This window comes from Cyanistes caeruleus, chromosome 2, assembly GCF_971803275.1.
Source record: "Cyanistes caeruleus chromosome 2, bCyaCae1.hap1.1, whole genome shotgun sequence".
NCBI classification, from domain to species: Eukaryota; Metazoa; Chordata; class Aves; order Passeriformes; family Paridae; genus Cyanistes; species Cyanistes caeruleus.
In genome coordinates, this window is record NC_141702.1 from 6,597,143 (window position 1) to 6,741,321 (window position 144,179).

The following is a 144,179-nucleotide window of genomic DNA, read 5'->3' on the forward strand; positions in this document are numbered from 1 at the left end:
AGCTGAGAAACTTCTCAGCCTGGACTGATCCTACACCTAAAAAATTCTGTGTCTGCTTCTCATTGAAGAAGAGAATGGTCTGTAAACTGTCAATAGTGTTTAAACTGTCAATTGTCAAAGAAGATTGTGCCAACTCCTTCAGGTCCAGATCACAGGAATTCTGTTCTGACCTGTCCTGCTGATCACTGTACAAACCCAGGGTGCTGCAATGGTGTGGGAACCAAAGGTTCATGTAGTTTTAACAATAACCCTGCTAATGAGGGCAACAGGGATTTCTGCACAAGCCATTCACTCAGGCACTCACTCAGCTTGTCATAAATATTTTGTTTGTATCCCATACTCTAAAACTCAGAAATGTCTGTGTGAGCTGCAGACATATATCTGAGACACATGCTAGAAAAAGCACTAAGTAAAGGAGAAAAAGAAGAAAAAGCAGCCAGCACAACTGTATCATTCCCAAGAGAAATGGAAATTGCAGCTAGAAATCCAGAAGTGGTCATGAATGAAATAGCAGAGTAAAATATGCTCAAACTTTTCCAGTCTCTCATATTTCTACAGGTACCACAATCAGCCAAAATACAGGTCAGTTCCTGGCAGGTGATGGGTTCTTACAGCACCAATAATACCTCTGGAACACTGGATTTGCTGTGAGAAGCTGTGCCAATCCTTTGAGCTGAGGAACATATGAATTTCTTTTGTTGCACCATGAGCTCACAGAAACTTCAATGCTACCAATCCTTTGTCTGTCTGTGTGCTGCCAGGGAGGCGCCACCTGATTTTCACACTATTCATGGATTTCAGAGAGAATGGGAGAGAACCAGCAACTCAGAACAGATCTAAGCTCCATCCATCAAAACACCACCAAAATCCAGTACTGAGAGTGCGAGGGAGCTGTTTGCATAATAACAGCTATAAACATGGATTTTTTTTTTTAAGAACTAAAAGTAAAATGTCCCTCTGTATCAAAAAAAGATTACTTAATTGAAACTCTTATTAACTGTGATACTTTAGTAGGTCCAAAATTATGTAGTTATGTAGTTTCTTTCATATTTAAATGCATGCTACTTATTTCTCACATTAATTTAAGTAATAGACTTAAAGATCAATTGGTCTACATTTGCTTTTAGTTTAAAAAAACTACCAATAAAATTAACTGGAACTATATATTATTGTTATTACTTTTAGACAAGAGCTGGCTAAAATTCTGGATTTAGAACTGCAGCTTTCAGTACAAGTTTAGCAGACCAGAAGTAAAATGCTACAGAAGTCTAGAATACAGGTTGGAACAACTGTCTTTATCACTGGAGGGCAGCATAAGTACCAATATAATCTAAAGTAGCAAAACCCCAGTATTTTCAGCTGTTACTTTATATGCCAGAACAGTAATTGCTGCTTGTAGTGGCCAGCTACAAACAAGAGATGCTGCAGCCAGCAGATCTGACCTGACTCTGAAAGACAGATTTGTTGTCATTAATTTTACTTTACTGTTGTAGTTTCCCAGACCAAACCCAGCTTGGTGGGGTAAGAAAAACTTACCATGACTAGAAAACCCCTGGCAGTGAAATTTGTTTTCAAAACTCATATTATTTTTTTTTTTCCCTCCCAAATTTCAATAATAAAATGTATTTACCAAAGCCTTCATCATATGATGGCTACTAACAAACTTGCATGCAGTCTCAACCTTTTGGGATCCCTCTCTCATAACCAGACATAGATTACCCTGTTGCTAGGAGCTCAGCAGATTTAGGGCCTTGCTGGTTAAAATGAGGCTCTAATAGTTTTATTTGCAACATGCACAGAAAACTTGATCAAAGTTTTCTATGTCCTTGGCAATGAATAGGAGAAATTTATGTCACAGTTCTAGGCTATCTTTTCTTATTCATAACAATTTAGGGAGTTTCTGAACTATTCCTTGGAATATAGTGAAAAACCCTTTTCATTCTCTAGGGTGCTTCTGTAACTTTGGGTCAAATCTGCTTCCTTCTTCATGAAAATGAGACTAGCACAGAATCAACACAAGCAGAAATATCAGGACCTGGCTCAGGCCAGGAGAAATAGAATTGTAGAATCATGGAATGGTTTGGGTGGGAGAGACCTCAAAAACAACCTAGTTCCACACTCCCTGTCATGGGCAGGGACACCTTTCACTAGACCAGGTTGCTTTAAGCCCCATCCAACCTGGCCTTGAACACTCCTGAGGCATCAGTGTCGCTCTGCTTCATTCACCTTGGCAGGTGTCAACACCTCCTCCCAAATGAAGCTTTGTTAGTAGCTGTGATATAATAGAGGAAAATTCTTTTTCCCCTTGAAATAAACCCATTAGAAGAAGAATAGAGATTTTCTTCTTTTTACCCACCTAGTTAAATGGAACAAAAATGGTTCAGTTTGGACAGGACAACTGGAAGACATCCAGTCCAACCTCCCTCAATCAGGGTCCCTTAGAGCGTATTACTCAGGACCATGTTCACATGACTTTGGAGTATCTCCAGAGAAGGAGATTCCAAAACCTCTGGTGGCAATCTGTTCCAGTGCTCAATCACCCTTACAGCTAATAAGTTCTTTCTCACATCCAGGTGAACATTGCTGTGTTGTGTTTTCTGCCCGTTTTCATTTGAAAGGAAACCAGACACATATTCTTAGTGCAGTATGTTCCCTCTAGACAGGGTGCCACAGACCAGGACTTCAGGATGCAGACAGAGACTTGAAGGCAAAGCCCAGATATTCCCATTTGCACTGGATGGAGGAATGTGAGTGAATGTGTGAATGATTTAATGTGTCCTTAGAAGCTCACAGTAAACTCCTGAGGGATGCTCATGCTGGTACCTGCACTATCAAGAGCAAGAGCAGAGGTAGCACAGAGGCAGGGGCAGATCTCTGAGCCATGGGACAGCCCTGGCTGCAACGTGGGCAGATCTCCTTGGTCTTCCCAGACACAGCCAAGAAATCCTGGGAAGAATTGCCCCATGCCTTTGCACTGGAGGGGCTTTAAACTCCAACTCTACCCGTGTGGGGAGCTGAGAAGCGCTGGGGTTGTGAGGAGGGGGGAGAAGGCTGAATGAGAAAGCAAGAGGAAGCTTGGTGAGAAAGGATCCACTGGCAGGAGTGTTTGGTGGAACTGGTTTATGTTCTGTGGAGACCAGCTCTGTCTGGGAAATTGAAACATTTGGTTGCATTTCACACAGCTTCAGGGCACCTGTAAATTGCCTATCTGCAGATAATCAGTGAGGGACCATATGCCAACTCAGGGCTGCCAATTCCCTGGCTCTGACCCACTCTTCCCAAGTCCTGAAATGCCCTGTACCTCTTATGAGGATGGAGGTGCCAGTTCCTGCTGCTGGCCAAAGTCTTAGCACCACATTTGCTCCTAAAAAACCCTGTTCATTTCCTCTAAATCTAAATGTAAGGCAACAGGCACTTGACAAAGCGCTACTGTAATATGGATTAATGCTGAATATCTTTCTATTTAAGAAAGGGGAAATTCTAACATTTATGAGTAACATATTTTATTGAATATCTCTGTCTTTAAAAGAGACAAGTATTTGGTATAGAATTTCAAGCTCAGTAAAAGTCTGCTATACAAATATGGTCATGGTTGAGTCTTGAAAAATGTTAACAGTTTTCAACAACAATGGAGCTTTATGAGGGAGGAAAATCAATATTGACTTATGCTGTTTATCCATGGCATAGTAAAGTTGCCTACACCTGAGAAATCCCAGTAATTAAACATCTAATCTAAATTCCTAAAAAAAAAAAAAAAGTTAAGCAAATTATGTGACTTAAAGGGAGGTAAAAAATCTGACCATTATGGGCTAAGAAAAAAACAAAAACAAACAAGCATTTGCATTAAAAGAAGGGGCAAATGGGAATAAATAATGAAAAAAAATGACCTGTATTTTCCTTACAGAAGCTGCTTAATTCAGCCCCTGTTTTAGTGACTCTTGGCTGCTCACAGCTGCCTTGTTTGTGCTGCTCCAGTCACTGAGCTGTCCTCATGCAGCCCTATTGTCCCACCAAACAAAAAGAACAGTCAAACTGGTTACTGCCCATCACCCCAAAGCTGCTTCTCAGCGTTTTCATTGCAGTTAAAATGAACAGAGAGGCCTCAGAGGCACAAGCCTGACCCTGTTTTATGCACATGCCCTCAAGTTTATGAACTGGTTATCCCAGACTATTCCCCAGCTCTGGCAGCTGCTGAAACTCATGCAAGGGCCCTCATCCTAAAGTATCCATCTGAGCTCAAAGAATTGCAGTGCATGTTTCTCTCCTTTGACTGTAGTCTGGGAGGGGACACCTCTAATGTCTGATTTTTGCACGTTCCTTTCCATCTGGTCACGTGCTTCCACAAAGTATTGTCTACAAGCATCCCAGGGGAAGAGTTACTTAATGTTTGTCATTAAATGCTTATGTTCTTAAATATAAGCTCTTAAATGCTTATTGATAAAGCCTGTGTATCTACTGAGTTTATGTTTTCAGGCAAAGTTTTTCAAAAAGCATTGCTCTTGGAAAAAACAGAGATTAGTTACACTGAACCTCTGTAAAGGCTTTGAGGAAATGTCTGACTAAATAAATTCTGCTTCCTTTTCAGATTAGAATATCAGTTTGTCCCAGTCCTCAGACTGGCAAAGACTTACTTGCATATCTTTATATGGATCCTGATGGCTCCACTGAAGCCAATGGGATTATTCACCATGTTTATGGCTTGGCATTTGTTTTTGCACAAGTGTGGACTTGATTTCTCTTCCCAGTGTATAGAAGTGTTTCTTACTAGATGCAGCCCCAGCACATGTGATTATCCACTTCTGTTCTATTTATATCACCATTCATATTTAATTTAATTCAAAAGCAACAGATGATGCCATGAACAATTTTACACTAGGCACAAAGCCTGCTTTTATTTATTAATTAATTTATTAATTTATTTATTTATTTGGATGGGGATATTATCTTTTTTATTGGCAAAGCTGTATTTATCTTCATTGAGCAATTCCTGTCTTATTCATAATAGAGGCATATCTGGCACTTCTCTAGTGTGCCACTTGAAAGAAATAATGAATTACATTAAATGAAAAGTCTAACTTTCTTTTAGAAATGAGCTTTAGCATCACAAGATACTGTATTCTCATTCTGAGTCAAATATCTTGCTATTTTTTTTTCCAGAAAAAGTGCTCAGCAAGGCTTTGTTCTTGCCTGAGTGTTTTATGACTGTAACAAATCACTAAAATGTCCCTGAGATGTCTTACATCAGGGAAATTGAAACCCTGGAAAATATATGTGCCTGGCACGGTTTTTCTACATATTGTGAAATTGCTACTATAATTGTAGAATTTAGTATGTTATGGGAAAAAAGGCCTTTTCTTTTAAGGCCTCTATTTCTGCAAAGTCCTTATTTAACTTGAAGCACAGAGCTAAGTGCATCCTTATTTAGCTCAGTATTTAAACACATGCTTAAATTTAAAGATGTCCCAGGCCATGTGACCTTAGAATTTGATTAAACTAAATCATTTACTTGAGTACTTTGCCAGATGAAGATGTTCAGATGTAAAATACCACTATGAACATAGGCTGCATTGCTGTCTAAAGTTATAACTTTGAGAATAAATCAAGCAATGTCAGGATTGCTCTGCAGCCCTGAAGGAAGATGTTGTGGTCTGTCAGTGTCCATACTATAAAACAGTCCTGTAGTCTAAAAATTGGGTGACTTAATTGTCTGGTGGGAATTGTGCCTGGGCCATGCCAGCACCCAGACTGTGCCAGGGGCTCCTGGGCAGAGAGCTGGTTTTCTGGAGCAAAGCTGTGCCAGGGACTTCTCTAGATATTTAATAGCTTTGAAGATTAAATTCCATTAAACTCCAATACCTGTGATTAAATTCCAATACCCGTGTCATTACAAAACCTGGAATCACCTGCTGTTAAGAAGATGCACCCTAAATTCTGTACTTTATCCTACCTAGGAGTTAGGACAGGCTCCATGGTGCTGTTCAGGAGCAGTGTGGCTCTCTGAGGTAGTGAGTAGAGAACAAATTCTCATTCAGGGCCTGATACTGTTCCTGTTGGAGCTTTCACAGCTGGATGAGCCCTCTCTGAAATTCTGACACAGGTACAAAAATAGCAAGGCTGACTCCTTGGCTGCTCTTTGCTTTTCCACCTCATGGTGAATTCAGAACTGAATTTTGCAGTGACCCCTTCTTTTTCTGTAGAGGCAAAATCACACATCCCACTAATCCTACATATTTAGTATTCGGGTCTACATGTTGGGATTGAGGGTTTATGCCTGGGGAGGTACCTACTAACCACTGCTGTCCAAATCCTGCAAAATCTCCCTTGACATGGAGCTGAAACCAATGGGATTTCCTCCAAGAGAATGTCTGCTTCTGGCAGACAGGATGTTTTTGTAGGTCAGGGATTATCTTCAGTGTGATAAGTGTGAAAAAGAGTTCAGTCCTTATTGATGAAAGAAAATAAGATCAGAGAAGTATCAAGGCAGAATTGCAAGATGTTGTGGACTCAGATTTCTTTATTCTTGGAGACTTTTGCTCTATTTGATTGACATATCTATTCAAATTCCCATGTGAAAAATGTCTATCCATGACTAAATCTCAAATATTTCATGTCCTGTTCTCAGACAGCTTATGGAAAGAGAAGTGATGCTTCTTGTCCTTTACAGAGGAACTCAGTGTAACATCCAGCGCTCAGATGGGAAACTGAGAAGCAGTCTCAGAGTAGAGGGCTGCCACACTGCCTTAGCCTGGGATATTTCCCTTCTGCAGCAAAAACTGGGCTTATCTCTTTGTTATTTTGCTATTTAAGCAGGGTAGACTGACGTGGTGGTATTGCCCACATGGTGAAGGAAATGATTATCAATCCCTGTAAGGAATTATATATATCTAATATACCCTGGGGTATCCAGCAGGCTGGTGCAGAGGGGTTGGAATTAAGCAGGATGCTGTTGAGGTACTAATCATTTTTCTGTAGTTCAGGCTGTTTCCACATTTCCACTACAATACATGTTTCCAGAGGTTTGTACAATTAAGCCTGGAAAATGTGCTCTGGACAGAAATTTGACAAAATTTTTTTCCAAGAAGGGGCAATAATTTCTTTTAGTGAGCATGAAGAAATATCCATTTATTTTTGTTGCTGAGATAGAGAAGCAGAGAAAAACTAGGCATTTATATGATAAAAGTGTGCTGAAAAATAAATGCCTAAAGTAAAGGAGTCAAAAGTAGAAGTTTATGAGATAAAAACCTCATAAAAATGGAAATTTAGGCTTAATTTTTTTCTGAGTTTTCTTACAGACACTTTTCTGTCTGAAGAAAGTATTTTGCTATTTGCGCTTTGTTATAAATTAGTTAGGTCTGTACCACAGGCTGCACTTTGAAGCACAGAAACATCTTCCATTTATTTCAACAAAGTTATACTCTCAGAATTTTCAAAAATAAATAGGAAAATTTTGAAGAGGTTGAGAGCACACAGAGAAGAATAAAGTACAAAATAAGTTGAGCTGCAAAAAGAAGATAGCCTCAGGGAGCAGGAAAAAGAAACTTTGTTTTAATGAGGAAGCAGGAAAAAAAATGAGAATAGTGTTGTGGACACACTAGTATGTCAGAGAGGAAACAAAGAGAGCTAGGAAAGATGAACTGCTTCACATTTACTTGTTTTCAGTAGGGTTTTGACTACCTGTGTGGGCAAGAAAGCCAGATCTTTGTGTTTGACCTGAACATCCAAAACCCACCTCAAACCTGTGGTTAATGATGTTTTGGGTGGCTATGGGTAGGATGAACATCCAGGTTTCACAGTGGACCTTTTGCTTTTAAACCATGAAGGAGGTAGAAAGAGATGGAGAAGTGGTTGAGGGAAAAAAAAAGAAAATATTGTATTTGGGAAATCTTCTAGGATTAAAAATAAAAGCTTCCAGAAAATTATTTTACCTGACTGCCATATCAGAAGAATTTACACCTTTCCAATGTTTGGCAGGTGAGGTGTTGTGTGGGGCTCTGTAGGGAGAAGTGGGAATCTCTCAAAGAACACCTCTAAAAAAAGTCCTTAAAAATCTTCTTAGTCAGAAGTGTATGAGCTTGTGCCAGCCTGTGAGCTGCTGTGGTCACAAATCCCAAGTTACTCCTGGGGAAATTATGAATTCCTGCACTCAGCATGGGGCTGGTACCAGGGATTTGTGGTGTTGCTGCTCATGAGAGGGCACAGAGAGAACAAGTGGGGGATGAAATACCTGTACCTGCATATTTCATCTCTCACCCATGCACAGCTCTGTCGGGTAAGAAATCTTCTCCCCAGATTTGTGAAAAGAAAGGTGGAATCCCTCCCTTGCTGTCCATGGAGAACAGGCCATGGAGAGGCCCATGCTGAGGAGGAACCACCTGTACTAACTTGGTGTGTGACATTGTTTATGCAAGACTACGGTGAAAAGAATCATTTTAGGTGATGGATGAGGTGCTTTCCATATCCAGTTTCCTTTCTTCTTCAAATGCCTTTTGCCTGTGTAAGAAGTTATGAAAGAAGAATCAAAGCTTTATCTGTCTATAATAATTTCCTTACACTCCAAACAATGTTTCATTTGGTTTCCACTTCACCTTACTTTTCTCAGATATCCTGAGCATCACTGTTTGTTCAAAGCCTTGTTGGAGGAGACGCTGCCTCTTTGCCAAGAATCCCTTTTCCCTAACACTGCAACACATCTATTGCTCGCTGACTGCCTAACTTTGCTTCCTTACAGTGTTTCCTAGGAGATCAAATGGGAGCTTGAAGTACTCAAAAACCTAGTGTTGCAATGAAAAATAACTTATTAAAGTTTATAATTACTGAAAAATTAATCAGAGACTTAGCATGGTACTTGCTTAAAGACAATAAGCCAAGCTCTTGTCATAGTGAAATATGGAATAACTACATTGAAATAAATCTTAATTATGCTAGAGTTACTACTCAGTGTGACTTAATTAAGAGTAGAGCAGTGAAAGCCTTTGGGGAAAAGAAGAACGCTGATTACACAACCACTTAACTGCATATTCTTCCTTCCCCCCTGGTTTTTTTCTTCCCATTGGAGAAAATTTCAGAACTAGAGTTGTTCAAGGAACTTGGATAGACATTAACACATGGCACAATATGTTCTAAATAGGAGTTGTTTGAAGTAAAAGATTGAGAATGATAACCCTGAAGATGATTTCTTTAACTTCTACACACAAAGTGCCATACATCCATATCTACCTTGACTTTAAAAAGTGCATTGCTTTTTTGGCAGTACATTTATGAAACATTTTGGGTTGGAAGGGACCTTGAAGACCATCCAGTTCCAGTCACCTGCAATGGGAAGCACACTTGGCAAGGGTCCAAACCCTGTCCAGCTTGGCCTGGGACACAACCAGGGATGGGGAAGATGTGGCAGATGATGCCACAGCTTCTCCGGGCAACATGTTCCAGGGCCTCCCTATCCTCAAAGTAATAAATTTCTTTCTGAAATCTAATTTAAACCTACATCAAGTGTTGGACTACAGAGGTGAAGACTTATAAAAGAAAAAAAAAACAAACAAACAGACAGAAGTTTAGATTAAGGTAAAAATAACCTGTTAAAAGAGCAAAGTGTAAGGAAAAGGACCTTCACTGCAGCCCCTGAGTGCTGCATGCAGCTATGGCTATAGAGTATAGACAGACATATTCAACAAGCATGCCAAAAATGTAAGAGGCCCATTTGTCATGGTATCACTTCTTACCAGATAGAAGACATGCAAAGTTAAATATATCATGGCAATAGATCTGTTGACTTCAACAGAATTATCTCAACAATGAATTCAAACCGATATACTTTGAGGGAATGAAACCAAACCAAGTAGGAGATGCACAAAGAGTTCTCAGAAGATTATCTAGACCACATATGAAATCAGACATTAAAGGGATATGCACACTATTACGGGGGATTTATGGTGACTGGGGAAAAAGGTGTGTAATGAAGATCCAGTATGCAGCATGTTATCAGAGTGTCAAATTGCTTGGCATGAGCCATGTGCTTTCTTCACAGGGGCTTATGCAGCTTCAGTTAAGCTGAAAAGGTGCTGTAGAAAAAGGTATAATGTACTGAAAAGAATAGAAAGAAAAATAAGCAAAAACATGTAGCAAGAATTAAAATAAATGGGCTATCCTTCCCAAAAAATTATTCCAATTTTCTTTGTTCCACAGAGACTGATGTACCTGCAGAAGTAAAGGCTGCACCAGTCTTTTTTGGTGGATGTGGAAATGGGTTGAAAAAAATAACAAAATTACATCCATGGAGTGATTTATTTTTTGCTTCACTCCTGCACTGACAGAGAAAAAACCTTCTAGTCCCAGTGTGTGATCTATATATTTGGTGTCATACAAGTGCTACTGCACATGCATGACACTGAGAGGAGTTAGTTTGACACTTCATTAAATTCTAGTTTATTTGTGTGAGCCCACCTTTAATATTGACGTCTTTTGATGTCTTGGCTTACTGCTCTCTGCTGTGGGAATTCCAGTTTTTTAAACAATTTGTTGTGCATAAAACTTCATAAGCAAAACATAAAATATGGGCTGAGTTATTCCTGGGGTTAATTAATTAACTTAAAATTGAAGCTTGGGAGGCATGTCTATAATCTTTTCTCTTTCTCTTGAAATTTCATCATTTTAGGTGGGGTTAATCTTCCCAAGCCTGGATGAGCTGATGGGTCTGTTTGGACTGATTGCTGAGGTTTCCTTGATCATCAATGGACAGGAGTCTGTGTTTTAAAAAATGTGATTCATTTACTCCCAATGTATAGCTGCAAAATGGATTAGAGGTGTCTGTCACTCTCTTATGGCCATAAAGGAAGTTCAGATATAACTATCTACATTGCTAATATATGAAGTTAGATGAGATGGATCCTGGAAAGTGCTATTTCCTTCAACACAATGCATGACAGACATCCCCACTGGGCAGTACAAGAGAAGAGCAGGAATTTCCCAGGTGACATGTCCAGAAGTGATAACCGAGGGTCACAGTGCTGCAACAATCCAGGTTTTGTGTGGGCAGTGGAGGAAATCTAAAAAGAGCCTTGGGAAGCATAACATTTACTATGGACTGTTCAAAATAGGATGGATATTGCACAATGTCATCGAGATGCAAATCAAGGTCAGTAAAAGCTTCCCAACTAGAGACACATCTGAGCCATAACCCAACATTAAAGCATCCCCTGCTTCTAAACCTTACTGAACTATTTAGATCTCTGTTCTGTGTCTGGCCCTTGAATATTTTGGGTCAAACCAGTAACCTTGATCTAGCTACCCCTGAAGTTTAAATCTAGATTCAAATTTTGGAAGTTTTTCCTGTCTAGAAAGTTTATCTTTCTCTAAGACATGTTGCACTCAAAAGTTTCCTCGAACAATCAAGAGTTTTGACCACTCCTAAAACACAGAGGTCATTTTTGGCAAACGACAATGGCAAAGTACAGAAAATATAAAGAGGTGAAATTGCATTCCTTGGAAACAGAAGCAGCTCATGAATATTAGAACTAGCATTCAAATGGCTTTTTTTTTTGTACTGCAGGTGATTTTTTTCTGTCTCTCCCTAAACATGAAACAGTAGGAAGAGGTGACGTATGTCACATAGCAAAGAATTAACATTTTGCAGAGAGCTTTTAGTAGAACATATGTACACACCCTTGTCAGCAAACTCTGCAGGTCTGAGACTGAGTTACCAGCCACAAATAGACATGTATACACATTTTGGAAGGCAAACAGCTTCCAGATTATTTTTTAAAGGTACCCACAAGTAATACAAAGTAGACACAGACACTTCATATAGTGATATCTTTACATAGTGTCCTCATGGATACTATAGGTTCAGGAAGACATTGCTCATGGAGGTGATGCTATACCATATTCCAGAAAGTAGAAAGCAAGCCCTTTTAAAATACTAAAAGGAGAGATTGACATGGCAAGCTCCAGTGAAGAACTGGGCTGAGAGCAAACTGAAATGGCTAGATCTATTTTCATCCCTTCCCTTGGGCTACTAAGCTGAATAGTTTACAAAGCAGAGAAAGTCATTCATAGTCCTTTACAGTACAATTTCTGGAGCCACATAGTAACTGAGGATTTACTGCACTCTCCTGTGAAGTTTCAACTGCCATAACAAAGCTTTATATTGCAGATGATCAACACGCAAACACTTAGGAATAATAATAACAGTAAAAGAGACATTTCACCCTCCCCTCCCCTTCCCACAGGGGACCAATCCATCTTCTTACAGCTTGGGGTTGATTCAGCCCCATGCAAACCTTTACAAGGTGTTGTTTTTTTTTAGTGTGTGGCAAATTTTTTGAATAATGTTTTGCTTAAAGAAGGGGAAAATCCCACTTCCTGCAGCATATTGCAGGGACCAGCAAACATATCCCTTGGTCCCTTGGACCAAATACATAATGATAATACTGTGCAGGTGCTCCAGAGCTGACTCAGCTGCTACACGGTCACATTGTGCCTGTGAAATGCAATCCATCATTACGTGTAAAGCGCCTGCTTGATTAATATTCAGTATTTAATGTCAACACCGATAAATTAGGATTCAGAAGTGTTACACTGCAGGAACTGCAAACAGTGCTGCAGTGACGATGGCCTCAGTTAGTTTTGTGAGATCTGTTAATTCAAGGGGAAATTCATAATTTATAAATTCCAAAATATGTGTATAATATTAACGACCAACTGTGACCTCCTGGGAAAACGGTGATACGTCACATTTAAAGGAACTAAGTGCTAGATTTTCAAATGGCTGTTATTATTTCTTCTCCTGTATAAATTTCTCCTCCTCTATCCCTTTGCCATCCATATTTGCAATAATGCTCTAATTGTGGTGTTACAGATATACAAGGTATTCTGGATTTGGGAAGTACTTTGGCTTAGATAGTTTTAAACATTTACTTCCCAAGTGCATAGGTTTCATCTTATCTAACTTGCTCAAGAAAATAAAAAATTACCATGGCATTTTCAATCTCTCTTGGTCTTGTAATCTTTTCTCATTTGAAATATTGTTTAGTTCTCTTCCATGGACAATTTTTCAAACAAATCTGCCTTTTCCCCTAGTGTTTACTTAATGGTAACTCTTCTTTTCACCCTAGCTTTAGCCTTACATATGACATATTAAGCAATTCCCATTAGAGCTGCAGTTTGAGGCTCAGGAACACTTTTAATGGCCAACAGACTCTTCCCTAGTGAAGAATGAGGATTCAAAGGAAACATTTGAGATTATTTCACTTTCATTATTTTTGTTAAAAAAAAGTTTGCACCTTGAGGTGTCATGAATACCCCTTCTTGATCTTCCTTTGCCTTGTCAGACTTGGCCAGCACAAGCAGCTGAGATCTTTGCTCTATTTTCCCTGCATCTCTGTGCAACGCTTTTTTAAAAAGAGAATATACTATTATATTTTTCTAAGCCTTTCAGACTGCTGTAACATGATCAGGATTCTCCTGAATCTCTATGCATTCGATCTCTTCTCGTTCCTTCCTTTTGGCCCGTTTCTTTTTCTTGTGGTGCTTTTTGGAAGGTGGAAAAAAGGTTAGAAAGACGGGCAAAATAACAAAACAGTGCAGAAGTGTGCAACTGCCGGCAAGCAGCAAGCATTTGAACAGTGTGAAGGTCAAATTTGAAGGCACAAAGAGAAGGGGGACCAACCCGATAAGAAAGGAGGAAACGTTCTGCAAAATGGCTGTCCCATGCTCTTGGAGGGAGTTCTTTATACACTGAGTTCGGGTGTGCTCAGTAGCTAATACAAATGTATAAAGCAGGGGTGCACAGTGATCTATGGCAAAATTCAAAGTGTAGATAAGGCACAGTATAGAAATGCAATCCATGTCTACATTCCATAAGGTCATCAGGCCAAGGACACCCAGCTCTATTGAGGTGACACTGAGAATTAACCAGAAATTTCCCAGAGGATGGATAACCAGGAAAAAAGTCAGTATTAACACCAGCAGGATGCCAAAACCAGAAATCAGGACAGGCATAGTTACTGACAAACCATAGTGGTCCATGAAAACAAAAGTAGGGTTGAACACAATGAACTTGATGCTCTGTATAAGAGAAAGTGGCCTCAGCTTCTCCAGCAATTCCACCGCTTCCCTCTGTGTGTTTTCACTAGTCCTGGCCACAAGGTACAAACGAGAAGCAATTATGTTGTTCTCATCTCCAGCTTTGGAGAAAATGATGTCATTTTTGAAGTGCTGGAATTCTGGCTTTTTTAAAAAGGAGCTCTGGAGGATGCTGATAAAGTCACTTTTGTTGGTTGCACTGATGTTACCCACTCGAAGGTATTGGTAGTACTGTTCAATCCAGGACACGGTGTTGAACCCCTGGCTGAGTGTTTTTAGGTCTTCTTGCACAGTACCATTCCAGTACTCCAGAGGCTCATAGATGTAGAAGCCTATCACTGGGCTGTAATTGCTGAAGTACTTTTGCTGTATGAGGGCATAGGAGACGCTTGGGGACTCACTGGCAAGGAGGTTGATGATGTTGGCTCCGTCATTAATCTGTAAGCACCCCATAAAGGAGAAAGAGGCATAGATGAGATACAGTATCACCACAAATGGCTTGACGTAGATGTTGGTAATCCACTCGTTGTAGTGCTCTCGGAGGAAATGCTGGATAAAGTGGTGCTGGTACGGGTTGGTCTCGTGGTGAGAAGTGTGCTGATGGCCATCGTTCATCATGGTCTGGAACCACACAGGTTTCCGGTCCAGGTATTCCGCTGAGGGGATTTTACAGCAGAAGATGCTGTGGTACCGGTTCTGCTCCAGCTGGCCAGCAAAGACCAGGCAGGAGCCAAAGAAAGAGAAGATGTAGAAGTAGTTCAACAGGATGGAGACACACATGTTCTGGCAGAAGACTTTTACAGCTTCGATGTTGGTGAAAGGGCTTGCCCCCATGCCGAAGGCTATGAAATACAAGGAACTTGTCATCGTGTAGGAGACCATGACATCTGAGTAGGCATCTGCTACTCGGTCCTTGAATGGCAGATTCTCTCTGGTCCGACGCCATCCTGAAAGAAGTTCAAACACTCCTTTGGTTCCATGACCTGAAATGAGAAAACAAAGTTTATATGTGTGCATATACATAGGGGGTTCCATCATCCCCCAGGTGTTTCATTCTCCAGAAGTAAAAAAAAAAATTGTCAGCTAAATTTTGGTATGTTTTTGTCACCAGATAAACAAATGGACAAATCTAAAATGTTTCCCTAAAGCTAAATACCAGATTCACCTGCAGGTGTTTAAGTTAATAGGCCTGATATTCTAAGACTCTCCATGCTCAGAAGAAAAATGAAGGCACAAATTGATATTAATTAACATTGAATTAGTTCCCAAATGGACTGCAAATACACATGAAAAAAATACACATGAAATTTGGTTCAAACCTGGGGTTCATTTTAGAAATTCCTTGTGACATTCTACTAATCTTTCAAGATTTAAGGGATTCAACTTGAAACACTTAAAAATACAAGAAACAACTTTTCTTCCAAAGAGTATATATTAAAGGGATAGTTTGAGAAATGAGTAGATGTGACCACCTGGGTTCTTCACATAGGATAAAGGGAAAATAACCAGAGTAATTTGTATCATGATTCCCTGAGTTCACTCCTACTGAGTGAGCTAGGAACTTCTCAATGATAGCACACAAGTTTGCACACTATGAAAATTGACATGTTGGTGGAAGTGATGGAGAGTAGAATACTGGCTAAGTCATTGGTCCACATTAATTGTCTAGAAAATGCATTGGTTTATTTTCTATGATTATATCTGTGTCTCTTTCTCTCTTTGCTATCCAGAGATCTTCCTGGTGGGAGATTCCATTAGCTCATGTGGGAGGACATTCAGAAAAGTCAGATGTGGTCAGTGTTCCACAACAGGTTCTGACTTTGTATTCCATTCCTAAGTGTTTTAGGAGTGTGATTTTTAAATAAACTAAAATTTAATACAGACTTTCATTTTAATTGTCACAGTCACACTCTAGGAAGTCTTCAGCTATTAAATGTTGTGACAGTATGGTAAAGTTGAATCTGATCTTAATGGAAGACAAATAATAAATAACAAATGAAAGTTATGTATCATGTATATGTATTCATATAATGTGCATTTTGAAAAGAATATGCACATGCACATTCTTATTTATTTTACCATTAGAGAATTTCAACTTCAGAAAAAAAAAAAAGAGCTAACATTTAAGAAAACCATCCTAAATGGTTTGGCTTTCAAATAATAATTAAAACAACTAAAACCACAAATTTGGATTTGGATTAGAAACTGTTAAGTTCTCTGCACTTTGGATCTAACCCTGAGAAAATTATGGCCAATGTAAGGAGGCACACTATTGAGCAAAAAAAGGAGTAGATTGCAAATGTTTCTGCCTCTGTCTGTGGGCCTTCACTCTCTGTAGGAGAATTGCATGAACCAAAGCAGGGACAAAGCAAATTTTCTCAGGTCAAACCCAGAAATATAACAACAGGAGATTTGCAAGTAATCAAGTGCGTGCAACGAAAGGTCTGTTGAGTTTGTCTTTAGATTTAAATTGTTTGGATTCATACAGCTGCTTCTGTTGCCCAAAGCAGACTCCTGACAATGGTCCTGGACAGGGAAAATTGCAGTATAAACTGTCAAGTTCTGTGAATGTTACCTGCTCTACTGCAGATCAGTGTCCCCAGTGAAAGATAAACATTCAGGAGTACAGAAGGCTTGCAGTTAGCAAAAAAGCCTGTGTGGAAATGCTGCTCTCCTGTGAACCAGCATCTCAGTTCAGGAGGGACCTTGAATTCCCTGGTAAGTTTAGGGTGAGTTGTCCAAATTCTCATGGCACAGCTGTCTTGCACATTGTTGTTTTTGGGCCATCAAGCAGAAAGAATTGTCTCCTTCAGCTGAGTAAATCTGCAGAATCAAGTGACTTGAATGGAATTTTTATAAGTTTATAGCAAGCTTTTAAGTCTCCTGCAGGGTGTGGACCAGGTTGGTCACCACCTCATGGGCCCATGTCCTGGCATGGCTTAATCTAAAGGTACAGAAATCACAGACCCATTTAGGTCTGATGTGACCATTAAGATCATTGAGTCCCACCATTTACCCAGCACCCAGCCACCAAACCATGTCCCTCAGTGCCACACCTCCACATCTTTTAAATGCCTTCAAGGGATGGTGATTCCATCACTTCCCTGGGCAGCCTGTTCCAATGATTGACAACTCTGCCTGTGAAGAAAATTTTCCTAATATCCAATCTAAACCTCCCCTGGAGCAACTCAAGGCCATTTCCTCTGGTCCTATTGCTTGTTACCTGAGAGAAGAAACCAATCCCCACCTGGCTGCACTGTCCTTCCAAGGAGTTGCAGAGAGCAAGAAGGTGCTTCCTGAGCCTTCAGGCTGAGCTTCCGTCCAGCTCCCTCAGCTTCTCCTCATCAGATCTGTGCTCCTGACCCTTCCCCAGCTCCACTGCCTTTCTCTGGACACGCTCCTGCACTGCAATGGGTGATTCTCTCCTCTTACCAAAATCTCACTTATCTGCCCTCCTGTGATTTTATGTTCACGGTTGTACCTTTGCCATGTTTCTATTTTTATTATTTTATAAGTATTAATGTATCACATTCTTGGTGATGAGTACCTGGGTGCATCCAACCTTGGGGTAGCTGCACAATAATTAGTAGAGAGGGGCTTTATTGTCAGACATATGTGTGAAGAGCTACATGACAGAATGCACTAATGTGTGTGCCCAAACTTGTGATAATGTTCAAAATTAAAATACTTTAATTAAACTCAAAGGTTTTTTTTGCAAATAAAACAAATACTATCTAAGGAAAAGATTGAAATTTGTAGCTTCTTTGAGAATCACACTTGGCACTGATTTTCTTATGATTGTTATTATACAAAAGTAAAATTTCCATTTATTCTCCTTTCACAAGTAACTTCAGTTCTATCACACAAACACAAGTACTGGGGAATACAGAGCAGTAATTCCCTTGTTTACACAAGAGCAAATCTTTGCCTGACTGGTTTTCCCATGTCATTACACCGATACCAAGTTTTCCTGTCAGCCTCTGTTGCTCTCCCCAGATAAGCAGGTCTATTCCCTTCTCCCAACAAGGATACAAATCCATTTTTCCTGAACATATTCTGACAGTTCTCAAGATTCAGACAACATAGTCAGTCTATAAAATTCTGTTCCTTCAGCTCCATTGCCAGTGCCACAACAGCATTGACAGTGGAGTTAAGTTCACTGAGCAGATCCAGAAAGGTTCAGGGGGTCTTTGGCTCTGGGTCAAAACTGCCAAGTTTCTCTGGTACTAACATGACATGAATGAAGTACAGCAATTTTTATTTGCTGGAAAGGAAATGGCCTATGACTTCTTTAAAGGAAAGGAGACAAGAAATTTTTATTTCATTATTTGTGAGGGAAGGAGAGCAGGTAAGGTAGGCTGCAGTGAAGACAGAAATAAATAATACATTTTCGGCCTCAAATTTAAAAAAAAATAATTATGAGCAGATAGTTAAAATAAATTGGAAGAGGATAGGGGATAGAAAAAAAAAAAGTGAAATGAGAGATTAAAGACCACTTGATTGAGGTAAATTCAATCAACCTGGAGAAATTTATCAATTAAAAGTTAAGCCAAAGCAATCTCTGAACAATTAGAGATTATCTCAGGGGATAAATGTAGGTGGCATGGTCCAAGAAGAATGGAAAGAAGCAGCAAAATGTCTATCTTCAAAAAAGAGGACTGGAACACTGTTTTGGAATGGGGCGTGATTTCTTTTATTGAATTATAGATAGTTTTGGTTTGGAAGGGATCTTTAAAATCACCTAGTTCCAGATCTCTGCTGTGGATGACACTTAAAAATAAAATGGTAAAAATAGGCTGGATTTCCTGGAGAATAAAACCAGCAAACAATAACCTGTTATTAATACATGAAAATCAGAGAGAAACTGAGAGTTTTATTTTCTTCCCCTCACAGACTGGAACGCCAGTAAGGGCTCAACACATTCAACATAAAAAAGGTATAATTAGGAAACAATCAAGTTTTTCTCATTTCTGCTTGAAGGAGAAGTCATCATTGGTTTCATTTGGAAAAATATCCCCCAAAAACCATTAAATTAGATATCAGAAAAATATAACTCTTTCTTCCTTTAAGCTTCATTAAACTCTGGAACACACAATCTAAGGAGGTGATAAAGTCTTCTTCACTGCAAGTCTAAAGGTTACATTAATAAATGTTAATGTAGGTGTTGGGTGCATCCTGTCAGTGTTGGGAGGCAGATTCTGTTCACATTCCTGAGGTCTCTTATTTTGCTACCATCAGACCTAACTCTGCCTTAGGATGATTAGGATTTTTTAAGTGTGAGAAAAAAATCTGTCTGAAGCCTTCAGTGTTTTCTTAACCAAAGCATGCCCATTCAGCATTCAGCTGTTCTGCCACAATCAGTCATCTTCTTTAGATAGGAGTTTGATCTGCATTTATCCTCATAAAAGCCACTGATGCCCAGCCTGAGCCATGAGGCTCTGCTGGAAGGAGAGCTGCTGGCTGCTGCCAGCTTCTCTAAACTTTCTAGGAAGGAAGATTGGGATGACTCTGCACTTTTTTTTTGCATCAAGACATAAAGAATATTTGCTGCAAGAGGTGACAGCAGTCAATGTGGTGATAACCTTGGTGTCTACATTATATTTCAAACAAACATAAAAGTCTTAGAAGTGCCATAACACAGATTACTCAGCATTTCTGCACTTGGAGAATACTTAGAGAAATCCAAGTATTGTACTCAGTTTTTATTAACAGCCACAAATGTAACTTTTAAGGTTACAAATTAAAGGATGAAGAGGCAGCTTTTTTTTAAATCATACTGGTGGGAAAGAAGTATATTTTTGCATTACAATTATCTGTTGTGAATCTAATGGAAATAAAATTTATATTATTTTATCTAGGGGAAAAATACCTTTTTTTTATTTTTTATTTTTTTCTCTGGGAAATAGAAAATTCATGTCCTAGAAAAACTCTTTTAGTTTTATCTAAGAAATGCCCCATTATAGCAGGGGCCATGATCATTAGGAGCATATTGAAGCACAGAAGCATGAAATCATAGAACAGCTTGGGTTGAAAAGGACATTAAAGACCATTTAATTCCAAATCTATGCCACTTCCACTAGGCCAGTTTGCTGGTTCTTTAGACCCTTTTATCCCAGTTTATTGATTTGAAATTACACCCCATTTTAGAGAGTTTAGGCTCACATGTTTTTTACAGAGGAACAACTTTGCATCTCAACACGTTTCAGTGTAGGATGCATTTGTTCTTCTGCTAAATCACTAATATTACCATCACTAATATTGGTATCCCCACTTTCATTTAAAAACTGAAGCTCAGAGATTAAGCAAATTAATCACAGTCACCAAGGGCTCTGCATCTCAGGGAGGGAAAAAGCAATAGAAAAAATTATTAAACCACTTCTTTATGAAGAGTCAGTAAATCCTTAGGGATCTTGATGTAGAAAGCAAAGATAATTTGAAGGTTGGTCACACTTTAGGTAGCAGTAGGAAATGTGTACCTTAATCTAGATCCATTCCATAAAGATAAATCTCAGCACAATGCATCCAGCTAAGTGACCCTAACCACAACACTGAGTAAAGTAATTCCCAGCTTGATTAAGGAGAGGGAAAAGATAGAGAACATTTTAAAAAAAACTAATCTAAAATGTAGGTATGGAAAAAAATAGTTTTAATTTTACATCTCTCTAGGTACTTGTGAAGTCACTGTAATTGAATTGTTCACACAGTTGGGTTGTTGACCATTTCTTCTGTACTTAGTTTTGCCTTGTCTGTTGTGATGCTTTAGTGGTAACAGGGAGGGTCTGATGAGGCAGCTGAGGAACTAAACCACTCTCACCATCGTCACTGGTTTACCCTTTCTCCAGAATCTCAGTCCTAGAGGTGAAATCAGACCTCATCCTGCCAGTAAAATGCCTGGTTCGGACTTTGGGGATAGAGGGTCAAACTGTGGCAGTGATGCTCTGATGAGCAGCATTGTCCAAAGGGAAGAGGGTCTGTGAGCCATAGGAATTTTCAGTGATATCACAGTATTTACATCTTCTGAATGTCACAGAGCTTGCAGCAACTACAGAAAAAAATTAAGTCTAGTCAAGATCTCCTGCTGAACCTTCTGCAGAAATTTTGTTTTCACTAAACCTATACTTCTTTATTTCATTTGGTACATGGCATTTGATGATATTTAAAAGCATTTGTGCAGAGAAATTAAATCCTTTCTAGGTCCATTCTCCTGTGAGGTCACTACATGCACAATTTCTTCTCTAACCAGATTATGTAGAAATGCTGACAGAGGGGTTTCACACCCTGCTGTGCCTTTCTGTCCTGAAAAGTATTCAGGGTAGAATTCTTCTTTTAAGTAACAGATCTCTATCATAATAAATTGTCTAATTTAAAGAGCTGGGTTTTATAGAAAGAATATTTAACCAAGTGCAATGAAATCTGAGTTGGCTGAGCTATCATCTTTAGTGACAGGGACCTCAGGGAAATCTCCAGTGCTGCACAAGAGGTTTCATTATTGCTATATTTTAGCACTTCTGATAAACACAGAAAATGCACTTAAATCCATCACAAATATCATCAACAAAGTCAATTATTTATAATAGATATTTTGATTTCCTTATAAATATTTCTGCCAGACTCTGGCCACTTTGCCATTGGCCTGAACATGTCAGTTCTTCCAGCTTCCAAATTTTGGTGTATTGCCATTACAATATGAACCTCATTTAAAAAGTAGCAGTGCATCATGGGGCACTCTTGTTAAATATACAGACTATTCCTTCATGTGTACTCTGAGTAATTGCATTTACTTCTGCTTGCATGAGCACTTCTGAAAGCCTTTTAAATAATTTTGGGAATTTCCAATGAGACCAAAACATGAAAGCATTGGTCTCCTCACGGGCATTTCAGTGGAGCCTGGCAGACAACAACCCCATGATTGTTTGAGGCTGAGGAGCAGTGAGGAGAGAGCAAAACATTTGATTCTGTCTGGAGCTGGCCGTATAATTGCATTTCAGAAAAACTCAGTGTCAGCCTAACACCGCCCCCATGAAATTCTGCCAACTTCTCAACCACAGCCACAACTGCAGATGCCTGGACAAGAAAAGGGTGTAAGGATGTAACACTCATAGCTGTAGTTCCTCCTTGCCTTCTAATCTCCTAAGAAACACCAACCTATAAATTAGATTAACACCAATCTGTTGGAAGCACAGATTAAAAGTGGTGGTTCATGCTCTTTTAGTCTCCTTTCTGATGTGTTCCCTCTTCAGGTAATTTGTTCCACAGACCTTGACAGTCCCCTCATTCTACCCTTTCCAATCCACCTCAAAAATAAATGTCTCAGACTACACACAGAAGCTCAAACATAAGCAAGAAACTCTGGGAACTGAGCTGCATCTCATGGAGATCATTTACTTACACATCACATCCCTTTGGCACATCCTTGATTTTTCATCAGTTTCTGTCTCCCATTTTGCAGGCTCCCAAGGCAAACACTGCTTTCCCTGTTTACACAGAGACCACCATAGTGGGACCTTGATTTAAATTAAAAATAATTAATGCTAACAAGAATTTGACATCACTGATCTTGATTCTTTTCTAATTTTTGATCTTTACTGAAAAGACCTTTCCAGAGCTTCCCCATAAGCCTCCCTGGGTAGAAGCCCAGAATGAGCCCTGGAGATGAGCCAAAGACCTGCTGGTCCAGACACAAACATGTTTCTAACTGAACTGTAATGACACCTCTTTGTATTCAAGGTTCACTTGCTACAGTTCATTTTGAGGTCGAATTTTACAATTTTTCATGCCTAGAAACACCTCTTCTTGTTCAAAGGAACAGAAATATTAAATAGCAACCCCCTCCCCTGCGTTGAAATAGAGCTGAACATGGAGAATGTTTCCATGGATGTGATTAATAACTGGGCTGCATACCTCATTAAGGGAGATTTACGTTTGAGCTAATGCATATGGCTTGCAAATTGTACATAAAGTTGGAATCCTGCTTAGTTTTCTGCTGTGCTTAGCAATGAATTAAAATGCTTTTTGCTGTTTCTCATTTAAACTTCTTAATGAACATTGTAGGCAAGAACTGCACATATGGGAACTACTGTTTATTGATGAGAGTTTAAGTGATGTATAGAAGACACAGTAATTAATTTAGATCAAGTCTTAAATGAATTTATTATATACTCATTTATGCTAAAAGCATAGGATGGATTTGTGACACTGCTGAGAACACATTATCACCTGGATTTGATATCCAGCAACCTCTGAAAGAATAAGGTAGCAGTGAAACTCTAGGAAGGAAAATGTTTCAATCAAGGGTAGATTCTGTCATCCAGAAAAAAAATTCAAATACAAAATTTGAATCATTATAGAAACAGTAGATTTGGTCATTTGCTGCTTTCTGGCAAAGATGGAGCAATAATGGATGTTTCAAAGAAAAGAAAAGAAATTGTTAAATAGTTAGAGAAGTAAATAGATGTGAAACAATACATGTCCAAAAAATGACCAGTGCATCTGTACATTTGAGAGAATGAAGAGAGTGTTGGAAGGGGGTGGGACAAATTTCTAGAATTTTATCCACAAGGCAAGTGTAAAATGTTATCTGTGGTGGGACCCAACTGTTAAAAGAGAAAACTTGTACCTTTCAGTGACAAAATATATTTTTCTGCACAATCTGAATTTTCTGAACTCTAAGATTTCAGGCATAACAAGCAATAAGCAGAAAAGGTTCATTCATCACTTTTCCCAGTGAAATTATTCATTGTAACAACCAGCATCCCCTTCCTGGAACAGATGGAAAGTCACCCGGGAAAAGCGTTGTGGGGATTAATCTCCCGTTGAAAGGGATATAGTCACTCTGATCATGAATATTTTTTCATACATCTCCAAAGTCTAATGGGGCACCATCTTTTCACTGTGACTGTAGAGCTGGTGCTGGAGTTAACTTGGTTTGAAACACCAAGGAGAGTGAGTGCTGCATCTTGGCTGAAGTACCTCATTTTCAGTTGCTACCCCAGGGACAAATTCCAGATGAATAAAGCAGGGCTAGTCCTGGTCCTTGAGAGTTACCAGGTCAAATCCTGTCAAATTCCTACACTAATAATTCCTATTTGGAAATTACCCCAGCTGGTGACACTGTGGTGCAGAGCACAATGCCTGTTTCTCCCATGGCCACGGAGATTTCCACCTAGACTGCTTATCTTGATATAGCAGCACACCTTTACTGCAATGAAGAGAGAGCTTCAGAGCAAAGGGAATGAACCTGTCTGCTGACAGGGTGATATTTTTAACAGTGTTGTTAGTGCAGGATTTGCTGACATTTGTTTACTTCAGAAAAGGGATGGGAAGGCAGAGCAGGAGGCGACATTGGCCTTTTGCTTCTGTTTGCTGGGAGTGAAGGAAATACAGGGACTGAGTCAGCAACTTGAGAAATAGTTATTAAATTTCCCTTTCCCTTCCCAAAAAGCCCCATTCCTGCACTGCACAGGAATGTGGGGGAAGGCTGCTCCACTGCCCTTGCCAAGCCTGGGACAGCATTGGGATCATTGCAGCACCAGAGCTCTGGCTCAGGCTGTCCCACCACTGGGGCTGCTCAGGCTGGGAAGGATCCTCCCATGCTCCCATGCTCCCATGCTCCCATCCTCCCATGCTCCCATCCTCCCATCCTCCCATCCTCCCATCCTCCCATCCTCCCATGCTCACATCCTCACATCCTCCCATCCTCCCATCCTCCCATCCTCCCATGCCCACATCTGGCTGCTCCAGATCACACACAGCTTCCAAGCAGCGATGCCCCAACGTGGCTGCTGCCCTGCTCTGTGAAACACAGACTGAGCTGCTCACACAGCAGGGCTCTGGGGGAGCAGCAGCCCTCTCCCACATTCCCTGTGTGTCCCTATAAATTTACCCAGATTGCCAACACAGGATGTGTAAGTTGCATATATTCTATTTATCAGACAGTGGTGACAGGGAATGCTGTAAGTGCAGGAATTCATTCAGACAAGCTACCAAATGGTTATAAAGGTGCTTAGCACATCTCTTCACAACCAAAAACCTTTCCTTGGACCTAAGGGCTTCCTCTCATTACACGAGGGGTTAAGAGCAAAATGAGCCAAACAGAGAAGGAATTACTTATCTGATGACTGGAATAAAATAATTCTCCTTAAATTTCTTTATGCAGTTTTATTAAGAAATGAAAACAGCAAAACATATTGATGCTCTTGCCTGCTGCTCCACAGCTTGCAGCTACACTTGTATCAAATTGGTTCAAAACCCTGTAACGCTATTATGGATCATTCAGCAAGTTAAAAGAACCTGCATGCATTCATGGAGGAAAATTGCATGGAAAGGGTCATTAAAGTCAGAGATAATTTATTTGAATGTACAATTCAATGAGCCAAGAAGCAGCAGGAGCCTGGGGGAGTGTTTTGGGAGAGTATGACTTGATGCTTGGCCTGTCGAAATCCCCATTTTTAAAGCACTTGCCATTGGTTGCTACCAGAAATAGGATGCTGAGCTAGATAAACCCTTTGGCCTGTGTCAGTTTAAATGCTTTTATGTTCCTTTGTATTCATGAGGCTGACTGCATTAAAATCCAAACTCACGAGAACCATGAATTAAAGTTGTGCAGCTCTTCAGGCCCTTAAATGTGGCATTTAAGATTTTACTTTACTAATTGTACTACTGTAGCAATACCATTTAGAAACCTAGCTTTGATTTGACACAAATATTTGCCTCTTTCACTGCCTGCTCTCAGGTCCCATTTGCCCTTGGCACCTGTGCACAGCAGAGATTAAAAATTGATTATTTTGCTGTTGGATGATATAGCAGTGAATGCATCAATTCCCTCATGCACTATATATATGAATGAATATCGTGACCTCTGTGAGATTGTTCTGGGTATTACACCAATTTTGTGGCAGGGACATTGAAGCAAAAAGAAATCTAGTTTTAATCTATCTAGCTTTAAACTGTCTAGCTTTGAACTATCAGAAGGATCCACCATAAAGCCCATGGTATTGACCAGCCTTGCTGTTCTCATGTAGCACAAGATTTTTATTGCTATTTATATGCCTAAAACCTGATATCCGTCAATCAACCAACCAATCAATCAATCAATCAATCATTCAATCAATATATGTATATGTCTTTGGAAATTCATGCCTTGGGTGTTGGACTAAGACACAGAAGAACTAAACCATGCAAACTCATAGACATTTATCACAATAAGTTGCTTTCTTAATTTTTAAGATAGCACATGACGGCTGGTTTTCCTGCCAGCCCTTAACTCCTTCCCATGTTGTTTTTTGGCCTTTCCAAAAGTCAGGGCTGTCACCAACCAAGGACTCCTACCCTACATGGCTTTTATTACTCCTCAAATCATTGACCAGAGGATTTCATGACCAGATGGGATTAAACCAAAAAGCTCTTTCTCAGCTACACAGGGCACAGCCTCACCTTCAAGCTGCTTCTCATAAACTCTGCTGAAATGGTTGTAAATAAAGCACAAGAGGAGCTTTCATTTCATGGCAAAACTCCCACAGCCATCTGATATGCCCAGTGTTGCCATCAAACACATGAGTAGGTTGGCTTGTGCAGGACTTAAAAAAAGTCTCTTCCAGTTAGCAGCATTTAGCAGCTCATTAATGTATCTGAAACCTGACCTTTAGCAGTCCATCCCAGGGGGAAGATCATTAAGCTTTTCACTTAATTATTATTCTGGCTAAACTCAGCCTGAAAATTTAAGGTTAAACTATAGTCTTGGAACAATATATGAGACACCCTTCTGTTTTGGAGAGAGTTGTTTTTGTTTTGAATACTAGGAACAGTGGTCCAGCTGGCTGCCCTCCCTTTTCCCATTATTATTTTGAATATCCATGTTTTCAGATAGGAAAAATGTTGAACATGAAAATGGTTTGAACATGTGTTCTCCTAGCACACCAAGGAGTCTGGAGAAGTAGTGCTTTCTCTGATGAGTCTTTGTTGAGCATACATCCATCCCTATGGAGGTCATTGGAGATTCCTAATCTGCATCCATTCTAATGAATTAATTATTTCTAGGGTTAATTTTCTGTCACAGAGGCCAGCTGGTGTAATCTAAGCATGTAAACTATGGTATGTTACTCCTTTAGCCTTTAGAACAGAGTGGCCATGCACAAACCTTAATTTGCACCTGGGAATCATTTGAGAAAGTGCCATGGACAGAGTAAAATCATGCCAGAGAACATGCAAAAAAAATAATATAGTATAGAAAGTCACAGCCCTGGCTCTGTTGTGTTTTCTAGTAAATTCTGTGGCCAAAGGGTGATGCTGTTCTGCCACTGCAAGTGCAAAAAAATCACATTGATGGTGAATTTCTGAGTTCTGTTGAGGTACCATGTTTATATCTATAAACTTGGGGGTTCTATCAACTTAATCCCTTTATAGACATGACAGAGAGCACAGTGTGCTAATTTAGTTTATCACATTTTTATAGCAATAGCTTCACTGCTGAAAGGACCTTCAGCTGCTGGGAGGGCTGGGGGCTGCTTTGCTGACTTTAGGGTGACTGACACAACGTGTCCCTCCTGCTTTAGGACCAACCCTCTGCTGTTTTGAGCCCATCAGTCCCACTTGTCTTTACACTCATTAATTTCTCTGACCATTAAAACCAGCATGGGAGGAGCTGGGGAGGTGATGCCTGCCTCTCTTTCCATCTGATACACTGCTCCAGATATCCTTCCACTCTAAAATGTCTGATTACCCCTTATAAGAAGCCCAACACTGTGAAAGAAAAAGGGGGAAAGAGGAAACTGCTGGTTCAAACTACTTCAAACCCTTAGTTTTTAGTGCTTTTGATACACTTTAAAATGTTGTATTGTCAGTCATTGCAATGGGGGTAAGGCAAAGATAACCCAAACCCTGACCACAGATCCCATTTAATAGCTTGGTACATGTAACTGAGAGATGTAAAAATTCTGGGAAGAAGCAGCCCTGTAAGTCTGTTACCAAAAGGAGGTTTTGCTTGCAAAGCTCAGAAGAAAGAAAATGATAATCTACGCCAGGAGCAAGGTGCTGACTGTTCCCAATGAATCACTGCTCTTATGGAATGCTTCATTTTATTACTTTTATGTCAGTAAAGCTTTGTGAGAAGCACTTCACGATGTGCTCTCAGTACCCTGAATTTACTCAGAAAGGCAAATAACAATAAATATAAAATGAACTATATTTGTAAATCACTGCAATTTAAGTGTGGGACAGAATGCAAAGTTATGCTTTGTTTTAGAAAGAGATTTTAAGATTGCTTGCCTCCTACAGGAACCTATATATCAGTTTATTTTAGTTGATTGCTTCTGAGAATGTTACCCATTCATCCCAGCGATGACATAGCAAATTGCTCTTTCCCTTCTGTTTTAAAGAACTAAAAATGATTTTAGATATTGTCATGAGTTATCATTATAAGACTGAGCCAGAAATTTGTACTGTTTCAGTCCATATCTCTCAAGCTGATAAATGGTTGTTATAATGGTGTTTTCATTCATAAGGGTCCAACTGCACAGTACAAGCTTAAAAGATTGCTAAATACAAACCAGAACACTGGCAAAATATAAAAATATTTCAAGCGAGGAATATGAAAATTCCTTTTCTTACAAGTTTTATCTGTGATCTGTAAAATATCCCCAGTGTGGAAAGTGGAGGGTGCCCTGCCCATGGCAGGGGTTCGGAACTAGGGGACCTCTAAGGTCCCTTCCCACCCAAACCTTTCTTTGTTTCTGTGGTTTTGAAATGTATTTTTTCAAGAAAAGCAGTAATGAGAACAGAAAATGTTCCCATAAAATGTTCCCACTGAAAAACTGCTACACGATCTGCATGTTTGTAACTTCATTTCAGATATAACATTATTTCATATGAAATGCTAATGATAAGTATATTTTCATTTTAAATGGGAGGATGGAAACTTCACATAGCCATGGACATGGAGTTCTGCTGCTCTAGCACCATATCACTGCAGCCCTGTGCTGTTTTCTTAGACAGAAATGTTGCTCAGTTCCTCAGCCTTCTCCTGACCTGGTGTTACCAGTTTGCCAGCATTTTTTATCAGGGGATTATGCCTTCTCCACCCTTCTTTTTCTGGCCAGCATGTCTGTAGAAGCTCTTCCTGTTAGTCCTTGTGTCACTAGCCAAGTTCAGCTCCAGGTGTCCTTGGTTTTCACTCCTCCCACCCTTACACAGCTGAGTGTGTCCTATAATCTTTCCAGGATACCTGTCCCTGCTTCTACTGCCTGCACATTTTCTTCTTGCCTTTCAGTTTGACCCTATTCAGCCATGCTGGTCTCTTGCATTCCTCTCCTGATTTCTTGCTCCTGGGGATTTCCAGGTCTTGTGCTCTGTGGAAGATATCCTTAAAGATCCTCTAGCTCTGTTCTGCTTCCTAAGGACAGTTTCCTGTGGGGCTGTATGGACTAGCTCCTTGAAGAGCTGGAAGTTTATTTTCCTAAACTTCAGGAGCTTATCTTGACTCTTCACCTGGCTCACATCTCCTCCATCTCTGCTTTGTCCCCTGTCTCTTCTGAACAGCCTTTAGCCATTGATAGGCATGCTCTGGTCATGGGATTCATCTCACCAAGTTTCAGGAATGGCTTCTAGGTCACAGATTTCTGACAGCAAGGTGGCTTCCAGTGTCTCCATTTCATTATTTATGCTGGGTGTGGAGGCCTTCATGTAGAGGCGCTTCAGCTGGGCTTCCTCAAGGAACACCTCTTAATTCCTTAGAGATATTTCCCTGATATTTCCCTTTCGGCTTCTGTTACCTCAGGGGACTCTGACTTATTTCTGTAAGATTTCAGATTTTCTGTAAGTGTTCTCAAGTGTACCCAGCTTATCTCAAGCTGAGGGTCCTGGATAGCCTCTAACCCTGGTGTAACATCCCACAGCTTGTCATGTGCAGGGCAGATATTATCCCCCCTGCCTTCAAATCCTAGACAACCTAGCTTCTCTATCTGGAAATCTACAGGTGTCTGTCTCCTTCCATTGACCCAGAGGAAGCTAAAGGAGACAGAGCTTCAGATGTCAACAACTCAGTTATGCCAGGTGGGATCAATCCAGGTGTGTGGAAATAAAGACCACAATTATCTCTGAGGAACTGGCCCCTTTGGTGAGGTAGGGATTTGTGCTGGATCCAAGGAGGTGGCTGGCAAAGCTGAATTTCCACACGGTGGAGTGATCAAGCAGATGGTCAGATTTTGGCTGCAGTGTGTTGGGGTTGTCTCCATGGAGTATTCTGAGACAATATGTGCCCATATAGACGGAAAGATGTTGTGGAATCATTACTGTTACGAGGTCTGCCTTCTGCATGCCAACAACAGCTACAAGAGATGCCCTTGTACAGTACAGAGAGCAATATCTGATTAGCAGGGAATAAAACTGTGGCATCAGCAGATCATACAAATGTTATGGTTGCAAACTGCCAAGAAGCCTGCTGTCAATTAATTTTCTCACAAACAATTCTGCAGAAAATTCTTGGTTGTGTTTGTCGCTAACAGAATGATGATGGTGGCAGATTTTATTACTTCTGGAACAGCAGACTGGGAAGTGGTGTATCCAGGCAGACTTGTCAGCAGCCTAGATGAAGGCAGGATGGGTTCATGTATCTCCTCTTTGTCTATTTTCTGAGCTCTCAAGTGTAAACTAAGTAGAACAAGACCCAAAATGCTCATTCTCCTATATTGACCTATTTTCCTCCTTTTTTCTTTTAGCATTGGTTGTTGACAGACATTTCTTAATTTCTTTTTGCATATTTGTTTGTTCAGGTGTAATTTTCTTCTTCTCCAGGGTCCAATCCCCAGTTGAAGGGAATCCCCTGGCACTTGCTGACTTCCCCTGATTCTTGCAACTTGTCAGAAACCAGTCCAGCCTTGCTGTGAATGATCTCACTTCCTCTTTGACCCCTATTTTAATTCAAGAGCAAAATAATTAATGCTGGTCAGTTAGCCCAGAGCTTGCCCTAAACAGAAGGCAAACTTCTAATGGAAATCACAAGTTTTCATTCACAGATAGCAGTGATTTTAAGCTCTTGGACCACAAGAATGAAGAATCTAAACTAAAAAAATGAGGGTATAGAAGATACTTAAGTCAAGGGTCCTGTTTAGCCTATTAGGTTTCTTCACTGGGGTACTTGCTCACACTTTCACACCACAATCACTACGCCTTGAAAAAGAACTTTGGAGAGATTTTAACCTGCACAGGCACAATTTGACTTGAATATTGACTAGAAGAAGCAGATAATCAGAACTATATAACTGCAACCCTTTTTATTGTGGTTATATGTATCAATTTCTATCACTGCTCTTCATGTCTCCTTCTCACCTACCTCTCTTTGTATATTAAAATGAAAGAATTTCTTTAGTCTTGTTGGTAAGTTTTCAGCATTGAAAAGAGTCTCATTTGAGAGAATAATTATTTGACAGGACAATAAGGAATCTTGGTGGTATTTTCTTTTGCCTTAGTTCTTTTAAGACAGAATTGCTGCCATTACATCTCACTCTAGAATAACAGAATTGTTAAGGTTGGGAAAGATTTCTCAGATGGTCCAACCATTAAATCAGCACTGCAATGTCTACCACTAAACCATGCCTCACACTGCATCCACACACTTTTGTACATTTCTGGGGATAGGGACCCCATCATTTCCCTTTGCAGCCTGTTCCAATGCCTGACCAACCTTTCAGTGCAGAAATTTTTCCTAATGGCTAATCTAAACTTCCACCAGTGAAGCTTGGAGCTTTTTTCTCTTGTCTTATTGCCAGCCCTCACCTGGCTGTCCCCTCTTCAGGGAGCTGTGCAGAGCCAGAAGGTCCCCCCTGAGCCTCCTTTCCTCCAAGCTGAGTTTCCCCAGCTCCCTCAGCTGCTCCTCATCAGAGCTGTGCTCCAAACCCTTCCCCAGCTCTGTTCCCTTCTCTGGACACGCTCCAGCCTCTCAATGTCCTTCCTGTCACGAGGAGCACAAAACTGAGCACAGGATTTGTGGTGTGGCCTCAGCAGTGCCCAGCACAGGGGACAGTCACTGCCCTGGTCATGCTGGCCATGCTATTGCTGGTACAAGTTGCTGTCTTGCACCATAAAGTTAGGTTTTGGTTTGCAATAAATTTGCAGAGTCCAAATGTGCCAGGTATTTTTTCTTTTTAGTAGAAACACATAATTCTTTCCTTTCCTGTTCTTAAGAGTTGGCTTTAAAAGTGCCTTTAAATGCCTAAATCAAGTGAGATGAGACAAAGCGAGAGAGCAAAGAATGTCTCATTTGAGGATTATGTCACTCATCTGGGACTAAATCCAGTGAAATCTCAAATCAATCAATGATTTGAGGAAAATTGCCAGGACAGAATAACAGTGCCTGGATAGGCACTGCCTCCCCCAGAATGCTTCTGCTGCATGGTGATGAAGAGACTGTGCTGGACTGTGAACCAAATGGGCACTAATTCTCTCAGGTAGACAGGGAATTAACCCTGGAGCTGGATCTGAGCAAGTGTAGGTGCTCTTTCCATCGATCTACTGACAGGAAAGAGATACTTTTCATCATTTGTTAATGTAGGGCTTTTTTTCATTTCCTTTGACGTTTTTTTCCTCAAGACCCTAAGAAAGGGATTCAGGCCAAATTGAACTTTTTATGTCAAAGCTGTTCTCTTTCTTTTCTTGTCTTTTTCTGGCAAGAAAAGGATGGAGAGTTGAATGCAAGTTTTTCAAACTTGAGAGCCTCCAACTTGAGCCTGAATTTTACAAATGCATGAAATACTTCTATAGAAAATCCCTAGGTGATTAAATGTAAGTTGGTAGACTTCAAAAACTGAAAACAACTTCAAAGAAATATTTAGAGAGCTTTCAGAGGAACCAAGACATTTCTCTGCAAGAGAACAGCCTCAGTAAACCCTTCCAAATGAATTCTAGGTACCTTAGTACACAGACTTCTGCTCCAACATCAGACATGTTCAACTTGTTCATGTCCATTTCTCAGTCCATAATTAAGTAAAACAGGAAGGAACCAGCTCAGTGGTCCCTCAATTCTTACCCCCAGCTGATTTCTCTGAGACTGAACATAATATGTCCTGATATTTTTTGTTTAGTGTTCAAAGGCACTGAGACAAGGATAGGCACCTGAGATTCCTCTCCAGACAAAGAAATGATTAATTGGATTTTAAAATAGGTAGGATGGATTGTTCTCTGGGGACACCCACTTCACATCACCAACTGTTGAAGAAGTCTAGAAGTTTAATTTTTGGGCTGATAACTCAAGGTGAGATGACATTTTAGTCACTCTTAACATTAAAGAGGTAATTAAAAATGTATGTAGACATCTAAGCTGACTGATAGACATCTAAGTAATTTCTCCTTCTACCTCAAAGACAATTTAGAAAATTCCACTATGTATGCATGTGTAGACATATTGACATTTGACAGTTTTCCTTTAGAAACTTTTGAAAATTTATTACACTCAACTTCACAAATGTCACCTTAACAATTTTCTCGAGAATTCCTTCAAACCAAAACCACTGAAGAAGCACTGACAGGCTATATGCAGAGAAAGATGAGTGCACCAAATTAATTTAGTATTTAAGCATCTTTTTATATGCTTAAAAATTTACTGCAAGCCAACCTATAATTTGCTGCAGTTTTCATGCAATAGAATATGATCAGAAACCCATTCTGAAAAGTCCACCATGATAATTCTGAGGGGGAAAAAAAACATTGAACATTGTAGACATTTATCTTATAACACTTTTAACAGAAAAACACTAAGAGTGATACTTTGGACTTTCACAAATTCAAGGCAATAACTTTCATATTAAATCCTCAAGATTTTGGTTTTTCATGAGTCATTTTACTGAACGGTTCTTTTTGCTCTAAATGAGGCTTTTGAATGTTGTGTCTTTTTTCTGTAAATCAAGAAATTTTGTGTTTTCTTCAGTACCTCTTTGACATCAGTGTAGTTTAATGATCACAGCATTCTGAATACCAGTGTAAGTGTTGGGGAAATCAGGCTGATAACATCAGTGATTGACTGCAGCAGTTTCTTATTACTTGGGAAATATTACCCATGATAGACACAGGTGTGGCACTGTGATTCAGGAAGGGGGAATGCCTCAAGGACATGAGCAATTTCTTACGGTGGCAATGTTTCCATCACAAGTTCTGAAATGACTGTCTCATTTTGCTCTTGCCAAGGATGGCAATTACTGCAGGGTGTCAATTAAAGCTATGACATTTTCCTGGGAAATGTGCCACACATTAAAAAGAAGCATTTGACACATGCAAGACATAAAAAACACATGAAGAAGGACTTATGGTCGGGCATCCATTATTTATGGGAAAATGAAAATATAAGAAACACTAAAATAAATCGCCTTGTATGTCTTTACAGTCAACTTTGTGCTTCTTCATCAAGTAAGGATATCAAATTTATTGGATGTGACCTGTTCTTGACAAATTCACATTAACTCTTTGTTATTGCTTTATTATCCTGCCAGTGTTTGCAAACTGATTGTTCAACAGCCTTCCTCTGTCTTTGTGGCTTTCACAGTGAGGTTGTCCAGTCTATAAGTTTCTGGATCCTGCTTATGCTGCTATTTAAAGGTAAGTATTATGTTTCCTTAGTCCCATCCACTTAGGCCTGCCTCCACAAATTCTAAGGGAATAATTGCTAAAGTTTGCAAGATTATTTGAGGTAGTCTCTCAAACCTTTGGAAATTAATTTTTAGCAGACTCTGCTGGGTTGGAGACATTTTCTCACTTGGAAACATATGGTTACACAAAATCAGCAGGGATTCCATTCAGATGCCAAATAATAGGAGTCCAAGGCTGGAGTATTCAAGGTACCCAAACATGACTCTTAGATTCATACCCTTAGAAAATTTGTACTCTTGGAAAATTGTACTGAGTCCTGAAAGTGGAATGCATTTGTGGAAAAGCGGAATACATTTGATCAACTGCAAAGCTGTGTTTGACTGTGGTTGTTTACTAGTGATGAAATCCAGTGGTGGAAATGCAGATATTCACTATTATTTTAGATACTTTGTTATGTGTTTCTTCATGTCCTTTTCATTTGGCAGCTGGAGGCCAGACAAAATATATCCCAGGGCTTCTTAAACTGCACAAGACACCTGCAATAAGCAGCTGAATCCCTGATTTGACCTCTGTTGATACAGAGGGAACCAAGAAAGCCTTACCTTGAATGAAGTTTTTTAAGAAGCTGAATCAAATTCTGTCACACAAGACACATCTACACTTCCAGAGTAAAACTCATTTTTCCTTTTCTGTTTCTTTTTCATTTTCAAATGTGATTTCTACTCTAATGCTATTTCTCTATAAAGAAAGCTTATATTTTACAATAATCCTACTGTATGGTTAAAAATCATGGTGCTGTTAGGGAAAGATGGGTGGTAACAGTGCAGGTCTTGTCCATTGTTCCCCAATTTGGATTTTAATCTCCTTGGCATTCTCCTTGAAAGCTTATTTTTCCAGATTGACCAAGATCTTCAGTTCATGCTGTGGTTGGGGACATTCTTATTCCATGTATTCCCAGTGAGACTGGGCCTGAGTTGTCAGGACACACCCATTGTTAGACTGGACCCCTCACTGCTCATCTACCAATGTGCAATACTGTAGAACCCCAGATTTATCCTCTTCTTGACTTAAACTAAAAATGTAGCTTTGTTCTGTTGTGATTGATTCATGTCTTATATAAGGAGATCAGAAATAAATCATATAGTCATTTTCTGTTCTCCTGGCCTGCTTTGATTTCAGTTTTTTTGACAGTGATCACTTTAATGCCCATTTCCCACTGATTGTATCTCCTATATTCATATATACCCTGGTTATCCAGCACATATTCCCCTTTATCAGCACTGTCAGTCATTCTCACTATATTATCACTTTCCCCTGTAGCTCCCAAATATCTTATATTTTATTGAAAATGGAGACAAGATAACTCAGAGCTGAATCCAGCACACACTGAGGTATTCTTCTGCCACTGTCTCTGCTGAAATGTGCTGTGGGTTATTGTAGCCCAGGTTGTCAAAGCTGTGCTATGCAGTCATTTTTAGTGGTTACCTCAGTATCATTACATTAAAAATATCCTGGAATGGACACCCTAAAACTATTTGCCATTTTCCTGATTGGCAGAGAGGTTTCATCTGGGCCAAGTGACAGTCTCATAAATTGTTCCCAGGCACAGTTGAGGATGTATTATAGGCCAGGAACTGTTCCCAACAGGAAATTTGGATATGGCCACTTTCTTCTGAAGGCTAGGAGAATTGAAACATATGGATGTTGTCAGATAATGCCAGCTGGCCTCCAGGATAAAGAATAAACAGTGGCACAGTCTTGCTAACTGCTATGGATACAGGCATTGCTTCCAGAGATGGAAGATAAATAAAACTAAGAGAATGGGAATCCAAGCTAGAAGTTATTGTTATATTTTTGCTTCTTTGTTACATATAGATTCTAGTTAGGATTGAATTGGCTCCATTTTCTTCTCTGGAATTTCATGCATTTACAAAAAATGTGAAGTCATCTGGACACAGGTAACTGTGAGCTGTTTAGACACTTTTTATCCACAGAAGAGGAATGCTTTCATTTCAGTCTAGTAAGGCTTCTAAATCAGGACAGATGATTTATGACTCAACAGTGCATATTTCATCCCACTGACTACAAAGAACCAACACTGGCCTGCTGAAGGAACTATCTCAGACTGATGTACTGTGTATATCTCATATTTTGTTTCTTTGGGCTTCTGTGAATTTCAGAATTTCAATTTTGCCTAAAATTTTTTTTTTTTACAAAACTTTTGCTGTTCGAAGAGAGTTAGTTGACATCATAATACTGAAACCAAGAGACTAAAACAGAATAAAACAAGCTCAGGATAAGTCTGCTGTCTTTCAGTTTTTCTGTGGTAAAAATGATTTATACTGTGTAATTATTTTTTTCATCTTCATTAAAAAAAGTTCCTTTATCCAGTTACCTTATTTCTTTCATGTTTTTTCTAGTTTGCACTTTGTATAGGAATTATGATCAATGTACATCTTGTCTATTTGCTTTCAGGAGTTTCCCACTAACTTTTTACTATCTCAAAGTTTTTATGTTTCATAGCCTGCCCAACAATTCTAAGGCCTTCCTAAATTATTCTTTTCTGTAGATGAGAACCAAAGAGCTATAACATAAACTTCTCCTTGGAATAGTAAATTCAATCATGTATTAATAAACACTCACTCTCAATTCACTCCTTGCCTTTAAACTCTGGAATATTTCTCCCTATTAGTCAACAGAGACACCCAAGCTATCTCAATTCAATTGCTTGTTCAGACTGTCAGAATAAATAATTAATGCAGTTCAGTAATCCTGTGCTTTTTTCTCCCTTTAACTGATTGGTAGAGGTGTCTTACGCATAAAAAAAGCCTCAGGTTTTTCCTAAATCTTCTAAGGTGCAGAGAAACTTAACCCTCATGTATCAGTGGGCTAAGATATCCAAATACTTTTGAGGTTTTTTGTTTTTTTGTTATATCCAATTACCTTTACTGGGCTGAGAGTAATTTCCTCTCTGATTTGAAGGTCTAGAGAAGATGTTTGCTTTATTAATGGGTTTTGCTTTCATGTTTCTGAATGGACAAAGCAGAAACATCTTTCCTGATACACTGCCTCTTGGCAGAATTAAAAAAAATAAAAATGAACCCGTCTTCAGGTAGGCTGCAATATCCTGCAATGGATGGACTTGTCTTTACCCTTTAAAATAGAGAGGGGAGATGCAAATCTCATTTAATAGCACTCTTTCATTCCTCTGGTTCATTAATCCAATTTTCTCACCTTTTTCTCCTTCTTTGCCAGTCATGATTTTCTTTCATAGCTTGCAAATGGACTCTGTCAATTGTTTCATACAGATATTGTCTGGCAATGATGTCTTGTGTAACTCTTGCATGGGGTGCCAGACAACCCCCCAGGCCCTCTCCAGTTCTCCAACTTCACGTATTTTTCTGGAGCAGAAGCCCCATATGAAGTTCTCTCTCTGTCAGGTGAAATTTCTGACTTACACTCATGTTCCAACACTTATCAGCTTGGCATTAAGAGTCCTGAAATGTTTTCATTCCCAGACCTGGCACTAGGCTGAATTGTTTCAAATTGTTGAACTGTTTGGATTGTTCAACCATTGGAAACCATTCATAGAAATAAAAACTTTCTTCCTGGAAGAGCCTACATGGAGTTTGAGCTACCTTGCCAGGCCCACCATGACAGACTGGACGTAGGAGAGGGATTTAGGTGCTGTCCATGTGTAGATTTACTACTTAGGAAGAGGAAAATATTCAAGATGAATATTTGACAATAGGGAAAGCTCTAGGAGCAGAAGCAGATAAAGTAGATAAGAAGTTGATATTGACAGCAGTAGTCAAGTAGGAAATAAAAGTAAGTGTGGTTGGGTTTTTCATCTTTTCATGTTCTCTTTCATGCCACATTAAAAAGTTCTGGAGGCAAGAACTGGATCTTCTGTTCCAGAGAACTGGAAAGATCCAAAAGCTCACTGGTTTATGGGACTACCTGAACATGTTTGGAAGCCACTCTTAGCAGCATGAGAAGGCACCAAGTACCATAAGTGACGTTTTTTAGCCTGTCCACTCCCAGGCAATGCTCCCTTCTGCTGCCTGCCTCCTTCCACTACCGCAGTTCAGGGAAAATGAAAATATTCCACCTCTTTCCTCAAGAGACAGGAAGGTTCTCCCCTCTTTCCTCCTGTATCTTGCACATCACCTTGCCTGATTTATTTTCTTACTGCAACACATTCTTAGGAAGGGCAAGCTGTCATTGCAAGAGAAAGTTCTTGGTTCAAGGTGACAGTGCCCCAAGGTGAAGTTTTTTTCTAAAGTAGTGCATGCCTTATAATAAAAACAGCATCCATCTTAACTAAAGGGTCTGGAACTCAAGTTTTCAATCACTATTCAGCAAAGCATTTCTGTCAGGTCAGCAAACATTGGCAGAGTCTTTGTATTTATCAGGAAGAGCAAAAAAAGTAAATATAAATTGAAAAGTTTAATTTGGAAAACTCAGACTTTGCTTGATTTGTAGCTGTGGAAAAGAAGAGATCAAAGAATGCTTTTTTCTCCTTTCAATCTTTCCAAAGATGAGGTGGAGATGTGAAGGAACATAATTTTTCATGTATTTTGCAAGTCTGTGATCTAAACCTGAATTTCATCTTGGAGATGAATTTACAGCATCTTAGAGTGGTTGTGTGCCTAAGATGAGTTCAAATCACAAAAGGTTGTACATTTACTAGAGGTTGGCAACTGATAGAAGCAGAGGTGACAAAGGACATCCTGCCAATACCAAGGTACAAGTCCTGTACGCCTGGTGTTACATGAGGCAAGCAAACCTTGGTGGCCTCTCTTGTGCTTTTCCCTTTTCTCACTCAACTGGATCAGATTGCCATCATTTGTTCTTAAAAGAGAGACAGAGAAACCCCAAAGCTTTTCTTTTTCAGATATAATGCCAGTAAAACACTTTGCAAGTTTTAATAAAAATGGGTCTGGGAAACACTCAGATTTAATGAGCTTTTTGTTCCGCTGTATGTCTTTCCTGCAAAATAGACCAAGCTGTATTGGGCAAGAAGATGGAAAATTGAAACTAAAGCAGAATACCATTCATAGCAATTCATTTTTCTTTCTGATGAGGTTATATTCTTGCAGGGTGAAGTGTCCTAAATTCAGAAAGACTCAAATTGCTATGAAATACCATTTTTAACAACGGACCATTACCTTTGAAAAGCCATTTGGCAGTAAATATATTTTACTAAAATATTGTCCAAAGACATCTGTCAGGATTAGAGATACATTAGCATAGGTTCTTTATAGCTCAAAGACTATAATGTATGTTTTCTGAAAGGATTCAAATGCGGGGGAAGGAAGAAATTCTCTTCTCTGATGTTAAGCTAAACAAAAATCTAATTTGAAAATAGCCAGGAGTACTCAGCTGCAGTGTTGTGGTAGTGGCACCAGCAGTGCCATCAGTTTAGAAATGTGAGGGTGTAGAAGAGCCTGAAGCATGAAGAAATATCATCCCACTTTCTTTTCTTACGCAACTTGTCTCTAAACACGTGTAGGTGAACACAGTAGATGTGTTTCCACAAAATCAGCTGCACACCCACAGCAAATCTCATTCAGAACAAAATTGCTCAGTATTTCAAGAAGCTGTACTTAAAAATAGCAGCTCAGACTATCAAAGTCAGTGAGAAAAAACAAGTTATTTTCCATCAGAAAATCTGTATTTTGGTAAAGTTTCTCAAGGGAAGCCTTAAATCTTTTATGGTTTCCAGTTTCAGGTAGCTGGAACTTCTGACTAATCTTGGATTGGTTAAAATTTCAGATGTCTAGCAATCAAACTTTTTTTTGTTTGTTTGCCTAAAACCAGTGTTTTTAGTGAAAAGCAGAGTCAATTATTTTCTTTAGTTTTTGTCAAACAAGCATTAGCCTTGGGGGGAAAACCATGTGCTCTCATGTAGAAATTCTTTAGCTGAGAATGCTTTGAACAAATTATTTTCTGATCAGTGAGGCTTTTGAAAGAAAAAAATGAGGGAAATAAATGCAAATCCCCCAAACTGCCTTGCATAAATGCTATAATGAAGCCTGACTTCATGTCACACTTTCTCAGCTTGTGGCTCAGGACATCTGAAGTGCCTGGAAATGGAGAGGCCTCCACTGCAGTAAGGGATCAGTCCATAGCAAAGATGACATCAGAGGTGGCTGGGAGTCATCTTCCCTATCTTCAGTCAAGGAAAGAGGAATCTAGTTCTAAATTATCACCTCTGCTCTCTCTTTGGGCTCTGGAGAACAAAGGAGACCCTCTAAATTGCTGATATAAGGACATCTTTTTTATTGAGAAATATTAGGAAGTGATTTTATAATTATTATTGCTTACTTCAAAATAATATCCAAAGCCTTAATCATGCCAGACAGTACACAGTGTATAGATTATTTTTCCACATTATCTTCCCTGTAGTGGGTGATCTTCTTAAAGAGCTTAATCTCTTAAAAGAGTTTTTGTGGAGATTGATGTCTAGGCAAGATCTGAAATTTAAAATATTACAAATCTTGTGTCTCAGAGTCTGAGAAAAAATAAATTGACATAGTATGTGTTTCAAGAGAGCTTTGTAAATGCTTGGACATGGAACAAAAGTGTCTAATCTCAATAGTTATCACTTTGGAGACTTGAAAAGGTGCTCCAACAGAGCTTTGGAATTCCATGTACATATTTTTGCCATGCAGCATCATTTGGGTTGGATGGGACCTCTAAGGGTTGTCTAATCCACACCCCTGCCATGAGCAGGGACATTTTCAACTCCACCAGGTTGCTCAGAGCCCTGTCCAACCTGACCTTGAATGTTGGCAGGAAATGGAGCATCCACCACCTCTCTGTGCAACCAGTTCTAGTGTTTTACCACCCTCACAGCAAAACACTTCATTGTTATATCTAATCTAAACCTGCCCTCTTTCAGTTCAAAACCATTACTCCTTGTCCAATCATTAAATATCTGTCTCCATCTTTTTTATAGGCCCTGATTTTCTTCACCATATTTCATGGTGCTTTCCAGACCTATTGACTTAAGAGTTCAAAACACAGTGGTGAACTAACTGAAGCTGTCTGAGAGAAAATAAGGAATTTGAATTATATTTTCAGTAGAGAAGTTAAAATGGTCTTAATCACAGAGACACGAGCCAAGTCTGCATAATAAACAGGAAGGTTGTTCTAAAATATCACTAACCAGTTTAAGTTTCCCATTCTGAGTGCCAGTGAAGTGTGACATTACTTAAATATACTGCACATCATAAACTGTGAACGTTGCTTCAGAGTCTAGGATGTGATTCAAGAAAGAATCCTGTAGGGAAATATTTAGCATGTATTTAAGTGATTGGATTTTAATGCATGTTTAAAGCTAAGCATGAACAGAGATGGAGTTATGTCTGTGCTTAAATACTTTTCTGAATTGTCATTTCAATTATACTGTCTTAAACCCAAGTACATCTGCTACGATTTCTTAAATTACTTTGGATTCGCTCCTGTGCAAAAGACCTCCATTGGTTCAGCTTCATTTTATTCAAAGTTGGTCTCTAGTCATATAAGAAGTTGCACAGAGGATGAGTCTGTCCTGATGGAAATTAGGGAAGGAGTGTTTTTCTTCTGTCACATCCCTTAGGCAATATAAATACACTGTCATTTTTAGTAATTCTGTACAGAACTCTTCAAGCATGTCTATGGTGGAAACCAGAGGTAAAAACATTGATGAAAACAATGTAGAGGAGACAGAAAAGATTTTCAAGCACATTTAAAATGGTTGGGATTTGCTTTGTTTTAAAATCCCCTGAGAATAAAAGCATTCAGTATATAGGTTGGCTACTGGAAAAAGTCTCCTTTGTTTTTAAATATATTGAATTTAGCTTCCTTATGAAATGTTTGTTATGTTCTCAGTTCTTCTTTTGAGCCCGTAGGGATTTTTCAACCTCGTTAAAATGTGCCATCTGCCAGAGACATCCATTATAAAATTACAACAGCATAAATTTATGTTCCTGCTTCATTCTTAGGAGAAACAACAACACCTTGAAGTTAAAAGAAAGTAGCAAGGTTTTACAGACCAGCTTTCTTAAATTAGGTTTCCTCAATTAGCACAATGCAATCAAATAGGGCAAGTTCTCACTAGCACTAAATAGAGAGAAGATAATTTCCCTTGTGAGGCCAGCTAAGGTTATGTGATTACTCCCATTTTCAGCTTAAAGAAAGAAAAATTTTTGTTTGGCCCCTCAAGGTATGGCATAAATAAAAAAATAATTAAAAAATCTGTTATAAATATTGTATTTAAGGATTGTACCATTGCTAATATTGTTATTTGACTATATGGTAGCCAAAAACTTGTGTTGTTTTGCAAGACCACAGATGTCTTGAGGTGTTTTTTTGTCCATTGTATTTACACATTCTTCCATGAGAGAGAAATAGCACCAGATCCCCCACAGGTTGTAAGGGAACTGAACCCTACAGAGTTAACTAGAAGTATTCCTATTTAAGCCAGTCAAATAGATAACACACAGATTTTTTTTTTTAATTTTTTTTTTTTTTTGGCAAAAACTGTCAACAAAGAAATAGATTAAAGTGATAAATTATGGAATATTCCCTGGCTGTGGTGAATGGTGCTGAATGCAATTATCACAGAATTCTACAGAAAAGCTTAGATGAGACTTTACTCTCATATTTTAGTCTCCGAGGTTCCGGCTTAATTGCTCAGAGTTGTACACAATTCATTATTTCAAAAGTAGAGGGAAAAACATTTTAGAGAGGACAAAGAATAAGAGATCACTTTCAGTTTGCCAGGAGTGGTAGGAGCTCTGTCTCACTGTGAAGGATATAGGCTCTTTTCTGCCTATTTTCTCCTAGTCTGAGCTGTCTGTCAAAAATGCCACCAGCAAAATTTGACAGAATTATTTTTATGGACAGAAGAAGTCACGGTGGAAATTATGATGAAAATAGCAACCCAATAGCAAAAAGTAAGACAAGATCCAGATATTTGTGTGACTAGTGATGGAGTAACAAGTGATGGCTAATGCTGAAAGAGACCAGATCTAGCAGGTGACTCTGTATTTCATGGTTTCAAAGACAGGCTGATCCAGTTTAGGTCAGCACCAGCGCAGAGAAGGGGAGGGTGCAATATCTACATAACCTCTGCATGGAGTGTGACATTCACTTTACATGCTGCTGCTTCCTGGCTTCACTCCATCCAGTTTTAGGCAATTAAGAAGCACCTATATTAGTGGTTTTTGCTCTGGTCTTCCTTGTAATCACTGGGAGGAGTGGTTACTGAGATCAGGAACACCTGCTGGGGATCCCTCTTTGCCTTTGGCTGTAGAGAGCCTTGGGCAAGCAGGAATCTCAGATGAGTGTCTGAAGGTAAGAGAGAGCAGGTGGAGCCTCAGGGTGCACCATAGGAGGGTGTGGAACACATATGATGCTTTTCCATCTCATGGAAACCAGCCAAGAGCTGAAAGAAGGTGTCTGACTCAGGCTGTTCCTGATGAATATCTTCAAAACCCAGTGAAGGAGGAAGTTTCTGTATTGCACTCTGAGGAAAATAAAAAATGAGGCAAATGGAATGCAATATCACATATCAGAAGAGTATGTGCATCAGGAAAGGAACATTATTTGGTCACACCAACTTTATCCTCTTTTTTTTTATCCTGTGCAGTGATGGAATACTTAAGAGTTGCCTTTCTGTTTGAGTAAGGACTGTGTAATCATTAGAGGAATGAATCCTACTGTGCAAGTAGGAATGAACTCATCAGGAAGAAGAAATGCATTTCCCAGCAAGGACAGGGATGTCCTGCAGCCTCAGCCATGCTCTGCAGCCCAAGATCTGCAGGGGGAATGGTTGTACCAACAGGTGCTAGAAGTGGGGAAACATCCAAGCAGGGGTGACAATGGTGGGATTTTGGTTTTCAGCATGTGTCTGTTGATTGTCAGTGTTACAGGCTCCGAGGTGGTGAGAAGCCTGGAATGTGTTTTCCTTATTGTCATCACCTCCACCTCTATCTGTTCAAGCATCATAGCCTGTTCTTAAATAAACTCATGCTTCTTTTCCCTTTGGCTTAGTCCTTCTCCTCTTTATGCAAGTTCCTTCTCTGTTTTATTTTGCTTTGTTTTTTCTCCCTCTTTGCAAGAGCCAAGTTTCCTTTGGAGTGTCATTTCTGACAATCTCACCAGAGCTCTACCTGCTGCTAGGGCTTCTCCTTGCTCCCATCCCCTCCTCATGAGTGTGTTTATTCCTCATGGTCACATTCCTTCCCAGCTACTATCTGCCTATTTACTGTTTTCCTTCTCTTGGACCCAATGCAGTGTCCTTGGAGAATAATAAGATTGCAGCCTATATTTTTAGATATTTTCGCGTATTTTTGGGTACCGTTTTGAAAAAAAAAATCTTCATCTGTGCTTTTGGAAAGGGCTGTGAATCGAGAGCTCTGACCAAATTCAATGGAGTTAAGGTAAGAAATGGCACAAGGAGAATGAGAATATTCTGTTTTTCATTCCTTTCCTGCTTTTTTCACTTGGTTCCATAAAAGTAAGAATTTCTATTGTCAGTCCTTGTAGGGAGGTCACATCAGAAAAATACAATGGTGTTTTTGGTATTCTGCCCTACAAAGAGTTTTGCTTGAAAGCTGCCAGTGTCAGCTGCTTTTCCTCATGGAGGAAGGATCTCTCAGCACTCAACAATGCAATGTAGCATGAAGAGCCTTCATAAAACCCCCAGCCTCCAGCAAATCTGAAATAATACTCTTCCACCTCTTGGGGGTGGAACAAGCACCATTACTGCAACAGGAGACCTTCAGGCCCACTCTGCCAATGCTGTGAAATTTGTTGGGTTTAATCAGCCCAGAGAGAAGAACTCAGATTCAGCTGCAGAAAAAAAAAAAAGAAAAGCTCTCACAAATGAAACAAAACTCTTGAATTCTATCCTCAGAAATATAAACATGTATTTAGATAGTTAGTTCTATTTAAGATAGGTTTTCCATCTCATTGGATAAAGTAACTAAATGCTGGTCTGATTAGGGAATTTAAAATGTTGACATCTAGCTCTACTAAGGGTGTTGTCCATGGCAATTAAAGACCAATCCCTTATTTTGCTCTTGAGCAGAGCTTAAGCTCTGGAATGCCTGGACTGTTATTCCTAGAGGTGATTTTTACAGTGGTTTCTCAGACAACAGAGAAAGACATTTGGGAAAAAAAATGAGAGGAGAGGACAGGAGAGAGGGTTTAAGGGATTAATTTCTGTTCTTATATATTTATTTCCTGAAAGCAAGTTTCTTAAATCAACAGCTGATTCCTTATTAAATTCTAGAACAGTTTTTCCATGACCTGTTTTCTTCAGTGCAATTTTCCAGCATTGTGGTTCGAAAACTGAGTCCACCATACCTGGTAGTGATGCTATCCTGGTGCATATATGGACAGAATGCTGATATATTTGATTAGATCCATGAGCCTGTGCTTTGTGAGTCAATAGGCTCCATCAGAGCATCACCCAGGGCTGAAAATAATGCTCAGAGACAAATATTTGATGATTAGAGATGAATTCATGATAAGCTTTGTCAAAACAAGAGTGATTGATGCTAACTCCCCGACACATTTGTGTGCTACTTTGAGCTGTAAATTCCAGCCTAATAGAACTGGAAAATTTTGTGTTGCTCTTCAAGAGCATCAGAATTTAAAATAAGAAGGACAGTATGGAAGGATTTTTACAGAATTTTGTAATAGTAGTTAAGCTGGCAGTGAAATCCTTTGCCATGCTTCATTGTCTGACTGGCAACAAGGAAATTTGGATCAAACTATCAAAAGTGCCACAGGCAATAACTGGACTAAGCTCAGGAAGGCATTCAGAAAATAGAGAAAGTTTGCAATTACTCTTAGAATTGAGTTGAGACTTTTATCATCTTGTTTTCTTTATTTGTTATCAGCTGTCATTTGTCCTTCCTTGCAAACTGCAAGGGAGACCAAGGCTGCCAGGACATTTTTCAATGCAGCCAAGATCTGTTTAAAGCCTGTTTTTGGAAGTATCTTTATCTCTTAAAATGTTTACATGGCCTGGCATGAGAGGATTGTATCATGAGCATGAAAGCTACACAGATCTCACATTATTCTCAGAGAAGCTGCAGAAGAAGAAGACCTGGTACAAACCAGATTATTCAGGCCACACACTGCTGAGGTAAAACCCAGCCAGAATGCTCAGGTAAAATTATGAAGGAAGGATCTCTCCATCCAAACAGGAAAGTGAGGCCAGATGTTTATGATCGGGATGTTAGCACAAACACTTGCTGGTGGTGGCAGCATTCTGTTCTCTCAGGTACCCCTGGGGGAGATGTCCAAGCTGAGGACAGCCTTCCCCTTTGCAGCAAAGGAGCAGCAGATGCTCTGTTTCCTTTTCTGACCATTGGAAGGATGACTGACCTTTGTAGCTGTGGCCTTCTCCCCACTGACTGTAAAAGCAAGTCTGCAGGGGAGCAATTCAGAAATATCCATGGGCTGTTATATGAGCTCTTCATGGAAAAGGTCATTCCATTGTTCTCCTGTCCTCTGGTGTTGTCCAAAACACCTTAATTCAGCACAACCATTAAATGTGTGCTGAGCCCATTCTTCTTCAGGAGACTTTTGTCATATTTAACATGAGTATTAAAGACTTTAATTAAGGGAGGAATTCCACTGAACTATGGGTGTCCTGATGTCAATACTAATTGAAGTTAATAGGTTTTCTTCTTGCTTCCACTGATATTAAACAACACCATTTGCAAGCTTTTTCAAGCAGGTGTTATCTTTAAATGACATTCATGTTTAATGTCAACAAGCTAGAAATGTCAATGTCTTGCCTGTGATTTCATAACTCCTCCTCTACAATATTTCAAACAAATCACCCCTTCCTTCCCCCTGCCCCAGCTTTGAATGGAGTGCTTTAGAATATTGGAGTGAAAATACATCCTTTTCTGGAAATTTATCTACTGCATCAGTCTAGGTGGGATTAATTTCACTGACTTTAGAGATCTGAAAGTTGTGCATCTGGTCTAAATCAGTTGTCAGAGTCTAGCTACAGCCAGCTGAGAGAGACAGGCACCTCACCATAACACTAGGTAGGTAAAATACCTGGGATTTATCACTTTCTAGGGCAACTGCTTGTCACTAGTGATTATAAAAAGATTTAAGACATTTAACTGATCTATAAAAATAAGTATTGAATAGCTTAGATGAACTTTTAGGAAGGCATTTGCCACTCTCCACTGGGTCTAAAATATTTCTGCCCTGGATAATAAGGAGCTCAAATTGCTCTTTGAGTTTCAATCCTCATGTTAGTTGTTAAAATTCATCTTAGACACAAAGGTAAAAAAATCTGACTAAATCTCCAAGAGTATTTTAAAAATGGTGAATTAAAATCAAGCAAAATGGCATTGATTAGATCAAAAGCCAACGTAGTTTTATTTATCTTATTTATCTTACATAAGAAATAATCTTATTTATTTATCTTTATAAGATATTTATCTTATCTCAATGATGGCTTTAAAACCAGAAAACACAGACTTCACCATTTTTTTTTTATAGCAAAAACTTCTTTTTCCTCAGCAGTCTTGGTGACTCAGCACCCAAATTACCATATTTCAATACATGACCCAGTGCAATTAGAACAATATTTTTTTTAGCTGGTTGTAACTTTTATGCTGTAGCTGAGCCTCAAGAACAGGCAATTTATCTCATAGAGCATGTGAGAGTATTTTAGAAACCCTGAGAATTAATCTCACTTTAGCTATGCAGAGTTTAGCTTATACAAAAAACTTGCTGTCCTTAGCTCCCTCTCTTGTCCAAAACACAGATGAGAACATCAATGGAGACTCAAACTATTTCAAATTCTCACCTGGGTGTGGGAAGAAGCTCTCCCTGGGGTACTGCTCTGCCTGGCCATGGCAGGCTCAGCCTGGACAACCAGCTGGTTTAGAAGCAGATGCTTTGGATTTGAATAGTTAATGTCAGAGAAGATGCATTCTTGTACAAATCTGCTTTACATGGCAAACCAGACCCTCTGCTGCACAGGGCTTGGGAAGGCCTCAGGGAAAATTGGGTAAGTCTCTTTTTCCTTGAGGCAGTAGCTCCTGACACACATGGGATGCAGGAACAGCAAGCACACAAACATGGGAGCCATAGGTTGAAAAAGAGAAGGGACAGACAAAGAGTAGGAAGAAACACCCCAGAGCATGAAGGTGGGATGTAAAAAGGGTGCAAAAGCAGCAGCAGACCTGTCACCTTGATTTAAGTGACTCTGGCTGGCAGTTTTCAGGGTCCTGTCCAGGCTGAGAGCAATGGGGCAGAGGAGCAGGCAGGGAAGAAGGTGAGAGACAAGAATCCACAAGCTACAGTCTCCTCCTCACTCCAGGCAGTGGGACAAGAGTGTGGGATATCAAACATGTTTCTGCTTCACAGATCCAGTGCAGTAACAGCATCTTGGTGGTGGAGGAGGAAAGGTCTTGCTTTCCTCAGCTCACAAGCTCATTTGATCTGTACTTTGATCACAAATTCTCAGTCCAGCAAAGGAAAAACATCCAGTGATTTGATCTGCAGTGTCAGCCCTGCCAACTTCATTAGCTTATTAAAAACAGATTGATGCAAAACGTCTCCCCAGTGCTCATCCCAGCATATATGTGGATACAAAATATCATGCAAATTAGGTAATTAACTGGGTTTTGCTTCATTAATAGATAAATCAGAGCAATAAGTCTTCCTAAATACTAGCTATGCATTTTTCCAAAAATAGGACATCTAATGCAATTATTTATATTAGATCTTTTGTATGTGATCACAGAGCATAAAAATAAATTAGAGTTCCATGTTTATTGTTATTAAAGGATCCCCCTAGCCTCTTTATTTCATTTGACTTAAAATAGACAGCAATATTTCTATTGTAATTCATTAATTATCTGACTCACATTTTAAATCATAAATCAAAGATTCCTAATTTCAACTTACTCCTTTTTATACTGGAGGTAAAGGTGTGTTGGAAGGACAGAAAGCTAAAGCTGAAATTATAGTAAACCCTCAGATGAGCAAAGCAGGATGCCATATACTAATCTGTATTTTTTAATATTTTATTTAGAATAAATAAGAATGAGTGAACTGCAACTTTTGAGCACAGGCCCTTCCATGATGCTGAAACACCATCTGAAGGAAGACCCACTAATACTTAAGACATCTGGCTTTGGTTTCCCACCAGATCTGCCAGTATATGTGAACAATTCATAACCACATATGATCACTTCAAAATTTATGGTTGTACACTTCATTATATAAAACTGCTTGTATGTTATGTGAAAAATGGGCATGAAAATTTTCTCAAAGTTAACTACAATCTTATTATCCCATCATAATTACAGTGTCATCATAGTAGCTGCTCCTAAGAATATATCACTTTTGTCTTTTCTTCTGTCAGAGTAGGAATTTATTTCTATAGAAAGATCTTTAAAATAATTTAGCTACCATGAAGAAGAAATTTAAGACATTAAAATTTATCAGAATATATAAAAGTTTCAAGTTGTCTCTTTTGGAGTGGCTTTTTTATTTTTTATTTATTTTTTTTTCTCCTGGCTTCATCTTGAGTATCTTCACCCATTCAAGGACACACTTCCAACTAAATTATTTCTCACCACACTTTCTCCCTATTAGGTAGATGTTTATTTTCATACAAGGAGGTGTTACTGGCAGGGGAGGATAAAGGACCTTATAGTTTCTTTCTCTGTGTCTCAGGCTCAGTTCTCAGATCAAACATCCAGAAGTTTTAACCTCCTTATCTACTCAAAAAAACATGCTTAAAGGAACAAATCTGGATTTAATCCATATTTAAGTGGTAACTTTGGAGGTTTTTCCTACTTAAATACACTGCAGTGCTGGAGGATGAAACAGGATAAAGCCTTATCAATAGTCTTGCAATGACAGCTGCTCCTTGCCTGTCCCAGATGTGCTGGCAGCCACTAAGCCAAAAAATGAGAGTCTCTTCATGAAATCACTCCATGAGGCAGGAACAGCTGTGCAAAACTGCCTGCTGGTGTTTCCTGGGAGAGCAGTGCCCTGCCTGGTGTGAAGGCACATGGCAGTGGAAGAGTGTATTTTGGGGTAAAATACAGCAAATCCGTGGAACCTGGATAGACATAGTTCCACAGTCTGCTACTCCCCTGGGGACCTCGTCCCACTGCTGACTCGGGATACACTTGGCACCTATCCCTGAGATGAAAAAGAGAGTTCTCTTACAAAGGATCAGCCCTTATATCTCACCTTTAGCACATTCCATTCCTATAAATGCTCATTTATCTGTGAAATGCCATATGTCAACTTTCTAGTAAGGATTTGATGTGGTTTTCCTGCCCACATATGTGGCAGTAAATATTCTTTCAGTGCAAGTCTCTTCAGGACATTGCTGATCTTATAACCCAGCCAAGGTTAATTATTCTGTGACTTCAGTTAGAGACTTGAACAGAAGGATGCTGATATCAGCTAGGGGTTATTAAACTATTTGCCATTGCTGTTGATATTCTTCTGGTAAATATGGTCCCTGTAGCAGTTCTGCTGGCACCAGGGTTTATCTCTTGCTCATTTATCTCTTCATGGAGCAAAAGAATTTTCTTCTATTCCCCTTTATCAGCCAATGTCTAGTGTGACTGAGGTATTTCCAGCAAGACTCTGACCTTCCCAATATCATCATGGCTCTCCAAAGTGGATATGGTTATTCTTTCTTGCTTGTAGCTCTTTGGGTGAGCATGTCTGGGTGTGGATCAGCAGATGAGCCAGCTGCTACCCTTCGTTATCCTCTTTAAATGCTAATCTGTCCTTGAATGGAGGTCCCAGAGTGCATAGTATAGACATATATAGCATTAGAGCAGCTGTTTCAGTCCACCTGACAGAGTTTTGGTGGTGGCTTACAGCCAGACATGAAGGAAACAGCTCCGTGGTGCAATGCACCTCCACCTCTGCAGCAATACCCTCCTCAGCCAAGTAACCCATGGCCTCATTACTGCCCAATTCAGCTGCATCTATCACAAAAAAATGCTTTGTAGTGAGAGAAAATATTTCAACCACAAGTAAATGAAATTAGAAAATAGTTTTAGCGGCTGTTTCTCTCATTTTATGCAGTGGCAGGCCCTGGGCACCTTCCCAAGCAGACATCTGGCCTCCTCCATGGTTACTCCCACCTGGGCTCTGCAACTCTTGGGTGGCACGGTCACAAACCAGACCATGCAAGGGAGCCACAAGGGACACGTTCTAAAGCCTGGTCTCTGTGGCACTGATGAAATCTTTCTGTTTGCCTTTCATTCTCTGGAATGATTTTGTGTTGCAGGGTCCTCAGAGTCTGGAAAGGATCTCACACTATAGGGCCGTGCTATGAGCACAGCAATTATAAAAGCAGAAGCCAACAGCACATCTGCTGCAAGATATCCCAGACAAATTAATTTCTGAGGCAATTCTATTGACTTTGATGGACTTATCCTGTGAACTCAACCATAACAATGAGAAGCCAGAGCGAAAAGGGCATGATTTCTGCTATTTCCACTGATTTATTGAGAAGAGTTTTGGGAAGGTGGAAGATTGATGAAGGGTGAAGTAGAGGAGCCCCTTCTCTGGTACACCACATACATATTTTTCCTGACTATAAAGCCAACAATATTTTTTTTTCTAACACAAAAAACACAGATACGTTTTAATCGAGTATTTTGAAGTACCTTGCACAAGGAGCTCTCCTATTTCATGATGCTCCCATTTCTCTGCTCTTACTAGGACCAAACGAGCAAGTCCTTCCTGACACAGGCACTGTGGGGCTCTTCAGAGCTCATTCCAGCCAAAGGAGCTCCTTCCTGTAGACACCTGTTTACCTGTGATCAGATGAGATGGGGGTCTGAGACAGGTAAAACCTGTGAGCTGGACTTGGCCTGAGGGAGCAGGAGCAGACTCCAGTTGGGCAATCAGGAATACAACTACTGCTACCCATGGCTGTATTTTGTCCCTCAAGACCCAAAAAAGTAAAGTGCAGGTTGATTTTACCAATTACATCATTGGAAGAGCAATGAGGAAATCTCAAAAGATGTAGGAAATAGAGTCAGGATGTTGAGAGCCAAGTACCTTCCAGCCAGTCAGGTCCTTCACGGCTCCTCACAATGCTCCTACTCCCACTCCACATATGAAACTGAGTTTTCCCAGATCCTGGGAGCTGGGGTGCGCTGACACAACAAACCAGCCCCCGGGTGAGCAAGCAGCACATATCCCAGGATTGCTGCCATGGGGATGGAAGCAAATTCCCCTTCTAGCCTTACTGACTGCTAGGATCCTCTGCTGCTCCATGCAGATCAGCTGAGGCCTTAGTTGTCACTTGGAAGATTATCGTGTTTGACTATTAAAAGAACAGTGTTAGCAAATAAGAAGAGGCAACAAGGAGCCTGTGGATTATGGTTTGACAATGTCACCTCATGTGGGGATTACTGGTGCAGGCAGCAGGCATCTGGCCCAGAGGGATTTACAAGGATGCTGCCTGTAAGAAGAAGTCGGGAAACACTTTTATCCTGAATTTCCAAGGAACCAAAGAAGAGATTTGCAGAGCAGTTGGAGGAGGCTCATTGTCATATGCCATACATTTGATGCAAATAGGAATCAAATGCTGTAACTGAAAACAGAGAAAAAAGAAGGACCACAGTTTCATTCTGAGGAGCCGAGGGCATATAAGGTTGTGGGAAGAAAGGATAAAGGAAGAATATTTTATGAACTACACTGACCAGGGAAATCCTGGAGTATAGAAGGCAAAAAACCAAGTGTGGGATAAAAGGTATGACCAGAGTAATCTGTGGAAGGAGGAAAATAATGTGACCATATCTCTAGGAGGTGATCAGCAACAAGTAAAATTGCTGTAACAGGGACAAAAAGTAAAAAAAAAAAAAAAGCAATATAACTGTTTTATTTCCATTTCCCTTTAAAATTGCTCCCTGCTGCTAGTAGTTCTAAAGATAGACTGCACTAAGAAGCAGTTTCTGATTTCCAGAAAGTACTAGGTTCCCAAATGGTTTAGATATTGACTTAATCTGTTATACTGCAAATCCAGTACCCAGCATTGATCTGAGGAATGCAAGCTACCAAATGAAAGCCATAAAGGGAGATCTGTGATGAGAGAAACTTTCAGCAGCCTATTCCTGCCCTGTGTTAGACTCTGGGTTTCTGTGTATGGGCTCTAATCTGTTGTGAAATCCAGGCTGTGATGATCATAGAACCAGCCAGTGTGTTAAGCAAGTGCTACAATTCTGAAACAAGAGTTTGAATCTGAACTCTTACTGAGACTTATTCCTTCACTGTGTTTCATAAATCCAAAATACTCAGCCTTCTCGTGTACCACAAAAGTGTGAAGGGAGTGTTGTGACCAGCTTCATGGAATCACTGCCAGTTTGTACTGGAAAGACATAAAAAGGATGTCAAAGAACTGAAAATGTGAAGAACTAATCCTGCTGCTTACCCTAAGAAGTAGAGTGCAACAATTACTAACCACAGAATCCAGCTTTCATGTCTATGAAAAAGACAGTAGTAAATCAGTATTACAGAGCAGTACAATTAACAGGATACCAGTTAAGGGAAGTAGCTGAAATTAATCTCTGTGTTGAGATGCAGCACATGGTTAATAAACCATGATGTGACACATGAGCATTCACCAGCTCTCTGTTGGGACAGCCACAAGGTAGAAACACTGGGAGGGTTTAGGGAAGAGCAAAGTTATTAAGAACCAGTGTGTAGCAGGAACTGATATGAAAACAGAAACCAATAGAAGAGATGCATTATGCCTTCATTAGAGAAAATCCTTGTGATGCAACCTCTAATGGAGTCCTACTGTTGTATGAGTTCAGGCAAAATGTCATCAAAAGCCGTGAGCCATATGAACAATAACAGCTTTCCAGTATTTTTGCACATGTTGAATTCATATGGGCAAAAACCATATAGGCAGGCCCTAAAGAGTTTGTTGTGTGAGTCACAACTCCTCTGAAAAGCCTAAAAGCTAGAAATTTTTGAGAAGAAATGAAGCAAAACACCAAAACATTTTTGTATGTCAAGTGGTCAGATGACCTTGTGCACTTTTCAAAATTTTCTAAGAAGAAAGGTTTTGGAAGTTAATTTGGATTTTGGTTGTGATGTGACACTCTTACAAAATACCATTAAATAACAGAGTGGTTTTTATTATCAGTCTTGCAAAATAATGGATATGCAACAGAGATATGAGCATAAGATTATTCTGAAAGAATATTTGTAGGAGTCTAGTGAGTAAAGACAATTATCCAAAGTTCCCTAAAGGCGGGCATAAAATGAGACTAATGTGATAAAGTTGAGAAGCTGAAAATTTAGGTTGAGCATAAGCAAATCTGATTTGTTACACAGACAGAAGACAAAATTTTTGTTCTTTCGTAACAGAAACTTCATAGGTTTTGAGACGAGGGAAAATTATTTCCATCATATGCCAAATCACTGCAACGATTTGTTTCTGCATCAAAATCACAGTTCTGAGGTCTAATCTGTACCCTACAAAATGAAGTCTTAGTCTTAATTTTTTAATCGTAGGGTCCATCAAGGCCTGAAGAACCAACCCAATGATGGATTGCTTTAGTGTAAAAGAATTGTGTCTTTATTCTCATATCAAATGGTTTTCCTGCAGATTTCAGACATGGGGGTCGTGTTATACCATCTCCACCTGCCCTGCACAACTGTTGAGTGCTCCATGAACATCCCACTCCTCCCAGGGGACTCCAGTTTTCCAGTGTGTTATGAAATGCACTCTAGGATTGGCTCAGCAGTGCCACAGAGATGCTGCATACATGATAGACCTCTGCATTTTATCGGGTGAGTCCACCCAATGAGCCAGCCAACATCCTCCTAAAGTCGTTCTGCTAACTGATGTCACCTTCCCATTCTTTCCCTAACAGAATTTTCCCATTTCTTCCTCCTGTGTTAACAGCAGCAGCACACTGGGAATTCATATTCATTGCATTATCTACTGTGATCTCATTGTTTTTTTCTGGGGATGCAATTGCTCATCTTGCAAATGTGAATACATTCTTTGTTTCTAGATGCATAATCCAGCACTTAACTGTGATGGAGCACATGTTGACAAAATGAGCTGCTTAATGATGTGCTTGGGCTGCATTTTCATTATTTTTTATCTGCCAAACCTTGCATTATCCAAGAAGTTTACTACTATTGATTTCTTTTTCATTCCAGAACATGGAGAAAGATGTTGAATACCATTTTTTTCCAGTTATTTATATATTTCCAGCAGGAAGAGTGTGCATTTACGATTTAATATTTCATTATTATATTTAATATAAGCTACAATGATTTAATGTAGTAGAAATCCATGCATGTTTCAAAATGTTGTGCAAGAGTGAATCAAATTGCCATTATTTAAATAGACTATACCAGCATGGTTTCTTTTCTCCTATAAGTGTGGAGATTAATTTTTAAAAATCAGGTTTATCTAATAAGACATATTTTCCATAATATCATGCACATTTAAAAATCATTTTATAGCATAAAATGTACTGAATTTTTTGAGATAGATGCTTGATTTATGGTGTTAAAACATCTGTTGCCATCATATTTTACATTAAGTTTTTTGAAAAGAAAGTTGTTGGAACTTTTGTACTTAAATGTTTTATCTAAAAAAATGTAATTTTTTTCCTTTGTGTTTGCAATTTAAATAGTGAAAGCATCTCCTGGATGTTTTCTGTTATTTATTTCCTCACACCCTGACTTTTTCTTACCCTTTTTTCTTTATTATTTTTTTTTTCCCAGAGGAAAAGTAAAATGAGGTTTTAGATTGGAAAGTAAACAATTTGAAAATTATGAAAATTAGAAAATTATCACTTTTTTTCTTCAGGAAATAAAAGGTTTCCTACTCGTGAGCTACTGACATAATTCTTGACCATTTCTTTTTGATGGAATTTGTGCGAAGTAACTGTCTAATTTTGCTGGAACTTGGTGATATTTGAATTGAAAACTTTAAAATACTTGAATTAATTCAGAAGAGATGGTGGAAAAAGCTCATGAAAAAGCTGGAAGGCCCCTCTTTTGAAGAGCAACTGAGGGCTGAGAGTTTTCCAAAATGAGCAGTGTGTCCTGTTTAAGCTAATAGGGGATCAGTTCACAGTTCCACTCACTGTTGAGGGAAAAATGAAAGAACCTGATCTGCAGGTTAAAATCAGCCTCTATTTTTCAACAATTTCCATGATGTTTTCACTTTTCCTTACTCATGTCAGGTAAAACAATCCCCTCTGGGAATTAGAAACCTTGCAATGTGCTCCAGGAAAAGACAGTGATAGTGAGATTTGTGACAATGATTGAGGAAATTAAAAGTATGTTTGTCATTTCAAATGAACTTTGAGAGAAGTCCACGAAGAGTTTCTCAATAGCTAAAATAGAAGATTTCCTAAGGAATGCATTATTTGCTGTGCATTTGGCAATGCAGTGGCAGGTCCTAGGGAAGTGGAATGCAAATGTGACAGGGTCAGGTAAAGAAGGTCACAAAATACAAGAAAAGTTCTCCTGGAGCACTGACAATGTTCTAGAAATTTAAGAGCTGACAAGTATCTTTTTCAGCTTGTGAACAAAACTCCCATGTGGTTATCAATTTCATTCTTATAAAACTGAACCACATATACAGTTTTTTACTTTAAAAAATAAATAAAGAAATTGATTGACATTTTTGCCTTATTCTGCTCAGTTTATGCATTTGGTCTTGTTTGTCTGTCCTTGACCACCAATTACTTTAATACTTCCTGACCAATTTTAAAATAATCAAAAACTTCTACACTTTTTTTTTTTTTTCTTTTTTTAAATAGTCCATAAAGGGATTCTATTACTTTCCCTTCAGGGGAAGAATCAGTATATTAGAGGTCAAAATCCACGTAAGAGAGATCTTTTGAAACTTGCTTCATTAACTGTATTGTCTGACTCCAAATAACCTAAGAAAGCATTAGAACATCTCCATCTATGATTAGTAAAGCCTTCCCTGCTTCAATATCCTACCAAGGTTATTCATTTAAAGGCAGGCTAACTGCACGATAAAATTCATACTCTTTCTCAGCTCTGATGGGAGAGACATTGAAAGTCCACATAAAGGAATACAAAAGGCACAGCTGCTCAGAGAGGGACTTTGACAAGGGCATGTAGTGACAGGACAAGAGGGAATGGCTTTGAACGGAAAGAGGGTGGTGTGGGGTTAGATTAGGTGGGGTTAGATTAAATGGTAGAAAGAAATTCTTCCCTGTGAGGGAGGTGAGGCCCAGGCACAAGTTGTCCAGAGAAGCTGTGGATGCCCCATTCCTGGAATTGTTAAGACTGGGTTGACAGGGCCTGAAGCAGACTGGTCTAGTGGAAGGTGTCCCTGGCCATGGCAGAGGAATTTGAACTGGATAGCACTTAAGGTTTCTTCCAAACCATTCTGTGATTCTATGATTCTATTTTTCCAGTAGAAGATTAGGTGAGCCCAGCAGTTCCCTCTCCAAAAAATAGTGTCTTGAAGTTGACTGGGAGTGTGATGGGAGGGATATTTGCACTGGTGGGTTGCTTTCCAAAATACTTAGCTTTTGTACAGCTCCAACATGCCACTTTCTGGTAATGCTTTCAAGACAGCAGCCAGCACTTCTCCTTTGGAGCCTTCCTTTTCAGCTGCCCCCATAAGAGAGTGCTTTAGATGGGTTTGGGTTTTGCTCTTTGCACAGTTTCATTTTTCAGTGATATCTATTCTAAGCATAAACAGGATTTTTGTTCCCAAGTCTCTCAGTCTAGTTTTAGAAGGTTTAAATTGCATTAGCAGAGAGCTTTGTGTTAATCAGTTTCCAGTTATGGTAGAAGGACAGAAGGTTTCATTGCTCTGCACTCAATATGCAGAGCATCTTCCCACCTTCAGCTTCTTGCAACTCTATGTCTTCCCTGCAGGATAACAATTTCTCAAGAGTAACAACAAAAATATCAGCTAGAAATGTAAAGAAATACAGAATTTTTGACCCTCTAGGGAATCACCAGGTGCACTAATCTGCCCTTAGGTACCCCTTTATAAAACAATGCAAGTGCTCCTTCTAGTAGGTTGTCCCTGTGGTTTCTGAGTTTCTGCAGAGTTTGCAAAATGCTATAGTACTGAATGGTTTCATGGCAATGCTAGCACAACAATTTTCTTTAAAAGCAGGATATCAACAGCAATGGAGTTCATAACACCAGGAAAAGCTATGGTATTTAACACCAGGGCAAATCTGCATTTGAATATAGATTGGTAGGGCAAGGTCTAAGTGTAATACCAGGCTGCAGAGGAATGATTTTCCTCCTTGGACTTTAGGAAGGTAGAGTATGAGCAAAAAATTTCCTAGTGCTGAAATGCCAGGGATGACTGCAGGAAAATGCATGGACAACATGCAGAGGAACAGATACGTGCTCTCAGGGAAGTCAGAATGATTTTAGAGACTGCTGAGCCACCCACATAATGTGGCCTTTGCATTCACCAGTGAAATTCAGCCACGTCTGGGTAAAAACTAACATCTGCTTCCCAGAGCAGCACCTGCACAATGCTTGGAGCCAGGCAATGCTCACCAGCACTGCATCTGACCTGCACAGCAGGGGGAATCAGAGGAAGAGACAAATGCAATTATCCTCACTGAAAACCAGCCAAGACAGTGAGGACAGTGTGCTCACTCTTGCAGAACAAAAACTAAAGAGTATTTTTAGTGATCCACAGCTGCAAAGGCCTGAGGTTTTCACCCTCTTCAGCCCTGTGCCTGCATCTTCAGCTGCTGCAGCTTTCCTTGCTACTTTGGGCATCCAAAATAACATCTCCTTCCTCATCTCACATCAGACAAGTGAGGATGAAACATGACCTGTTTGTACAAATCCAGCAGGAGTAAGACATGGAAAGTCAGCTGTCATACCTTTCCCTGAAGGCCAGGAACAGAGGCACATGATGGTGGCATGAACATTTGCTGCTGCTCATGGAGCAGTGAGCCCTGAGCCACTGTGGGTCGTGCATGCTGGATGTGACTGCAGGCAGTTATCCCACCAGAGAGGAGAAGTCACTCCACGGGAAGGAAATGGAGTGAAAAAGGATCAGGAATGGAAAGATAAAAATGAATTATTAAAATCTTAACTAGCTAGTGACAAAGGACATATAAATGATACAATGTTGAGTAAAGTCTTTTTAGTTCGTTTGGTATTTGCAATAAACTCCTTAAACCTTGATTCTGTGCAAAGTTTTTAACATTGCAGATGGATATAGCAGAGAAATATTGATTTAGAGCATTTGGTAAATGGTCTATTGAGTTCTGTATTCTTTTTCAAACTCTTCAGGGGAAAATTATCAGACTAAAAGTAGGCAGATATGGGAAAATTTCTTCACAAGTGAAATTTCTTTGTACCAATTTTTGAACCAGGTTTTTAGCATGGTCATTAATTTTTATGCTTCTTCCTTATGGTTATGGTTTAGTGTTGCAATATTATTCAAAATAATGAAGATGTTTTAGCTAGCTGTGTAAAAATCCAACCTTTTCTTTGTCACTCTAAATTTTGAGACACAACCATATCTCACAGCAGTGAATTCCAGGGATGATTTGCACACAAAATGTATTCCAGGAGAAAAACAAATACATTTGCTGGCTTTAGTTTTTGCCCAAAACCCAGAGGCACAATTTTGGATTTCCCTGCAGAGGATCACAGAATCTAAGGCAAGAGGACAGCCTGCTTGATGGAGCATAGAACATTCATTGTTCTGTGCTTCCTGAGTAACAGAGCCCACCTTTCCTTCCCAGCTCAAAAGAAACAGCAGGGCAAGGCTGAATATTTCCTCAAAACACTAAAGAACACAGCACACATCCTCAGCCTACCCCACATGTTCTTTCCTGCAGAGACCAGAAGCCACCATCAATCTTCCTGTGTGTATGGAGCTCACAGGAATGTGTGAACTAATAGTAAAATATCTGTGAGAAAAGGATCTGGCAGGAAATTATATCCAAACTGAAATAAGTGCAGCCCCACATATAAAATATTAGAAAAGTATTTGCATATGCATAGGTACTGTGAAAAATTACACTCCACAGCTGAGCCAGACAGACCCTGGAGTTTATAGGTGCAAAATGCAGCAGTGGAAATGTTAAGAAATACCTTTATAAATGTATGGCTTTTTAAGCCCTGGAACAAGCTGTTGATGCAGGTTGTGGAATTGCTATTGGTGCTCTTCGAGGCTGGATTTGTCAGTGCCCTATTAAGGATGATATACACAGAGCTAAATAATTTTTGCCAGGAGGCAGCTCCTTTCCAGCCCAAATTAGCCAAAGGTAAATGTGATGTTCATTGAGCACAAGGAATGAAACTCCTCTTTAATGAGATCAACACACAGAAAAGGCGCATCCAATAAAGAACTTTAAATAACCCATTGGCAGGAATGAGCATTGCCATGAAAAGGCAGAAAAATGAAAGCAAGAGGTGTTCAGACAAATGTGTGAAGCATCTGAAGAGGAAATATTCTTTTCTATCAGGACTGAATTGGTGTATTGACTGAGTAGAAATCATACATTTGAAGTGCAAAAGCAAATAATTCCTTTCAGACTTTGAATTTTTAGCTTAAATCATGGTCTCTTCTCTTATTAATTCACATTTTCCAAAGAATCTTAGAAATGATTGCAGAAACTTCGAAGCAGTTCAAATGACAGCTACCAGCCTGTTAGCTGCAAGTGGAGAGCCAAGGAAGATGTTTTAATAATACCAACAACAGTAACAGACAACACTCTTTGGAGACTTCTCTTGGGACAAATGGGTTAATTGAGTTCCAACTAGCGACTGAAGAAGCTAGACTTTACCTGCCTTTTCTCAAACAACAAACACAGAGAATGTGTTTTGTATTTACTCTGTCATTATGGATCTGGCAGTGGTGGTCTGTGCTGGGCAGTGGTCACTTGTGCTGAGTCTTAGAGCCACTGACCTGCAGCCCTGCAGCCCCACCATCCCTGGAGGATGACATTTGGGTTGATAAGAGACCTTCTGAAGAGTCTCTGCAGGAAAAGAAGGGTTAGAATCCCATTTCTAAGGGATTCAAAGCAGTCTGTGCATATCTGCTGTACATGCCTCCATGTGTCATGTTCTTGGGTAAAATTTCTTTCCTTTAGAAATGAAAAAATTCCACCTACTGCAACAGGAAATAGACTTGTCAGGAACTACACCATGTTATGGGGAAATAAATAAAATAAAAAATAAAACAGAAATTTTATAATTAAGCCCTTAAAGGTCTGCTGAATGTGTGGAGACATGAACTGCTGTTACATCTGAACAACAGATTCACTGCATTTTAAGGCATGGAGGGGTGGGAGTTTATATCAGGACTTTCTTTCTCTACAGGGTCATTCTCTTGCTCCTCACCCAGACAGGAGGTGATGGTGCAGCATGAGATTCATATGGGATTTGCTTTACTGCTGCATCAAAAGGACAAACCCAAAGTCTGAGTCACCCATGGAATGTTTCTGTCACATTTGTAATCAGCAAGTCCATTGCTTGAAGCAAAGGTTAGAATACTGTGAAACTTCATGTTCAGGTAAACTGGTGACAGCCTGTACTTTGGCTCTCACATTTGTCTTCTGAGGTTTGAAAAAAATAATTTCTCATCTGAACTAGGGCTTTTTTCCTGCAATTTTCCATGACTCTGCTGCTAATATAATACTGTGACATCTTAAATTTACTGAAAGGTGATCACCAGTCATTATTTCAACAACTGCCATCTGAAAGAGGTAGATGGCTTCTATCTGAAATGCTAATAACTGCCTGGAGTCTTGTCTGATATTGCCTTGATTCCTCCTTCCATTTGAACAACTCCAGGGAATGAATAATGGGAAATTTTAACAGAAAAGTCTGCACTGAAAGTACAATCTCTGCCATCCATCTTGAGCTCTTACATCAGGCACGGGGCTACTGCTGCACACAGGAAGCCTATTGGCTCTTAAAGTTTTTGTACCTCTTTACTCTAGCAGCAGTTTGGTTACTGGCAGGAGTGGCAGCAATACTGCAATGTGTGGTAGGGCACTCAGTGAGATTAATGTTCTCTAAAGAGTCAGTTACAAACAGCTGTTCCCACAAATATCTTATGGACTTCATGGTCTGGCCTTACAAACGACAGGAAATATTTTTCACATCCACTGTGAATCCAGCCTTCTAAGAAACATGTACCCTTTATAGCACAAAAATCATAATTACACTATAATTATATTGTAGGTGGGTTTTAATAATAAGATTTCTACTAATCTATATAATGAAGTACTTCATGGACTGGTCGAAAATAATTGCAATGTAAAATGATGTAATTTGTGCACCTGCATTTCAAAAATACACAGTTGGGACCTCAGCTGAGTTAAATCATTATCTCCCTGATGATATCAGTCTGGTTCCTGTGCATTAAAAAGCAGATCATGGGAGCAATAATATCTCAATTATGTAGTTAACCTTCTGGTTATATTAATTAGTGATGATTAGGCATGGGAAACCATAATTATGTCATGTACATAACACCCCTTTGAAATTGCATATGAATCTAAACACAAAAGGCAGATGTGAACATCTAACCAGGGCTAGAACAAATCTGAAACTTAATTATATGACCCTCTATCCTCTGTCTGAAACCTAGGCAGTCGTGACAGCTCTGCTGATGCTAAATTTGTAGAAGAAACTGCAAGTTTTATTTGTCCCAGAAGAGAAATGTGAGGTAGAACAGTCTCATTTTTCTCATTATTTCCTCTGATTTCACACACAGATTATTAAATTCTGACTAAAAAGAAAGACAAATAAAGCATTTAGGCCCGACTCAACTGATAAACAAAGAAGCTCTGAAACTAAAGAAGTGCCTTTGCATTAACACACAACATTTATCCATTTGTCTGGGGTAAGAGCAGCTAAAACTCAGCCTCTCTTGATCCTGTTTGCAGGAGATTTTGGCAGCCAGAGATTTGCGGGGGAGCCTCCTGAAGAGTTTCTCCTGAATGACTGCAAAAATGCAGTGGTAGACATTGTACTGAGAAAACTTTTTCCAAGGCAGCTGTCTGAGGAAACTGTGGCTGGGAAAAGAGAGTCAGAGCAAGCAGGATTTCCCACCACTGTCCTCATGCCTAACTTAAGACTGAAATTTTTCACCTTCAAGGATAAAGAAAAGCCAGTCTGAGCTAACACTCTTCTCCCAGTACAGCAGAGATGTGCTTTATCCCAGCAGACCATTCCCTCACAGCAGGACTACAGTAAATAATTATGTTGGAGGTCACTCAGTCTAGATTTAGAAAAATATAAACATTCCGCTTTTCTATAGGCTTCTGTCACCTACTGAAACCTATAGAAGCTCTGCACTGCAAGAGGAATTGTGGATCTAAACTTTCAGGGTTATTCCTGTCATTCAGATGGTAGCATCCTGTCACCCTTGCAGGGAAAAGGACAAGCCCAGAATATAACAAAATTTCCATTAAAATTAGTCCTTTGAAAAGTGAATGCTAGAAGGAACTGCATATTTTTGACCAAACAAATGTGCTTTAAATGGATGGTTTGCAAATGTCAGGTTGAAGTGTTCCAAAGTTGGGAGCTGCCAGAATTAATGCTGCCTGTGTACTCTGCATTGCACTTGCAGGGTCTTTGTCATTGTTATTGCCTGGTTTCAGTTTTTTAAATCTAAGTAACTTGACTTTGAAAGTTTGACTTGCAAATCTGGCATTTGCAGTTCAGGGAAACCCCACCCTGCACACTTTTTCTTCTACCTTCACTCAATTATCATTTGATGTTTGCTTTCTGCTGTGCCAGCAGCAAGGGACACTGGAATAACGTGGGCCAGGGTTATTTATTGACCCCCAGAATCAACAGTCCTGGGGTCTTCCTGTTTCTACTCTGAGCTGTCATATCAGTCCATGACAGCCAGGTCCAGCAGAAAACCCTGCCCAGTGAGGGCTTTGGTACTCTGGGCAGAGCAAGGTCTCATTAAATGGCAGTGTCCCTTGAGGGACTAAAGGCACACGGTTCTTTGCAGAAGGTAACCCAGTAAGACTTTAATAAGATATTCTGCCTGTCTTTTCCTCCACTAAACTGTAAGTGCTGCCTAATATTTATAAACAGCAGTTCCCAAGCATTGCAAGCTGTTCTCTAATGATATTTTCAATTCAGTCTGAGACTCCTGAATGAAATTTCAGAAGAAGTTACATAAATGCTTTCTTTTTCAACCTGAATTGCATTCAATATAATATTATAGAAACAATCCTTGCAAACATCTCACTTCAAGAGATGTTTTTTCCTTTCCTTTTGCTCTTGGCAGTGGCTGTGACAAGAATGACAGGGCAAAACACAACAGAAAGTTATAAATGTTACTTTTCCTAAGACAGCAAACAAAGTCATGGACTACTGAGGTGGGAAACTGAGGCACTCTGCTTTCAGAAGCTCTGACCTGTGTCTCACCCTGGGGCTGCAGAGAAGGTTTGAACTGAGGAGCTCCTTGGGAGTGGCAAGTCTGGGACCTGTCAAAGAGAATGTACTACCCATGTCTCCAACCATCTAAAAAGAGACACCAACAGAGGAATGCACAGTTTAGGGAAGGTGCTTCTCATCACTTCAGGGCTTTTTCACCTCTACTTCAACTTGTTACACAAGCAAGCCAGTGCCTTTTGCTTCCTCCTTTGATATGCACCTCCTGACACACAAGGAAAAGGTTGTCAAAATCTGCTAACAAGCATGACCCCCTCTTCACCTCATGCCTTTCTCCATTCTTTGTTTCCTAAACCCACACCCCTCATACAGGTCAGGATCTGTCTGCCACAATCTGGCATGTTCTCTGCTGGCTTTCTTCCCTTCCCCATCTCAGCACTTGCCTTCCATCAACTCCTCTGACACCACAGAGCCATGCACAAATCTGAAGAGCTGGCACAGGGCAGTCCATGTCAGGGACCATTGCCACAATTCAACAGTGCAGATGACTGAATTAGAGACTTTGGCACAGCCTTATCACTATTAATGAGGCTGAACCAAACATTCAGTTCCTTGGGGTCTTTTGTCTCATTCCTCTCTTTGCCTTCTGGAATTTCAACCAATCCCTCCATTCCACTCCTTCCCACCTCAAGCAGCTGCTCCAGAGACTCTGAGAGCAGGACTGATGAGGCCACAGCTCAGCCTTTTGTTTAGTGACACAGATGCATTATTAGATTAAGTAGGAGGTTTAAGTAGGCCTAGATTAAGTAGGAGGTTTGGACTGGGGATGCATACACCCACAGGAATTTTCTTAGGGGAAGATAAGAAAATATGGTCTTTTGGGAGATTGAGGTTTTAAGGAAAGTATAAGACCCTTCTTCAAACCTTGAGTCTGGCTTGTAACTTTGCTATTTAGTTGACTCTTAGCATAACACAGTACTTGCTCTTGAGGACTTGAAGTGTGAATAGCACTTAAGAAATTAGCTGTAAGAATGTGGAGCTCTGGCCACAGGTAAGATTCTCTGCCATCAGAAATTGAGCATGAAAATGTTTAGCTCTGGGCTGCCACCACTGAGATATTTCAGAATCATCGCTGGGGTTCAGACTCACGGTATGGCAAAATTCTGACAAGCGTGGATGTGAGGGTACCAAACACTGCCTCCATAACTGAGTTGGGCACCTTTCCCTCTGCCTCTCAAATGCAACTTCCCAGCAAACTCATCAACCACATGGATGCACTGGAAGCGCTTGGAACCAGACAGTTACAGAGAAAGCAATTCTTCTGCCTAAAGAGCTGGGTTTTACATTTGTTCTTCTTCCACACCTTCCCCTGTTTGCGTGGAATGCAAATGAAATCTGTGCAGCTGATCTAGGATTTCACAAACCAAGGGATTACATGCCACAGATCCTGACAGGCCTCTGTGCTCTCAGCCGGGCAAACACCACAACTGTAATCTCCTCTCTGAGATAAAGTCCATCAATCTTATTCTTACACCATCCTGTCTCATTCTGCCCTTCAGGCAGAACTCAAAAAAAAGCCCTTCTTGGTAAGGGTGTTAAAATCTGCCCTCTCTTGGTACCCTCCTATTTAACTTACTCTTTTGGCTTGCCTCCCATCAAAGTTGGGTCAACACATATCCATTTTGTCTGCTGAGCTGACTACATTTCAATAACAATTTCTCCTTCATTCTGTAGCAGAGATCAATAACACTGCCCCTCTCTCATGTTGGCTGAGATTCCAGGAATGTCATTTGCTTTTTATTGTTGCTACTGCTTTGTTTTGTCTCTATTTTTCTTTTTTTTTTTTTTTTTTTTTTTATTTCTTTCTTTTTTTTTCCTTTTTTTTTTTTTTGGCAAGGCACAGATCAATTTAGAAAGATGAAAATGACTTAGACTTTCACTCAAAGTAAAATCTGCACTTTATAACCCAGGATGTAATTTACAATTCTGTCATTAAACTCTGTTAATCCTATTATTATGAAGATAAATAATTACCCATAGCGAAGAAAGGGATTCCCAACAGAGTAGAATTATATTTTCCATCAGTAATGAAAAATATCCCTGCCGCAGTGACACTGGAAATACAGATAGTGAGTACTCCCAGGAGTCCCAGGAAAGGTTTGCTACGCAGGCAGTCCTTCATGGAGCTTGAGAGGGTAGCAGTCAGAAGAATCAGCATCAGGCTCACCAAAATCTTGCCCCTGGCCAAGAGACTGGTCTGGTGGAAGTCCTTCCAGAGGCTAAAGGATGCTAGTGAGTAGAGCTGCAGATCCTGGTGATCCAGCTGCATCTTGTGCATCAGTTTACAGAATTCGCTCTCCCACTTCTCCCCAATGAGGTCCTGGGTGACAGAGCCATATGTTTGGAGGTAGTAAGTGATTTGGATGGCTCTGGCTGATTTGACTCTCTGGTCCTTGCTGTTTGGCACTTCCATAACCCCTCCAAGCTGGTGGCCAATGAAACTTCTCCTTCCATCCTGGGAGAGAAAGCAGAAAAGATGGGCGTGTGGTTATCATGTTTATGACGTGATGCAGCGATAGGCTGTGTCTCCTCTCACAGACATGCTGAGAGCTCTGCTCAGACACCACTGCACTCAACAGGAGCCTTGCCATTCACCTCGCTGGGCTTTGGGATCTGTCCCTGCTCCCTGCCACAACTCTGTCTTACTCATTATAGGCTCATTTGCATTTCTGTGCTGCAGTTCAGGGATTGCTCAGATACTTATTGCAGTCTGGGATTCCCAGATATCCAGGACCAAAATGTTGCATGCAAGCTCCTCACCCCATGGGAGAGGATGCCCTTTCACATTTAACTGATGGACAATGACAAATCTCCAATTACTACAAAAAGTGTGAGATGATAATTAATTTCTGGAGGATTTGTGATTACTTGACACATTGGAAATTATTTTTAGAAGTTGGAAATATACAGAAATTCAGGATACAGACAGATCCACAAAGTTTGATACCTACTCTGTCTTCAGAAAATATAATTAAAATCAGACTTTTTGAATTGTTAATTTGAGATTTCATGGATTTGTATCAGTGGCACAGAGAAAAGAATCTACCTTACACCTAAATTTAACCAGGATTTGTTCATTCATACTTTTCAAGAGTATAAACCTTACTCTGGTCTCACTTATTTTGGTAAATGCTATGATATATTAAACTCCATGACAATCAGTAAAGGAAACATCAAGTCCACTCAGCCTCTGTCTGTAAACGAGACCAGGCCTTTTTTTTCTGTAAAGTAATCTGGCCTCATTTAAATATTTGGGGGTTTTTGTGGTTTTGGTTTTTGTGGGTTTTTTTTTATTTTGTTTGTTTGTTTTTTTATTGTTAGAAGGATTTTATAAGAAAGGTCCTCACTCCTTAGTCACTGGTTGTAGGATAATTGTATGTGCCCCTTCCAAGACAGGGGAAGCCTGTGTGAGTTTAGATCAAATCCAGTTGCAAACTGAGGAATAAGACGCAGTGATAAAGTTGTTCCAGCACAAGTAATCTCTTTGATCAAAAAAATCTAAATCCAGGGATTGTCTTTTGTACACCAAATAATATTTTGCTTTCTCCCCAACATAAATTAGATTATAAGTTTTCAGATTTATTCCTATTGTATTTAATAAAAACAAAATTATCAAGGCAGTTGATGTCTAAACTGCCTTGCAGCAGTGGGTTCATATGAGAGAACATTCTTTGCCTAGGCACACTACTGGAATGAGCTGACAGCTTGAATTTGGGAGAGGCTCTGCCCTCCATACACACACACGGAAGCAGTCATCTGCAAAAGGCCAAAACCATTTGGGGGAGACACTTTAACATGTATTGCATCCAGCATTACCCATTTCTAGAAGCACCTGTGCTGCATGCAGGTCATTATCTGAAATTGCCAGACCTGCTCAGAGCAATGATTCCCATCCTAAGGAAAAATCAGTGAAATGAGGCTTTATAAAACAGATGTCTTCCAGCATGTTGGCTCATAGAGCAAATAAATATCAGAAATTGGGAGACAGTGTTGAAAATGTTTTATGTACTCACCTTGCCTTCAATCAGGTATGTAAAGGACGTAATCATCACACTGAGAGATTTCTGCCTATGCCTACATTCATGGAAGGAGCTCACACTGTTCCCAGCATTTGCCTGCCACAGCCCAGGGAACGTGACAAAGTGCTTTTCAGAAGGTTTTTTGTTGTTTTTTTTCTTTTTTCCCCTATTCCCAGTTGTTATTTCCCCCAAAGTAGTGCCTTTTGGCAAGGGTATCCTGGCACGAGCTGACACAAAAGGTGAACTGCAGTCTAGAGCCAACTTTCCAAATCACCTGGAGCCTCATTGCAAATGTCACATAAGCAGAGACAGCTATCACAGAGGGGCAGATGCTGCTGTTCAGGTTCCAAAAAATCCTTGTCCCCAGATTTCATATTCAAAGCCTGTTTGGATTTTTAATTTCTACTCTTTCTAAGGAGAGGTCACACCTAACACTCAAACACTCACAAAAAGTGCATTTCCAAGCTGGTAATTAAAGCCTGAGCAACGCAGTCCTGGCTCACACTGAATGCAACTTTGCAGCTAAAAATCCCCACTTGGCACAGCTTTGAAATTCTGGAGAGAATTTTCACATTTCCTCAGTGTCTGGGCAGTGCTGTCATTCAGAGGCTTGCAGGCACTGCAGGATTCTGTAGCAGCACAGCTCCCAGCCCAGGCAGAGCTCTGTAATTCAGGTTTCATTGATTCACTATGCAGCAGGCACGGCAAGGTTATGGGAAACTTTGTGATGACCATCTGCCTTCCCCAGCAAAGAGTGCAGTGAGCGACGGCAACATTTCAAAGGAGGCAGCAGAGCAGGCACAAATAAATCATGTTCTGCCATATCTCCCATGAAACAGCAGATAACAGCTATTTTTTACACTGATGTACAATAGGGCACCCAGCTCATATGTCAGCAAAATAGAGAGTAAGCTTTCAGATGGAATCGAGGAAATCACAGGTGCCGGATTGCTGTGAGGATATTTTGTCTGTTCCCTTCTTTCAGGAGGCAAACTGTTCCCTGTCTAAGCAAGGCTTTTGCCTTTGCTGCAGTTATGGTGTACAGACATGAACGTGGCACCACAGCACTTGGGAAAATGGGGCTTTTCTCTGATACAACTCTTGGAGAATAATAGAATCACAGAACAGCTTGGATTGGAAGGGGCCTGAAAGATGATCTCATTCCAAGCTCCTTCCACTAGTCCAGATTGATACAGACCATGGCCTTGAACATACCCAGGGTTGGGGCAGCCACAGCTTCTCTGCAGTGGTTGCAATCTTAGTGAGGAAAACAGAAGAAATATGGGGGAAAACAGTATTTAGTTCATCCCATTTTATGGGTGACAACTGATGGGTAGGAAAATGGAGAGGCAGTGCTGCCAGCATGACTTTCAGCACCTCCCAGAGTCCAAGACAGGGACCCACCTATTCTCAGGGGAGCTTCAGGGGAGTTATTCACTGCCCCAAGTTCTCTGCTGTTCTCCAGGACCAACTCAGTGAAAGAACAAGGCATGAAGAGCTAAACTCCTGAACTAAATCCAAGGTCTGGGAAACAAAATGAGGCCACAATGACTTGTATAAGCAATGCCTGAAGAGCCAGGCAGCTTTTGAATAATGCAGAGAACATAGTTCTTCATGAAAAAAGGTGCTTTCTGTTGATAATTAGTGTGTCCTTCCTGATATGTGCCTACATGCTGCTATTTTAAATTTCATAACATAGTTTGATGTTTCAGGCTACAGATCACTTACACTTTTTCCCCACATCTGCTGCCACTCTCTGATACTATATACAGAAAAAAAAAACCCCAAACATCAGTAATAATAATAGTTATTGGTTGCTCATGATTTTGTACCCATGCATCTCCAGAGGATATACAGCAGAAGATGCTAATTGACTTTAGCAAGGTCACTTGCATGGTTGGAATCTTGTTTCAGGTTCCCAGGCTGTGTTTATGTGTCTTTCTCTCTTATTTTCTAATTTTTTTAAAATGTCTGATGAAATCTTAACAGTGTCTGTTCTTCCAGGTTCTGATAGCATGTAATTGTCTCCAGATCTGAGCATCTTTAAAGATGCAATGAAATATAGATCACCTACTGGGGCATGTGATATTTCATCTAAAACAGGGGGCAAGCAAAATTCTTTGCTTCAATGGACATTATTAAATTGTTTTTTGTGTTCTCCCTTCTCTTTTTCTAGTTGCCTCAAAGCCATTTGATATATTTAGACTCTGGAAGGGAGGAGAACGAGAGCTAAGATGACAGGCATGAACAGCTTCACCTTCCTTTTCCCTCAGCATGGTGGAATTTGCCACCTGTGTCTATGCAGACCTGACCTTGCTTGTGGCTGAAAATCCAATCTCCTTGTTTGTTCAGCAGTAAGATACACTAATTGTGAATGGATGGGTACAGAAGGAACCCCTACCATGTTTCAGGCTGGAAATTTGTCTGTAAAGGATGCTTAGACACCTTAATTTCCTAAGAAGATATGTAAGTGGCATGGGAAGTTTGTCTTTCTCCAGAGCTGAGGCCCTCTCAGGTTAAAGGAAACTAGCTGCTCCTACTGAGCTAAACATCTTTTTCTAGTGATAATAGTAGTAGGCACAGATCCTCTCAGCATGCAGCCCAGAGGGACACTAGAAATACTCCTCACTGCTAAAATTACCTGGTGCCCTTTTTTTTCATTTCCTTAATATTTTCAGTGCAGCTGCTGTAGGCCCAGCTCCCACGCGGGGGTTCTGTGTGGTCACTGCAGTACCAGGCCTCGGCAGGGCCTCACCACCTGCTGGGCTATTTTCTTTATCCAAGATCACATTAAGTTAGAGAGAAAGTGGGACTGTAGTCAGTGACCAAGTGCCAGGAGGGCCAGCTGTGGGGGTTGGCACAGAAGGACATGGTTTAGTGGTGGGCCTGGCAGTGGCAAGTCAATGGTTGGACTCAGTGATCCTAGAAGTCCTTTCCAGCATGAGTTATTCTATCATTCATCTCTGCTCTGAATGGCATCAGCCTCCACTGGCTTTCCTCTCCCAGGAAAAAGGGAGGGTTTGAGGTGCTTTTGAGAGGGCTCCTGCCTTCTTAGCACCTGGCTCAGCAGAAGTTGGGCTGGCAAGGGTTTTAAAACTCTTTTCAAATACCTGGAAATTAAGAAAGGAGCCCTTGCTCCCTATTGCTTGATCTCTCTCATTCAAGTACACCTACAGGACTTTAGCCAGCAAATTTATCTCTATTTTTATTTTCCTTAACTGCTACCTCTCATCAGCTAGAATGAAAGATCATTATCAAGCTACATTATAGAAATGTTGGGATAAAGCATGCCATCCTGCTTGCATGCTATTTTATCTTAAAAGCTTTAACTGTTCAACAGAGGGCAACCAGGAATGTCTGCTGAAATACATTGTGTGATAAACATCCTAATGAAATCAATGCAGTTGTTTCTCCCTCTGATAAGGACATTCCTACTCTACTGTAGGTCACAGAAAGTATTATGCTAAAAACCACAGAAGTTAGGATGAAGCAAGTTGTTTTTCAGCCAACTGCCGGTTTTCAAGGTAAAAAAAAAAAATAAAAAATTTAAATCCCCTTTCATTTAAGGTTTAACATTTTGGGCTGCTCGTGTTCCTTTCAGCCTCACAGTAAAACTTTGGAGGAAGGTTTTTTCTCCTCAATCAAACTGATTTTTCTCTCCCTGTCCCCAGTACAGTTACACACAGAGACCTCATACCAGTCAATCCCTGGTTACACAGCTACCCATCACCAAAAATTCTTGCAGCATTCCTTTCCAGAGCAAAGCACGTAATGCTGATTCATGTCAGCATTTCCCCAGACATTTTCATGTAGCAGTTTTCCTGCCCTTGCAGCTGTGTAGGTGCTCCTGCACTGTTTGCTGTGCAGCTGCTCTGTATGGAAGAAGGACTTAGGGAGCATCCAGAGCACTGAACACTTAGGGCAGAACATTTGAGGTAGAGCTGCACCTTGTCTGGCTGGGAGCAGGGACAGAGTGATGGCCAAGGAGTCTGTTCACACAGCAAAAATTAACTGTGGCCATGAGAAGTTTTCCAGAAAATTGTCTAACTCTCTGCTGCAATAAAGAAGAATTGAGTTATTTACAGCTACCCAGCAATGATGAGGCTCAGCTCACCAGCTGGCCAAGCAAATTTGGTTTGTAGTCACTGTGAAGAGCTGGGCACATCCAAAGGATGGTCTGCTCCATCCTGAGGTACAGGTCAAAAGCAGATTTGTTCTCTGCAGTTGTCTGTCTCTCTCCACTTAAAGCAGAGGTATGAGATTGCTTAAGACTTGACCCCAGATTTTATCGTGCTAAAAACTGCCTGACCTGCCTTGTCAGTCCTGGCTCACACTGGCCCCTTCACAGATGTGTCCTGCTGGTTAACAAACCTACAGCTCTTCAGCCCCTTCCCAGGGAAATCATGGACTTCTAGGATGACTTTTAAGTGAAAGAGAGAAGTACACAGAGCGCCTAAAAGGGAAACAGAGCCATGTGGCATCACTTTCTGATGACTCTGGGCCTGTGCCCCTACCCTTAGCAGCTTTGGGTTTCTAGTTTTTGATAAAATAAACAAGAACAGATGAAAAGTGTTTAAAGAGACTTATACATTGTAGTATTAATAACAGAGAACAAGAGAAATGTCCTTAGAAATAAATCAAATTATGGAAGAATTCATAAGGGTGCAATAGCAAACTGTGACTGCCGTTAGAGAGCTCTGCCCTTTGGAGGAGCTTCTGGCAGTGCACAGGCTGTTTCTCTGTGTCACCTCACACAAGTGCTCCTCACTTGGTTCCTTCAGTGTCTCCCTGTCAGGTTTTCTGAGAATCAGTGTGGTCAGGTTTGGAGGGGACCTTTGAAGGTCACCTAGTGCAATGCCCTGCAATGAGCAGGAACATCTGCACCTAGATCAGGTTGCTCAGCCATGTCCAACCCGCACATGAATGTTTCCAGGGATGGGGCATCCACCATCTCTTTGGATGAGCTGTCCCTGTGTCCCACCACCCTCAGCAGGCATCTCTGTCAAAGCAAGGGAAGGATGGAAGGAAAAAAGCCTCTAACTTCACCTTCTGCTTGTCTTGCACATCCCTCTGGGAAGAAAATACAAGACAAGCCCTCTCCCTCCCTACACCAGCTTCACTCCACTTCCCTCCTAGACTATATTTCATCTTTACATCCTTTGCAACCCTCCTTCTTTCTTTGTCCTATCTTCAAGCTCTTTGTTGCTCTACTGATCCCTTCACTCACAAGGTCAGATTCCAATTCAGTCCATCCCAGATCCCTTCCCAGTTCCTTTTGGAAAAGAGGAATAGATTAAAGGCCCAGCAGAGCTTTGTCCACAGCTGTCCTGAACAGCACCTGTGCACCCAAGGACACAGTGATGTCCTTGAAGCTGATGAGCAATAACCACATGTGATCACTCATCGCCTTAGGTGATCCTAGGATCACTCAGCACCTTAGGAAGGGTGCTAGAAGATGAAGGGGGAGGAGGTGACAGAGAGCACAAAGAGAACTGCAAACACTAGGGGTTAACTTTGGAGTACAGCTGGTCTCTCTGCCTTTTTCTTCCCTGCCCTCCATCAGGAGCAGGATGCAGGCACAGCAGTGAAACAGCTTTGGCACAGACTGTTCAGGGAGGTGAGCTGGTGTCTGCACACCAGCCCCATGAGATGGGTGCAGGGGTGAAGGGCACAGCTTTCTCTGGATGCCCAGGAGCATGGGGATGCAGGGATGGCTCACTCAGGAGGAAGGTGGGTGGCTCAGCACAGCTTGTTGTAGGGTACACAAGTTCACCTTCCACAGGAGATCCATGTCAGCGGGACCTCTGAAGCCATAGGTTACCCTAGGTGTGTAAAACTACCAGGTCAGATATTAAAACATGACTGTCCTCTTCTTTTCAGCAGGCACAGAGCCCCAGCTTCCTCCTCACCATTCACTGTCCTCAGAATTTGTGCTCTGCCCTACCCAGGATCACAAGCCCTGGAGGCAGCACCTTGGGATCAGCCTCAGCTTTTCACAGCCTGCCCCTGCCAGTGGAGGAATCACAGAGCAGAAGGTATGGCTGCATCTGCCCCCAAAATCCTTCAGGATGAAGGATGATGGTAAAAGTAGCCAGTGCAGATCAGAGCTTTTGCAAGGAGATGCCAGGTGGGGGAAATCCAAGCTCCTGCATTGCATGGTAGAGCTGTGACTCCTCCGATGCAAACCGGGAACACATTTAAGTCTGCCATTTGCTAAACCATGAAAACGGCTCAAGTACAATTAAAAAAAGAAAATGGTGCTGTCTCTCTGGTCTTGCCCACAGCTACTCTTCATCCCAAAGGATTTTGTTTGTGCCAAGGAGAAACACAGGAATTAATCACTGACAGCAGTGCTTGAGGGAATTGCATGAAACACCAATATTTGGATACATACAGTTAAACACTCTCACTGACACATGCAAAAATGTGTTTGAAGAATGCATTTACAGTCTCTCATGTTTGGCAGTCTCTATGAATCTGTATCATGAGTACTTTTAATCAATGAATACCCAATATTGATTCTGATTTCCTCCACGGCTTAAGTGCAATATTAAAAATGTTCAAAGGAAAGGAAGAAAATTGCAGTGAGTATTAAAAAAATAAGAAATGTTTTTTCAGTGCAGACCAGTGGTCCATCTAGCCAATTTTCAGTCTCTGTCCATTTCTAAACTCTGATGCTCAAGAGAGTGTCTTCCATGACACAGATGGAAGATGCCTTTGGGAGTCTCAGAGTATTGTTGATTTTCCAGCTCTTCAACAAAAAAAGGAATTAAATGAGCTGCTTGGTAGGAGGAGGAAGAATGGTTCAATTTTTTTTAATAGATAAATTCTTCTCCTAAATGCAGTGACTTGAATTATATTAGCAACAAAAGGTAAGCAAATTAATGAATTAAAGCTATCTTTGTACCCCAGTGAAATTCAACAGTTTTGTTATCTCAAGAGGGTCATGGAATTCTCCAAATGGAGCAAACAGGACAACATTAGAGCAAAATTCTTTCTATCCCTTGAGAATATTTAATCATAAGATTTCTTCAGGTCCATGGAGATATAAGTTAACCAAGATCCTAATTACTAAATTAAAAAAGACAACAGAATACACAAAAAAGATAGAAAGCCTTCTTTGTTGTCTTTCTATATCAGCAAAAGACATAAAATTGCTTGAAAAACTTCATCCCATACTTTATAAACCCAAAATAAAGAGATTTTGGTGGATTAGAATGGGATCCAGTGACTGTCCCTAACAGGAGATTCTAAAGAGAAGACCCAGGTTTTCACTGACATATTTGTGGGCCCTCTTGCTTGGTGAGCATCCCACTGTGTGCCTCTTCTAATTGCTTTCCCTACACCACTTGAAGCCCAATACACAGAAGAAATAGGAAGGAAACCTGCCAGAAAGTGAAAGGGAGAGAATTTGCCTCATTTTATTACTTCATTTAAAGGAAATGTTAAAAAACAAACAGCAGAGAATAAAAAGTGAGCAGTAAAGCCGATCCACAGGAATCGTTTAAGCTCTTACAATCTGAAGTTTCAATAATGACACAGAAAAGGGTGCTTTTTTTCTTTTTAAATTATGTTTTATATTGGCAAACATCTCTTTAATTTTATCTGTCTCTGCTCATCCTGTTTTCTCCAGGGACCAGAAGCCAAAGTACTGAAACACTGCAAAAATGTTCTATCAAAGGCAGGAAGAAAAGAAGTAACTGAGAATCAGACAGAGCCAAGTGTGATGTGGCAAGATTTTGAGGCTAGAGTGGTTTTGAGGTTAATTTACAGGTAACTGGATTAGCTAAACCAGCCTTTGAATACAAGATGCTGCTGTGCTGTTATCCAAGTCCTAGCAGGGGCTTCTACTGTCACAACGCTCAATAAGACATAACAAGGCACTGCACAAAGCAGATACAGTTGAGGACACTAAACACTTCTAGTTGAAAATTCCTCTTTTCTAAGGGATAATTAATAAGTTTTCCCTCTTTTTTATTATTCTCAAATTTGGCATTGTGAAGCAATTCCTCTACCATGAAGCATCCCTCCCTTCTCTCCAGCATACACTGGTTTTTAATGAGTTTGGCCATTTGTTAGCTGGAGAGAGCCAAAAAAATGTCTAGTTTCAGATGTTTCCCTTTTTTATTCTTTTTTTCTTTTATTTTTTTCATGGCTCTGGATGAGGATCTGGGAAGGGGAAGTGGGAAGGAGGCATTTAAGTAGGCTTGTGTTTATGCATTAAATTCTAACTAAAGCTGGGGTTCAGCTGACTCCCACCCAGGGTACTTTTGAATTCAGTACATTCATAGAGATTTTCGACACGTTTGAACATCAGCAGGTAGCTTTTATATTTGTAAATTCTGTCTTTAGAAGATCACCTTGGAATGTGTTCCCTTCATGGCAAAATCTTGTGTTCTTAGTAGCCCATAGAGATGAAGGTGGTGTCATGTGCGATCCTCCAATAGGCATTCTTTAATTCTCATCCCAGTTAAAAAAGTACAGCCCATGGCATCATGTGGAATTGTTCAAAAACCTGTAGGTGTGGTGTCTGGGGACATGGTTTAGTGGTGGACTTGGCAGTGTTGTGTTAATTGTTGCACCTGATGTTCTTTCCAACCTAAATGATTCTGTGATTCTCCGCTTTGGGCTTGCCTTTGCCTCTCATCACTGCAGAGCTCGTACACTGGAGGTTCACTGACACTATGAGGGTTGGATTTCTGTATTTTCTCAGTCATACTCTGTGGGAGAGGGTGTCTTGCACTGTCTCAGCACAGGGCACGTTGCAGTGATATACAAGTGTTACACAACAGCACGAGACAACCAGGAAATTTTACAGCATCCCAAACCCTTCATGTAGAGGTTGCAGGGGGTGCTGCTGAACAAGGTCTGCATGCCTGGAAAATTATCTCAGTGCAGCCTCTGTGCTGTGCAGGACTGTGAGGACACAAAGTCCAGCAGACGCTGAGGTCTTGGTTCAGACCGTAATCACTGGTCACCAGTGAGGTTCTGGCAGGGCCCAGGACCCTGCTGTGCAAGGTGCTGTGCAAACACATAGCTGGAGAAGCTGCCCATGCTCCACAAATCTTCCCAATCTGGTGCTGGACTTTCTTTAGTTGCTGTATTTCTCAGTTTGAACTGGTGATGCTGCCAAAGGAAAGATCCTTTTCCTCTCTGTCCTAAGCTTGCATCTCCTCCCTGCCAAGCTTGGGAGCAGCTGCTCATGTGGTGTGTGGTGAAATGGATTGGAGAAATAATCCAGGCTTATGCAAACTGAACAGGAGGGGGAAAAGGGAAAAAAAAGAAGGGGAAACCAAAGATTTAATCCCCTCATCTCCTCCTTGCTGCCGTCTGGCAGAAGGTTTTATTAATTTTCTCTGCTCAGACCCCCCAGTCTGGTGGTGATATCAGCTGTGCCGCATCTGAACAGCTCCTTCCTAAAGGTGTCTGCATTTCACAGCTGAGTATTTGTCCTTACTTTGGTATGCAATCTCTATTATCTTCAAGGAGAGTTTCTGATTTGGATGTGCCTCTTCAGCCAGAACAAAACTCAAAAAATAAGCCACAATTGAGGCTCTGAGGTGCAGAGTCAGGCTGCCTAACCAAGGCATCAGGTTGGAAATGTCAGGACTACTGTGAAAATGTCAGGATTACTTCACTGTCTGCTACAGGAAAAGAGGAAAACTGGACACCTCTGGAGGGCAATTTTTATCTTAAATGGACTGGATCTTATTCTTAGGGATTTTAGCCCTCCTAAAGCCTACAATGCCCCAAAGCCTAGTTTATGTACATTCATAAAATGCTTAAAGTTAGGTTAAATGTATTTCTAGATGTACACGTTAATGTAGTGCTGCTGTTAAGAATGAGCTCAAGATACAAAGTAAGATGAATATTACTGTGTATAAGCATTTCTGGAGAAATGCAGAAATTCTCTGTAAATAATATTAGCATTAACAAACATATTTTCAACTTATTTCAGATGTTTCCTTGTGATACATCAAAGCTTTTCTCCCTAAATATGCATTTTACAATTACTGTAATGCAATAGGTATTAAAAAACAAAAAAAGATTTTTCAAAATCACCTGCTGTGCAAAGCAATTTTTCAATTTTATATTAGTATAGGCTATTTGGAAAGGTTTTGGTTCTGGCAGAACAGGAAGGATTGGACTTTTAATTCTAAAACAAAAATGTTGCAGATGGTGGGACCTTGTGTATCTAGCCACCTTTGGATTTCAAGCAAATATTTAGGGAAAGATTCTGATAGATAAAGCCAAAGAGTAATCAGATGGTAAAGCACTTCCAGATGATGGAATTTCAGCATTTGTCTTCTGAGCACTCTGCAAAATCTCTGTCTCCCTGCTGCAATAAACTGCCAATATCTGGCAATCTATTTTGGATGAGGATGGCATTTAATTCCAGTTCCTTCAGTGGGAGCTAATTCCTTATTCAGATTAATGTATTTTAGTTCTTTAGCAACTGTCTAATAATAATTTCCAAAAAGAGTTTTTCAAAGCCCTGTCAGAGATTTGGAGTGAGAAAAAGTTGTAATGGACTTGAGAAGGAGCCTAGATTTTCCCTGTGAAATTATTCTGGGAGGTTTTTTCTCATGTTATTGCAAACACAGATTATTCCCTAGGATTTTTGGAAAAGCTTCACCTGACATGAGCTTTTCCTATAAAGATAAAGAGGATTTAGTATATCCTCATGCTTACAGAAATTTCATGGAAATTTTTATTTGGTGATTTGGAATAAAAGTATAGTGGCATTCATCTCACCTAAATCTGAAAGGTTAATGCATAATATATTATTATTTCTTTGTTCCATGATGTCTCTGAATGGTGAGTTTCTCCTGTCCTAATGTAGACATTTAAAAAAACTGAAATTAATTAGTCCTGGAGGTTCAACCTTCTATCCTCTGGCTGCAGATTGGGCCCACTTTAGTTTAGATGCTGAATAGAAAAGAGCTCATATTGGAGGAAACAGATGTGTTACTATTGTGACTCTCTGCATGAGCACACACAAATTTCTCCACCAAAGTCAGAGCTTGACTCTGAAGACCAGACCAGGTCCCATCCTCTGCAGCAAAGGCCTTGACATTGTGAACAAAAAGACAAGAAGAAATGACCTGATTACACAATTCTTTTCACAAACATCCCCAGCCATTTCCTAGACAATCGGTCTGCAGTCATGGACAAGGTGGACATAAGAAATAGTGTGATATGATCCAGCTGAATATTTCATATCTATCCTGTTCAACTAAGTCTTAGGACTGTCTGCTAACATAATTTTTCCCTGGCACAACCAGAATACAATTAAGAAATGACAAAATTCAACAGGGACAAAATGGAGCCAATTTGTGACATTAGGGCTATGAGGATTTTCAACTTTAAAGTGCTGGGGAACAGTCAAACAATGCATAACATGGCAAAAGGACTTTTACAAATCATCCAAATCCAAATCAAATCGCTCATCAAAAATCCACAGTCAGCACAAAACTCCTGAAGAGGACTTGTTTCATTCTAGAAAGATAACAAAAGGAACAAAGAAAAACAACATTCCTTCAAGGCTTCCCTAACAATTTAACACATCCTCTGCAGCCTCCAAAGCGCTGTTCAAGCTCTACATGGGGAACTGTGAGTGTCCTGCTGAGCTTGATCTGCAAGAAGGTGAGGGAGGAAGGAGAACATCGAGTACTGAAATGTCTGTACTTGCAAAGCAGTGTGAGAGTCAGAGGTAAAAGTAAGTGCCCTTTTCTCTGGGGGCTGCAAACTCCAACATCAACTTTTTCTTTGACCTTGGTCATGTCATTTAAGTGCTGCACCCTCACTTTGAGATTGGCAGAACTCAGCTAACAGGAATCAGTTCCAAGGGAGGACCCTACATTGCCCTTTGGGTACCAGAATGCAAAAAAAGCTCTTCACAAAATGGTATTATTTTCTGCTCAGCTTTCTAACTGCTCTGGATCCATCTGTGTAAATTCTGTGACTCAGCTGCTGCTGACATGTTCTCCTTGCTTAATATTATCTGTGAACTTCAGTCCTGTGCAATTCAATTTCGTTTCCTGATAATTAATAGAGATGTTAGATGAGACCAGACCTAACACAAATTCTCCAGATACCCTGCAAGATACCTTCCATAAACTTGTTACATTATCATTTATCATGATTCTTCGTTTACAATCTTTCAGCCAGTTTCCAACCCACATGACTGATTTCCCATCCAAGACAATCTGAATTAATTTCTCTATTAGGGTTTCCTCATAATCCTGCTCAGGCCAGGAAATGGGTTAGAATGACCTTATAAACCTTTTATGTGTTTGACCTCTTGATGTTACATAGAAGAGGCTCATAAAACTCCAGCACCTCTTCGAATTTCTCCAGCAGCACCACAGCCTTCCTTTGTGATGGGAAAAATCAATGTACAGGAGAAATCACAGCAGAATATGAATTCTTGAATGCATAACCCTGCACCAAAACCACCATCCCACACCCCAAACTGCTCCTTTACCAAACAATATCTGGAATGTTGTCCTTTGTGTCCACTGTATCCTCATGGAAGAGGCTGTGGGAAAAGCCAATTCAAACACTTTAGGTGTGAACCTGAGTTTTTTGAGCTTCATCCTGGGCTATTCCCTATCTTGGTTATATTTATTTTAGCTGCTGTAAAGGAAATGAAAACACATCCCGTTCTGCCTTGTTTTTCTTTGTTATTTTTACTACTTTAAAACGTAATTGGGTTTTCCACAATGAAAGTATCAGAATAGTTCCTAAAGGAGCTTTGTTCAGATCTGTTAAGTAGTAACAAATGATCTGTTTTAACTTGCCTTTTGAAGTGAATGTTGTGATGAAAAGACCATGGATCATATGCAATTACAGCATTTGGCATTTATATAAGACAAATTTCCCTTCAAGGATGTCCTCTACCTCCCACTTCCAAAATCTGATATTCAAGGCAAGAAGATGGTAAAAGTTGTAAGGATACAAGTTTTATTCTTTTAGGAGTTACAAAAAAAAAAAAAAAAATCCACCCTTTTTCTTAAAATTGAATTCCCAAAACCAAAAATGAAATGCCTTGTGAGAGCAGGGGAGCTTTTAAGGTTGTCAAGCTTGTGAAATTTATTTTAGGGTATATACCTAAAGTATAATGCTTGTGCTAATCTTGAAGCCTGAGGAAAGAAAAAAGTTGAGAGACATTTGTAAATCTTCAGAAATGTTCACATTTCTCTGCTGGTGTCCCAAATTTCTATGCCATTTACAATGACAAATATGTTGTGCACCAACTGGGTGACCAATGTTTTCTACATGCAGTTGGGAAATCAGTTATGGACAGGAAAATTAAGGTTAGTTAACAAAGAAACACCACTGTTAGAATATTTATTACCATATATTCCAGCCACTCCTGAAGAGAAGTGGGTTTGTCATCTGGATGTAAAAGTCTACATGGTAAAATCTCTTCTGGGGGATATTTTGTGCTTATCTGTGAATAAAACCTCACTCAAAGAGTCAAGAACACGAACAAACTGAACTGTGAATTTTTGGGGAAAAATGCACATGAATATTTTCATGTTGCATCTACTCGGCACTGAATTTGTTAATGTATTAAAATCTGCACTAAGAAATCATCCTGGAAAATGATTAGAAAAAAAGGTGATTTATATTTAAGTCACAGATTCTGTCAAAGGGATGGAATTGCATAATGAAATACTGCTAACAACATCTTTCTTCTTAATGAACCGCACAATTTTTTACAAACTAAAGTGGCTTGGAAAACTGGAAGCCCAGATCAGACTTGTCCCATCGATACAGTGCCTTGGTCTTCAGTGTAAAACTGCATTAAGGAGAGCTAGGGCACTCTCCTGGTGGGTAAATTTGTGTGCAGGGGCACTGGGCTGTGTCCTCAGCCAGCTGGGGGAGTTTATTTTGCTGTGATTTTCCTTCCCTAAAGTATGAACATAGGAAAAAATTTCCTCTTAAAGTGACTTTGGTATTTTCCCTCCTTCATTTTTTAATCTGAAATATAGTGTGAGAGAAAAATATTTTTGGAATCATGTTGAAAGAGTACCTAGAATGAACCATTTTAATACAAAAAAAAAAAAAAAAAAAGGGAACATTTTGTTAGGGGCATGTCAAAATGAAACTGTGGGAAACTGCCCTTATCCTTCCAGCCTCCAAAATTAAATTAGTGGCAGGGTGGACATTGTTTCAAAAGTGCTTTTGGTTTCAAGAGTACTGTAACTTCAGACAGAAAAAGATGCAGCTGAAGATTTTTGGGCCAGTCAAGTCATGTGTGATTTAGTCCAGGTAATTCAGCATTTGGAACAGGAGCAGCAAAGCCCTCCACGGCCACTGCTGAGCCGTAGCACCCTTTAGGAAGGTGTTGACACCTGTGCAAAAATGCACCATGGGTGTGGTGAGAATAACACCTGCCCATCAGGCTGACAGCACTCCTGCAATGCTGGTGGAAGCAATTACACAGAGTGAAAGAGAAGCAAGACCCTGTCCTACATGAGAGCAGATTTCCTGTCTTGTTTCAGTGCCAAACTTGGGCATGAGGGTTAGGTGCCCCAGAACTGGCCCTGTAGGTGGTGTTTATCCTTACATATTGTGAGAGGATACATGTCAGGTGTTTGGGATTCCCTGTGGAAGGATTTAATGGGGCCTCCCAGGACTCCCACCATTAGCACAAGGAAATGACTGCTGCAGTCTGGAGATGCATCTTTAATCCCCCTTGCATTCCCTTGCTTACACTGCATTGCACTAGGAGTCTCAGTGGTGTGTGTTGCCTTCAAAGGTGTGGGGCAGGAAGGCAGGACTGCCCTTTATCTCTTCAGATGCCCTCTGCACAGACAAGCAGTCTTTAGGGCTTGTGTAATTTTTAAAGAATTGTTCTGCAAGACACCAAAATATTTGCCATCATACGTACTCAGGAAAAGTTACACACATGTAGTGCCAACTAATTTTTTAGCTATAGACCATTATCAGACCAAAATTTTCTGCAAATTAGCCAGCTAGTGACATGCCAGTCTCATAGCCCATGGTCACCCAGCAGTTCCCTGGCTGTGATGCCAGTTTCCTGGGAAGAGTGGATTGGAGGAGGGTATGTTTGGTGGCAAAACATAAAACCAGGGAGCAAAGCTGATCTGGTCAACTCACAGCTGTGAAGGCTGGCTGGTGTCTTGCAGAGCTGCTGCTGGGCATGCAGGAATGCTGTTGTGTAGGAATTGCCACCAGTGTAGGAGTGGTGTTAAGCAGAAGAAAAAATCTTCAGCAAAATTTCAAACCAGAGCTGCCACAAAAAAAAAAAAAAAAGATTTCCAATTTGCCCTTGAGCTGATTCCACAGTAAATCTGTATAGACAGAAATCTTCCTGCTGCCACCAGCTCACCCTTGCTAGTGTCATCAAAGATCTCCAGCACTTCACTTTAAGCTCCTGCTCTCAAGTGGCCTGACCAGTGTAAAATGAGGCCAATTCACACCCAGTGAGTCCAGGGCTAGGGTAATGACATGTGATCATCTCTGCAGTGCTCAGGAGCTCCCTCACTGCTCTCTCCCTTTGTAGGATTCTTCACAGCCTCACTTCCAAGAACTTCCTTTACTGCCTATTCCCCCACATGAGCACCTTGCCCCTTGGTAGGTAGGAAAACAGAGAACAGGACAAATACAGTGAGAAAAACAGGTATAAAAGACTTCATAGCTTGCTCCTTCAGCCTTTTTTGTCTTCCCCTCTCTTTTCCATCACACACAGTATCTGCTTTCCTACATTGCTGAAGACTTTAATTTGTATTTAAAGCTATTTTACAACTCAAGTCCCAGCCAGGTTTCATTGTTTGCAGTATGAAGGGGCACTGGATGTGGGGCCTGCATAAATTAAAGGCTTTCAGTACAAATGTGAGATCACGGTTTCCCCAGCTCAATTCACTTCTCTTGGAAAACCAGACAGAGGGTTTTTTTGACTGTGACTTCTGTAATAACCACTGCATAGAGGTTTTTATCTTAATGTCTGAAGAAGTTTAATATGGGTTTTGCACTTAGATTACTGTTTTCCAAACATCTACCCCAGCCTTACCTACATCGTTGTTTGCCTCTAAGAGATGCATGTAAATGCATATCCACATATGCATAAACGATGGTAAATAATTTAAGAACTTCTTTTTGGCTGCATTTATCAATCTAATTTTGTCCTTACAAGGTTCCTCTCACTTCTACCATAATATATATATAACGATCTCCTCTCTCCTCTCCTCGAGTTTCCTCTTCTCATCTTTCTCTGGGAATATGTCACATCTTCTTTACTAATACTAATCAATTTTATTCTCCTGACTTTCTAGGTGGTACCTGAATTTGTTTTAATTCTTGTTACAGATACCAAGAATATCTCTGTTGTAAGTCTGAAGACAGAAGTTCAGAGCTGCCAAGAGCTCACACAGCCAGTGCAGTAAGGGGTTACAAACACCTTTTAGGAAAATGTAGGGATGACTGTTAAAAGATGCCATGTCAGTGTAGAAACAGTGGCAAGCATTAACCAAATATTTATTAAAGAAAATAAATGTTTTTTTATGTCCACAGAGGACTATCTCTTTTAGGAGAATGGCAAAGTTGTACTTGGCTTTCTCCCTTTGGCAAACCGATGACATCCATCCCAGATCCACAGGGATGAGCCATTATTACCAGCAGAAGGGGTTTGTAATTGCATCTTGCTCTTCTCTCCTCCTAAACAACCTTCCAATTATTTCTTTTTTATTATTCACATCAAGGCCTGGCACTGCACAAAAGGCCATGTGCCCCTGCAAGTGCTGACAAAACTAAAAAGTGGAATAGCTGGGAGGGAAAGGCATGAAGCAGACATTCAAGGTCATCCAAGAGGGAGTGGAGAATATTTCTTTGCAGTCTTCTATATGGCCAGAGCTCTCAGCTGCTGCATGGGAAGGAACAAGCCCCATACCCAAGGAACTTGCTCTCTACACCCCTGGTCAGCTGAAGGTGGAAAGTCCCTCAGAGACTGACAAGAAATATTAAGTTCTGAACTGAAGAGTGGCAATGCAAAAAAACCCACTGAAACACTTGTCCTTGCTTTGTTAGGTCTCTGCTGCCTTTCTGCTGTTTGTTTACACTGGAATAGCTTATCCTGGTACATGTTAACCCAGTTTCATGTTCCCTGTGCAGTCAGGGCTCATAGTCTGGCCTTGCTTTTACAGAATGAGTTTTCTTAATGCTTGATCTATTGGAGCCAAGGAAGAGACATTTCCTAATGTACTAAGCAAAGGAAGGAGTGGAAAATTCTCCTAAAAATGCAAGGAAATGCTTTATTTCTTGGCCAAACTGAGCAGACAGGCTGCCTGATTACACCTCCAAAAGCTGATATCTGCAGAGACATCTCCCAGCAAAGGCACAGCTCCACCAGCCCATCCAAGTGAGGAGGGTCAGGAGCCCTTCCCAGTGCTGCTGGACAGCACAGAAACACAGTTGGAAGAGTACAAGTGTCTTTTTTCCCCCAAATTTGTTTCCCAATATCTGAGCCAGAAGATGCTCCTAGGCTTCAAATATTTTCCACTCGCTTTCATGCTACTGAGCAGCTATTCTGAGCTCAGCCTGCCCCATCCTGTCTTCATCTGCGAGGCTGAGATGAAAACTATCAGCAGCCTCCAGCCCCTGTCCTCTGATCTTCTCCCTGCACGTTTTATTATTTTGCTTTGACTTGCTTGAGCTTTTTCCAGCCACAGAGCACTTCACAGAATCCTGAGCCACGTGCTTGGATTGGGACAGGTGGTATCACAAATGGGTGCAGAGCCACACTGCCTCTTAGGAAGGATCTGCTCGCTGGAGTTGGGGCAATCTCGCACTCTGATTTTACTGAAGGAATAATCAGTTTGTGGGTATCACTGGTGCATAGATGCCCACACTGATGTTGATGGGTTCTGGTTTCATATCTTCTCTCCGGTGTCTCCCTCAGGGATATCGAAGGAGGGATTAATCTTACAGCAGTCAGAAAGACTCCACAAATGCAAATAGAGCAAGACTCATTTAAAAGTACAGCTGTTAATGTGAGAAAAATTGAGAATCTGGCCAGTAGCAAAACTTCAATTAGAGGTTTCAAGATGTTAAGTGAATACAAGTAACGCTTCAGCTTAAGCAAGAACAGATTCAATATCCAGCTGATGTGTTTATCACAAATGTGGTAATAGAGATTTCTGGTTTATTGGCTGCTATTTCGCCTAGTGTTCATAAATGACTGATATTTAATTAATTGAAGGCAGTATTACAGGAACCAATCTGCTGACAAAGGTTCCTTTAAACCAGCAGTTGTCATATTTATTTTGATCTCAGACAGACAAATTCTCAGTTATTATCTTTTCTCAGACAAACTAGCAAATAAACACAAAAAGTTACAAAGAAAGAGTAAAGATGAAATACCTGAAAAAATATTTTTATGCCTCCCCCCACTTCCATATAAAGACTGCATTCAGAAATAAATTTCATTATTTTTGTGGGTTTGTTTTTGGTTTTTTTTCTGGAATAGGACAGCAAATTTTCTGTGGTTATGGGCGAATCGGGGTCAAAAAGCAATCTCTTCCCTCATATTTCACGGTACACAAGAAGTAATCGTCACGTAATCAATAATTCTGTTTATACCAACAAATAAACTGTGCCTCAGACCACATTCTGGCCTTGGAGGCAGGGGCACAATGCACTCACTTCTAAGAACAACACACACCATTATTGCAAGGATGAAGTGGATTAACCAGCCCAGAAGACTCTTTCCCAAGAGTCTCCCAAGTCATGCCCAGTCACAGTTCTGGAAGTCTCAGCTGACAAAAACAGTGCTGATTTTTGCCAAAACTTGAGATTTAACAGTTTGATGACTGATGGTGAGTGCTCAGTGTAGATTTGCCCAGACTGTGCAAGTTAAGGCACAGTCCAGACCCCAAAAACAGGAACAATTTTTTTATGTCCTGAACTGAGGAAAACATGAGCAATGTTTCTCCAGGAAATATCTTGAAAGTCTTCATCAAGACTTCATATAGCCAGCTTTGTTTTCCTGCTCTGCCACGGTCAATCTGCATGACCTTGGGCAAGTCACTCTCTGGCTGGGCTGCCAATTGCCATGAACAGGCTACTGTGTCCCCAGAGCAATGGGAGCTGGCATTTTCCTTCAGCCTGGTTCACATGCACTTCCCTACAATCACCCCTGAGCAGCCAGAGTAGATTTTAAACCCATATCAGGCTTTTTAAACTACCCTGCAGTCTGTGCTCTGAATGTGAGTGCTGTGTCTCAGCTCCTTCTCTGGTGAGTGGAGAGACCAAGTTCCTGGTCTTGGATAGTGAAAGTACAAGTATTTAGGGCTAAAAGCTCTTCCAACACTACAGCAAGTAGCAGTTAAACAATTATCCTTTACACCCAGATTTCCTAAGGAAAATCCAAGCAGTTTCATCAGATTTTGCAGCCCAATAACAGCTGCTTCAAAACTGGAGCAGCCTGCTGAAGCCTGCTTGAGTGGTTCCCACAAAGTTCCTGTGGGAAACCTGCCAAGAGCTCACCCCCTGTCAGCCTTCAGCCAGCCTCACCTGAGAGGTTTAAACTGATTTGGCCTCCATCAGGAGATGAGAAGGGAGACAAAGTGAAAGCTTCTCACAAGGCTTGAGGGAAATAAAATACTAAAGATGTTTTTGCAGCTCCCAGATGGAGCAGGAGTGGAACAGCTCAACACTGCTGTTGTGATTCCCAGACCAGCACAGTTTGACACTTGACCCATGTCAGCTCATTCCCCATATGGGGCACCTTCATGGCTTGTAAACCCCCATTTTGTTTTTAGAATAATTTTGTTCAATTTGAGGCCATTATTTAAAAGAAAAAAACAGCAAAACCTACCAGTATTAGCCAAGCAAGACAACCTAGAAGATCCTGGTGGGTCCTAATGGTACAGGAATGTTTAGCTGAGAAGAATCCCAAGAGCATGGACCAGTGAATGAGATGAGCACTGGCCCACACTGAATAAGAGCAGGTAGATTTGACCTTCTTGTTTGCAGTCCCATGAGGTTTAGCCACAACTTTTCCTTAATGTCACAAATCAAGTATTGAAGAAACACAAAACCTCACAGATACAGAAACAGGAATTGTTTCCCTTCGCCAAACATCACAAAACTCATCTACCCAAGTGGGTGCATCATCCCAGATGTTTCTGGTTAAATACAACGAGACACTTCAAAACAAGAAATACAGGTGTGAGTTTTCACAGCCTTTGCTCAGAGGTGTAAAGGCAGGGAGGTCAGTAAGCAGCTTTTTACTGTAGGGATTAAACCAAGATTTTGCCCATGGTTTGAAGGAGATCAAGAGATGTTGCCCACAACTTCTTAACCCTTGGTAGATGGGACAACAGAGATGACAGAGATAAACTAGTGAATTAATTTATACAAAACAGTAATTTAATCACAGTAGCTGGAGCCAAAGAGACCAGAGGTGAGTCTCTGCAGACACACCATTGCTGAAGACCAGTCCAGGTTCAGGTCTTACCACAGCTCCATGGTAGAGTCCTTACCATATAAGAAGAAGGAAAATTGTGGCAAAGTGTGTTTCTCTTTCTCAGTAAAAGCAGGAACTCTCCCTACCCACTCCTAGAAATGGGTTTAATTGCTGGCTTTTCTCTGAAGTGCAGTCACAGGCTTTGGCAGCTTTAACTTCTTTCACTGAGGAGAGGGCTCTCTCCTCTGTCCAGATTTAAACTGAGTTACTTAAGGGTGTTTATTCCCTCACCCAGAAGATGAAACAACTCCCTGGGGGATTGGAGGGGCTGGGAAGGTGTTTGGCATTGCTCAGTGTTAGACTCCTATGCTTTGGGAAAACCTTTCTCTCTTGTGTGAATCATCTGGCAATCCAATAAATGGCTAATCCAGATTATATTGTCTTTTCCTTTGTTTTTATCTTTAAAAGCAGAAGGAACTGTAAACAATCTTCTAATGAAAAAACACATTGAAAATGACCACATCCTAGTTCTAATAAAATCAGTTAGGGTTTGTCTAGAGAAGAAAATTAACCTGGATTGAGAGAATAGGGTGAATATTCCTGTATAAAGCTGGTTTATAACACCCTTTAGTTTAGATTGTCAGTGCTGTCCACTGAACTACCTTAATTTTAATTCTAAATATAAGCAAAATCTAAAGGATACACTTTAATTCTGCAATAGCGGGATTGTCTTTGCAGTACACTAGAAGATAAAAATTGTTTGGGGATATTTAATCCAGAATAACTTGTTTTTCTGTGCACTCCTTGCACTCAGGACTTTCTAGCAGTAGCAAGGACACTTTTACATTTCCACACACTCAACTCAGGCAGCCACAACTCTGTACAAAGCAATTACTGTAACATCTACAGCCACAGGACCAAATCCAAGCTGTTCCACCTGGCACTTTTACTGAAGAAAAAAGACAATCAAATAAAATCAATCTATGTCTCTGCTTCAGATTTCAGAACAGGGACTGACTTTAAGGGATCTTTTTCTGGTAAATGTACAGTAAGAAACAAATTATAACTGCAGGGTCTTAGTGCTGACACTTCAAAGAGCATGTCCCTTACCCCGAGGAACTCTTTGAAAAAGGGGGAGAGGTAACCCCAGAGATCTCTGGTTTACAAGAAGGAGCATATTCCCTCCCCTATGACCTGAGCCATGACTAAATAGTGTCTTAGGGAGTTTGTTACACTCTGTTAAATAAATCCTGCCTCTGCTGCAATGCCCAGGGGACCATGCAGATATACTGTAGTACACAAAAACTTCTTTCATGAGCTAGCTGCAAACTTTGTACCCTTATTTACTCACAGCAGGTTAGTCCTGGTGAGCAGAATTGCTCCAGATGGGAGGGAAAGCAGATGGGTGCTTGTGTGCCAGGGAAATAGTCCTGAGATAATTTGTGCCAAATTGTTTATTCTTTTAATTGAGAGGACTGAAACTTTTTTCACCTTTTACCTTGTTTCAACTTTGCTGGAAACCTCTATCTGGTGGGATCCATCCCAAAACTCCAGCCCATCCATCAGCGACAGAGTTAATAATTTTTACACTGGGAGAAAAAAAAAAAAAAAATCCCACTTCCCTTCACCTTCTTTGCATGCAGGTAAAGAAGGCAGGACACCTGAAATTGCTTCTGGCCCAAACCTCCTGCTGCTGCTACGGCACTGGCAGGGACAGGGAGACACAGGACCTCACTGTGCCTTTGAGGAAAGCTTTTTCTGGCCACATCAAAGACAAATTATCCCACCACAGCAGCGAGGCTGGAAAGGGTGATAGTGCAAACCAGCTCTCAACCCCCCACCGACCTCCTGTCCCTTTCCCCCCATGTATTGAACCTTCAAGGCATTGCAAGGTCTCCCGGTGCTCAGGCTCTTCTCCGCTCCCTTCTTCTGCTCCGGCAGCGTCCAGTTCCCCTCCCTCCCTCCTCGCCCAGAACAAAAGCAAGGCACCAGGATTCAGCTGCTTCACGAGGAAAGCCCAGATCACACACATTTCGACAGAGAGAGATAGATATGATTATATTTCTCTTTGCTGTTTAGGACAAGAAATGAAGTGCTGCCTCTTTAATTGGCAAAAGCATGCAGTAAGAGCATACCTTTAATTTAGTGTTGGGATAGCTCACTTGCACCCTGGCTGTTGTCTTATTGGAGAGGGCAGCCTGCCTCAGATCCTCTAGCACTGAAATAATATCATCCAGCACGCATTTCTTATCCTGATTTCTCAACACACACAGATGGGAAAAAGTATAATTATAGCCTTTGTAGTTCACCTTCATTTCCAGCACGGCTCGGTGGATCTGCAGGATCACATCAGCCTGATGCAAAATATTGCCTCCGGGTTTGGAGAGGAGAATCACCCTGCCATACCTCCCCGGGGTGTGCAAGTCCGAATACAGCTGGCTTTTGGATTGATCGAGGGAGAAAAGGCTGCTGGCTAAGCTCCTCTCGATCTTGGCCAGGCTGTGGCTGGGGGCTACCAGGCTCTCCAGGTCAGTGTCAGGCTGGAAGCGGCTGAGCAGGCTGAAGCCGAAGATGATGGTCAGGACTGCGGGCACAGTGAGGAAAAACACCGGATGCCTGCTCACGAATAAGCCCAGCTTGTAGAAAAACGACTGGAGCCCTCTGTGTATCACCTGCCGCAGCATCCTCCACCAGATCCAGCCTGCAGATGCTCCTGGCCGTCTTAGAAAGCACATGTGACATGTGTAGCTCCTTACCCCTTCCTGCCAGTTTCCCTTTCTCTCTCCCTCTCTCTCTACTACTCCTTTAAAAGACTGCAGCAAGTTGCAGCAAGACAGCCAAATATTGATCAATGGGGTGTGTGTGTGTGTGCGTGCGGGTGTGTGTGTGTGTGCCGGAGATGGAAGGGACCGGGCAGGGGAGGGAGGGGAGCGGGGGGTGGGGGGGGGTCCTTGCCTTTTTTTCCCCTCTTTCTCTCCTTTTTTTTCCCCCGCTCTCTCTCCTCCCTCCCCCCAAGGCAGGCAGCATCGCCGCCCCCCTTCCCCTCCCTCCCCTCCCGCCCGGTGCCCCCCTTTCTCCGGCGAGGCTCGGGCGGCGCTCCGGGAGCGCTGCCGGCTCCGCAGTGCCCGCTCCGCTCCCGGAGCACCGCGCAGCCCCGGGAGCTGCGGGCAGCGCTGCCGCTCTGCCCCTCCGCCCCTCCACACGCACACACACACACAGACACACACACACACACACACACACACGGAATTCGCCGGGCCGGAGGATGATGCTGCATTTTAACGTCCCCCGACCCCTCCGTGCCCCTCCCTCGCTCCCCCTCCCCAGCCCCGCCGGTTGCCGGAGGAAGGAGAGCTCGGCCCGGAGACTTGGCGATCCTGATTCCAGCAGCAGCAGCAGCAGCCGCCGCGGTCCACTCTGGTCCCGCGGTCTCCCGGCTGCAGCATCCCCACGCCGCACTCCTCTCTCCATCCCCCGGTCCCGCGGCTGCTGCATCTCCTGGCCGCGCTCTGCTCTCATCCCTGTCCCACCGCATCCCCCCGGCACTCTGCTCTCATCCCTGTCCCACCGCATCCCCCCGGCTCTCGGCTCTCATCCCTGTCCCACCGCATCCCCCCGGCACTCTGCTCTCATCCCTGTCCCACCGCATCCCCCCGGCTCTCGGCTCTCATCCCTGTCCCACCTCATCCCCCCGGCTCTCGGCTCTCATCCCTGTCCCACCGCATCCCCCGCTCTCATCCCTGTCCCACCGCATCCCCCCGGCTCTCTGCTCTCATCCCTGTCCCACCGCATCCCCGCTGCACTCATCCCTGTCCCACCGCATCCCCCCGGCTCTCTGCTCTCATCCCTGTCCCACCGCATCCCCCCTGCACTCATCCCTGTCCCACCGCATCCCCCCGCGGCCCCGCTCTCATCCCTGTCCCACCGCATCCCCCCGGCTCTCGGCTCTGCCCCGTCCGCGCTGTGGCTCCCGGAGGCCGGGGGGACACGCGGCACACGGTACACACTGCTCCAGGCAAAGCTCCCGGCCCAGATTTCCCCTTTTCCCCATTTGCTGCCCGGGGTCGCCCAGACGGAGTTGCCCCGTGCTCCTGTGAGGAGGAGGGTGACCCCGGGAAATGCTGGACACAAGGGGAGGAAAGGGAGAGGAGCTGCTCCTTTCTGCTGCCCCACATCCTGGCGCATGTCCCTCGGCCAGCTGCTCTCTCAGCAGTGACCCAAGAGAGGTAGGACACAGCTCCTGACACCCTCCAGCTGAAAAAGAGGTTTCCCAAGCAAAGACACCAGCAGACCATTACATAAGAGGAGGAAAATTCTGCAGCTCCTTCGGACCAAAGGAGAGCAGCAGAGAAATGCATTTGCAGCAGGCGAGCTGCCCACCAACTCTCCAGACAGTCAACTCTGCTCCTCTGGGAACCTAAGCCAGGAGCACCTGGGACAGCGGATCCAGCCCCAGCAGAGCTGACAGCCCCTTGCAGGAAAGGCAGGAGGAAAGGCAGGATGGCTTTGCAGGAGCTTTTCACTTGTAATTCTAAATCACAGAAACGTAATTAAAAAGCAAAACCCAAAAAATGCAGCTCTCTGCTTGGTGTCTCCTCTTTTACCAAATTTCTGCTATATTTTAGTGAGTTTTGTCAAGCAGAAATTATTTATTTTGAGATGGGACCAAGGGCACTGCAAAGTCTGAGAGAACAAGGCTCTTCCATAATAAACCCCTACAGAAAAAGCAAGAGGGTGAAGTGGAAACTGGGGAGCTCAGAAATGCCAGCTAGCAGCCTCTGTCTGATTCAGTACCAGACAAACAGCAGACTGCACTCAGCTTGGAGTATTTATCAGTGTTTTGGAGAAGAAACAGCATATTCAGCAATCCCTTTCATGCTGACACCCCTTCTACACATGCTTCTACTGCTACTAGCAGCTGGGCTTGATGAACTTGAGGTCTTTCCCAACTTAGTCATCCTATGACTACGACTCTGTGTGGATGAACTGGTGGAGGAAGAGCCAAACTGAGATGGCTTTGAAGGGCCTGTGTTAGGTTGCAGAGGCACTGATTCAGACTGGGAGCCCAAACCCTTTCAGAAGTGTGAAAATAACTGCATTGGTAAAGATGGCCTATCTAATGTTTAGGTATTTCATTGGGTGCTGCAAGCACATCACAGCTTTCAAATCCAGGCTGTTTTTACTTAGTGATCTAGTGGATCTGTAAAAGTGGATTTGAGTTCTTTCAGGCAACAAGAAGAGGTCTAAGGTGGGAAGCTCTGCAGAAAAGATCATGTCAGCCATTCTATTTGCACATCTTAAGGTACTGCCTTCCTCAATAACCCCAGGAAATGCTAAGCTCCATTGGTGCATATTACAGCTCTTTGTCTATTTTATGATGTACTTATGCCAATGGTTGAGTGCTCCCAGGGAATAAAGTCAAAACGCAAAGGCTTTATGAGTCTTTGTACTTACACACAGAAGTGAGACCTTGAGTGGGAAGCCAGAGCCTGATTCCTCATTTCTACATGTGCAGGCTTGTAACAGCCCTTGACAAAGTATTGTGACCATGTCTAAGCTGTGGGTGGCAGAGATACCTGGGTGCTGTGGGCCTGGAGCCTTTGGATCCTTGGCTCTTACTGATCCTGCGACCGAGATGTGATGGGAGTGGGTGTGGCAGGGAGAAACCTGGAATTGCTTCTCTTGGCTGCTGTGGCTTTACCTAGTAGATCCTTCACAGAGCTGAGGAGCTCAGGAGCTTGGCCAGATCATAAAATGACAGAATGGTTTGGGTTCTAAAGGACCTTAAAGAACATCCAGTTCCAAACCCTTGCCATGGCAGGGACACCTTCATCTAGACCAGGCTGCACAAAGTCCCATCCAACTTGGCCTTGAACACTTCCAGAGATGGGGATCCACAACGTCTCTGAACAAGATCCAGTGACTCATACCTTCACAGTAAAGAATTCCTTCCTAATATCCAATCTAAATCTACACTTTTTTAAGCTTAAAGCCATTCCCCATTGACCTGTTAGGTTGCAGACAATAATTGAGATGATTCATTACAGCCAGTAACCACAGGAGCGGCTCAGGAACACAGCACAAATTGACTGGACCACCTTGGGACAGACATGTCCCTCTAGTGCCTGAATAAGATATGGCAAAACATTATTTTTTTCCTGCAGCTTCTCGAGGTCTTGGACTACACCAGGGCAGCACCAGGACAACAACTGCCAGGATGCTGCAGTGGAGCATTCTGACACAGTCTGGCTGAAACACAGAGCAGACAAAGTGGGGGCAAAGAAACCTGTGCAGTGAAAAATGTGACCAAGAACGTGCTGCTCCCTTCCTGAGCAGGAAGACAGAGAATAGTGCCAAAGGGCAGTGCCAGCTGGTCTTGCCTGTCCCTGGGAGTACACAGTAACAACGTGTAATCCGGCATTAGTGCCGCTAAAATTGGCTTAATTTTAAGATGCTCGAATGGGTGCAGCAAGCACATTGTGCCTTTCAAATTCAGGCTGGTTTTGTGTAGTGGCCCAGATACTGCTGATCTGAAGTTGCCTGATAGTGTTACCCTGCAGGTAACGTGAATGATCAAGTGAGCAGTGCATTATATTGGTCATCCCAAATGGCAAAATCCATGGAGGATCTAAAAAGTCAGCTTGAAGTATGTCTCAGAAACAAGCAGGGCATCAGCAACTTTTCTGAGAACAGTGCTGGGATATGCTGATATTTATATCCTCCCTGGTGTCATCCAATGAATCCTCTTTAAAGTGGAATAACAGACATGTCAGGGATGTTAGCTGGGGGAGCTGAATGATGGTTCTCAGAGTCCAGAGTTCAGAAAAATAACAAACCACAGAGAGAAACTAAAAACAGTCCAAAATATTTGAGATGATTTAGTTTGGAGAAAGGGGAGATCTGTCTGAGGAAAATAGCTGAAGTTGCCTATTCCCAGAAAGGAGACGACTTCGGAAACAAAAGATTCAGCACAAAGAAAATGGAATTATGGCACAATAGAAAGTAGACATGGTTTTGGAAAATGCTTTGGAAAAGAACAGAAAGTCAAAGCAAACCAAATTTACTTACAGGGTAATCTAAAGCAAGGAAGACTGGAACAGTCCCTCTGATTCTGTGATGAGGCTGCACTGGTGGACTGTGCTCATCTCAAACAGCTACTGAGACATAATCATTTAAATAAGAAATATCATCAGGCTTGAGGGGTTGGCATAAGTGCAGTGATTAGGTACTGAAAAAAGGTATATTGGGTGCCCAGGAGCCAGATTGCCATATGGAGATTCACAAACAAGTAAAGGCACAAATGGTCCTATTGACATAGTGACTTTTAGTTGTTATGGTTTAATAGCTGGGTGGATGTAGTAAAAATTAATGGTTTAAAAAGACATTAAATAGTGAAAAAATAATTCAGAAGGATAATTCAGAATAGCAACAGAGGCTGTGTACATTGGAGCAAGTAAAGCAAACTTCAGACCAACTAGTAGTTAATGTTCATACACTTTTATGATTTTCTACCTCAAACTGGGAATAACTCTAATGTGCTATAGACTTTAGTTTTAGAAATGTGGATCATAAGAAAAATTCCCTTAGGAATCCTTGTTTTTGTTCTGAACTTCATTGAGCAGTAGGGCCAGCACTGCACAGGTAGGGCAGGGATGGGAAGAGGGAAACAGAGGAGGTTTGTTTATCCTGCTGGGGGATGAGAGCAGAGGAGAAAGGATGTAAAAACTGGGAAAAAAGATACAGAGCAAAACATGTGGTTACTGTTGGAACTGGCTGTTTTGTTTCTATGCTGTGTGGTGGTCTTGAAAATAGTTGAGAAAACACTTCCAGTTGAGGAAGGGGAAGGAATGAAACACTGAGGTGCTTTTAGGGGGAATTCCAGGCCCTGCAGGACCAGAAAGCTGCACCCATTATCACTGGAGATTTTATACAGATACATCTGACACTGCTGAAAAGCCTGGACAGCCAGGCTGTCAGAAGAGGCACAGGAGGCTGTAGTGGTAACAGGAAAAGAGCAAAAGTTAAAGAGCCTTTGAATCTCTGGTATGGGAGGAAACAACTATTGGATTATGTATTGATATATTTTCAAGTATTCAGCTTTATTGTGAAAGTTTTATTCCCCCAGCTGTGTTTCCTTAAGCAGCTGCAGAGCAGTTGGGGAAGTTGCTAAAATACTGCTCACATAAGTAAAGTATGCCAAGCCAGGGTTTTCAAAGGGTTAATATTTGTTGGTTAAACCTAGTCAATTGTTTCACATATGAAAATCAGATTTTGAAAAATACTGGATGCAAACACAGTGTTTTACTTGACATTGAGAGGATTGTTTTGTCTCTCCTACATCAAGTTTAGTTTTGAAATTAAAAACTTGTCAATCCAGCTTCTGGGAGCATGTTTTAGAGTATTTTTCCCCCCTGATTAATTATGAAAATCATATTAAACTTGAGAGTTTTTAATGAAAAATTAGAAGCTTTCTTGGAAATTTATTAGAAAGATATAGACAGGTTTTTCCCCTGTTTGTTTTTGGTTTTTGACTGCAAAATTATTCTTGCCATTTTCTAAGCTTTTACAGCTAATTCACACTGTAACCTGATAAAAGCTCCCAGTGTTAGAAAAGAACTGCAAGATCTGTAACAAGTAAGAGCATCATAAAATGCATAATGTTAATGTTATTATATTTCTTGAGAGGACTGAAAAATTAAAATGCTGCAAGAACACAGCTTGCAAAGATAGCTGGGAGCAGCAGGCAGTTAAGTAATATGTTTTGTGTGGGTGGGGAGGTTAAGTTGTGGTTTTGTTTTCTTTTGTTAGAGAGAAAATATTGATTCATCTGGAAGAAATGGAAATGACTGAGGAAGCTGCCTCATATGAGTGAAAAAATCAAACAAATGCATTCCCACATGTGTTCCTTATCACTTCTGCAACAATTAAACCCCATCTTTCCAGCTCTTGCTGCTGCGCTTCCTACTATCATAAAAGACAAATAATGAATATTCATTTCTTCTGTCACCATATGACTTGATTCTCATGTCTCTGCCTATTTGGAAAAGTACTTTGAAAACAAAGGTGTCTGCTACAACCCATCCCTAGATGGAGATCTGTGGCACTGTCAGTTGTACCTGCTCCCCATGTCCTCCGTGAGGGCTTTACACAGACTCCAAATCTGTGCTGGGAGTTTTCAAACTGGCTGGGGAAAGTATTGCAATGTATTTTTAATGCTGTAGTTCCAGAGGAAGGCAGAAATCCTCTCCTAAGCCCAGGAATCCCAGTAAGAAAATAGACAGTATTAATTCTTGGTCTGACAACACCTTGGCTGCATGCCTTGTGCTATTTCAGCTCCTTTTGGAGGATGGAGGGCAGTGTTGTCCTTTAGCCCAGATCAGAGGGTGATGCCCTGAGCACAGCAGTGTTCTTTTCCATTTGCAGTGGTGGGTTCAGGATTGAATGGCAATACTATAGATCTTGTAGAATTCCACTTTCATAAAACATTCTCCTAAGAGGCTTCTTGCTTCTCCATTATTGCAGCTGCCTCTGCTAATTCTGTCCCCCTTGGTCTGGTGTTTTGGAGGTGGCCTGAGATGGCCTTTGCTGTGAATGCTGTGAGGGCAGAGATGAATGTGGTGAGAGGAGCTGCTACAGAAACTGGTGAAGAGCAAAGAGCAGCTACAGCCAGGACTTTACTCCTTTAGACTGACACAAAATCAAGAGATATGCGGGATTGCTGGCTGTTAAACATCATGAGGGCATGGTGGTTTCAATAAGGTTTCATATTCAAAAAGGAATATGAAAACTAATTCATTTATTACCTGGGAAAGGAGGCTGAAGATAAAGCACTTTATTACTTCTAAAAGCTGCATTTCTTCAAGATATTTATAACAGGGAGCCAGAGAACTTACTTTGTGAACAGCAAACCTACATGGTCATGAGTCCATGCAAAATGTACCAGCACAGCTTCTTTCTTTCTGTCTTTTACAGAGTAAGGCAACATTTGAAAAAAACCCAAATCAACAAACTCATACCAAAACCAAAAATACAAAAATGAACAAAAAACCAACAAAGTACAAAGAAATAAACAATTCTAAAGCAACAACAACAACCAAAACCCCAGGAACACAAACAGGAAAAAAACCAATCCAAAAACTGAACCAAACCCGGCGTGACTGTGGTTGCAGGAGCATGAAGCATTTGAAAGCTGCCTGCAGGGAATATGGTCTTGTTCCTGCCTTTGCCACATTGTTCCGTGGAGTGTTACTGAAAAGGCTCTGATCCATCAGGGCTGTAAATGTTCTGTCAACTTCAGACATCAGGATGCATTTTTGTGAACTACTGAATGTTCCCAGTCACAGCTGTGATGGGTGTCGAGCTGTGGGTATGACTCTCCTGGTAAACCCAGCACTGCCAGGGTCCAGCTTCCAGCTCTGGGTCCAGCTGGCACAGCCTGTCAGTGTCTATAGCCATAAAATATCCCTGTCTCTGGAATAGGGCAGCTGCATCCAAACCAACCATTGGGAATGGTCCCTGGCTGCTGCTGGATCCTGAGCCACTCTCAGGAGTGCATTGGGAAAGCGCTGCTTGTTTCAGGCCAGAATAATTCCAGGCACCATTCTAAAGCTGAAGAATATAGATGATTGCATTCCAGCACTTGGGAATGTTCCCTGGCTGTGTTTAATCTACTGACAGAGGTAATTATAGGATGGGATTTGCCTAATCAAATGTAGATGCCAACATCTGGGACAGTTGTCTGGGTCTGCCCCAGACAATGTATACTCAATGATGAGAAACACTTGGCCATAATTTGTCTCATCATGTGAGGTCAACTTGTCACTAAGTGGATGTCTAACCACAGTCACGAGGATTGCTTCACAAAAGCTGTACAAGATTGCACTGACTGCAAGAGGAGCCCAGAAAGACCAGGTCACTACATTGTGAACAGCACAGACCAGTACACACAACACAGTGTAATAATATTCCAAAAGCAGGTATTGAGGACAGTGCTAGGAACAAAAATCTGTGACAGAACAGTGATTCAGTCTTGAACTCATAAACAATCCCTGAACGACCTTTTCCTACATTTTATTAAACTTCTATCCTCTTATGCTTCCTCAGCTTGTGTTTTCTGGCTGCTTTCACAAGATGTGACTAAGTCTGTGTATATCTGAATATATGAGGACCTGATTGTGTTTGCAGGTCCCTTGGCAGCAATGTAAGAGCAATCATAACAATTTACATTTATACACTTCCTTCCACCTGATAGCCTCAAAGTGCTTTACAAATACTGATTGGTTATATTTCACATTACTCCTGTGGGATGGCTATAAAATAGAAAAATAGAAGAATGGATTATGAATGACTAGGACTGAGACACTGGCGAAGAGAAAAGAAAAAACTGAATGTTAGGAAAAGGAAAGACTGTTATTTCTTCATAAAACCAGCAACTCAGTGATTATGTCTCCACTTACACAAGATGGAAATTAAATTTTCATGCCCTAAATTCCTGGCAAAGCAAGAATTTAATTCAGGTCATATTTTGTCCTTAATGAAAACTGTGGATGCTCTTAACTCTTGACACAGTACATGCACTACAGAGAATAAAGGTGATTCCCATGTGTGGTATAAGGTTTTTGTAACACTGGGCTAATTTAATGAATTTAAAAGCAAGAAAGTTTGAATGAATGATACATATTTCCCTATCAGTTGAGACTGTAGATTTATATAGGCCAAGTGGTCCAAGGGGATGTGATCCAGTTTATCTGTCTCAGTGTCAAGTTCCCCCCAAAAGAAGAGCTGAAATTCCCAACATGGCCAGTGGAGTTAGACAGGGTGCTCTGGAGGCCTCCAAGGACATATCTTGCCTGCCTAAATTCAATCACCTAAATTAGAAAAAGTGGATCTTTACAAGGGTTTCAAGTCACCTGTCATCACTACTTACCTGAGAACTTGGGTGCTTACTGTAGGACTGCTCTGATAGAAGCCAAAAATGCAGCTGTTGGTTAGAGGGACAGCCCAGGAAAACTGGATCCCTCCTGAGGAAAAGATATGTAAGAACAATCAGAGAATCATTGAAACTGGAAAAAAGCACTAGGATCAATGAGTCCAACCTATAGCAATTGCAACCAGCCTTCCAGAAACTGGGATTGCACCAGACCAAGGACAGTCTGTGCAGAACCCTACTGAGAGCATCTTTCTCATCTCATCTCACCATTCTGACAAACCCTCTTGCAGGTTTGTGTGTTACCCTCTTCTTAATCTCCTATCATTTGCCTTATTAATATGATGTGGAGCCAATTTTTTAATCAAAATGTTATGCAGCAAAAAGTCAAACACCAGACTGAACTCTAAATAGATTATAGCTTTGTTTTTACCTTAATTAGCCACCCTTGGAAAATCATCAAAAATTAAAAATTTAAATTGCATTTGTTTTATGAGATGTTTTCTGTAAAATTTTGGTAACTAGTATCAATTAATTACATTCCCTCTTACTTATTTAGCCTTCATTAATTTTGCCTTTCCCCCCTTCCCCCCCCACAACTAATCAGTTCAGTTATTGATGTTGCTGTAGCTTTCCCAGGAGATATCATTTGCTGTTTATTATTGACACATATTATCAACAAGGCTTCCCACCCTTTGGAACACCCCCTGGATTCTGGTTTTTTGGAAAGCATTCCCTAGAAACTCTTGGACATGCAAGATACATTGGCCTGTATGTAAATTTTCCTGTGTTTTACAGAGACTCTTTTTTTGTGATTGTTTTCAGTAACTGTGTCAGGGGTGCCATTTCAGACAACTTTGATGGGAGAAATGGGAGGAATACAGAGGGAAGGAGAGAGGTACCAACTCCAGAATAAATAAGCCTCAGTCCCAAATGAACCTGTTAATTTTGAAATCTCAGAATTAGTTCAGAACAGGGAGATCAACAGGCAAACCTGGCCTGACACAAACCTCACCTACTCACTGAAAGTTTGACACTGTCACTGCAACCTCCCTTCATTACACAAATGCACCCCCTCTGCTTTCCCCCTCCTTCTCCATTTGCATTTAGAGATTCTCTAAAACTGTCTCCTTTATGCAATTTCTTCTGCCTTTGATGGATCCTAACCCCCACCAAAGACCTCAGGTGTGTGATGGTTTAGAACATTCCATGAGGGAACACTGTGGTAGATCACAATAATTAACATTTTCTTAGACTGGATCCTCTTGATTTTTCATCAAGTCATTATAAATATTTGATAACATTTTGACAACTTTATTTTCAACAAGAGGGTGAGGTGTGATCAAATCAGATTTCTAAAAAAGTGATGCCAGAAACAGAGGAATACAAACTAAAGCAGAACAAAAGTAGAAGTTCTGGGAGCATTTTGATGAATTCGAATTGGATTCTCATACAGTAAATCAAAAATATCTTGGAATTTTTGTCTGATATCTGTGAAGTCCTAGAAGTCAGGTAATATCCCATAAGACAGAATAAAGCAAAAAAAGTGGAGGTTTTTAAAAAGAAGGAGGAGGAATAGTAAGCCAAAGGCTACTGACCAGTCAGAACTAATGAAACAATAAACATCAGAAAGATCACAGAGGGAAATGTGCAGAAATGTGGTTTCGTAAAGAAAAAAAACGTGTCAGTTGCTTCTACAGCAGGCTTCAGGATAGCTAAAAGCAGTTGCTAAATATTAGACTGTAGGATGTCTGCTAATATTATTTTATCACAAAAAACAAACTGGAGAAAACTGGTCATGCTAATTCTAAAGTAAGATGTGTGGAAAACTGGCTAGAAAATGACTGCCTGAAAGTAGTTATCATGCATGGGTTCATTTTCCCAATGGGTGTAGTGTGACAGTCTTTGTCAAGACTCTTTCTTTGGTCTAGGATCACCAAGTAGTTTGAATTATGATGATGATCAAATAGGAAGAGTGAGTTTTCACTTCATCACAACCTGAGCATATTTAAAAATAAAAATAAGGTATTTTCCAAAGCAGTCCAATATCACGTAGAATGTGTCTCTAAGTCACATCACTTAATCCTGCTGCTCATACCTTGAGGCCTGATGTGGTTTAACATCAGTGCTGCTGAAAGTTCTAAAGAGATGAACCAGAAATAGATTTGATTTGGGCAAGTGCAATCCAGAGTTGAAATTTTAATTCTGAGTGAATGGATCAAGGGTGAGTTGCTGTTTGAAAGATCCTGTCTCAGTGCTGTGTTATAGTGTACTCTAAAGTTTGATTTCTACTTTTTGGACAAAAAAAGTCACCTCTGCTTCATTTGTTGAAGGACCATTTCCATAGCTTATACATGAGAAACCAAAAGGAGACAAGATAAGTCAGGATCGATATAATGTGACTGTCATCTTCCACTCTCATCTCAAAGAGGGCATAAATCATCACAGCCTCTGCACTTTCCCCAAGCCATAGAGAACTCTGTCATTGCACTCCTCTTTCTATCTCCCTTGCAAATTCATATCTTCATGACAGCAAGTTTTAGGAATCAGTGCCCACTTCTCTCATGCCATTTATCCAAGAAACAGCCTCAAAATGCATCAGACAGACTTCACAACAAGCAGGTTCTGCTGCATGTCATACCTCAACAAATGACAAATTGCTGCCTCAGTAAATAATTTTCCTCTGATGTTCTTCAGTGAGTTTAATTATTGGGTTTGACTTCAATATTCTTTTATCAATGGCAGCATGAAAACGACTGAACAACTTGTTGCAGCAGAAACCTCATCATTTGCTATCAATGGTTTTTAATTAAATTGCAATAAAAGATAAACAAAACTTTTCAAAAGCAAATCTACCTCTGTTTAAATATTTCTATCTCCCATTAAGTCAAGTTGCTCTGCTGAATTGGTTATGAAACCCATGAAGAACCTCTTTCATCATTGCTGAGCTGATTTCAGTGACACACTCTCCCATGGGGAGGGATTATGAAGTAGAATTTCAGTAAACTAATTGCACAGAGCTCTGCTATAAGTCAACCTGATTGCCTTGTCTTTTTTGTGAATGGCTCTGTCTTGCCAAAAGGAGATGAATTAATTTGTCTTTGAGGAGTGCCATGCCAAGATCATGAAGCACTTTGTATATTAGGACCAGCTTACTGAATATGATGTGATACTCTGAGAATCACAGAATCATCACAGAACCACAGAATGGTTTAGGTTGGAAGTGACCTTAAAGATCATCCAGTTTCTTGCCATAGGCAGGGGCACTGTCCCAGGTTGTTTCAAACCCTGTTCAGTGCCCTGATGAGGCATTCCCAGCTCCTCTGGGCAGCCTGTGCCAGTGTCTCACCACCCATATCACACTCCTTCCCCTTCCCAAGTGTTTATGAGATTTGTCCCTAATGAAAAACCATCTCTCCTCTGCAAACTTCTCACTTCTTCATGCTTTACCCAATTTCCATCCTCTTGGGACAGCACTGGTCCTTCTGAGGATGTTCCTTGTAGAATGTGTGTGCAAAGGCAAAGAACAAAGGGACACAATGATCTTTTCCAAATATATGGTAAATAGATATAAAAGAACAAAGAATTTGTGTGCTTTGCGTGATCTTGGTGACTGGGATAGCATGAGATAAACTTCAGCAGGCAGGCTTTTGAATATTGCACCAAGACCTTCTGACACAGAGAACAGGCAAGTGCTGGCACCAACTGCCTGGAGAAGAGGCCCAACCTCTGCCATCAGAAGGTTTTAAGAGTCTGTTATGACTTTCCTAATATCCCTTGTCTTGAGCTCTGGATGCAAAACTCATTAGCTTTAGAGCAGATAGTATTTCTCCAACCTTACGCTCCCCAGGGATGAAAAAATGTGAAAACATGGACGGTGGGGTATTTTTCCTAAAACACAAAGAGAAAGGAAAAATACTTTTAACATCTACATGTATATCTATCTATCTATCTATCTATCTATCTATCTATCTATCTATCTATCTATCTAATCTATATCTGTTTTTAGGTTCACCTTCAGTGGTTGGCAGAATCTGGGACACACTTTTGCAAACATTGGATATTTTTTATCTGTATGCATTTACATAACAAAATATACAGAATAGCACAGAATACCCTTATTTGGGTACTCTGTTTTTTTCATGTCTGTTTTGCTGAAAAAGTGTGAATGACAAATTTCTTACTTTCTAAAGATGTAATTAACTTCCCCTCCCCCTGCATAGTTAGTGCCAAATGACTTTCACATGGATCCAGGAATTTAATTAAAGTACAGAAAGCAAGGGTTTTAAAAATTATTTTTATTAGTTAAATAAAATTATCTTAAATGTCCTAGATGCATAAGCAGTGTTGGAGAGCTTTTAATGATATGATTTGCATCTGTGATGGAGCTAAACTATAATATGTACAAATAAATTGAACAAATAGTTTCAGAACTCAGTAAGATTTTATCACAACATCACCATATCAAATGTCATCCTTCCAGACAGAAATAATTTTCTCACCTTTTTATTTTCTAAATTCCAGCTTCCTGCTACTTGCTCTGTGCTTTTCACAGTTTAAATGATTTCACATTTTTATAACTTTTGTAAGAATCCTAAACTTCTTGAAATTAGTTTAAATTATTTATATAAATGGAAGTAATATCTCAGTCCCAGCTTATTCGAAGTAGATTAACAGAGGTGTCAGAATTTAAAATTAAATATTAAGGACAGTTAATATTGAAATAAAAACATAATTAAAAATCCCATCATTTCATCTGATATAATTAACTTCCATAATTTTATCACCTATTCATTTTTCCTCTGATTTCAGTTTGCAGAGCATATTTTGTATTGCAATATTGAAATAATATGCAATAGGAACTCATGAAATAAATTTATGGGATGGGCTACAGCTCACATAACTTTGGCTATTAAAAATATATGCCCAGTCTTTTCAGTTTAGGTAGGTCCCTTAATAATCATCAAAAAGATATCTTCAGCAGGGGGTTAATCTTAGACTTTTAACTCTTTTTAGATGGGGATGAAACAGCCCTTGGACATGACTGTTTGCCTCCAGGTACTAGTGTTGGCTCCTTGAGGGTTTGTTTAGACCAGACTCCCAACCTTTGGGTCAGAGAATCCCAGAATGGTTTGGGTTGGAAAGGACCTTAGAGCTCATCTCACCCCATCCATCCCCTGCCATGGGCAGTGACACCTTCCACTATCACAGGTTGCTCCAAGCCCCATCCAGCCTGGCCTTGGACACTGCCAGGGATGGGGCAGCCACAGCTTCTCTGGACACCCAGGGCCTCACCAACCTCTACAGTCAGAGGTTTTATCTAAAATCTAATCTAAATCTGCCCTCCTAGTTTAAAACTGCTCCCTCTTGTCCTGTCCCTACCTGCCCATGTGAAGTGGTTGAATCAAACTCTGAGAGCGTGAGTGTCACTTGTGCTGTCAGGTACCATCATCCGTCCAGGTTTTTGTTTTCCAAAATCATCACTCCCTGCAACTGGGAAGAAAAACCAGTCAGAAAGGGCATGGAAGGATCCCTATGGGCAGAAATTGTGGAATGTTTCAGTAAATCTGTCCCCTTTCTGTATTAATGTTAATTAACATGGCTTTATGGACAGATGCAATTAAGAGTCACAGCAAACACAAAGAACTGCATCTATCTACCATGAGATAATCCTGAAACAGCCTTATCATGGCACTCTGGCCTTTCCCTTGGTCCCCAGATCCATCTTCCCCCCTGAAGGGCCATTTTCAAGTGCTGATCCTCAGGTGTTCCATCATCCCTGGGCAACACATGAGCTAAATCCAGATTACTGTCCATGGAATATTAGGGCTCATGTCCAAATCACTCCTCTGTGGAGGGGTTTTGTTTTGAATGTTTTTCTTTCAGCCATAAAGAAAGAAGGAGAATAAAAAAAATTCTTAATGCAGTGCCATTCCCCCAAGAGAAGGTGGAGCAATCTCAGGAAAAGCAGTGAAGGAAGAGAAAGGGACTAGAGTGAAGTCTGAAGGTTAATATTGTGCCCTTGGCATTCTCTGCACAGGAAAGCTGCCAAGAGTTCCCATAGTCATACTGTTTTTTTCTGGAGGCCTTTTGACTTTACTTAGATGGTGGATGGAAAGCTGAACACAAAATAAATAATGTTTGTGAGATCAAATGTCACCACAGCATTCTCCTCTCATGATGGTTTTTGCTTCAGTGTATTTTCTGTTGGAAACACCCTTTTCACCCCATTTCAGATACTCCTGCTTGCTTCCCTTTGTGTCCTCTCTCCAGACCTGTGCTGGCATGGCCTGTCCATGACATCCTGCCCACTACAGCAGCTCTGAGTTTTGTTATGTGCAGCAGCAAATAATTGCAACCAGCAACCAGCTCCTCTTCTACTTCCTTCTTGTGTTCAGCAACAGACTGGGCCATCTTTTGGGGCACAGGTTGGGTTTACCAGTACATAATTATTGTTTAATTCTAATAAAAATTTATAGTAATGTAGTGATTATTTAATAAACACGGATATAAAATATGAATATATAAATAATTTAAAAATAATCAATACTGTCACTACCAATTAAAGAGAAAACAAAAAAGGAAGAAAGAGTGCAAAATGCTCATCTGAGGGAACATATGTAAAAAATAAATTCTTTGCTAGGAGTGCAGTGAAACACTGGCACTGGTTGCCCAGAGTTGTGGATGCCCCATTCTTGGAAGTGTTCAAGGCCAGGTTGGATGGGCTTGGAGCAACTTGGTCTGGTGGATGGTGTCCCTGCCCATGGCAGAGGATTTGGAACTTTAAGATCTCTTCCAGCTCAAGCCATTCTGTGATTTCTGTGATTCTATGACAAAAGATGACATTGGATTTACTCAACCCACATCTATTTTCAATTTGGGCATAAATGGGGATACCCATTACCTACTTCTAGAAACTCAGGGTGATCACACCCACATAAACATGTCCTGTTTGACTCTGCCTGCAGCCCTCATCCACCCCCAATTAATGCTCATCTCTGCCAAGCTGATTAGGACACCAGCAGTGTGACACAGGGACAATTGTTTTCTCCTTGTTTCCCCTCCATGTGCCCCCCTTCACTGGAATGAAGATTAACAGGACTAAAAGGCTTAGCACCAGTGAGAACCACAAGCCTGGAACAGAAACACCTCCTGGAAGAGGTGGAGAGGTTCCTGTCTGACTGAAGTTCACGTGTCAGTCAACCAGAGCAAGGCAGCTTCTCCAAAAAATGTATGTTGAAGTAAACTAATGCCTTACTGGAGCCTTTAGGCTGAATGAGCTTGTGATTGGCCTGCAGGACATCTCATTCCTTACTTTTCTTTATTCATTTACCATAATGGAAATAAAGAAATCGAAACAGGAGGGTCTGACAGGATAATAGGCTTGTGATGTTTTGAAAATAAACATCTACCTACGTTTGACATTTATTATCCATAAACTGCTTGGCTTCTTTTTGGCAGTTTTATTGTGCCAGGAGACCATTATCCTGTCACAGCACTGTACTGCACTGGCATTATCCCTTAGGCAAATTTTGGTACTGAATTTACAGTTCTGTGAGTATTCCCAGCCTCACACCACTGAAGGCTCCAAGAAAAGCAGGGCAGGTCTTAGAACACACAGGTGATGGGGCTGCATCAAGGTTCATGGATGGATCAGAGTGGGTAAAGAAGTGGGAAAAGTCCTGGCAGCTGGATAGACAGGGGACCTGTTTCCTTCTTTGCTCTGGAGCAGGGATTCCTACATGCATGAAGGGCATGGAACATGGATGCAAAATTAACAAATTAGCCAAAATCAGCAAAATTAGGCAAAATAGCCTCTCCATGGATGCTAATAATTCAACTTCTGTGCCTGGGAACAGATAAGAGAGAAACCTGGTGGTACCAGGTATCTTATGGGTGATTATCACCCTAACCATGTGCCCAGTAATGAAATTTTAAAATGGAATGTAAAACAAGTTGTTAATTTGCATCAATTTACTTCTGCATGAAGATACAAGATTCTGAGATTGGCCAGATATGGTTCCTGCCAAAACCAGCCCAGTGCAACAGGAAAATCATACTCATTTTTGCCATAATGTTTTGTAGTGTTTCCAATACAAAAAAAAAAAAAATATTAAACTGTGGATCTAGTGAAAAGTCACTGTCTCTAGTTTGCTAATGTCTCAAGAAATATGTGTTTCCTGGAAGTAGCTACAGAGACATTTCCCAGTATCTCAAGGGTGTATTACTTTAGAAGAATCGATAATTTCTCTATCCAGAGCCCTCTGAAGACCATCCCTCTCGTTAGCCTGATGATTTCTCATGTGGTAATAAACAGGATGCCATGAAAAGCAGAGACCATAGCCTTTTGTAGCCAATCAATAAACTTCACAGACTCAGTTCCCAGCATAGAAAGCTGATAAATTTTCCAGTGTTGAGAGTCTGTAGCAGCATTCTGACCATCTAGTTCAATTTAATTTATAAAATGCTCAGCAGTGTCTATACAGAAATTCCCGCCTCCCTCATCATCTGCCATCAGCCTTTGCAAAGCTGCTCCTTCCCCAGTTTGACCACTTTCATTAATGTTTTGCCTTCAGCCCAAGTTTCCTGCTTCTGTTACCCCTCAGAGAGGCTTCCTGTGAGCCTGAGAGAGAACAGAACCTCTACCATTAGGATTTTGATGTTCATTAGAAGCACAGGCAATATTTTTAGTTTTAACAAGAGGGTTTCACTTCCCACTGAGGGATGAATTTCTGGTGTAAGATGTGCAGCCCTGGTAAGGAGGCTGTGGATATTAATTTGGCAGCTTTACAACCTCTTCTCTTTAGAGTTTCATGCTGCTTCCTGCTTGCAGAGATGCCAATCTTGCCATGTTGCCTCCATAATTTCTACTTTCCAGTACCTCAGGATATTTGACAATTTCCAAATTGCTTAACTGTACCTTCAGAAGGGTAAAGTTTGGCACTAAGGGTGTTGTGGTTCTGCCTGTCTCTGGAAAGTGTGTAGAGCTCCTGATGGATATCAGACAACACTTATGTAGAGCCACAAAAAAAAGACATAAAGATCTGTCCTGTTTTCCAATGGCAAGGTAAACATTATCTAATTTACATTTTTTCCTTATTTCCAGTTCTAAATGCATAGCTTTTCTACACTACATCCTTGTCATTTTCTAGTTTGTGAATGCTAGACTCATGGAATTGCCTATGTCACAATAGCCTTTACTTATAAAAAGTTTATTTTTTCAAGCTGTAGTGTCCTATTTTTAATAGCTTTCCTATTTTTAAAACAGCATTGATTCTATTTTCAGCTGCCTTCCCTTCTGAAGCTCACTAAGGATTCATGCCTAAGTAGGAATCAGATGTCAAAAAAAAAGTCTCATGCCAAGAGGGGTAAATGCTCTAAGACATTTTTTATGCAGAAGGTATAAAGTCACAAGGTGATGGTGCTGCTCAGGGCTGGTGTCAACAGTCCCATGTATTTCCTCCACAGAAATTTCAAGCACCTCATTGATCCCAAACTTTCATTGCCAGTAGTTTTCAGACTTTTTTTTTCCCTAGCCAGAAATTTTTCCCTGGGCTATTATCCCATCACCATCCTCTGTCTGCCAAGAAGCTCCTGGAGTCAAGTAGATGTCTGCAGTGATTAGGGATCAATTTGATTGACACACCAGCCTGCCACAAACATTTGCAAAAGCCCTCCTGTTACAAGATTCTTCTATTTGAAAGATAATTCAGAGGTCTAAGCTCAATTATTTTTCATTTTCTGGTCTCCCTCTGTGGTCAGTGAGGAGTCAAATGGCCCATAGGGGAGCACAGTCCATCTCATCTGAAAATCAGTGGGATGAATTTCCCTCCAGAGGAGCAGCTTTCCTCCCTGAGGGCTTGGGAACCACATCATGATGCTGAGTGTAGCGAGTCAAATTGCTTTGCAGGTCGCTTGACCAGCTTCCCTCTGATCCTAATAACAATTTAAACACTTTCAAGAATCCACCAGATGTGGGTGCCAACATGGAGGTGCCTGAAGCTGGAGCTGAATCCCAGCCTCAACAAGCTCAGAGAAGAGGCCTGAGTTAGGAGATCAAATGTTGGGCGTACCTAATTTTGTTCTTTACAGTGAACCCTGCCTGACTTGATATTTGGTATCTTTCAGGATAAGACTTTTTTCTTCAGTGGCCTGCTGAACATTGGGACATCCTTCATCATTTAATTGATTGTTCCTTGTCCAAACTAGATCACCTGCAATTACTTCCATCAGCCAAAAACTTCCAAGATCAGAGAGTTTACAACACCTTTGTCTCATTGAAAAAAAGTTGGAGGGATTTCAGTGAAGTCAGGATTTCACTCCTAAAATTTTTAGTGTTTTTTAATATGCTAAGGAAATTTTTTATTTTTTATTTTTTTTGAAAAGCACTCTCTTTAAAGGAGGTTTCTGAAAACTTTGCTGGTTTTTTTTTTCACTCAGACCTGCCAAAGAAAGTTTGGCTGGAATCCAACACTGAAACATATTCCCTTTTCTTCCTCCCTAACTTTCCAGTACCATTAAAGAGTATGTGCATTTTAAAAAAAGCCTAATACATAATACAAGATATATCTGGTGGAGGAGGGTGTGGAAGAAAGCAATTTAGCTTTCGGTCACCAATCTCTGGTTTTTTTTAAGTTTATTTGGCATGATTGCATTAACACCAAGTTTCACAGATCAGTACATGTCAAAAAATATCATATGTAAAATTTTGTGGTTATTTTAGCCAAAAATGTAAACATGATGTGTTCTCATTACTTGGTGCTGAGCATAACTGTAACAAATCCCATGAGTTTGTCTTGTGATGGCAACTGGAGAGCAGAGAGATGTCAGACAGAAAGAAAACTGAGGAAAGGGAATTTGACTGCTCGAAATAAGCGTTGGAGAATGGCTCAGAGAGGTCAAAATGTAATTTTTCTTTACATCTTCTAAAAGAATTAGCTTATTAAGCTACCACTAAAATGAAAGGGAATTAAAGCAAGAAGTAAATAGCTGTGGGATTTTTTGGGGGAGGAGGGGGGTGCTTTTCTGGTTGCTTTGCAGGTTGCTTGACCAGCTTCCCTCTGATCCTAATAGCAATTTAAACAATTTAAATAACTAAGCAGAAACACATGTTGATATTCTTGGAGGCCACAGCTACTTTTCCTAGATTCAGTGTGACTGGGGGGTAGGAAGAATGAACAATTGGATCTGAGAGCTGTTCAGAAATCAAAAAGAAAGATAGATTTCCTTTGGAATATGTGGCTTTGTAAAAAATAACATATGATCAAATGCAATTAGTCTTAATGCAGACTGTCCCAGGAATCCGTTTCTGTGAAGAAAATAATTCTTCATTGAAAATGGCTATTTTCAAAAAATTTTTCATTTCAAAAGGGCTTCAAAATTGCTGAGGAAAACACGGGTTTCCTCTGCAGGAGAAAACTTCATACAACTTTTATCAGCTTTATAGAGTCTACACTTATGTCTATATAAGAAAGAAAACCTATGGAGCCTTTAAATTCTGCAGCAGCAACTGATGACAGAGATGGCTGAGCATAAACCCTCTGCTCTCCTCTCAGATTAAAGCTGATATCAGTTTGTCAAGTGCATTAATTTAGAGTTTCAATCTCATTGAAAAATCTCTCTGAAATTACAAGAAAAGCATAGCTACACATATTTATTCTTCACGATGAGGATGCTACCGGAAAACTGCATTCCAAGGTTTGATTTTAGTGATCAGAATTAATTCCATTACTGGTTGATAAAGTGGGCTCGTGTGTCCTTGCCAGGGATAAAGGGCCATGGGTCACGGACACAGGTGATTGCAGGAAGAAGCAAGAAATGCTGGGAAACTGGAGATCTCTTGCAGGCATTCACTGGGTGTGGGGGAAGACCTTGATCCAAGTGAGAATATTTTCTCTTTTCTCCAGTGGAAGAACATAGTCTTTGCCAAAATTTGTACATAATATCCATGGAGTCTGCAACTCAGTAACAAGTATGAGGTTCAGTCCTGAGGGAAACACTGAGATTTGCACAATTGGAAAAAAAAATTCCAAAACATTTCCATTCTAAACCAGAATGGAAATTTTAAGAAATATATTGCATATACTCATAACTTTTTCGATTTGGAATTGTCATTTCATAGTGAAATGTTAAGCCTAAATTATTTTCTCTAAGCCTAAATTATTTTCTCTTCTTTTTTTTTTTTTTCTTTTTTTTTAAGATTTAACTTCTCTGAACTGTAAATTTAATTTCCTTTTCCATGGCAATGAACCATGTACACCTCTGTCTTCACGGGTTTTTTTTCAATTTTATTTTAATGTTATAAACAATACCTTCTTTTGGCAGGCATGAGAGAAAGCTTGAATCCTGTGTGAGTGTATTATGCAGGCAAATTTCACCCAGCAGAGACTCAGTTCCCATATATAGCCATCTTAATATGTTTTCATGATGAAATATTAAGGAATAATGGTAATATATGTATGCTAATGCATTCAAATAAAGTTCATATTAAATCTTGTTTTAATGAGGGATAAGCAAGGGCACAGTTTCTGAGCATCTTGAGTCCATCTAATGTGCTAATCCTGATGTGCTGTGCCTGCATAAGGAACTCCAACAGCAAAGGTTTTGTGCTGCTAATAGAGCCAAGGATCTGATTTATTCACAAATTCGTGGAATTTTCTTTCAAGTTGGAAGAAACACACAGGGGTCATCGTGTCCAACTCTAAAATAAATGGCCCATATTGGGATTAAAGCCACAGTCTAACACCTGGTGTTTTTAGCTGCAGGCTGAGACCAGCTGAGCCAGTCCCAGGGTCTGTGTGCACACCTGAGCTCCCCCAGTGTCCACGCTCCAAGCCCACGAGAAGTTGCAGAGTCACGATCAGTGAAAAGCCAGCTCTGGTGCTGCACAGGGAAGAAGGATTTCATAATTCAAAGTCAGTGTCACGCTGCCATTATTAATAGCTTCTAGCCACTGCAGATTGTGGGTTTTGTGAACTCACACCAGGCTGTGAAAGGCCATGAAATCAGCAGATTAAAAGCGGACGGATTAATCAGGTGTATCTCCAATCCAATGTATTTAAAGTAAAGCTCCTAACAACTCCGGTGATATTTGGATTAATCCCTAAAGAGTGTATCACTTTTCTAACAATGGTTACTGATCATATTTCAGATGCAACTTAGAACCTAGTATTTGGAATATCATGGACTGTTTAAGGTAGATGAGCCCTGACATATTAAAATGTGAGTTCTGCTCTGAATCAAAAAGTCTTGATAAGCTTGACAAATCCAGACATCATCATTTAATTGTCCTCTGCCTGCTTTCCCCTGAAGCACAGATCCCTTTGGGGCTGGTGATTTGAACAGTGCTTTGTGCTTCAGAAACGTGCCTGAAACCCAAACTTTGCAGTAAGAACTTAATCCAAAGGCAAACAATGTCATCAAGAAAGTGCTGGTTGTGTCCTCTGGACTGAGCAAAGGAGCCAGATAATATGTTGTTTTAAGTTTTTTGAGGTTTTTTTCACCTCCTTTAGAGAGTAACTAAGCTTTGTGGCAGAAATTTTACTTGGAAGCAAAAAAAAAAAATATTTCCAATAGCAGCTTTACAAACCTGGAAGCATAAAAACTCAAGAAATTCTTCTAAGAGGCTGTGTGGAGGATCCATCTCAGTGGACTGTATCTACCTAAGGGGTATAACAAGTCCATTCTGTGTAACAGTGGCATAACTCCAGTCCAAGACTGAAAAGCCTGGAGTCAGGATCAGTTTCACAAAGTTGTACCAAGAATCCATTTACATATTAACAGTGATCAGTATCATGTATCATACAGATAAAAATCCCCCAAAGCACTGCTACCCTAACATTGGTTTGTTTGATCAGAAAACCTAAATGAGGGACACTAACTAATAAACAACCACTTCTGTGAAATTATGAAACAGGTATTGAGATCAAGGTTGTGTTTGAGAAACAACTTTCATGGGAGGAAACACAAACTGTGAATGTCAGCATTTGAAACAAAGCAAAAAATGAGTTAAACTTGATCACTGTGATCCAGAAATACACAGAATATTGAACCTCCCAAGAGAGTTAAGCTTCCCAAACTTGCTCTATTTGTTATTCCCCATGAGAAGAGAGAAACAACCTCCTTTCACCAAAAGCCCTCCAAACACCATCAAATGGCCTCATCCCATGTTCCCCCCACAATCTCCTCTCAGGTCCTTTTACTCACTCCAGGTCTTTAGAACCTCAAAAAGTCCTCTAAAGTCCTCCAAGTCCTCACAAACCCTTACTGGCCACTTCCAGCCCAGCCTGCTGGCCCTGGGACTACCCTACCACTGCCAAGATCAGAGTTAGCCAGGCATTGGCTTGAATTGTTCTCCTAAAAAAGCCTTGCAACTGCCTTGACTCATCCATCCACAGGCTTGTTTATTTGTTTGTTTGTTGCTTTTTGTTGTTTTGATTTTTGTTTTTTTTCAGTGTATCCTGAAGTTGGGTTCATCTGCCCTCAAAGAAAGGAACACAGCTTGTCTTTGCTGTGTGAGGACTGGAGGGTGCTGCAGGACTGAGGGACAGAGCAAAGGAGACAAGGACAGAGAACATCTGGGGAGAAGATTCTTCAGTAACCTTAAAGACAAGTCAGGAATATTACAGGGAATATACAAAAAATATGAACCTACTTACAGGGAATTAATTATTGAAAAATGCAAAGCAATAACTGTACAAATGAATTCTCCAGTGAAATTAATTATACAATGAGGCAGTTATTACAGCAGAAATATCCAGCGATCAAGAACGGTTAAGAGTCTAAGCAAAGGGAGCTTGCAAACAAAGTATTTTCAGGACATGATGGACTTCATGGCCTTGACATGAAAGTGTTTGGGTTTTTTTTTCCCCTTTCATTACTTTCAGATCATTTCATAAGGAGTTGTTCAGCCTGGAGAGGAGAAGGTTCCAGAGAAGCTTTACCATGGTCTTTTTGACTTTCAGAGGGCCTAGAAGAAAGATCTTGTCAGGGTCTCTTGCAATAGAACAAAGGGTAGTGGTTTTAAACTAAAAGATATTTGATTTAGATTAGGCATAAACCAGAATTTTTCGACAATGAGGGTGGTAAAACCTTGGAACAAGTGCCCAGAGAGGTGGTGGATGGCCCATTCCTGGGAACATTCAAGGGGGTCTGAGCACTCTCCAAACTGGTCCTGCTGAAGATGACCCTGCTCACTGCAGGGGGGTTGAGCTGGATGACCTTTAAGGGCCCCTTCCAACACAAACTATCTGGTAATTATGTGACAAGCCCAGGTGATGTGGGACCACTTCTTTTATGGGGGAGGGAGTGAATATTTCAGTTTGAAAAGAAGCACTTTCAAATAAATGTCAATATTTGTAGTCAGAAGCTGTTCTCCTGACAGTATGCTAACTTTCAAACTGCTCTGGAGCCTTTGTGCAATGATTGTACAAATCACTGAAAAATTACACCCAGTTCTTCTCCAGCACAAACGTGTGATGCTGAGAAGGCAGTGAGTCACTGGTAAAAGGGGTAAGGAACAATTAAGGTCAGGTTGGACGGGGTGCTGAGTAACCTGATGTAGCTGAAGATGTTCCTGCTCATGACTAGAGGACCTTCAAAGGTCCCTTCCAACCCAAACCTCTGTGTGACTCAGTAAATAGGGAAACAGTGAGGGCTTCTTGCTGCACAGTGTGGTGACAGCTGCACCCCTGAAACCCTCCTTGTGAAAGGAGCTGCTGAAAATCCCTTCAGGTCACTGGAATATTTTGCTACATCACTTTTTATAAGCAGGAGAGGGAAGAAGACCTGTTCAGTGCCAGTGATCCAACTCCCTTGTTCTGAACATCTCTCACAGGGGTCAGATTCAGCTGTTTCAGTGCACCAAGGCTCCCTCTGGATCTGATCCAGAAACATCTCCTGTCAAACAACCTACTCATCACCTGGAAGTACCTACTGCCTTGAACATGTGTGAACTCAAATCTGTTCTGCAGTATCCATGCAATCCCATATGATATCAGTAGAGTTTGGATCAGGAAACTGGAGTAATTGGAAATGGAATGCGGCTAATTACTTTTGCCATTTTTATCCAGAGAGTGAAAGAATAACGGAAAAAAAAAACAAAACAAAAAACATCCCTGAGTTTGTCTTCACTGCAGGGTATTTTTTCAAATTTTATTTGAGATTTATTCTTCTGACTTAAGGAAAGAAAAAATACCTAGTGGAAGTATGCATCTGGTATGATATAGGTTGAGAAACTGCAACTGCTTCCCTAAAAAAATCACTAGGCCAGTGAAGAAAATCATCAATATTTAATCCCTTGCCTTCCATCTGATACATAGCTGTAATTGGGAAGCAACATTGAAGCTTTTGAATGTGACCTTGTATGTTGATTAGGTTACTCCCCCAGCAGTTGAATCTCATCATTTATCCCAGCCCTTTACAGAGAACACTCTGCATAATGTGGAACATCCAGGTGTTTAAGGGAATGCAGCTGCCTGAGGGATCACTGGGAAAAATAGAGACATTGCAATCCTTCTCCTTGTGGATTAGTAGCCAGAGAATCTCAAATAGGATATTTCCTGTGTTATCTGGAGAGAAAATCATATCCAAAATGCAATTCCTGGGGAAGGGAACTGGTGCACTCTGCAGTGCAGGCCATATCCCTCATGAAGATTACACCCACACCCACATGGTTGTCCCTCCAGGAGCAGAGCACACAGGAAGTGTGTAGGTAAGTTGATAAAAAAGCTGGTGGAGACATTATTTGCATTTCATTAGATACACAGCAAGACCTGATTTAGTACTTACCTATGCATGAAAGAGCATAAGGTATGATTTTTATTTATATCCTCACAGCTTGCACTCTTTCTTGCATAGATGAAGTCATACACGTAATACAGATATATTATACATCTAAAATTATGTATTATAGTGCATTTAATTGATATGTAATGTTATATTAATATAATTATAACTCCATTACACCTATAATTATATATATAATCTGGGCACTGAGGCACAGGAGGACTTGCCACCTTGATTGCTGATGTTTGTGTGGATTCCCTTCAATTCATGGAGGAGGAGCTTTGGTAGGTTTTATATGCAGCACAGTGGCCATGATAAGCACTAGGGAGTGTTACTCCTGATTTAAACTCAGGGGTGTGATAAACTGTGTAATGAGATCTCAGCTCTGCATGTTGAATGTGATCTCTCAGCTAAAATAACTTGGAACAGATCACTTTGAATGCAAGGGAAATCAAAGAGAGTCTGTTGATGGGTCAGTCCTTTTTTGCATTTCCACTTCTCTTGGAGAATTGTGGCCAGCCTAGACCCTGCCCCAGGCACATTCCATGTGTGAACTGAAGTTGGAAGCCAAGAGCTCAAAAAACTTATAGGCATGATGATTTTGTCCATAGGTAAGAAGTGACACTGTGAAATCTATTGATATGAAGGAATCATCTGCTAAAACCTCACCAAGCTTAAATCTTAATGATGTAAGCTCTGAATGGATGCAAACATCCTTTCAGTGGCCAGCTGAGAGCAGCTCAGCACCCAGTGTGGCACTGACTTGTATCCAGGGTGGCTCCAGTTCAGGCAGCCACAAGGAATTGCACTCAGGCATCAATCACAACAAGCTGCTCAGATAAGCCTGGTTTAAAACACTGCTTCTGCTCTCCTAACTACCTGAGTTAATGTTAGAACCAGCTTTGGGTAGGGTAGAGCTTGAGCCAAGCTCCAATATCCACTCCATGGCTGACCACCCATGACAATTGTTCCAGTGTTTGACAACTCAGAATTAAATTAGCAAAAAGTACTGAAAAGTTATTATTATTATGTAAGTCCCCCCAATCCCATGATTCTTACTTCAATCAATGTTACTAATTAAGTCAATTTAGAGCTGAGCAATAAGGCTGAATGCAGATGTAGGGGTGTTGCACAGGATGATGGGAATGTGAAAGGTAACCAAATAGAAGGACTTTTCTTCCCCTCATAAGGCTGGAATCCTACACCATGCTAGCCTGTGCACTTTGGAAATATGTCAAAGGTGACCTTATTCCTGTGAATCTATCTGTATTCCTATGAACCATGTCCTGAAAGCACTCTGGGATCTGGGGGATAACCTCTCTTACACCGGCTACAAAGCAGCAAACAGGCAAACAGAAAATAAAGAAACAAAAAGCTGTGGATAGGTGGCTATCCTTAGTAAGAACATTTTCCTCTGGAGTGAGTTTAAAGCCTTCCTGGAGCTTGGGTTTGGTTCAGCTGCCAATTCCTGTCACCTCTTGCTGGGCTCATCCTGGTATTTTGCTCGTCTTTGAATTCTGCACATGTGGATTCAGATATAAACTCCTTAAGGTTGATTTTTCACCTTTTCAGTCTGTTAGAACTGGGTTGTGAGGTGATTCTGATTTCTTTTAACCTCAGTCCCAGTTCTGAGTGACTATCTGCAAGTACGTGGTAACAATAAGAGCTAAAAACAGGAAGATTATGTTGGGGTTTGGCACATGCAGGGATGTTTCTAAAACACAACCTCAGACTATCCAGACTGATCTGCACCAACCCTTAGGATCTACTTCTGCAACTTGTGTGACAGGGTCATGTGCTTTCAGTGCTGATGAACCACCCCCTTCAGTCCATTTCTGGTCAGCAGACAGATTTATATTAAGTACAAATCCTGAGCTCTGTTTCCTTGTTATTGCCTTCTTTTTCATTTTGGGACAGGAATCATTCCCACAAACTTTATAAGTCTAACTGTTATGACATTTCTTTAGCCTGGCCAATTGGATGAAAAAATCTTCGAGGCATATTCAGGGATCATTTAATTCTCTGTGTCTTAAGCTGAGCTGATTGATTTTCAGGGAATATCCCTGTCCCCTCTGTCTGTCAGTCAGTGTCTGCTAACACAGACATCTCCAGTGGTATTTCAGTCTCCATTCACAGCTACTGCAGGTGTCTGCAGGAAGGTTTGTAAATGACCCAGGGACCCATCACAACTCACACACCAGACTTTAATCCTGTAGGGATGCACCAGAACATCTGGAATACCCTCCTGTCTCTGGCAGAGGTGACAGGGATCCTGTGGGACAGCTGTGCCTTCCTGCAGCTCCCTCCAGGAGCTCTCCACAAGTCCCCAGTCAGTTGTGTCTGTCTGGATGGGGCTGGCACAGGGTGAAACTCAGCCCAAACGAGCAGTGGGTCTGCAGTGGTTTACACTGACACAGCTCAGTTTTGCTGACAGCTGAATCACAGCTAATACAGCTGGCCACTAGGTTGCAGCTGAAGCTAAAATCACAGAAAAAAATACATTTGCTGGAGCAACCTGTGCAGAGCCTCACTGGTAGCAAGCTTTAAACTATGCACTTGCAATCCAGTAAGTAATGATAAATATTGCACTGACAGACACCATTATGTTACTTATTCATTTATGTAAAATTCATGTAAACATGTCCAAGTAGCACAGTATTCTGTGCCAACCATTATTAGAAGGCATTAGCTTCATTTTGTAGAGCAACCAAACTGGAATAAAGTAAATTATCAGTTCAGTAAAGATGAGAGGTAAACACTGATCCCATTTAAATGTGTGCCTTAGAGTCTTATAGAGAAGATGTTTTCAGATCTACCTTTATTTTGGGTAATTATTTTCAATAGAGATGGGGATGGCTCTCAAAATTACTCAGATGTTTGACTAGATTTGAGCTAGCTGTTAAAATGTATTTTTTTAAAAGCCATTTCCTTTTAGAAATGGTTTGAATAATTGCATTTACAGGTAACCATCCTTTTTTAATCTTACTGAAGTTTCTACAGCTACTGTACATATATAAAAGAAAAAGTGATTCCTTCAAAACTCTTGAAGCAGGTAATTTCTAATAGGTAAGTAAAAAAGGCAGTTGTAAAGAAACTGAGGATGTTACAGGGAGCAGTTTGCAGAACCCACCTAATCTGAATGTTATTGAGTTTTTATAGACATTGCAAAAGAGACGAGAAAAGGAAATGGGAAAAACTGTTTATTGAGGCTTGAGACATCAGGTGGTAAGAGCCTAGATACAATTTAACTCCTCACATGGATTAGTATACTTGCAGCATTTTGTCAGGAAGTGTCAGTGAGATTAAGAAGTGTTAGTGAGATTTGATGTGATGGAGAGAAATCCATCCATGTAAATATCATGACCAAGTGATAAGCTGGATTGATGAGTATGATAGTATTATTTTTCAGAATGACTGAAATGGAGAGAAGAATGCAAGTTCAGGGCAGGGGTGGAGATTAGGAATGTTGTTTTAGCAATGTCAAGTTTGAGTGGAGACATAAGTCAGGCAAGACATGTATTGACATCTTAATTGGGCATGGGAGATGGATTATGGCTCATTTATAGGAGAGTGTTTCATTTTTCTTTGCTTTGCATGGATGGAATCCCTTCTCTCCCAAATGTCACAAACTTCCAAAGTTGTCACTGATTTTCAGGCTTGCAAAAAACCCAAAAACCTGTCATGAGAAAAGGAAGGCACTTGACTCAACTGTGTATTGTCAAGAATGGCTCTAAGGGGATTTTTCTTCTCTTTTGGAAACTTAATTACTTTGAAAATTAGGCCCCTCAAAACTAGCACCCTCCTTTAGAGATGTAGACCATGATATTGTTTCACTGTGATGGATTTTTGTAGAGCTAGTAATAGATGCTAATTAATAGATGGGAATTTTTCACTCATAGATTGGTTTTCTTAAGGCAGCTTTCATGTGAAAGATCTCCACACCCTGCTGGGAAACAGGAGACAAATACCTGCACTAAAGGCTGAACTTCTGGGGGAAAAATCTGCAAATCTGGTTTTTGATTTATATTTATCCATCACAGAACTTCTTCACTTCTACACACATCAACAGACCAAAAGAGCAAACAATTCTTAGTGCTTAGAAGATTTTAGGGGGCAACACTAGCCACCCCTTTTATTTAAATGCCTCATTTTAGGGAGTGCAAGAAAAATCCTCCTGCCAGCCCTCTCAGAAAACTGCCATCCACTGCAAGACCTGGAATCACAAGTTCCAGCATCCACTAAAAAAATGATGAAGATCAGGGCAGAAAAAAGAAAAATGTGCTTCTGGCTAAGGTTGTTATATAAAAGGAAAGAATATAAAGAGATCTCAATAGTCAGCAAAGGAAGAAGCAAGGTAAACACTAAGAATATTTTATTCATTTACCCCTATCACTCTGTAAATTTTGACAAAATACAGGGCCCATCTTTCCTCTCTATCTAATCAGAGAAGAGACACTCTATTTTTCATGTAATGCAGTAGAACACAGTGTAACCACATGACAATAAAAGAGGATACTATAATGGCTACGCTTTTAAGAGCACACTTTTTTGTCGTTGTCAGACACCCCTCGTATGGGAACAAATTAAATAGAGCTGAAAGTAATACATAATTCTGAAGAATCACCCAGCAGGCAGCACAAAAGGACACTGGCTTTGGGAAATGTTGGAAAATCGTGGCTGTATCAGCCCTACAGCTCCAACCCACTCTAATTCAACACAAAGGTTTAATCAAGATACTTCTTTAGATTAATCCCCAGACTTTTTCTTCTGGGGTTTCCTAAATGTGATATTAAACAGTGAAATAAGTTGGCCATTTCCAAATAATTTAATATCAGCATTACCAGTGTAAGCAATTGAACAGCTACCACATGTGAAAGGTGACCAACTCCCCTGTGAAAATGGTGGGTATAGGGATAAAAACACAGGAAACATGGACTGCAAGGACTATCCTGATATTGCATTTCATGCACAGGAAGTAGGAATTTCTCCATCAGACAAAATGTGCCTAATTTTCAGAATAGTTGATCACTCAGAAATCTGACTGAAGGTGCTGACCTCTACAAGTGGCCATCACTTAGCAGTCAACCATTTACTTCAAGTCAGACAGGATTTTCTGGAAACGTAGGACAAATCTGGAAGTTGCTCCTGACGGGTGGATGAATCTCTAAGGCAAAACAGAAATGAATTATTGTACAAAATAAGTGATTTTCTACAACCTATTCTTGGAATAGACAGGGTTAAAGTAATCAATCTTGTTCACAAATTTAATTTGCTGAACTATATAGAAACAAATGATGTATTCCTTTCAGTTAGGACCAAGAAATCAAGAAATAATAAAAGGCAATATTTTGGTCTCAAGGACCATGTCTATATCCTCCAAGGGGCCAGCACAGAAGACTTCATTTCCTGTCCTGGTTCCACCCAGGTCAGCCCACAGCCTTTCCTTTCAAGGACAGAGACATGGGGAGGATCCAGCTTCAGACAAATTCATCCAGCAGTTTACACTGAGGGGCTCAGTGCATCTGGGGGTCAGCTCAATTCTCAGACATTTCTCTGAGACACAACAGAACACCTGAAACACTGACACAGGGCTGAGAATCATTTTAAGGTATTTTTTGCCACTCAGAAGACTTTCCTAACTTCATCAGATGGCTTTTTCCACTATGTGAAATACCAACTTGCAGAGCACTCAGCACAGCAGATAAAGGAGGAAGGATGGATCCTGCACTTAATGGTTCATCTTTCTACATAGCCATGTCAGCATTTTGTAGAAGTGAGGCTTCAATTTTTGCTTAAAATATGGATCCAGTAACTCTGCCAACATGCGTTTATCTCTGTCATTGAGCTTGCTGGCCACAGCAGGAGAGGACACAATTCAACAGCTACTTCTCTTCACTGGTGTTCAAACCACAGATCCCTTTATCTAAAGACAGGATTGCTGTCTATTCCAGCAAATGGCAACAGTCAGACTCAGTAGTTGGACTCAATGATCTTATGGGTCTTTTTTAACCCAAATTATTTCATGATGAAAGGCGTAATAGCAAAATTTGAGGAGAAACATTTCATGGAGTGAAATAGTTCTGTGAATTTCCTGATGTCCAGTTTCCTACCCATTAAGTATTAGTATCCACTTAGAGGGATTTCTTATTAATGGCCCTGCAGAAAGGCCTTGTAAAGGACTTATATCTAATACTCTCCTGGCTGTGCACCACCAAGGAAGAGAAATTACTAAGGTCTGTAAGGAAGATCAGAGGAAAAAGGTTTTGCTGTAAAGAGAGGAGTAAATGATCTTTGTCTACACAGTGTAATAAAACAAACTGCAAAAAGAGAGAGAGAGAGAATCCACTAGTCAAAAAATAAACCTGGGGAGCAAAAAGAGCTAATAAATGTAAAGGCAGGCCCTGATAATCACAAAAAAAAATGTTTTAAAATCAGCTGTGGAAAATGTAGATGACAGGGACACCAGGAGCTTTTCTCTTAGGCAGTGCTTTGCTGAGGTGGCACAGGTACCTTCCAGCTTAGGCTGCATCCCCTTAGGGCTGGCAGAAGTCACTGCCTGGCCCATGTTTTAGAGAGTTCCAGGGTGGCAGATTGCATGTGGTCCCTGTAGGTCCAGGCACAAACTGTGTGTGCAGTGTCCAAGGGCACACAAAAGTCTTGTGCTGCTCCTGAGAGCACAGGGGCCATGGCCCATGGTGCACCCTGCAAGGGCTGGCACAAACCACACAGCCCTGCTCAGGAAGGATGAGAGGAACTCACTGGGGAAGGGAGAACAGGATTGAAGCAAGACATGGAGCCTAACAACTTTATCTGTGTGTGGGATGTGGTTTGTGAAGAGAAATAGGCACTCCAGGTTTGACTCATCTGAACCGGTTTCAAGCACTAATATTGGATAAGAAACTAAAAACTGGAGAATTACACAGTGTCAGTGAAATCTTACTTGGGAAGTTTGGAAGGAAATTAGGTACAAGGTGTTTCTTCCTGGGAGAGGGAGTGGAAAGTTGTAAGATTTTGACTTTATTAATATTAGGCACATGTACATAGATATGAAAGGTTAAGGGAGTATGATATATATCTAACAAAGCAAGCAGTTTTGGAGAACATTTCAGGAAGGCATGAGGTAGCTAGTAAATTTTGCTTCCACTGAGAAATAGTTAGGGATTTTTATATAAATATGGACTTGTTTCAAGGTTGGTGGGTACAAGTAATTATATTTTATGGAGATAACAGATTAAACTTTCAACACCCATATCCAGTCAGCTGCAATGTAAGAGCTAATAATAAATGTCCTTGGGAAGATTCAAAGTAGCATCCAGAAAAATCAGAAAAGGCCAGCACTGACATTCCTGAAATAGCCAAGAAAAAATAATTGCTATGAATAAACAAACAAAAAGAAAGAATATCTTTGTACTCCAGAAAGAGACAAAGTATAAGTCCAATCAAAAAAATAAAAATAAAATCCTTTGTAGGTCACCTTAGAAAAGAAAAACTCACAGACAACAAAAATAAAATAAATGCAGTAAGAAGGAAAAAAGTTTGGGAGGAAACAAGTTTGAAAGGAAAACACTGTGAACTGCAAATAAATGCTGCCAAGTTAGAAAAAGAGCAATAATTGCTCTGCATGAGCTACCAGGCTTTAATATCCAAAAGAGGGAAATAATGATGGCAGAAATTGATAGGAAAAGACAGATTGCTTGAATATGTTTGAAGATGAAAATCTGAAGTGATAGAGAAGTTTCAGGCATAGGAATGAGACAAAGAAATAAATGACATTGACAATACACTGCTGAGGATGGCACTTACTTAGAGGTGAAAATCTTGGCAAGAAAGCACAAAATGTATTTAACTGATTACTTCTCACTTTTTTGTAAATAAACATTCCTAAATGTGATCAGAAACTAGTACTGTCTGGTTTCTGTGACAGGTCAGGCACTTAACATGCTCAAATTCATGGATTTTTGGGATACACTGCAAAACTTTATTCAGCCTCAGGTCAAGGAGATGCTCACTTGAAGAAAAACTGTTGTAGATTCATGGAATGGTTTGATTTAGAAGATCTTACAGATCATCTTGTTCCAACCCCCTGCCATGGACAGGGACACCTTCCACTGGACCAGGTCACTCAGCACCCCATCCAACCTGGCCTTGGACCCTTCCAGGGATGGAGCAGCCACAGCTTCTCTGGGCACCCTGTGCCAGGGTGTCACCACGCTCTGAATAAATAATTTCTTTCTAATATCTAATTTAAATCATTCCACTTCCAGTTTAATGTCATTTCCCTTTGTCCTATCACCGTTCCTATCTCCCTGTGCAGAAAATTTCTTTTGCTGTTTTTCACACGTTCCCTTTAAGAACTGAAGGCAGTGAGGTGTCCCCAGAGCCTTCTCTTCTGTCTGAACAATCCAAAGTTCAGCCTGTCTTTGTAGAAGAGATGCTCTAGTCCCCTGATCATCTTTGGGGCCTCCTCTGGACTTTAAAGAAATTAATCCTGTAACATCTGTCTAAGGATAAAAAGTATTTCAGCTTAGAAGCATCTAATAATTTCTTCATTATTATAGAGGGAATCTGGACAGCTCTGCCACATATTAAAATCATCAACTGTCAGCTATATTTGTCTTAATATCCCTCAAGAGGCCTGACCACAAGATTGTACAGATTACCTTGTCTGAGTGAAAGAAGCCACATGTTCTCTCCCTCATGCACAAAGGCAAATTAAAAAATACCATTTCCTTAGGATCCTGAGATCCAAGAGCTTCCAGTATAGAAGGCAGAGAAGTGTTTTTCTGTTGCCTCTTATGTTACATCTGGGGAAAGCACATCAAGGAGAGCTTGATAGCTCTGAGGTGCCTGCAAATTTAGGCAGAATTTCATCCAGCACCACCTCAGGATTAGCACATCACTCCATGCTGACACCTTGTTTGCTCGTTGTATGAGACATGTTTCAGGGCTCTAACATGGTGGTCTACCAGTAATTAAGGCACATTCTTTGTTGCCAATTCAGTGATGAATTAATTTGTCTCTGCACTCAGCCCCAGATCCATTCCTTGGTTGGGACAGAATCCTTGTTACGATTTATTGCAGTCCTTATGATGATTAATAGAGATCTGCATTGCTCATCTCCCGAGCAATGAAAGCAGGATGCATACTCAGCCCAGGGGGGACCACGTGCTCTCCCATCAACCAGCCCCAAGGCAGGCCTTTACATAAAGTGTTTTTGAAACCCTCTTTCTCACTGACAGAGAAGAGCTCACTAGTTTTTTCTTTAGCTCTCTGGTTTTCAAATGCACTACATGGTACAGGTAAATTTTGTGATGCATTGGCAGTGTATCAAGCCTATCATTTAAACATTTTTCGTTTAGTATACTTCAATATTTCAGCTGCATAACATCTAATAAAACAGTATAAAAACTGTTTGATAAAATGTCAAGAGCTACTACTTCCTGGGAAATAAAGAGCCTGAGAAAATTTGTGAAGTAAAAATATTAAAAAATAAGTAAAGGGTTGGGTTTTTTCCCACACTGATCAGAAAGTCAGCTTGAATGAGATGCACTTGCTTAAACTGTTTAGAAAACAGTTTATATGTGAATTTACGTTATAGGAATTAATAATTTAATACAAAACTCACCTGAAACTCGTACAGAGTCAGAAGATTGTGTACAAGGTGATAAACTAATAACAGAAGGGTTCTATGCTGAGTTGCATTCCCTGGTACTGAACTTGTGATTAGACTGAGGCTCCTATTCCCAGGTACCCTGAAATCTCCCAAAATTCATCTCTGAACACAGGTACACTAGCTAAGATTTCTTCTCAGTGCGTTAATCCCCTGCTCAGTAAACATGGAATTGTGAAGGTAAACCATCTAAAACTAATTATCCCTGTAAATACCAATTAAAAAATATCATATGACTGTTAAGGAATGCCTACAAATACTGCAATATATCCTACTTAAACACAGGTAATGCCCATTTATATTTCTTACCAACAGCATTTCCTGACTTCCTTCATTTCTATCTCATATCTGGAAGTCACTGTGCACAGCCTAAAATGCTGCACTAATCTTCCTGGAGCTGCAGTAAATATAAATAATTAATATTTGCCTATGCAAATGCTAACTGCATCATGAAACTGCCCTGTAAGGGGCAGCTGACAGCAGGAATTGCCATTCCTGAGGTACATGTCTTGGATGGCTCTGTGTGAGCAGTAAATGAGGTGACTGTCATCACTCACCCCCTTCAGCCTCAAGAGCTGTTTTCCACCCTGTGCTGAAAAACGGTTCTTAATTGACTTGAGTCAGACATGGACTGAAAAGACTGAGAGGTTTTCATTATAAAACCTGTTTTACTTTGCACTGGCATGGATTTAGGGCTGCTTTAATGATCACTTATAATTTCTCAGCTAGAATAGGTAGCAGAGAGGTTGAGGTTCAGTGACCTCTTTGACTATTCTTTGATCTACAAAAGAATGACAGATTTCACACCAAAATCTGCCTTTCAGAGTGGGTATCAGTGCACTGATGTGACCTGGGGACCCTGCAGTAGGGTCTCAGAATGACCATGGTGCTGTGGTGGCAGGTGGCTTCCAATGCCATCAGTGGTTCTTTCAACAGACTCTGTGTGCCACAGTCTGCCAAGAGGGAAAAAAACCTAATTACAGAGCAATCCTTTGAACAGGGTTGTGGTTCACATTTCTTGATGTGATTCCCTTTATTCTGCACTGCTGGTACCTTTAGAATGCAATATCTAAGTTTAAAAGGGTCTAGTTTAAGGAGTATTGTGTTTCTGTTTATTTTCTTCCTTCACCACATCATATTTTCATGTTCTTTTTATAGTTTTGGTAAATACTGCCATTATCCTAATATCATATCCAAAAATGAATGCCAAAGTGTAATGAAAAGAAGTTTTATTTTAAGACTTTGGTGAAAGCAAAAGGGACTGAAAAAGACAGAGGAGCACCAGAGGATCAGCATTTTTTTGTCTCTTGAGAGACAGGATCAAATATTTGGAGCCTCACAGACACCTCAAGAAATGGAAGGAACAGAAGAGAAGCCAAGGGAAAGGAATAAAGGTCAACATAAACTAAATGAAGAATGAAAAAAACCTCTCTCTCAAACTCTCAAAGATATTTGGATGTCTAGAATGTCTTGAAACTAATCACATCTCCTGGATTTCTCTGGGCATTTAGGTACCTACTGACACTTAATACTTCAGACACTTGCTGTGCTTGCACAGGTACTACTATCCCATAAAAGGTGGGATGAACAGCAGCCACCTCCCTCAGAGATGGGATGGAAACCTTCAAGGTCAAACAAGAAAATTCATAAACCAGCCTGGCAATGGGAGCATGGCTCCAGGGAATTCTCTGTGGAAACTGCTGGCGGACACAGACACAGTTATTGAAAACCATGTCCCAAATTGTTTCACAAATAATATTTTGGTGGTGGCACTGGAAGTTTGCAAAAGTTGTTGTGGTAAGTTTTGGGCTTTTGGTAAGATGGGGAGATGCACTCCTGTGGGTGAGGCTGGTTGTTTTGACTCCATCTCTTGGCTCACTAGCTAGAGAAAGGCGATTGTTTGATTTCTGTTCAGTGGGAATTGGGCCAAGTCTTGGCAGATCAGTTCCCCAAACCTGAAGTAAAAAGCAGCCCCTGCTCACTGCACAAACACAGATCTCCTGAAGGCATGGGAATGAAATAAATGTTCTAGCCAATGCATCAATGACTACAAAAGGGTGTGAAGCTTCAAATTCCGAGCACCCTGCAGAACAACACCCACTCATTTCTTCGGAACACAGCCCAGGACTTTGGCCAAAGCTGTTCGGGCAGGTCTTCCTGATCTTTGCAAAATTGTGTCTTTGGCTCTTAAAACACTCCCAACAAAAGCTCTTAAATGATTCTATGTTGAAGAAGTGAAACAGAAACTTGTCCCTTCCAAACATCCAATTTTGAGTGTTTAGTTTGGTCATACTGTCCAAAGTATAACAGATAATATATTTTAATTGGACAAATCCTCACCCGAAGAGTTCAATGAGAGAAATAAATCTTTTTCTGGCTCTACTGTGTTTGACATAGGCTCAATTCTAATCTCATTTACAGAAGTCTGACCACGACTGGCTGGATTGAAATCGACTGCATTTTCTAGAGTGAAAATAGGATCAGGCCCCATAGCTCCAATTGTGAATAAAAATGGTTCTATAAAACAAGGGTTTAGGTTCAAAGGAATCCCACTGACACACTTAGACACAAAGACCTTTTTCTGTGAGGGTAAGAAAAAGGCACATTTATTTTAAATACAGATAAGAAATAAATGTCTAGCAAAGTTCTGTGCTTGGTCTATGGATGTAACCATCTCAAAGCTTCACAACACAGCTGGGAGATTGGAATTTGATGCCTCTGCAGACCCCTTTATTTGAATTACTTTCATGCCACACTGAGAAGTTATGACCAAAACATTGCATCAAATTAAAATACTTACACTAATAGACCTGTGGATACAGGAGGATATAGCTTTGTTTATCCATGAATAGAATTTATGGAAGTTTTTTCCCCTTTTGTTCTGTTTTTCCCAATGTTTTCCTATTAACTCTGATAAGGTGCCTTGGAGACGAGGGATCATCTGGCTTCTGAAAGTGAACAGAAGGAAGAGAAACTTTTTTGCACTTGTACCATGTTCAAGTTACAATGGTTTGCTCGCAGCTCTTTGCCCTGTACCCTCTCTTCTGAACCCAGCCCACCACATGAAATTCTGAGGTTTTTTGTCTTCTCCTCCCCTTCATTCTTCTCCTCCCCAGCCCTGCCACTGGTTCCATCATCTTCCATCTCATTGATCCACCACATCACCCGGCCACTTGCAGTGACTCCAGCATCCTCCCATTTCAAACCACCTGGGTCTTGATATTTCTCACCTTGCCAGGTCTCTTTTTCCAGAAATATCTGTGGAATTTACACGGAACTTTTGGTTTTTTTCACCGAGACAGGATTGCTGATCAAAGCTTTTTTCCCCACAAAAGCTTTCTCTAAAGATAAATCTACAGAGTTGAAAACCCAAATGCCCTGGAACTCAATGATTCTACTTTTATGGTGTCCCACAGGAATAATGGGTCAGTTGCCTCATGTTCCTCTTCCCAAGCTCTGCTACATGGCTGGCTTACAATTCCTTGGGGATATATCCTTTGGAAGAAGGAACATTGTGGTAGATCATGGGAATGAAGCCTAAACGAAAGCTCTACCTACAAAGGAGAGAAGGATATAAATCAGTCACATTATTACTTCTGTGAGGAAACATAACATTTCTCAGACAAAAGACTTAACTTGGAGGCAAACATCTGGTAGTATTAGAATTTGTGCTAAAACTTATTTTTTATGGAACATATAAAACAATGTGGTGTTCTTGCATCAAAACCATTGTATGAACAAAACCCACAAATCTTTTAATTCCAGCTATCCCCAATGAGCTCTGTTCCAACCACATTTTTTGTAGACTTGCAGCTTTCTGATAGACTGCTCCCAGCCTCTTCAGAGCACAATTTCTCTGTTCATTCTCAGAGGCTTTTTCACCACACACACATCCAGTCCTCTCTTACTGCATCAAGCCACGTCTCAGCCCTCCCTGATTGTTTACTGGTTTCTGCTGTCATGATGACTCGCACATGGCCTTCTTTCCTCACGAGCTGCCAAATTCAGCTGCTAATTTTCCCACTCTTTTGACATGCCTTTGTACCTTCTTCTATTCAGAGCAGTCACATACATTAAACAATCTCCATAATTCATGGCATTTAATTTTTTCATTGGCAAAATGTTCTCAGCAGCAGAATCAACTCTTCTGATAAATGCACAGTCTTCAGCTTTTTCTCCTCTCTTTGGTTGTGAGAATGAACCATTTTATCTCTGCTCCTTCTGTAATGTTGTAATTTCCATAATTCATTAACAATTCAAGCAAAGTCCCTTTGCTTGTTTCCCATGCTCTTTGAAACTTGCTGATGCTACAGGATACTGCTGCTCCTCTTTCACCAACAACACAGGGCAGGCTGTTGTTAACTGAGCTGTCTTTAAACAGACAAGTTTGGGTGCTGAATTAAATCAAACTACACTGTGTGGTACTGGCCTGGGTATCCATCAACCCTCCTGAGTTTTTGATCTTGCTCTGTGAAACTGCATCACGGAGTCATCGGCTTTCACAAGTCATTCAGTCACTTCATGAGCTGAGCTCTGGTCCTAATTAATTTGTGCCTAAGTTTGCAAAGGTATGTGAGCACTCCCTGAAATTAGTTGACTCGTGCAAATATGGAAAAGCCTAGAGAAGTACAAAAAATTATTTGCAGACTCATCCAAATGAATTTTGTTTTTTCTAAGTGTTCAGTCAGGTTCGAATGAAAATCACAGGGAGGTGGCAGGAAATCACAAAGAGGTGGCCTCACCTCTCAGGTCATCAGAGGTGTCAAAAAAAGATGTGTGAAGAGAAAGTTTAAAATCTAAATCTTACAGCTTTCTTATTTCTCATAAATTTGTGAGGTGATGAGCTCAGAATCGTGGAAGATACTAAATCAGTAAAGAGCCCATAGCAACTCATATTTTTATTCATATAGATTTTTCAATCTATATTTACTAATAAAGGTGAACATGCATTTTGCATTTTTTGTGACATGGGTGTCAGTGAAGGAATTGTGAATGACATTGCATCAAACCATTCAGCCCACCTCCAACCTTCTCGTTTCATCATGCCTCAAAAGTAAAATCAATATTTCCACCTCAGGAATATTTGACAGATGATTCTCCCAAAGCATACAAGCCTGTTCCATGTCTTTCACTGTGTTATGCAAGAGAGTGGAAAAGAAAGAGCTGAAAGAAAACTGTGGCCTTGTGAGGCATCATAATCCTGTGTCACTACTCCCAAACCTGGAGCAAATGCCAAGTTCCCATATTATGTCAAATCCATTTGGGCTTTTTTCCTCCTGAAGTATTCAGCAACTTTTCAACATTTTGGGGTGAAATACCCACATTTGTACTATCTAATAAAATTAGTCAACCATCTTTTTCTAGTGCTGAGGTCAAAGAAGGTGAATTACCTCCCATCTTCACCTCTCCACATCCCAAGTCCAAATTTCTTACTGGGTACAGTCACTGGCTGATGCTGTTCCCTGCTCCAGGCCTGTACAATGTCTGGGACAGTTTTGGACATTGCACTAAGCAGCATGGGCACTCACAGGCAGGACTTCATCCCATGCCCCTTATTTACTAATATAGGCAAAGTCTTCCAGATATCTTAACTATAGTGTAAAAAAAAAAAACAACAAAAAAACCCAAAAAATATTTAAAGATGAAAAAAACAAAACAAAGCAAAAGAAAACAAACACACCCCGCCTCCCCCCCCCCAAAAAAAAAGGAAAAATATGTATGTATTGTGGACAAAGTGTTCATGATTACTTACAGCACAGTACTAGGCTTTAGCAGTTGTACTTCAAAGAGCATTTATCTGGCAAAACTGGTTGTCTCCAAGGCCTACCTTTCACCAGCCCACCTCTGTCCCTCGGTGAAGAGAAGCCTGTCCTTTTTGGATGGGTTCATTTCATCCTAAAATGAATGTCTAAAGGATGTCAGAGACATTGCAGATACATTGAAAGTGTCTGGTTTTAAATGTAGGTGCACAGACACTGAAAGGGTATTGCATATCTAAAATTAATAACTCCAAGGGCAAGTCCAAAATTAACTATGCCCTAAAATAGATGATCTCTCGACTGTTGCAACTCTAATTTCCTCAACAATCCAGCAGAAATGTATTTAGGAAACATCTACAAGGTGTGTAATGCCTCATTGGCTTCTGTCTAACAATCTTTTCTATTGTGATTTGGAACGCCTCTATAAGCAGAATTTTATTGCATAAATCTCTCCGGTTTTGAACGAATATTAGCTGCATGCTTTGTGGATGAAAAGCATTATGTGCTACAAGAACTACCCACTATCATTTATCTTCTCTGAGATCTGGGAAAACCTGGCAGTCCCAGTGATTTAGCTGGTGCTTGCACTGCCTGCAAGTGTTGCCTGTGAGGAATTTGGGCTGACAGGAGAGGAGGGGTGAGGCACAGATGGACACCCAAGTATTCTCCAGTACCTTAGGGTATTTTAAAATAACACTTACAATGTTATTAAATAATGTTAACAATCAATGAGTTTAGGAAGATGCAGGTGTCATTTAATAGATAGATGCAGGTACTTAAGTTCAAATTCCCATCCCTGGAAGTGTTCAAGGCCAGGCTGGATGAGGATTTCCTTGAGCAACCTGGTCTAGTGGAAGGTGCCCCTGACTGTGGAAGGGGGTTTGGAACAAGATGTCTTTGAGGTCCTTTCCAACCCAAACCATTCTGTGATTCCATGAATATTTACATCCAAAAAACTCCCTTCACCAAGGGAGATACTTGGGCTTAGAAATCACCCTGTTTGCCAGGCAGGTTCACTAGGTTATCATTCTAAGAGCAAAATGGATTCCTGCCCTCAGACATCTGGTTTGATTAAACTCAGTGAGCATCAAGAATCTGACATTGCTGTCTGTTGGTCAATAAAGCATCAAAATGAACAAGTCTACTCACAGCTCTTTGGTTAAGACATTCACAAAAGTAAAGTGGTGATTCTTTATACATTTTTTAAATTCTACCTCCTCTACATTCTACCTGAAAACCAAATAAGAACTTCCTCCAGAAGTGGAAAACTTAGATGCAAGCTAGCCCTGTCTTAATTTCTCCCATCTAACAGATTTCAGGAGGCCTATGACTTCAGAAAATAGGGTAGAAGAACTCAAAATCTATGAGAATTTCAGGTGGGAAAAGGGGAGTTCTAAATCCTTGAAGTGTTTCCCAGGAAATAAAAAAAAAGTCACTACATTAAAAATATATAAAAATAATACATTCATGAAATAAAAGTCAGAAATAATTCTGGCACCTAAATCTAGGGCAGTTTTCAGTTCATTTGTATGGGTAGAATAATAAGAATCGCCTACACATGATTTTTATAACTAAAACAGCCTTTGCTGCATATCTCTTTGTGGAGAAAACCTAAAGTTTTCTTTGAGATTAATTCTTTTAAATTATGGATACAATTTTTACCTCCAGAAGAGAGCTCCAGGTGTGGGATCCCACGGACCTGTTTCCTGCCTCGAGCTTCTGAAAACTGGAACAATCTGGGAGTTCAAAGACACTTCTCCATGGGGTAGCATACAATGATTAGCTCGAGGCATCTCCCCACACATACAGATGGTTATTCTGGATCTTGCTCCCTGGGGAATCAATACCAGATTTTGAGCAAAACATGTCAAAGATCCTACTTCTCCTTTCATTCTCTGTGATAATTTTTTGGCATTCTTTAGCTTTAGAAAAAAACCTTTCCATTTCCATCCTTTCCATTTGTCAGTGGCAGGGAGTGGATATCTGTATTAACAGCAGAAATGAGTGAAAGAAATTAGTAAGAAATTAGCCATAAATTAGTAAGAAATTAAACTCTTTTTGTTTTGATCCCAACCAAAAATGTCCATCAGAGGGAGGCAGCTTCCACAATGCTGAGCCTTATTTAAATCCACATCCAGTTTTTAAATGAGTTGGGTAGCTTAATTGCATTTGGTCAGTCAGTGGAATTTCCATTCACTAATTAAATATTTGTAACTTTGCAATGTAGACACCTTTGAAGAGGAAAAAACCCAAATACAACCAGAAAACAAAACAAAAATTCATGTTCTTTTCTTTGTTTCAGAACATGGTATAATAATAGTAATCTATAGAGGTGAAAAAGACAAACAGGATTAATGAATTTTAGAAAACATAAGCCTGCTTGGTTGTTTTGCTTTGACTTTGATTGGGAAATTGTGCTTAGGCTAAATTGAGCTAACATGTAATTTGTCAGCTGGACTAAAAATGCTGTAATTGTTCTTTGCTCCTGTCACCCTAACAGAAGAAAAATGAATAACAAACTCTCCACAGCCTGTCTGGGTCTCTGGCTTGTTTGAGTGTCCCTGCTGAGGGCTCTCAAGGGGCAGCCCAGGCCATGCTCTGCTGCCATGGAGATGTCCCATCCTGCCAGGAGACCTTTCCCCAGGGTGGCTCTGAGATATCACAAGAGGCAAGGAATTGCTTCTCTGAGGGATTTAAGGAATTTCACACTTAAATAATGTTTAAAATATTTTTCAGGAGTTCCAAGGAGAGGGAGTGAGAGAGGAAAAGAAGAGCTTGTCCTGTCTGTATTGGTATGAAACCAGCAGTTTTCATACAATCATGAAATAGTTTGGGTTGGAAAGGACCTTAAGACCACCCAGTTTCCCCAGAGCCCATCCAGCCCTTAAACACCACCAGGGAAAGTCTGGCTGACTTTCAGCAAGCCATGTGAGCTGTTCCCTTGCTAAAGCCCAGCGAGTGACACATTTGAGGCAGCGCAGATAAACTGTGACTGCAATCTCCACTGCTGATTTTCAGTTTATAGAACAGCTTTCTGCCTGTGGGAGTTGGCAAGCTCCTAGGAGTCCAGGAGGGCTCCTGCTGCTGGCAGAGAGGTTTGAGTGGCTGTGTACAGGAGGGCCACTGGGGATCCCAGGTGATGGAGCACCACGCCTTGCACACCGGCCACGGGTGTCACCAGCCAGCGTGAGCTGCTGACTGCAGCTGCTGGACTCTGTGCTCATGCTTTCATTAATAAATAAACAGTGCCAAGGCCCCAGCCCCACCTCAGCTGTCAATGCTGTCATGCTCCAGGACTCACCAATGCAGAGGGGTCGTGCAGGTGAGTTCTGCTTAGCTGGAGGGATGCACTCAGGGATCCACCACTACCATGGTGGTAGACACTCTGTAGGAAGAGTAAGAGGGATCACCAAGAAAAAAACCCACAAAGAAGTCAGGATCCTGAGGTTTCAGAGACTAAATTAAAACTGGAATTAAAAAGTGCTGTGCATGTAACTTCAAAGAAAGAATTCCTTGATTTATCAAGATTTATTCAGAGACTGGACTACCCCTTAGCTGGGGAACAGCTGCACAGCTTTTGGTGTTATGTCTTCAAGAACACAAAGATGTTTTGTTACTGCTCCCCTGCTGCTCCTTGCATGTAGGAGGAATGCAAGGAACAGAATAACTGCACATTTCTATTTTTCCATACTCTGTTCTTTTTCCTACTTATTCCTCCTCCTTCATTCAGCCATCATCTGCATAGCAGCAGTCAGCTAGCATACATTCTTCAAAACAAGAACAAGGTCAGTCCCATCCCAGACTGAAATCTGGAAACAGGGGGATGTCTTGCAAGGAGAACTGCAGCAGCCACTCCTTTTGACCTCCACTCACAAATGCTCTTAGTCCATGGCATGGGATGCACTGAAATTGTTATGAACAGAAATATTTACATCTGATATACTTACATTTGCTCTTTGGCTTCAAATTTGATGGCTTTTTGGAGGTGCAAGATACAAATTCATAGAGCTCATAGGAGTTGCTAAGATCAGCTATTATTTATTATTATAATTATCATATTATTATTTATTATTTAGATAACCAAAACAAATGATAAAATTTACATGAAAGCATACTTTCTGATCATGCCCCTTGTAACACACCAATCACCTGCAGGATTTGGAGTCACCTCGCAAACCCTCTCAAACCCTACTGTTTCAGAATTCCTGTTGTTTCTGTCATCTTCCAGCAAATTCAATTCAGATTCAAATTCCCTGTACTGGATTTTAACTTGAAGGCCAAGGTTTTCTTAAAGGAACAAACCAGCTTGAAACATATCCTGAGAATTTAGATTCTGACTACAGTTTCACTCTATCACAGAGTCACAGGATGGGTATGGCTGGAAGGGAACACAGTGGATGTGTTCCAATCTCCCTGCTCAAGCAGGGTCATCCAAGAGCTCTGGCAAAGTTCTGGCAGTTTCCCCACAAGATATGGCAGGGAATCTTCAGCCCAAAATTATGATCTTATGTCTTGGTTTTATTTCCTCTTTTCCTTTGTTTTTTTCTTGTACACATGAAGGATTTTCAGGTCACAGAGTCGCAGAATTACAGGATTACAGAACGATTTGGATTGGAAGGAACATTAGAGATCATTTAGTTCTAACCCCTCTACTGTAGCAGGTGCAGAAATTTATGTGACACAGTTCTTCTTTTATTGTACCTACAAGATAGAGCTCCTTAAAGTGAGACACTAATGGATTCAAGAATTTTAAGCAGTATTCACCATGTTTCTAATCATGTTCTTCTAATCACTTTATTAGGGGGTTATTGTTTGACAAGGGACTTGAGCCAAATGATGTGGAAACAAAGAATAAGTGAATTTTTCTAATGACCTTGAACAAATGCCATGTGTAGTGCACACATGTGCCTGTTTCAGTCATGAGCCTATAGGAGGTTTGAATCACTCTAAACATTTAAAGCAGGCTGAGCTATATAAGTGGCTCTAAGAATTTAAACAATAACCACTTCCAAGATTTTAAGTAGTTTGAGCATTATCTTTGCCTGGCTGAGCTTTACCCTAATGGAAGCCAAAAAAAAAAAAAAAAAGATCCTTTTTTATAGCATCTTGTTTTAAAGAATAGAAATCACTTTAGCTGCAAACAACATATGGGAGATAAGGAGGTTAGAGAGGGTAGGGACAGCTGAGGGCTTTGGATCAAGGAATTTAGCTGATGTTGAAGCACCAGGCCTAGCTAAAGTGTTGGAATAGATATAATGGTCCTGCCAGCAATGTTATATCACCTCTGTGTGGTGACCAAGTATATTTTAAAAGGTGGTGTGGATACAAATGCCTAATGAATAAAAAATCCCTAAGTCTAATGATTCAGGCAATAAATTCACCTTTGCATTTCCTGAGTAAATTCATCAAATGTTGACACTGCACACACATCCAAACATATTTCAAAAACCAAACATTAGCTGAGCACAAATTAATGTGCATTCTTGAAAGATAACTACACCAGGACAGTGAATGAAAAGGAATTGGATTGAAAGCTGGTGGCCTTTACAGATGAATGAGCTGATTGAAGCAATCTGGGTTGATACCAATTAATGACATTGTGCAGTTAAGGAAACAAAGAACAAGTGCAAAAAAACCAACCATCAAACCAGAGTAATTTAATTGCCTGAAGTGAAAATCTAGCCTTTCCCTGGACTACAGAGTGATAATGGAGAATAAGGTCTCAGTTACTAAATATGAGCCATGTAGACCTGACACAAAACCCTCAGCTTGCTTTGCATTTTCATGGCCTTTTTTCTCTCCCTCAAAGTATATGAATATTCCCTTCTGTTTTGCCTTTTTTTATTTTCAATTTGCTTTTATTTCCACTCTGTATTTCTGCCTTTTTTTCTCTGATAGCACCTGGATGTCTGATATTCTATTGAAAAATTACTTTAAACCATAATTGCTTGATTTGACACTTGATAGCAAAACATCAACTGTACCACTAATTGTCCTTGAGTCTTTCCCAAGGGTAGAGGATATCAGGCATCTGACATCATGATGGGGGTTCACTTTATATATAGAGAAATTAAAAACCAGTAGCAGCGTTCCCCTAAGATTTTGTGGTTTTATTACTGGCTACTCACCTCTTTAGTGAACACTGGCTTTCCTGCTAGAGCAAAAATATCATTTGGGATCTGCACTGTCTTATAAAAACTAATGGAATTTACGTGTTATTTCATCTGAAAATAATTCAGCCCTGTCTAGAAGTTAATGTTTAAATTGGTTGAATTAAGGTGCTGTTGCAGAAAATCAAGTCGTATAATTGTTGTGGAAAAAGAAAGTGTAAGAATGGCCTTTTTGTAGGACAAAAATTACTATCCAAGAGCATCAGATCAGTCAGTGAGGATTTCAGCACTCATGGCAACATCAAAATTGCTCATGGAATTGTTTACATTTCTCTATATTCACCCTCTGCAGGTGGGGATTTTGGAGCCAGTGTGGAGAGGGGAGGGAACCGGGAGCTTGCTCCACAGAAGCAGCTTTATTAGCAGTTCAGTGCTGTATTTAGTTGCTGTGCTGGGATTTCTCTGGGAGCACTGGAGGGCTGTGCAGGAGCACACCTGAGTGCTCCTAAGGCACACAGAGCAGGGGAACAGCCTTGGCCAGGCAGGGTTTCTGAGCCTGGCTGCTGCACGGTGGGATTTGCTCTGCGTTATTGCTGGGCTTCCCTAAAGGGTTGTGAGCCAGCAGCAGGGAAGGAGTTTGCCCCTCAGCCTTCTCCTCATTGCTGAACATCAAATAAACAGCAAAACCAGCAGGAAAAGGAAAATGAGATTGCTTTTGCCTTAGGAGCCACTGAAGGTGCTCAGGGGATGGGTGGGCTGGGAGAGCATGAGGAGGAGGAGGAGGAGAGAGCCTGCAGTAGGACTGCAGAGTGTGAAGTGAATGGCTCCTGATCCAGCCCTGCCACTGAGGCTGAACAGATTAAAGAGGCAAATCCATCTTTAACCTCTGGCTGACTCCCAGCCTGCTCCCACCAACTGAGTCAGAACAAAATGGATTTTGCTTCCGCCAGTTTGCCACTTGCCCTCACTCTTGCATAATGTGCAAGTGCATTAAGAATTACTTCTTGTTTTGTGAGGGGACACGTGAGTTTGTTTTTAACCCACCAAGCTCAACCCACAGAGCAATCACACAACAATACACTCAGGGTAAGGGAATTGGCTGTCCTCACCCCTGGTCCAGTGTTTTTCACTCCATATTTCTAAGCAATTGAAAGTTATCCTGTCATTTGACTTGGCATGGAGTTGGTTTTGTTTGGACTGGAGAAATTTTTCTCATAAAATCATAGAAACATAGAATGGGTTTAGGTTGGAAGAGACCTTAAAGATCACCCAGTTCCATCTCTCTACTGTGAGGCAGACACCTTCCACCATCCCAGGTTGCTCAGAGCTCCATACAACCCAGTCTTGAATACTTTCAGGGATGGGACATCCACAGCTTCACTGGAAAACCTGCTTCAGTGTCTTACCACGCTCAGAGTGAAAAATTTCTTCCCAATATCCTGATAATGGAGTGACCACCATGTTTCCCAAAGCAAATACAATCCTACTCACCATTACAATTCTGTTCTTACCACATCTTTGTCAGGGAAGGGCTCTGCTTTCACAAAGACTGCTTTAAATGCACCACCTGCCTCACGTGTCCTTATTGCATTCAGTCAGCTGGTGGTGCCAGGAGGGAGAGGTGGGTTTACTGCCAGGTAGAGGATTGCAGTGCTCAGGGAGGTGTGTTAGTGGCAGGAGTCTGAGCAGGAAGCTCTTTGCTGCAATTAGCAGTAATTCTCTGAAGGGTGGCTGGCAGGAGGGTCCTGCTGGGCAGGAGGGATGCTGGCAGCCAGCCTTGCCCTCTGCCAGGTGTCATAAGGTCTTTGCTGGACCTGGTGGGAAGATCTTGAAGGAAGCAGGGTGGGAGGGATGTTAAATTTGTGCTCTGACTGTGAGGAATTGGATGCAGCTGTGATTGTAGGGGATTTTCCTGGCGGGAAGGACTTGCACAGAGGTTTTTGGCAAATGTCCTTTTGCTGTTGGCAGGCTGCAGCTGAGGCAGAGAGGGCACTGCCAGGGGCTTGTGCTGCTGACCTGTAAGGAGAAACAGAAGGGCATCTGAGACACCTTGTCAGGGGGAAAGGTGGAGGAAAGGAGAAGGGTGCACATGCCAGGGCTATCCAGGGCTTCTGGAAATCCCGCTCCAGTGTGAGTAAGCATTGCTTCATGGCAGCTGGACCCAGAATCTACCTCTAAGTTTAAACACCTCCTTTAATCATGGCAGCATCCTATCACTGTGTGTTGGCTGGATCCTGCTCATAAAATATTTATCATGCTATCTTTGCATGTCTAAACCACACTGAAACAGGAAACAAAGACTTGGATTTAATAGGATAAATTATTTTTTTATCATTCATTAACCACCATTTACCCTGCTGCATAAAAAAATTTCTTATGTTGTGCAAGACAAACAGATATAGAAGAGGGGGGAATCCATGAGAAAAAGATATTATTTGTCACAATTTAAGATTCACTACAGGAGGTGTGTGCAATGATGACCCAAGGGAATGTCCTAAATGCTGCAAGATCTTGTGATAGATTGGACTAATAATAGGCATTTATTTCCACTGGAGAGGCTGGCTAATGGCCATGATAAAACTCTATTATGATATTAGATTATTGTTTCCCAATTACATAAGGTTCAGTTTTCAGAGGAAGACAATGCAGCAAGATAATTTAAATATCAAAGTTATGCAGTCAAAGGAACGTGATGCTATTTCAGCTCTCACCAACTGTTTCTCTTACAGAACACTGCAATTCTCAGAATTTATTCTGTTGTCTTTCTGCAGTCCCAGCCCCTGGAACATGGGAAACTCAGCTTTTCTTTTTTTAATGCATGAGGAAGTTCTTTTCTAGCTCTTACTGATGCATGGAAAAGTTTACAAGTGTGAATACCTAAGAAAATAGGGCAGAAAAAATTCTTTTTTTTGGTTATGTTTTGTTTTTTTGTTGTTATTTAACCTCACAATTTTCAGCAAATATTCCAATTCCAGTCACTACCCAAAATCACCAATAGTGGTTGTGTGCTGCTGGCAGATGTTCACTCAGCCCCTGCCTCAGTGTGGCTGGCAATGTAGAATATTAAAACCCAAGCTTAAAAATGGCTACTCATATATACTCAAATATATACTCAAATAACTCATCTGAACTTTCAAATAAGTGAAACCTAATTCCCCCAGCGTGCTTTGATCCACAGAGCATTTAAATGTAAACACAGTGACAAATCACATCCAAATGTTCAAAAATATGAAAGAAAGAGTATTTCTGTTGCACTTCATTCTTACATAACCTCATTTTTTCCTTAAGGGCCTGAAAATAATGTCTTTGTAATTGTAATTATTTAGCTGTTTAAAGTGATCTTGGTACAATTTGCAAGAAAAGTATTATTACATGTCCAGTTCCTTTATCCTGTTGAACTGAAGTACAGAGTGGCATCTTAGCAAGCTCTGATTTTCCTCATTCTAAGAAACACAAGTTTCTTTTAATGCATTTTTTTTTTCTCCATGACTAATATATTGGGCAGAGATGAAGCATCACCTGATTTTTTCAGTAGAAAACTATGTTTCTCTCCTTGGGCCAATGATATCCAAAAGCCAAGAAAAGCTGTGATTGGGATTTTAATTGAGAGATTTGACAAGGGTGAAAGCAGCTTTTAAATTCTATGGTGTAGGACAGAACCATCACATTCCACTGCTGACTAGTACTGTAGCTGTGTTTGCCATTTACAGTGTGCAGCCAGGCTTGGAGAGATAAACCTGGAAAATAATGAGACAGAAAAGAGTTATCTGTCATCTGTGTTTCACTGATTGCTCAGAAACAGCAAACCCATAGTTAGGTTGAACATATGGGAAGGGAGTGTGCATTACCCTCCATCAGTGTAGAGGATCAGCAGTGTGGATGGGTGAGTTGTGACATGGCAGCCACAGCAGTCACCCTGGCAGCAGAATCAAATGCATTCTGAGCTTGGCTTTAGATGAAGTAAGCAGATACAAGACTTTCCCATTTAAGTGGAAAACAAAGCCCAGAATGAGCTGGAGCAAAGGCTTCTGCAGGCAGCTGCCTCCACACAGAACTCCTTGGCAGGGTGCAAGGGGTGGCTTGCCCCAGGCAGATGTGGAACAAACTGGAGTGAGCTGGTTTGAGCTCTGCTCCTGGGGGAAAATGAACAAAAAGCACAACCTGTGAATGCCCCATCCCTGGAGGTGTTTAAGGTCAGGTTGGATGAGGCTTGGAGCAACCCAGTCTAGTGGAAGTTGTCCCTTCCCATGGCAGGGGATTGGAACAAAATGTTCTTTAATGTCCCTTCCAACACAAACAATTCTATGATTTTTTTTTTTATTATTATTATTTTTTTTTAGTGACTTTAAAGAAAATCACATGAT

The 144,179-nt window shown here is 40.7% G+C and overlaps 2 protein-coding genes and 2 long non-coding RNA genes across 9 annotated transcripts; 2 read left to right on the forward strand and 2 right to left on the reverse strand.

Annotated features, from left to right (window-relative positions):
• Nucleotides 1-11,798: 11,798 nt before the first annotated feature.
• Nucleotides 11,799-92,488, reverse strand: PTCHD4 (patched domain containing 4). Of its 2 annotated transcripts, none has more exons than XM_023924300.2 (3): nt 91,701-92,488; nt 67,084-67,564; nt 11,799-15,062 (listed from the first exon to the last, which is right to left on the reverse strand). In XM_023924300.2, exons 1-3 carry the CDS (start codon nt 92,298-92,300, stop codon nt 13,429-13,431), a joined length of 2,715 nt encoding a protein of 904 aa, XP_023780068.2. In that variant the 5' UTR covers nt 92,301-92,488; the 3' UTR covers nt 11,799-13,428. The 2 variants fall into 2 exon arrangements, with proteins under 2 accessions (XP_023780068.2, XP_023780069.2); XM_023924301.2 differs by having other exon boundaries at nt 91,875-92,378.
• On the forward strand, nt 34,146-37,300 carry LOC147654579 (uncharacterized). The gene is made up of 3 exons (XR_015282692.1): nt 34,146-34,467; nt 34,551-34,656; nt 35,133-37,300. It is a non-coding gene; the product is annotated as an uncharacterized LOC147654579 (long non-coding RNA).
• Nucleotides 71,353-90,000, forward strand: LOC147654580 (uncharacterized). 4 transcript variants are annotated; one of them, XM_086875650.1, is made up of 5 exons: nt 71,353-71,594; nt 72,574-72,652; nt 75,009-75,163; nt 76,762-76,901; nt 85,470-90,000. In XM_086875650.1, exons 1-5 carry the CDS (start codon nt 71,562-71,564, stop codon nt 85,588-85,590), a joined length of 528 nt encoding a protein of 175 aa, XP_086731776.1. In that variant the 5' UTR covers nt 71,353-71,561; the 3' UTR covers nt 85,591-90,000. The 4 variants fall into 4 exon arrangements, 2 of the variants coding, with proteins under 2 accessions (XP_086731776.1, XP_086731777.1); XM_086875651.1 differs by having other exon boundaries at nt 71,385-71,594; nt 75,012-75,163; XR_015282690.1 differs by lacking the exon at nt 71,353-71,594 and adding an exon at nt 71,607-71,772.
• Nucleotides 92,489-130,522: 38,034 nt separating the features above from the next.
• LOC111927513 (uncharacterized) lies at nt 130,523-141,645 on the reverse strand. Of its 2 annotated transcripts, none has more exons than XR_015282494.1 (6): nt 141,307-141,645; nt 137,007-137,090; nt 135,368-135,537; nt 133,774-133,854; nt 131,177-131,500; nt 130,523-130,894 (listed from the first exon to the last, which is right to left on the reverse strand). It is a non-coding gene; the product is annotated as an uncharacterized LOC111927513 (long non-coding RNA). The 2 variants fall into 2 exon arrangements; XR_002863593.2 differs by having other exon boundaries at nt 133,774-133,841; nt 141,307-141,640.
• Nucleotides 141,646-144,179: the final 2,534 nt, after the last annotated feature.

What these genes read in the sequence shown, in the direction of transcription:
- LOC147654580 (XM_086875650.1), top strand. Translation starts at nt 71,562, where the DNA reads ATGCTTAGACACCTTAATTTCCTAAGAAGATAT. An exon ending in GCCAACTGCCGGTTTTCAAG is followed by an intron (nt 72,653 to 75,008) that starts GTAAAAAAAAAA and finishes TCTTCTTTTCAG; the next exon opens with CAGGCACAGAGCCCCAGCTT. An exon ending in GAGGAATCACAGAGCAGAAG is followed by an intron (nt 75,164 to 76,761) that starts GTATGGCTGCAT and finishes TGTTTTCTCCAG; the next exon opens with GGACCAGAAGCCAAAGTACT.
- PTCHD4 (XM_023924300.2), bottom strand. Translation starts at nt 92,300, where the DNA reads ATGTGCTTTCTAAGACGGCCAGGAGCATCTGCAGGCTGGATCTGGTGG. An exon ending in ATCCCAACACTAAATTAAAG is followed by an intron (nt 67,565 to 91,700) that starts GTATGCTCTTAC and finishes TTTCTCTCCCAG; the next exon opens with GATGGAAGGAGAAGTTTCAT. An exon ending in AATCCCTTTCTTCGCTATGG is followed by an intron (nt 15,063 to 67,083) that starts GTAATTATTTAT and finishes TTCTCATTTCAG; the next exon opens with GTCATGGAACCAAAGGAGTG.